This window comes from Furipterus horrens, unplaced genomic scaffold (assembly GCF_987537825.1).
Source record: "Furipterus horrens unplaced genomic scaffold, mFurHor1.1.pri manual_scaffold_3, whole genome shotgun sequence".
Taxonomy (NCBI): Eukaryota; Metazoa; Chordata; class Mammalia; order Chiroptera; family Furipteridae; genus Furipterus; species Furipterus horrens.
In genome coordinates this window covers 70391054-70512444 of record NW_028327173.1, presented here as the reverse complement: position 1 = coordinate 70512444, position 121391 = coordinate 70391054, and the positions used below count along the sequence as shown (strand labels likewise).

General features: G+C 36.6%; 1 protein-coding gene and 1 pseudogene across 1 annotated transcript; both read right to left on the bottom strand.

Annotated features, from left to right (window-relative positions):
- Positions 1-2769: 2769 nt before the first annotated feature.
- On the bottom strand, positions 2770-114000 carry BTBD8 (BTB domain containing 8). The gene is made up of 18 exons (XM_090269731.1): positions 113818-114000; positions 106903-107100; positions 89577-89809; positions 80724-80841; positions 52997-53086; positions 40102-40182; positions 38834-38930; positions 32046-32134; positions 31504-31606; positions 18700-18882; positions 17874-18011; positions 16867-16996; positions 14336-14397; positions 9580-10282; positions 9246-9333; positions 8707-8846; positions 5124-7424; positions 2770-3901 (listed from the first exon to the last, which is right to left on the bottom strand). Exons 1-18 carry the CDS (start codon positions 113958-113960, stop codon positions 3435-3437), a joined length of 5364 nt encoding a protein of 1787 aa, XP_090125857.1. The 5' UTR covers positions 113961-114000; the 3' UTR covers positions 2770-3434.
- Positions 114001-119595: 5595 nt separating this feature from the next.
- LOC150015264 (lysophosphatidylcholine acyltransferase 2B-like) lies at positions 119596-120282 on the bottom strand (annotated as a pseudogene).
- Positions 120283-121391: the final 1109 nt, after the last annotated feature.

The window sequence follows — 121391 nt, the reverse complement described above, 5'->3', positions numbered from 1 at the left end:
GGATTGAGTGCCGGTATGTGAACCAAATGGTCTCCGGTTTGATTCCCAGTTAGGGCACATACCTGCATTGAGGGCCAGGCCCCCAGTTAGGGGTGCATGAGAGGCAACCACACATTGATGTTTCTCTCCCTCTTTTTCCCTCACTTCCATCTCTCTAAAAATAAGTAAATAAATAAAATAAAATTTTTTTTTAAATTTCTATTTTTATTGACCTGTAACATATAATCTAAGTAAAGGCAAAGTACTTTCTATACAAGTGCATCTTCAAGACAAGTCCAAGTCTCCTGGCCTATGCTTCCAAATGGATTGCAGCCACCAAGCCCCTTCTTTATAGAAATTCTGAAGCAGTCACTAAATATTACTTGCTCTAAGAAGCTTTCTGTAATCTCTTCCTGACAAGCTATTCATAGCTCCTCTCTCTGGGCTCCCATAATTCTGACCATATATAGCTGTTATCTTACCAAACAGTAGTATAGTATGTTCTCTTTTAGTCTTTCACTAGGGTAGCTCATCCAGGGTAAGGACACTACATCAGTTTTCTCACGTGTAAAATAAAAATAATAAGAAGACATATTCTCATAGAACTGCTGTGAGCATTAAATGTTATGCATACTTAAAGCACTTAGCACAGTGTCTAACATATAAATGCTAAATAAATGTTAGCAATTATTTTTCAATATGTTTGCTGAATGATGAAGAACTAGCCCAAAGAGTCCCACAGCAAACAGACTGGTAGATGTGTCATCTACAAAAGAGCACTGTAGGAAAAAACCCATGTTCTGAAATTACCTAAGGGATCACTATTTAAGCAAAATGCCTTCCCTATTAACTATTTGCAGATGTGAGATGATACTGAATAGCTTTTTAATGTATAGTAGTTTTAAAAAGTTTTGAAGACCTTGACACTGGGAAAGAGATAAAGTTTCAATTATAAATTTCTGAACTTCTGAGGTTGTAACACTTAAAACAGTTTCACATTTGGAGAAAAAGAAAATACAATGTCTTGGAGATTTGTGCTGTTTCTGACTCTATTATACTCTACTTCTTTATACTATAAACTATCTATAAATGTGTTTGTTCTCAGCCTTTGTAATAAGAATCAAATGAAGTGTGTTGTGTGGTAAAACTACCATCAAACTGAAGTAAGAAATATTGGATTCTAGCCCACAACTTAGCTGTGGGACTATGGGCACTCTTAATTCCTCTGGGATTCAGAGTCCTCCTTTGGAATTTGAAAGGATTAGACTAATGCCTAATTTCCATCTAGCTCTAAAACATGAAGTTCTTATAACACTGTATTTTAACCTTTTTCTTAATTTTTAATCCTCACTCAATGACATGCTTATTGATTTTAGAGAGAAGGGAAGTGGGGGAGCATCAATGTGAGAAAAACATTGATAGGTTGCCTCTCCTATGCACCCTGACTGGGGACCAAACCCGCAACCTAGGCATGTGGCCAGGCAGGAAATTGAACCTACGACCTTTAGGCTTATGAGGAGGATGCTCCAACCAACTGAGCCACACTGGCCCAGGCTTAACCTTTTTCTTATATGGTTTTTCCCTTCAGAAGAAACTAAATTCTCTTTAGTTTCTTTAGAGGGGGAGGAGGCAGGAATGACACCTTATTCACCTTTGCAACTCAGTGCCCAGAACTAAGAACTGTTTCTTGACTCTGAATGAATAAGTGTGCCCTGTAGAACTTCTAGTTAAAAAGGGCATAGCAAATTTATGGTATAACAGGTCAGTAGCTAATGCTTTCATAATTTTATTATATAACAACTGGCATGCATTTTATGATTTTTGATATTCAATATACAGATTCTCCCTATTGCTGATCATTTGAAGCTTTGTTCATTTAGAAAAGGAATTCTAAATCAGAAAGTTGCCTTACTTCTGATATATCTTAGAGAAATTATCAGTTACAAAGTTTTTCAGAGCGGCTAATTCTACTAAACCTCATCATCAGAAAGGCAATGCCCACCAATACCAAAGAGGTATCCAAGTGTTCACTCCCCAGTAGCATTTGGAGGAAAAGATTTTTATCTTTGCCTTGCTACCAAAATTACAGACTAAAAGATAATTTTAGTCTGTAATTGATCAATGTCTTATGGAAGCAGGGTATATAGACACCTGGAGAAAGCTAACAGTCACACGCATACACAGTTTAATACAGTAACTTGACAGCCTCATGTACCATTTTCAAATTAATATTTAGTGCAGGCATTTATTGCAGGTGCAGTTCCAAAATATCTCTGCTATGGAATGAAAAATGGGAGTGATTAACTAACTATAAAGGGAGTCTATATTGGTAAAACAGATGGAGAGCTTTCCCACTTCTTTTGAACAAGGGCAGATGTCTCTCTCTGGCTATATCCCAAAAATTTAGAGTTAAAAGGAATTCCATTTCTCTCTTTTAGTAACAATGTGATTGAAATTTGAGATGCATTTACTTCATAATTTCCTAAACCTGAATTGTTGGGAAAGTGAAGGTTTTTTTTCTTTTTTAAATTATTTTTTAAATTGTATTTTTCAATTACAGTTGACATTCATTTAATATTAGTTTTAGGTATACAGCATAGTGGTTAGATGATCATATACTTTAAAAAGTGATGACCCTGATAAATCTAGTACCCATTTGACACTACACATAGTTATTACAATATTATTGACTACTATTTCCTGTGCTGTACTTTACATCCTTGTGACTATGCTGTGACTACCAATTTCTACTTCTTAATCCCTTCACATTTTCACCCAGCCCCCAAACCCTGACCCCTCTGGCAACCATTAGTCTGTTTTCTGTATCTGCGTCTGTTTTCTGTACCTATGAGTCTTTTTCTGTTTTGTTTGTTCATTTATTTTGTTCTTTAGATTCCACATGTAAGTGAAATCATATGGTATTTAACTTTCTTTGTCTGACTTATTTCACTTGGCATAATACCCTCAAGGTTTTTTCTATATTCAGCCATCAGCCTCAACCATACCAACTTACCAATCCAAGTCTGAATGTTACTCACAGGTTAACTCTATATAAGTCGACACAAGCACGGTACATTTTTTATTGTTAAATTATTATGTAACCATATGCAGAGCAAAAAGTAAAGGAACAGATCTACTTGTGCATTCACATTTAAAATTCTTGAATGATAAGTGAACAAATGATCAGTTAGGAAAGGAAAACTGAAGGAAGAGCTTCCTTACAGTCTTCTAACTTTTCCAATACTAAAACATGCTCAAAAATTTTAGAAAAACTTGTTTTCTACATATGATATCATATGAATAAACAAACTATGTTTACTTCAATAAATTGTAAAGACTCCCTCAATATTAAGGGCAGTGCATCTCTAGCTAATGTAATTATCATTTGGATATAATATAAACATCAACAAATAAAGGGGTGGCATAGTTCAAAATTTTCCAAAGTGTTAGTACTCTTAATGCTGAGTTTCCAGTTCCAGAATAGTCCATTCCCCTTGGGGTGAACAATCTTCAGAGGAAAAACTAGCCATGGTGATGCTTGCGGAGGAATCAAGTGGAGAGCTTAGTTCACTCCATCTGTTCAAAGTGTCAACATGTGCTTTACCCTGAGGTTTTGAGCTGTCTCGTGCTAAAAGTAGTGTCTGACTGATTAGATACTGTGCTAAATTTAAGTCTTCAGGAACAGAATTTGTAATATTTAAGTTCGAATTCTGTTCAGAGAGCAGTTGCTTTAAGAGTGTCCAATCTTGTTTTGCAAAGTGTTGATCATCTTCCAAATCCATGTCTGTAATGTGTGTTTCTGATCCCATTTTCTGCTCAAATGCTTCTATTACATCCATCTCATATATTGGAGAGAGGGTTTTTGAAGGCCGATGGTCATACATGTAGGTTTGTGCCAGTGTATCACAATCATCTATGTCTCCTGAAATAATTCATAATACTACACAATGTAAAAATTGCACATGTTGGTACCCTCAGAGTTTCATAACAATATAACAATTATAGTACAAAAAAAAAAAAAAATACCCAAATGGGAAAAATAACATTTATACAAAATTGACAAGATTTTTGAGGCATTTCTTTTCTATCTCTAAAAAAAAACAACTCAAGGATAATGTTTAGCAGCAAAATCAAAATTGGCAACTAACAATAATTGTCAATAATTTGAAAACTTGTGATACAGAAAACAATAGAAATTAAACATAAATATTGAATATGCACATATATCTAATTCACGGTTATTTGATGGTGACTTTTAGGGTCAGTTCCAAAAAGAGAATTAATACATTTTATCTAAAGCCTTATTTGTGTATTGCACATGCAAAGGAGGATGCAAGCAAGGACAAACAAAAAAAGTATAACTTTAAGGAGCTCCCTATTCTTGTGATTTTGCTGAACAGGGGCTATTGATCAATATTTCTCTTAGTTCTGAAAGAGAATAGTTACTCAGTCAATGACTATTGCATATTTTAAATTACTATTATAAGGAAGACAAACACAAAACAATTAGACAGAAAGTTACCTATCCATATGAAATAAGCCTGACCTTTTTCATATATTATAATTGCTTCTAAATATAATCTCTTTTAGGAAACTTATCTTTTTACTTGAAAATTTTAGAATAGAATTATAGTGATCCTTAAAGTCTTGATCTCTGTAAAATGTATATAAATTGTAATAATTAATCTAGTTAAAATAGTTCATTGTTTTTAGTTACATATTACTATAGTTATTGCACAGATCTCTTAGATATATACTAGCTAGTCCATAAATCATATCCATTGTATAATAAAATTTCTAATAGTTAAGAATTCCTATGTTAAATTAGACATGAATAACTAAATAATAAGCAAACTAAGTTTTTCTCTTTATTCTTTTATGTAAAATCTCTTAAGAGTAAGTTAGCTCTAATAAAGAACCAAAATTTTTACTAGATATTGATTCTGCACTAGGATTTTAAGTGGACAGTAAAGAGTAACTAGCTTATTTTAATATTATTATAAATTTAAGTTTTCATTTAAAATTTGAATCTGTTGCTTAAATAATTATTCTAACTAAAATATAACATCCAGGGCTAAATACAACTTTAAAATTCTGTAAACAAATTTTCTTATGGATTTAACATATCTATTTCTGTACATTACCTGCAGATAAAGCAATATTAGCTTTTTCAGTAGCTGTAGAATGGTTCTCTTTCACCTGACCTTCCTGAGGCAGAAGCTGACTCTGACAGGAGTCCAGAGATTTTGTAGAGCAGTTCTTTGGTATGTCAGAATTGGGTTCTCTTTGATGAAGCTCCAAATGACATGGTCTTTCTTTAGATTTTATATCACTATCTGAGCGTTTGCTGCATTGCTGAAAGTCATTATCTGCAATGCTTTCATCATTCACTTTTTTATTTTTGGGAAGAAATTGTCTGCCTTCTTTGGACAGGACATGAATTGTATACCTTTCTTCTGTTTCAGAAGCACTCTCTTTATCTTTTCTTGAAAGGTCAATGCTACTAAGACCCGAGAGAAAGCTTTCGTTTTTACATACATTATTGCCTTTATCTTGTTTACATTCTAAAACGCCACCTTCACTTCCTTGTGAGTTTCTGGAATAGCAGATCCTCCCAGGATGTTCATGAGAAATGGCATCAAAAACATCAGAAGGTGAAAGAGAATCCATAGAAGGCAGAAAGGGAGTATGGACTTCCCCTTCATCAGATCCCAACTCCTCACATTCGTCTACTGAAAGTAAAACTGACCTTTTAAAATTTTTAGTTGCAGAAAACTCATGACTTCCATTTTCGGTTGCATCTTCAAAAGCTAAATTAATTATCCCCTGAAAATGCTGAGGAGCTGAATTAGGTAGAGAGAAATTTTCTGCAACATTTTCAGCTTCAGATCTTTCATCTTCTGTTTCATCTGCTGAGGAAGAAACTTGATCTACTTCCTGAGCAAACTGGACACTGCCTCGCAGAATATTTTCTTTATCCCTAGGATGGGCTATTGTAGATCGAGACCAAATTTCTGGCCTTTTTCTAGGAATCTCATCTTCACTTGTCGAATTAACTTGGAAAAGATCATTACTACTTTGCTTTTTCATTTTCATTTCAATTTTTAAGTTACTATCATATATTTTTAATTCTTCAGGAGTACTGGTATCACTGCTACTTCTTCCAAGAAAATCATGGCACAGCATAGTGCCACATTTAGAAATACCTCTGTCATTTGATCCATCATCATCCTGAGACCCTCCAGCATCATAGTCTTCAGACCTGGGCTTTATGTCATCAGAGGATGTGGTAGCACTGCCAGTGTCAGACTCGGGACTCTCTCTCTGATGTAGAACACCAGTACTCAAATTCCAGGGACTTGTGAATGGAGGTTCTGTATTTTCATGGCTCTCTGGAGTTTCTGTGGTTTCCATATCTTTAGGAGAATTTTTTCCTGATATTTGTTCCAAAAAACACTTGGAGGAACTATCTGAGTCTGCTGTAGCATATTTGTCTTCATTCATAGCAGAGTCATCAGCTAACTGACTAGGAATTGTCTGCTTTACATGAAATTTAGATTTTCCATCACCCTGAATAGAATGTAAAGTATCATTTGTCCTTCCAGAAACATGAGGTACAACATCTTTCTTCACACATTCATTGCCTGATTTTTTGTTCCTGTCTTTCCTCTCTACGTGTTTCTCCTTATCTAATATTGAATGGATTTGCTCTGTGTTTGTTGTGTCTAAATCACAAAGTGGATTAGAATTCAAGAGGTTTTCATGTGGATTTGAAATAACAGATTTTATGGCAGTGGTGCTGTAAAATTTTGGATCTACATTTTCACTTCCATCAGAATGACAATGTAGTTTAGCTGGGTTGCAGTGGTCTATTTCTTTGTGACTGGAAAATCTGGTTTCACTTTTTTCTGAACAAATCTGTCTCAATTCCAATTCATGTTTTATTGACTCATCCAGATTTGAAATATGTTGGCATTCTAATACCAAGTTCTCTTTTTCTTGATTGTTTAATGGCTTTTGTGGGTCAGGTGTGCATGATGACTGGAACGCTTCTGTACCAGTGGCTTCAGACGTGAGGTTAATTAGAGGTTCACGAGGCTTCTGTTCAATAACACTGCCCTTGTTAGTACTTTTTTGGACAACAGATGTTTCACTTTTTAAAGGTTTTTGAGAAGATTGAGCCTTCAATATGACCTGGCCAGGAAACATTTTTTGTTTTGAATCTTTATTATTCAAAGTTTCACCTTTCTTAGATTGCTTTAGGTTTTTAGGTATTGCCACCATTTTTGCATTAACTTTAGGCAAAGTTGTGTGCCCTTGCTTGACAACTTTTCTCTTAGGTGTTTGTTTTTCTATTGTCCTGTGCTCCAACTTTGTCACATTACCATTAGACTGCCTTGAAGAGACTGAAGATTTTACTGAATTTGGTGACTCTCCTTGGTATCCTAAGAAAAGAACATTCAAAAATATAATATACCTTCCAATTTGTAAATGAAATTCAGTATTTTTTTTTAGATGATTTTACAAGAAATAAAAGAAATAAAACATGGAGTAGTAACATATCTACAATCAGATGGATAATTACAGAATAGGAGTTAGTGGCATAATAAAATACAAAAGGAAAATATTTTTCTATTATAAATAAAGATTGACTATTTCAAAGTCTTAATAAAATTGTTTAAGTAGAATCTCTCTTCCTCAAGAGCCTTGATCCTTATGTCAGAATTGGATTTGTATAAATATATGGGGGTGGAAAATTCTGACTCTCTTATACCAAAAGAGCAGCAAGGAACTTCCCTTTGAAGTTTTTCAGGGGAAAAAAGACTATATTCCATACAGCTGAAAAGGAGAATCAAGGTAAACATAAAATAGAAATGTTAAAACTGCTGCAATTTTTTCCCTGAAACATGAACAAAACTAATTTATTTCTCATAACCAGATCATTATTATTGTAGCTCATCAGGGTTAACAACTTAGATATGCAGTTGACACTAAAACCAGTAACTGAAAGAAAAGAGGATTAATTTTGGGAATCTATTTGTTGTTTATACTGATTAAAGTCCTAGAGATCACATTTTGAGTCCTATCAAATAGAATTACCAAGAATTTTAAAATATTTAGTTTTAACTATAACTAGAACATGAATAATTTTTCTCTGCCTTATTTTTTATTTACTTTCACTATTAATTCATTATGTAACAACATTGTTTTTAGGATTTTACAAACTGCTCCTAATGCATAAAGAAAATTAATTTGTCAAATCAGTTATTACATTAGCAAATTATGCAATTTGATCGGTACTCTGTTCTTTCTTAGAACAGGGAACAGATTCCAGAGGAAAAATTCATCCTTCCATGTTTTACAGCTCTCTAGACTGTACCATTACTTTTTGAAGAAGTCTTTAATGTTGGTTTTGCAGATGGAATTCCTAGTTATCATGGAAATTTTGAAGAAACCTGGACATAATATATAAAAGGACCAGCAATGCAAATAAAGTAGTGACTCCCTTAATTATTTCTCTCACAAAAGACAATAAAAACCAAACCAACACCTCAAAATACCAAAATATTGTACTTGTTTGAAATGTAGAAGTATAAAATTCCATTTCTACAGCATGAAACAAATGTAAAATGAGTGAAACCATGTTATATATTGCTTATTTGCTGCTCAAGTTCCAAATCAGAGTTCTGTTTATTCATTTTAAACAAGGAATTATGTCAGCTTTACCTTGAGTTTTAGCAAGATTGGATGGGGCATTCTTTGTCCTCTGCTGAGCTGTAGCACATCCATTGTCATTTCCTCTTTTCTTTAAAATTGCCTGTGGTACTGGATCACTATATCCTTTGCCAGTGACCTTCTTTAGCACACTAAGAAAAATGATTTGCATTCAGTATTACACTGAAATTCCAAAACATAAGCTTTAAAAAGACCCATACACAAAATAATTTTTTTCTCAAAGAAATAAAAAATATCTCTTTTCTGAAAATAAAACGACCATATGTTCATATGTCTCTAAGGTTATAAAAGTGTAGGTCAAGTATGATAAAGCAATATATAATCAAGTGTGACAAGTGTAAATTATTTGCATCAATCATTTTGCATATACTAACTTCTTTTAGTAAGAAAGAAAAGTTTTATAATATCATTGTGTAAATACTATATTTTCTAACAAAAAAGAAAAGATATTTTAAAATATTTAGCTAGAAGTTAGTATATAATTAACTTTCAGAGAAAGCTAATGTATAGGTAAAACAATGAAGACTTACCTATTGTTTATATTAGTTTCTTGTTCATGAATACTTTTTTTATTGGAAGTTCCATTAGTAACTTTTGAAACAGATTGAGATTTTATTGCTGTAAATTAAGAAAAAGTGAGTCATGAGACAGAACACTATATATGTAACAATTTATGTACAAAGTCATTGGTCAGACACTATAAACAAAATTAATTGTCAATGTGGAAAGAAATGTGTTTTCTCTGAATAAATACATGTAAATAAATAGTTTTTTCATTAAAACTAAATAGAAGTCCAAACAAGTCATTTTTCTTAGGAACTTTAACTGTCTGGAAGTATTAAAGATTAGAGTGCTAAAACCCACCTACAGTGGAAGTTCTGATACTTTCTACACTGTTTTTCACTGTCTGTCCTGGAGATTCACAAAAGGACAATTTATGACCAGATGGCTTCTCTTCTCCTACTGATCCATTCTCTTTTGGTTCATCCAGACTTTCAGTGGAAACCAGTAACTCCAAGCTTGAATTTGTAGATCTGCTGGAGCGTTCTGCAATGCCAAGGCATGGAGAATCTTTTCCTGTCTTCAAAGGTTTTGCTCTGGCTTGCAGAGTTAAGTTTCCAGTGAGTACCTTGGGTCTGGCACCTGTAATCTGTCCTTGATTTTTCACTCCCTTTCCATTTAATGTATTTTTGTGTCCATTTGCTGCTGATGTTGCTGATCTCTCCACAACTTGTCTAGGTGACATGTTTGCTAACTTTGCATTATCATGGTTTTCTGTTTTGGTTTTTATTACAGCTTTGGGCTTTCCAGAAACATTCCCCCCCCCAGATTTTAATTCTTTTGTAATCTTAGATGCTGTTTTTATACCGTCCTTTTCTTTTAAATCATCATGCTTCAAAGTGTTATTTATAGTATTTCTATTAGTACTTGATGAATGTCCAGATGCTCCTAATCCATCGGATTTCATCTTTTGATTAGTAGAGGGACAACTCCAACAGTCTTTCTTGTTATTTTCTCTCAAAGATTTGTTTTTTATAACACCAGAGTCAGAAACTTGTCTCCTTTGCTAAAAAGAAGAAAAAGCACGTTGTAACTTGATGGAAGTCTTTGACATATAAATACTTTACATTTTAATAAGCCAATTTTTCAAAGAAAAAGAACCCCAGCAAAGTTCATATTATAATTTAGGTCCACTCAAAACTTGAATTATCTTTGATCATCTTGAGAAAAACTTTCAATGCATCTTTGATCACATCACCTCAATCAAATCTAAAATACAGCAGAAAATATTTAAGACCTATACTATTTTAAAGGACATATTACTTAACTTTACAAAGTTATGATAGAGAATAAATACTACCAGTGTCTGAATGCCTTGAGTGAATGATAACAATATCCAATACTTTTGAGGGTCAAACCCCAGGTTCTGTGCTAAAATCCTTTCCATACATCATCTCATTCAATCCTCACAACAGTATGATCAGATAGCTCCTGATGCTATCTCTTATTTCTTAGGCAAGAAACTGAGGATTAAAGCAGCTATGTGATTTAGCCATGATCATATGCTGATAGGGACGGAACTAGGACTTGACCTCATGATTTACTGCTTTAAGTAGGTAGTCATCCATATGGTATAATTTGAGAGACATGATCAAGATTTTCACCAAAAATTCTCTCTTCAACTCAAATGCCAGAAATTTTATCCTCTGTGGTAAGAATTGTTTACCTCTTGGAGTACTCATTAAAAAAACAAAAACAACTTCTGTGAAACATACCATGTCTGAAAAGTTCAGTTTTTAAAAGAAACAAGATAGTAATACAGAAGAAAAAGATAGTAATACAGTATTGGTTGTCTGGATGAAGTGGAGGAAAAAGAAGTGGCTCCTAAAAATAGGTAAAATTGGTGAAGATGGGAAAATGGAAAGGCGCTGAAAACAAATGCACATATTTCATCATTTTGCTTAGAGCCAAAGGAAATAAAAATATTTTAAAAATTGGTAGGAATTTTAAAATAGAAATTTAAGATTATATTGACATTTTTTAATGTAACTACTCCCCCCAGCTGCTCTGAAAAGCTATTTGAAACTGTAGTGCTATGAGGCAGAGCCAGTGTTATCTTCGTCTTTGTGTCCTTCAGCACTGAGCCCATCACACACTGGGAATGCAAAAATATATGATGAATGTTGTTAAACCTGAGCAGATATTGATATACAGTTCAAGGTCTGATTATTTCTAAATATAGAAAGCTTCTGATTACATTATAATTTTGTCTAAGATAAAAATAACATATATATGTATGTGGGTGTGTGTACATTCATACATAATAAATAATAACCTGGCTAAGTTTAGGAAAAAGAAAGGTATAATAAAAGAACCATTAGACTCTTATCCTAGTTTTGCCTCTGATTTAGGATATTTAAGAAGTCATTATCATCTATGGGCCTCAGATTATGCATGTCCAGAGGGTAGAGACTGGTCCTATTCAGTGCAGTGTTCTAGGATTCTGTGTATTATTTATGAAGTGCAAATAGGCTTAGCTCTCATTTTTTGTTTTCTTAATAAATCTAGCCTAAAATATTTTTTATTTAAAAAAAAACTCCTGTATTTTATTCTTTATTTTTAGTACCTAAAACCAGCTAGACCTCTTTCCACCCTTAACACTGACCCTACTTAATTTATTTTACCATTGAATCTATCTATTTTAAACGATCATGCTATGGGTGAGATCTATATAGTACACTCTTAGAAATTTCACATTAACATAGTACGTCATGATGAGGATTCAATGTATATGCATTTCTAGCAGTCTCTGACTTAGGTCTGCAAAGTTTACCTATATAACCTATACACAAATGGCCAAATGGTAATGGTCGCCATATGCAATTGACAAAAATGAAGAAAAAGGGTAATCCTCTAAAGCAATCCTCTTAGATACCCTTTAGGTTCTAGTACTATTCCCTCTTGTTTTATTTTTAAGCTTTTTAATATAGAAAATTATAAACAATCAAAAGAAGACAGAACAGTATAATGAACCCCCATGTACCTATTACTCAGCTTTAAAACAACCATCGACTCTGGGCTAATTTTTAAAAATATATAACTATCCTTGTTTTATTTTGAAGCAAATCCCAGATATCATATTTTGGTACTAGCATTCTTTTTAAACTTTTCTCTCTGTCTTATCTTATTAACTTTCTCCTACCTCCAAAAGATCTCATCTCTTTGGAAAACACATTTATTAGTTTCACACTTATGGAGCACTTATTACATATCAGATAATTGTACATAAATTATTTCACTTAATTTCCACAATAATCCTGCTAAGTTTTATCATTCCATGTTATAGATTAGCATACTAGGACTCACAGATGACACATAATAAATGTGAACTCAAGGCTTGAACTCATCTGATTCTATGTCCCGCACCCATTTTGCAATACCACTGCCTTCTGAGGAAAACACATTACCCTGTTTTTTCTTGTGGTTAGGAGTATAAACCCTTGGACAACCTGAAAGTCAGGGAGATTAGGAAGAACAATGAGACATTGGTCAATTTTGCTGTAAGGCAAGGAAGGAGATAAAGCCTGATTGATAAAATTAGTAGACCAGGGTAAAGGAAGGCAGGTAGGCCGGCTAATTCTTGGGTCCTTAAAACAAACAAACAAACAAACAAAAAACCCTAGAGGAGATAACAGGGTGCATAGAAAAAAATATCCTAAGGTGCATTTTGTAGAGTATGTTCAGTGTAACCGTACAATATGCCTAAACGGGCTGAGGGGGAGTCCATTGGTGTTCTGTGATTATAACAGTTGGGGAAATTCTGGATAAAATAGAACTCAACATTGTGTTCTTTATTATAGTGTTTCTTAGAGCTTTAAAGGTGCTAATGTGTGTCATCAGTCTCTAAGAGGAGCTATGGTTATAGTGATTCTCAAACTTGTTGGTGCTACATATTCTTAGGTAGAACAGATGAGGGAGCTGGTATTCTGTGGAACACACTTTGGGGAATAGTCCTAGGAAGTTTACTGGCAAAAATACCCCTCCAGTGTCCCACAGTTTTTCACAGAAGACATTGGAAGTTTGACCTTTGCCTCAAGCCATGAGAGCTCTCAGTTGTGGCTTAGAGTTGTGTGAGTTCTACTGGCTGGTGAGGAAGAAAAGATTCCCTATCCCACTCTGCAAGGGCAGGCAGTATGTTCTTGCATTCAAAACTGGAACTCTCATTGTACGTCTCTGTATCATTGTACTGCACGTACTAGGTTAATATAATTTCGTACTTCAAATATATTAAGTGACAATTCTTAAGGTAGCTAGCTTAGAACTCTAACCATCATTAATAACATTTTTGGAGAAGAAAAAAGTATTTCACATTATAATAAATACACCAAGTAATTTATGTGATAAAAAACAAAGAACATAAAATTTATCATTTTAATCATTTTTAAGTGGGCAGTACAGTAATGTTGACTATGTACTCCTTGTCGTGCAACAGATCTCTAGAACTTTTTCATCTTGCAAAACTAAAACTCTATATCCATTGAAAAACAACTCTCCTTTTTCTTGTCCCACCAGCCCCTGGCAATCACCATTCTACCTCCTCTTTCCAAGGGTCTGACTACTTTAGATACTTCGTATACGTACACTGAGTAACTTGTAAAGCACAACTGTACTTTTGGTATTAATTGACTCTTTCACATGAAATATTTATTACATGAATTAAAATCTTAGTCTGGAGAAAACTGGGACAGCCAAAAATTTTATTTTGTAAGAAATAGGTTAATTAGAAAAATAGACACTGAATTAGGGCTAGAATTCTAGACAATTTCTGATATACTGGAATAGCTCCAGTATGTTCATTGCCAAAAAGGTTTTCAAGGAAATAAAAAAGGTAGACAATATTACACTTTCTATGCCAGCTGGATATCAAAAATTCACATCATTTAAAAATTTATGAAATATTCATTTGATTAAAAAAAGACTCAAAAAGTTATTTCCATTAAAAAATAGCTTTAATTAATGAAAGAAGAGATTTTAAAAATTATTTTGAAATACAAAATAAGGAAATTTAAATTGTTTGCTATCCTTTTTCATTTGAACCTATAAAATTTTAAAAGTTTACCTGAGAGCTACTGAATATAGGCTTTTTACCAAGTCTTCGATCATCACCTTTGTCAAATGCAGCTGTAAAAAAAAAACAGCAATTAATTTTTATAGGAGGCAGTACTATTAGCATAGAATTAGAGGGAAAATAGTATACTAGCAGAATAAGGTTATGCTCAATGGAAAGTAACTTTAAAATAGCTGAAACCAATCTAATACACACAGATAATTCCCTACGATAGTAAAACTAATTTTCTTTAAAGAACTACATTTTCATTCTTATTTCTGGTTCCTATGAATTTTGTTATTAAAATTAATAAATAAGAACATAAAATCTCACAGAGAAGATTCATACATTTATAAAAACCAAAATTTTCTGAAGCTGTAAAATTTTAAAAATAATTGGTTTCATTTAGCATTCCAAATTTTAAAAAATTACAGATTATGGCCAATGTAATATTTTATAAACTATTAAATATGAGAAAATGTTTATCCTAAGTTGTAAAAATACTGTTGAAATTAACTATAAATAATTTCTCTGGCTTTGCAGGTATATTATGAGGAAGGAAGAAAGAGGAAAACATAAGGTTCTGTTGAAAATTAAACAAGAAACAATCCTCAAACTCATATTCCTTTTAGAATTACATAAATATTCATTTTACAGATTAGGTTGATATGGGAATTATTGGGTAACTCATGTTTATGTTCTTTAAATAAAAATTTTAATGACACCAGAAAAATATATAGGAATAATGGTACAAGAGCTGTAAATACAGTTTAGCTAATGCATTTTTTGCCTTTTGGAAGTTATGGGGCTCTAAAATATGTTTTAAATAAATACATATAATGTCCAAAAACTATTTTTTTTATTAAAGCAACTGAAGAAAAATACATTAAATTATCTGTAACTCTACCATGCATTTCCTACTATTTCTATTCTATAGGATCTGTACCATAAGACAAAGCAGGATCCCAGAAATGGCATTGTCAGGACTGATTTATAGTTAGCAAATGACTTTGCATAATAGTACACAGGAAGAAATTAATATACAATTTCTCCCAAAGATCAGTAACTCAAACTAGAATAAAGAAATGTTATAACAAAGACAACCTAGAATCACCCCTTTCTCTGGGGTTTCTCAATATAATAATTATCCATAAGTCAGGAATCACTGTAATTCACCATATTTAAGATTTAAAAAAACAATATTTTTACACTGATGTAAATGTAATAGATTGAAAAGTCCTCTTTGACAATTAATTGGATTGCTAATAATACTTTGTTTTATATATATATATGTATTTACAGGTCATTTTAATTAGTACTTTGAAGAATTAAGATACAGAACCCTGAAGCTCAACTTAACTATGAAATTCTCTAAAATGAAGAAAAATGAAGTTTACTGCCAATCAGAAGAGAGTTGAATGACATCTACTCATAGAATACTGATCTTTTTTCTTCACACTGTACAGATTTTATTGTAAAGATTAAACTCATCTAAAAATCAGTATAGAAAAATTCACAAGGAAAAAATTTCCAGTTTCTAAAGACTTCATGAATTTTGTTGTTTCATGATTTTACTGTTTTATTTTTATATTTTTTGGAATTTCTTTGGAAAATATTCTCAAGAGCTCATCTAGGTACACACTATTATGTTATATTCATAACACAAGACAGAGAAAATCATATTCTTACTAAACCATTAAAAATTTAACATATCTATGAACTATCAAGAATATATTATATCACATATGGCTTCCATGTTTTATAATGCAAAAATGTTTGCTTCATAAAATACAGTCTCTAGTCTCTTAACTTAAAATGTTTAAAAGTATACTTGCTCACTCTGCTTATATTTTTTCTAAGGCACCTGCTTTAAGCCAAAAATAGTCATGAAGCCATTTTTAGTTCCATACCATCAAAATTTTATTTTAATACTTTTGAAACACATATACATTTTGAGCAATATGCATCTTTTGTTTAATGCTAATGTTTCAAATGGTACCTATTAAATGTCAGAGACTACTGTGTGGCTCCTGAGGGACATTCCGCAATAGCACACACCGTATCACTGAACCAATCAATTGTGAAATTAAACCATCTAATGTAGGCAAAAACCACAAGAAAGGGTATCATATGAAAGGATGGAAAAGCTTTATGAAAAAAAATATTTTAAAAGGGAGAGGAAGTATGTTTGGTGATCTGTTCTATATGGATTACATTTTCCTACACTTCTAATCTCTAAGTAAAACAAGAATGCTTTTAAGCAAATTTGGCTGGAACATTATTGCTAATATAAAGAAGATAAAAAATGTATATATACATATGTACATACATTTATATATGAAATGAGTTTCATTTTCTACGAATAGCAAAAAAACACTATTTATTAAAACTGCCTAAACATACTATCATTAGTTTGAATAAGGAACCTATTATTGAAACAGAAGCAAACAAACATTAATCCTACCACTTATTAGAATCCCCTCAAAATATTCCTTGTCACAAAGATTATAATATAAGAATAAAAAATCTCAAGGCTAACATACTTGCTTGGATTTTCTGTTGATGGTCTGTGCTCATCAGCTTCCAGCTTTCTGTGTGACGAACAGCATAGAAAGACTGAACCAGGAAGATCCACAGCTTATCACGCACAGCCTGGATCTTGCACGTAAAACCCTACGTTCAAGCAACAAATCAGCAGCTGGTGAGAGCCACATTGTCATAGCAACCAGTCATTATTCCTTTCCGAATCTACTTATTCCTAAGCTAGATCAATGATGTCATCACTTAGATTTTTAAAATCGTTGGGTACATGTTATTTATGAAGGCTTACTCTTCACAACATAATTTTACAGTGAACATGAAGCTAAACCTTATCCTTTCAACCAAACATTATTTTAAATCACCAATGGCCTTTACATGAATACCTTCCACAGCCTTTTCAATTCCTCTATGACATTACAAGGTCAAATACTCTACGCAATCATAATAAATATGATGAAAATTAAAAAATCATTCTTGTTGAATACAAAATGTCAATAAGTTACAATTAGCTTAATAATTACCATTATTAGCTGCATTTAAAAATAAGTAATATTTTAATTTTGCTTTCTCCCAGTCAATCCTGTTTTAGATATGACTATTTTAAGACAAAAAGGAATTAAGAATATATTATAAAGTAAAAGATACTGAAGATTAAAATTTCTAAAAAGTTATTTTAAATTCTCTATGTTTTATATTTAGGAATTTTAATGCAGTGACCAGGGAGAAGTACTAGATTTATACTTTACGAATTAAGTACCAAATTATGACCAGTAAAATTGCCAAATTCTAAACTTTTATAATATGTTTACTTGGAGGTAAATAAAAATTAAAAAATTTTTGTATTATAAAATCATTCCAAATATACACAGAAGTAGACTATAACCAACCCTCAGGTATCCATTATCTAGTTTCAATGAACCAAGGAACATTTAAAATGTGTATATATTTAAGAAATTTAAAAACAAGTAAAATGTTACATTATTTTAATGAACTATGTTATATTCAATACCATTTCTTTTGTACTGTCAGAGTTCAGTAACATGTCCAGAGCCATAAGAAGAGAGCAACTATTCTCAGTGGTAATGTTTTCTTCAATTGCTTTTAAAATTTTATCCAACAGATCAGCTGTGCTGCTCATTGCTTGTGACTATAAAACACAGAAATTGATATTTAATAGGAATACATGTAAAATGTGTAAGAAGTGTGAAAGTCTGGCATAACAGCAGACCATTCATCATAAGTGGCTGCATGAAATCAACCAGAAATCTTATTTCTTCTGTTAATAATAATATAATAATATTATAATAACTATAATAACAATAATAATCCCTTTCCTTTTAAAAAAATCTGCATACACACGCGCACACACACACACACACACACACACACACAGTTCTGAAGAGCCCAATCATCCAAAAAACAGAACCTAGAAGTAAGTAATATTAGTTCTTTGTTCAATGAGTATATTTAGAGAAAATGGGTCACCAGGAAAACAAAGAATTTTGCATGGACCACAATTGTATTAGTGACCAAAAGAATATCTTTATGAATTTGGGTTCTAACATATGGCTTAACTGATAGAGGGCTAGAGTTGGCCAGAGTTACACTGGGCTTTGCCAGGTACTCAAAACATCCCTTCCTGCCTTCACTATCTTGTGAGCCAAAAATCCTGTCCATCGCTGCTCTAAATCCTATGCAAACCTGCCATCTGCTACGGAATTTATTTAAGCCATACCAATTTAATCAAAGACAACCTGCATTTAAAAACTCTTGCATAATTATAATCAGAACACGAGGATGGAATTAAATATAGGATATAATCTTCAACACAGTACCTGCAAGAAAAGAGCAAAATTTTCACTTTGAACGATCTTGGAGAAGTTTTCTATAATAAATGCAATACATTCTTCTTGTAGCCGAGATGCCATAGTCAGCGCTGCTTCTGTCCACTTCACTCTGGGTAAACTGATGATTAGCCTGTCACTTTCCATCAGAAGAAAAGCAGCATTCTTATCATTCTTATAATTTAAAAAATATTGAAAAAAAGTTAATTACTCCTCATAAAATACTGTTCTAAGCAAATCAAATATTTTTGTTTTCTTGTGATGCTTCCTGCAAAACACCAAAATTTCAGGTAGCTAATATCTTTTTCATCAGTTTTACATGTAATATTTATTCATTCACTCAAAATTACCCAAAAGGGAAAACTTTTAGCTCAGAAGAGATAACCTTTAAAAGATAGCTAAAACAAACCTGAAAGCAAAGTTGTAACTACAAAGAAAATCTTGACTTTCCTGGATTTTTTCACTACTGAATTAATTTTTTGTCCCTATAGATTCATTCATAATTGCATGGGTACACCAGTATAGCCTTAATTTAAAAAAAAAAATTTTCTTATTGTTGTTCTATTATGGTTGTCCCCATTTTCCCGTTGCTTGAGTGGAGGGGGCAGAGCAGTGGAGGGCCTTAATTCTTTTATGATTATAAATTTCATTACAAATTTAGAAAGGCTAAAAATTACTTATAATCCTCCGTGATTTTTTTCCTCCTCTCTAATTAGGTAAGCCCCCTCATTTTATGTTTTATTCATTTAATGATGACTCACAAATACTAATATCTATGGAAAATGGAATGACAATACACAAATACCATGGGCTCAAAGGAAAAGAAAAATAACAACTAATAAATTACTGTATCTTATCCATGTTTGATTTCTAGTTTTTTTATCAATAATTACTTTGCTATTTATTATATATTTCCATTATAATTTATCCCCCACTCCCTCTTCCACCTCTACCTCCACCCCACCCCCCTCAATCACCACTCTTGTCTGTGTCCATGATTGATTTGTAGTTCTTAAAACAATGCTTGGTAATAATTATTATTGAATAATACCTGACAGATTATAGTAGACTGAAAAACATAGCCACAATTTTTTTGTAGCTCCATCCATCAAGAGGTGACATCTATTTCCTCACCCCTTGTATCTAGACTGGCCTTTCACATGCTCACACAAATAGGGTGTTGTGCAAGTTCCAGAGCCTAGGCCTCAAAAAGCCTTGCAGCTCTGCCTTTACCCCCTTGGACTTCTGGGACCCTGAGGCCTTAGAGAAGGCTGATAAGAGAGACCACATGGAGCAGGAGGCCCAGCCTCCATTTTAGCTATCAGTTGAAAGCACCGCACAGCACTGAGTTCAGGCAAGATCAGCAAAAGAATCACTCAGTCAACCGATAGATATGTGAGAAATAATGAACTGTAGTTTTAAGCCATTTAGTTTTTAGTTTGTTACACAGCAATAGATAACTGATAAATCTGGAAACGACAGCCCGAAATCCTTAACATCTGCCACCTGATATAAACTTTGCACACTGTCTGTACCTTTCAGATCACAACTCAAGCACTATTTCTTTCCTGATTCCTGTACTGACATCAGATTCCTTTTATACATGCCAGCAGAGAACCTGTCCCTTTTCTTTAGATCACTTAATTCATTTGCACTTATTCAATAATTAACGTAACTATTTGGTTAATATTCATCTCTCTCATTAGACTGTATGTTTACTTAGTGTTTTTGGCTCACCATGCTATCCCCAGGGCCTGGTATAGAAATGGGTCATAGTCAACATTCAAGTATTTGTTGATTTCTTAGCTTTATCAGATTTTTAGTCTATAAGTGAATTCCTAAGCTAAATGAAGTTTAATTCTTTTTTTTTTTTTTAAAGATTTTATTTATTTATTTGTAGAGAGAGGGGAAGGGAGGGAGAAAGAGGAGAGAAACATCTATGTGTGGTTGCCTCTCTCATGCCCCCAACTGGGGACCTGGCCTGCAACCCAGGCATGTGCTCTAACTGGGAATTGAACCAGCAACCCTTTAGTTCTCAGGGCGGCGCTCAATCCACTGAACCACACCAACCAGGGTGAAGTTTAATTCTTGAACATTAAGACTTAAAAATTTTTAACCATTTATCAAGAATCCTTTTAAAACATATTATATACTTCCCCTGCTTTATTTATTTATTCCCCAGAGTAAAAAAGAAACATACTTTGCTAATTCAAGTCTTTTAAAATTATTTTAAAATGTACCATTATCCTTTTCTCCTCTGGTGACTTCCTGAGTAACTGCAATTACTAAGAGTTTTAGGCAATACTCCCAGTTTGATCTACTATAGGTACTCCTCTGGTAGCACAGTAGTCCCTCTCTACATCGCGGTTCACTTATCGCAGCCTCATTGTATTGCGGGATTTTTAAAAATATTATATTTAATTATTTATCACGGATTTTTCACTATATCGCAGGATTTTGCGGTACTGTATACGTATGTTGTTAAAGTTACGTAGGTTTAAGGAATACTGCACGTAGAGACAAATGTAAGGTATTCAAATAAACTTGGCAGGTATCTACAAAATGTTTACTACATACACATGTGATGTGCTCTGACGGTAGTATCTTTCTCAAAATACAGATATATAGTTGTCATAATTTAGCTTGTAATCTATTGAAAAACTAAAATATGAACATAAGTGATAACATGGTGGTATGTGATCTTATTCCATACTGATCTGAATCTATCATAATATCAAATGTCAGAGTAGCCTGAGGTTCAAAGAAGAAAATGTAATACAGTTCTAGACCAAACACATAAAATTGTAATTTAATAGTTAACAGAACACATATTTAAGACTTCAAAAATATATAGAGAGCATTACCAAGAAAAGTCTCTTCTTCCTCTCCCAGGCTACCCATTCCCCCGTGGCCCAATCTATACTGTTTATTTTCTGTTTCTTTCCATACAAACCCAAATACATGTCATTTTTGCCTTATTTTACTCAAATGGAGGCACTGATATGCACAGCACTCTCTACCTTGCCTTTTACACTTAGCATACATCTGGAATATTTTTCTTATCAGAATATAAAGAACCTTATTATTGTTTTAACAACTATGTAACACTCCATAATATGGATATACTCTAAGCCATTCAACCAGTCCACTTATAGACATTTATGTTGTTTCCAGGTTTTTTTTTTGCTATTGTTGTAATGTAATAACATTGTAGATAATGTTATTTCACACATTGTAAATATATCTATAGGATAAACTCCTAGAAATAGAATTGCTGGGTCAATACTGCTTGTCTTAGACTGGGTCTGCCTAATAATTGAACCTGATAAACAGGCTTGTATACACAGTTTATTTTGAGAATTGATTCTAAGAGGCTCTGAAGCACTGGGAGAGAGAAATAGGAAAAGAGCGAAGCCAATGGAAGGGTATGTTTTCTGACTCCTTGCTATTCAAAGTATTACCCCCAGCATCAACACCACCTAAAGCTTGTTAGAAATGTTGACTCTTAGGCTCCACCCCTGACTTAGTGAATTAGAACCTACATTTAACCAAGATCCTGAAGTGTTCTCAATAGTGTTTAAAGTTTGAGAAAGACTAATATAGCATTGACTACGAAGGCAACTAGGGCTCAGTCTTTCTGGGGACCCTCTGAAGAGTCACAAAGACTGCACTTTGATTATTCTCCCGAAGGACAGAATAGGGAAACATTTAACCACTGGCTCCCATATTACATTGGTGAGGCCTTGTCAGTTGGAGTGGTTTTTTTGTTTTTTTTAATTTAACTTTTTAAATAAATTTTTCTTTCTTCTTTTTTTAAAATTAATTTATTGTGGTTCTATTACAGTTGTCCCATTTTTCCACAGTTGCTCGCCACTGCCCTGCCCTGTTGTCCACGTCCATGGGTCATTTATACTGGTTCCTTGACTAGATCCTTCCCCTTCTTTCCCCTCTTCTCCCCCTCCCCTCTCCCCTCTGGTCACTGTCCGTCTGTCCCTTGTTTCCATGCCTCTGGTTCTATTTTGCTTGTCTGTTTTGTTCATTAGGTTCCTGTATTAGGTGACATTACATGGTATTGGTCTTTTGCCGCCTGGCTTATTTCACTAAACATAATACTCTCTAGGACCATCCATGCTGTTGCAAAAGGTAGAAGTTTCTTCTTTCTTTCTCCTGTGTAGTATTCCATTGTGTAAATGTACCAGTTTTTTGATCTGCTCATTTACTGATGGGCACTTAGGCTGTTTCCAGCACTTGGTTATTGTAAATTGTGCTGCTATGAGCATAAGGATGCAGAGGTTCTTTTGAACTGGTGTTTCAGGATTCTTTGGGTATAATCCCAGCAGTGAAATTGCTGGATCAAAAGGCAGTTCCATTTTTAGATTTTTTAGGAAATTCCATTCTGCTATCCACAGTGGCTGCACCAGTCTGCATTCCCACCAACAGTGCACTAAGGTTCCCATTTCTCTGCATCCTCGCCAGCATTTGTTGGTTGATTTGTTGATGATGGCCATTCTGACCAGTGTTAAGTGATATCTCACTGTGGTTTTTATTTGCATCTCTCTGATGGCCAGTGATGTTGAGTATTCTTTCATGTGCCTATGGGCCCTCTGTATGTCCTCCTTGGGGAAGTGTCTGTTCAGGTCCTATGCCCAATTTTAAATTGGATTGTCTGTCTTCCTGGCATTGAGTATATAAGTTCTTTATAGATTTTGGAGATCAAACCCTTGTCCGAGGTATCACTGGCAAATATGTTTTCTGTTGGGGTGTTAAGTTTCTCTTAACTTCCAGGTTTACGAGGTGTCAGGACTTCAGAGTGTAGACATCCTGTGTGGAGTAGCAGCTAAGTCTGAGGTTAGAAAGTGAGAAATAAGTGTGATGTGGCTGAAAGAAAGTGATGTCAGATTATACCCATGTGATGCTGGATGCTGCAGCGATGGTTGGAATACACACATGGGACAAGAGGATATGAAGAGCACCAGAGTACCTGAAACATTAGCAACTTATCTTCAACGGCACATGTTTTCCAAACTGTAGATTCCTCTCCCATAGAGACATATTTTCAGTGATTCACAATCAGCATTACAAAGCAAAGTAAAAGTGAGAAAGAAAAAGACTGAAAGAAGAGAAAAATAGAAACTATCAGTACATCATATGTAATAATGGTAAGTATTCTTCTATGAAAATTATTTCCATTATATATGTGGGTGTAATGGGTTACAATGTTAAAGGACTACTTACTTTGGGACAGTCAAAAAAGTTTGAAAAACACAGCAAAAGGTGTGCTAATTTATACCCTTCCCCAAAATGAATAAAAGTATTTATTTCCTACACTCTTAACAAATTTCCTTATTTTTTCATTCTAAAAGGTAGAAAATGGTCTAAAACTGTAATTTTAGTGTCCATTTCTTTTAAATAAATAAAGTTGAAAATCTGTTCATCAAATTAAGAGGTGTTTGTATTTTCTTTGTGAACTATCTAATCTTATCCTATGTTTAGCTGTTTTTTAAATCAACTTGTGAGGATTCTCTATATTAGAAAAATTAGAAGCATGAGTATGATATGAACTGCCTTGTGACTTTGCTTATGGTTGTTTTTTACTATATAAAACTTTTGCACTTAATCAAATTTTTTATGGCTTCTGAATTTTGTATTCCTATTCCTTATCAAGGTTATAAAATAATGGTCCCAGGGCTACTGCAGCATTTTAATGGTTTTTCTAACATTCAAACCTTTGGTCCATTTGGAATACATCCTGGCATACCAGGATGTGAGGTATAGATTCAACTTACATTTTTTACAGCTATCTTCCTGGTTGTCTTAACATCATACATTGAATAAACCCAATGCCTCATATTATTTCTTAATACTTATTGTGTTAATCAGCCAAATAGGGCTTCAGCTATCCCTTGGTTTTAAGACTAACAATACATGAGGTCTGTCTGAATAAAGTCCAGCCATTGTTAATATAATGAGAATGGTTTGTGCAACATCAATGTAACGTGGCAGCCAAGGAGAGTGGATTGGAATGCTCACTGTACTAATCAGTGAGGGTGGCAGATGCTGTTGAGTGAGCATGTGTACTGTGTGGCCATCACTTTCAAAACGACTGAGCAAGTAGAGCAACGAATCTGCGTCAAATTTAGTGTTAAGCTTGAACATTCCTCCATGGAAACTATTTAAATGATTCAGAAGGCTTTCAAAGACAATGCAATTAGTACAGTGCAAATAAAAGTGTGACACCCATGTTTCAAAGATGGTCAAGAATCTGTTGAAAGTGATCCACGTTCTGGAAGGCCTGACACAAGCAGAACACCTGAGAATGTTGAACTGTAATCAATAGACTGGCAACTAACTTGTTCTAGTACGAGAACTAGAAGCTGACCTGGGGATGCCAAAAACTACTGTGCCCAAGATTCTGACACAGGATCTTGGCATGAGACATGTCATGGCAAAATTTGTTTTGCAGCTTCTGCTACCAGAACAGGAGCATCATGCTGCAGTTGCTAATGACTTGATTCAAACTGCTACCAATGAACCAGAATTTCCTCAAGAAGGTAATAACTGGAGATGAATTGTGTGTTAATGCCTATGATTCAGAAACGAAAGCACAGTCATCCCAATGGAAGTCCCCTGGTTCTCCAAGCCTGAAAAGGCGTGGCAAAGTCATAGCAAGATCAAGGCCATGTTAACTGTGTTTTTTGATTGGGAAAGTGTTGTCAATCATGAGTACTCCCCTCCTGGCCAAACAATTAATAAGGAGTAGTACCTCAGTGTTCTTCGTCAACTGAGAGATTGAAAGATGTAATATGATGAAAACAGCTGCAGCTATGAGCAACTGGTGACTGGCAGCTTCATCATGACAAGGTGCCCATTCATGCACCACGTCTCACTCAGGCATCATGTCTCATGCAGAGTTTTTTTGTGAAACATCAAATCACCCAGGTGACTCAGCCCCCTACAGTCCAGATTTGGTGCCCTGGGATTTCCGGCTTTTCCCAAACCTAAAATCACTTTTGAGAGGGCAGAGATTTCAGACCATCGATGAGATTCAGGAAAATATGATGGGGCAGCTGTTGGTAATTCCAACAAAGGATTTGAGAGTGTTTTGAACAATGGAAGAGACGCTGGGAGAATTCTGTGAGGTCCCAAGGTGCCTACTTTGAAGGGGACTGAGATGTCATTGTCCTATGTACAATGTTTCTTGTATCTTCTTCAATAAATGTCTTTATTTTTCATATTACATGGCTGGATACATGGCTGAATACTTTCTGGAGATATAGTTTTATTTTACCCTAGTGATCATCCCCACTCATATATTGTTTTAACTTTCCTAAATTTAAAAAATTCATAATTTGCCTTTTTAAGGACTTTAAAAAAGCATTTTGAAACAGAAAAATGTAGTCATGTTTTGAAATAATTCAAGTAACTATATTATAAAGTCCTAACTTTTCTCTGCCGTCTCTTCCTCCCAAAAGCAGTGCTTGTACTTGGTAGAAGGGAGCAGCCACATCTCACTGAACTGCTGTAATAGTGACCAAGAAAGAGAAAAACCTCAAAGTTGCTCACATTAAAATTTAAAAAATAAATCTTCAAATATAGTCTAGTGCAACCCTTCCTTATCTCCTGTAGTATGAGACAGTGTTAGGCATGTCCCTGATGGAGTAAAGTGACTGCCATGGCACATGCTGTTGAACTGAATTAGAACTAAAGAAGACTTAAGAAAACTTTTCTTTCACTGTTTTGGATATTTCAAATTTTAACTAGAAAAGTAAAAATATCCTATTTTTATCAAAAGGTATATATATATATATATTATTTAAATAATAAAATATACAGGTTAAATTTTTATTAGATCTTAAATATCCACAAAAAAAGACAAAATTTCAAATTTTCATTATAATCACCATGATGCCAAAAGGCTATATTGATCAAACTGGGTGTCTGGCTTTTCTGGTGTTCATCCTTTTATCTCCTCAAAGGAAAAAGATTAGCATTTACAAAGCTTATGAGGACCTGATTAGAGCCATAAAATAAAAATAAAATATTAGAGGAGACAGAAAGGCATAGTATGAAGGACTTATTCTTCAATTAAATTCACACACCACTTATTTAAAAAAAAAATCAAACTTCTCAATAAGCCAACTAATTAAGATTCTTCCCAATCTGGCCTTACCCTCTCCCCAGACTTATTTTTCCTCATTCCAGTTACAGCCTGAATATTGGAACTGTCCAGTCTCTAGGACCCTGGGCACATTTTAAAAGTAGTCAAAAATGCGCTAATGTATTTCTTTATTTTGAAATTGTCCTCTATCTTCAGTTTCATCTCAAATTATTTCTCTCATCCTTCTAGTCACAATCAATTGTTTTAACTGCTGTGATCCCATGCACATACCCGAAATGCAAATTATACTTATATGTTAATCTATTTACTTATTTGACAATATACTCTGTATGTCTAGTATGTGGTAGGCACTGCTCTGAGGCTGAGGCTATAAAGGTAAATAAGACTGACATGAAAATGTTAGAATTCATCATAGTCTAACTTTTATCTTACTTAGTTAAATGTCTATTCTTTCATCAATTTGTGAGTTACTTGATGTCAAGGCCCAAACTTTTTTTTTTTTTCTTTATAGGTGATATGTCACTGTGGCTTTTTAAAAGTAGGTTTCAAGTGTACAATTCTATAACACATCATCTGTCCACTATATTGTGTGTTCACCACCCCAAGTCAAGTCTCCTTCCAAAATCATTTATCCCCTCTTTATCCCCTTTTACCTTCCCCACCCCACTCTCTCTGTTAATTACCAAACTGTTGTCTGTCTCATATGTGTTTATATGTATACATACATACATATATTTTTTAATCCCTTCTTTCTCTAGCCCTCTACCCCATGACCCCTCTGACAGCTATCAGTCTGTACTCTGTATCTATGAGTCTGTTTTTATTTATTTTTTTTATTTTGTTCATTAGATTCTACATATAAGTGAAATTATATGGCATTTGTCTTTCTCTAACTGGCTTATTTCACTTTGCATAATACTCTCCAGGTCCATGCATGCTGTCACAAAGGGTAAGATATCCTTCTTTTTATGGCCAGGTAGTATTCCATTGTGTAAATGTACCATAGCTCTTTTTAACCACTCATCTACTGATTGACATTTGGGCTGCTTCCAAATCTTGGGGATTGTAAATAATTCTGCAATGAATATAGGGGTGCATATACTCTTTTGAATTAGTGTTTTGGGTTTCTACAGATATTAATATATTCCCGGAAGTGGAAATGCTGGGTCAAAAGGCAGTTTCATTTTTAATTTTTTGAGGAAACTCCATAGTGGTTTCCACAGAGGCTGCACCAATCTGCATTCCTACCAACAGTTCACATCCTCACCAATATTTGTTTTTTGTTGATTTATTGATGATAGCCATTCTGACTGGTGTGAGGTGATATCTCATTGTGTTTTTAATTTACATTTCTCTGATGATTAGTGATGCTGAGCATCTTTTCATATGTCTAATGGCCATCTGTATGTCCTCTTTGAAGGAGTTATTCAGGTCTTTTGCCCATTTTTTATAATTGGACTGTTTTTTGGTGTTGAGTTGTATAAGTTCTTTATATATTTTGGAAATTAAGCCCTTATCAGATGTCTCATTGGTGAATATGTTCTCCCATTCATTGGGTTGTCTTTTCATTTTGTTGATGGTTTCTTTTGCTGTGCAAAAACTTCAGTTTGATGAAGTCCCATTTGTTTTGTTTTTTTTCTTTTGTTTCCTTTGCCCGAGGAAATATATCGGAAAAAAATCATATATTTTTCTTATATATTTTATATATTTATATAAGAAAGATACTATTATCCCCATTTCAAATATGAGAAAGAATCAGAGAGGTAAGTGCTTTATTCAAGTTTACAGTGTCAGTAAATGACAAAGCTAGGTCTTAAAATCCATTGCTGCCATTCTAAAGGTAATATGATAGGTGCTCAATGTGGACAAAAAATTGGGGGTGGGGATATGGGCCTTCATAATAGATCACTGAAAGAGAATAGAGAGCCCAGAAATAAACCCCACCTTTATGGTTAATTAATATTTGACAAAGGAGGCAAGAACACACAATGGGGTAAAGAGAGTCTATTCAGTAAATGGCATTGGGAAAATTGGACAGATACATACAAAAAAAACAAAAACTTAGACCGCCTCAGACTGCAGCGGATGCGGACACTGCATAGACATCTTGCTTCTCTCCTTTCTGCCAGAGAGCAAGGCCCCAAAGGAAACCTACAGCACCCTGGAATCTGGGTGTTGCACTCACTCAGCTCCTATCAAGCTCTGCCATTTCCTGGCTCTGAGACATGGGCCAGTCTGTCCTTATCTCCTTTTCTCATAAGGCACTAATCATCTTGGATTGATTCTCTACTTGTGAAAACACCACAAAACTACAAATTCTTTCATTAACATAAACACAGATTTAGATTTATTTTTCACAATGGTGTCTCACCAGCTGATGGCCTACACTTAATTCTCCCAGTTAGATTTAGATGTATCTTCTACATGATCCAGTCTGATGTTTCATTTGGGGTTCAATCAGACAGGGCCACTAGGAGGTATTTACATAGATAAAGATATTTGTTATAAGGATTTGACCTTATGCAATTGTGGGAGATGGTTAAACAATCTTTGTAGATGATGCTGTAGTTTTAAGTCCACAGGGAAGGTAGTTGAAAAGGGAAGATGGACATAAAGTGAAGAGTAAGGACAAGCTGAAACCCAAGAGCACAAGCTGTAATCCACAAGGATGGACTCATTTCAGCTCTCACTGACTCCAGCCTAAATGAACTGGGTGTTATTCGGGAGATGTTGGCACCCTTCATCATGGAGGTAAACAGACCCCTGGCAAGGTGAAGCAGTAAATATGCAAAACGTATAAGCTAAAAGTGCCTGCTTCAATCTTCCTGCTGAAAAAAAAAAAAGGCTGCTGCTTCATCTCCACCCTACAAATCTCATGCCAAGTTGTCTCTTGCAGCCACTCTAACTGGAAATAAAACAAAGAAGGAAATTCAGGGAAGCACAGTTCATCCAAGCCAAGCCGATACATTACAAAGACACTATAGTCCACCTTTTGTCAACCTGGCACCCACACACATCTCTTTAAACCATATTTAACTCCCAAATGGAGATAATAACAAAGTCATGCTTCTGCCTAACATAACTATCTCCTATACAACAAACATGTTAACTCTTTCCTTAAAAGAAGATAAAAATTCTCTTGTCTTTGGGTAATGTTCACTGTTCTTCAAACTAACACTCTATCTTGTAACTTAAATATGGAGATATAAAGTTAACTAATATTACCATGTCATATCAGATAATAGGGAAATGAAACTGGAAAAAAATACTTGGTTTAATATATACACAAATATTCATATTAAAAGGGAAATGAATTAGTTTATATCATAACTATTACAGTGCTCATTTCTATGCCTGGTCACTTGCTCATAGGTGGTATTTAAACTTCCTTTTCCTACTACCACAGCATATTCCATTTTCCCTCAGCAAGTACTTTGCTATTTGTTGTTCTTTATCTGGGAGGGTGGCCCAAACTTTCATTCCTGAAGAATCTGGGCCATCGTAGTGCTGTATAAGTTGGGTTGTTAGTTTTCCATTGATTTTAATCATAGGACATGGGAGTACAGCATTCCAAGTGTACTCCTCATTACCCACGTTATATAGTACCAACACAATTTCCTCTTGATTGTTAGGATCAATTTACCAATAATTCCCCTCCTTTGCCTGTTGGTTTACAAAGTGGCCAGAAGGAGGAAGTCTCAATGGAATCATTCTTGTGTCCCCAGATGGAAGCATTTTTCTTTTTGAAACTAAGAACTCTAGGATCTGCAGAAACTAAAGTTGCAGAGGCAGGAAACAAAATTTTTGCTAGTGGGTCACTATGAATAATTGTATGCAGAGCCACTCTCATTCCTAGTTTCTTGACCAGTGAATCCTAGTTAGGAGAAATAGCACCATAAGTGAAAAGCTAATTTAGAGCATATACAGCCTCCTTTAGGGCACTGCACCAACCCCAGAAGGCACTGCTGCCTCACTGGTGCTGTGAGTCTTCAAAAGGCCATTCCTCCATATTATCAAGCCAGCTGCTTCAGAATGATAGAAGACATAAGGCCAGTGAAATTGTGAGCATGAGCCCATTGCTATACTTCATCTTCTGTGGAGTTCCTTAGTAAGATATGATGCTGTGTAAAATACTATGATGGTGGAAAAGTCATTCAATATGTCCATGCATAGTGGCTTCAGCAGAAACATTAGGAGCAATGAAGGCAAATTCATATCCAGAACAAACGTCTATTCCACTGAGAACACAGCACTGCATTTTCCATGATGAAGTAGTCCAATGTAATTAACCTGCCAACAGGAAGATAGCTGGTCCTCTTGGGGAATGTTGCCATAGAGAAGTTTCAGTGTTATACCCAAACCCACTTTAGGGAGTGAAAGTCCATGTTGCTGAGCCAATGCATAACCTCCAACCCTGGCACGTGTATCTTTTGTTCACGAACCATTATGTACCTCCCTGCTTCTCTGACTAAACCTTGACCACTGAATTTAGTACATAGAAACAGAATCTTAAGGATAGGTTCTCAGAATTGGTTCTGGGTTACCTGGAGTGGGTTCTGTCATTTGCTTTTAAAACATAGTTCTCCATTTATATTTAAAATATTGAAAGCACCTATATAAAACTGAATAAACTTTTTGAAGACAAACACAAACAAGGGTATTCAGGTTATACTTACTAAAGACTGAATCAACATGTTAAGACAACGTTTCTGAATCTCAGGAGGCACATTTGCAAAGCTTCTCTCAGACCAAAACCTTGCAAAATGCTTTACAATCCACCTGTTACAAGTCAAAGAATAACAAGTTAGATAAATAAAAATATTTTTATTATAATATTTCATTATAATATTCTGTAATATTTGCATTTTCAATTTGTATGCATATATGTTTTGACTAACCCTTACAGTTAATTTTGTTAGCTCTATAATAAACTTAAGTATGCTCTCTTTTCAGTAAACATATATTTTAAATTCACTTTGGGTTAATGTGCATGGATTTTAACATAAGTAACAATGGTTGAACTAAAATAAAGTTGATCCCATGCATCTGAGTAATATCTAAATCAATGCTTCTTTTCAATTGTTACAACAAGTTAAGCATTATGGCACATATTTTCTGCCTGAGAAAATCAGCCAAGTCTAAAATTTCCCAGAAAATGAGGAGAATTGAAGAATAAAATGCCTAAAATAATAGATCAGCACTACTTCAGATCACTTACTTCATGCAGTCAGCAAAAAGACTTTCCACTCCAACTGAATGAGCAATAATCAGGCATTCTAGAACAGATGTCAGTCTTTTCGGGACAAGCTGAAATTGATAGAAAACACTATATTTATTCTTATTCAATCTACAGAGCCTAAATATATTTGCTTCATATAGATGGTCTGATCTATATACCTACACTGCAGAATAAATATGTATAATTCAAAAATCTATTATTCTTTTTTTTTAATCTATTATTCTTTTAAAGAAAGTTACCACTAATAACTTCTAGTTTTATAGAATAGCATTTTCACTTTTAGCTACCAGAATGCACATAATTTCTATTCTAATTTCATTTAGCTTAAATTTTTATAAAAATGAAAAAGTGGTACAATAATTTCTAGCACATCACATTGCAAAACAATTATTTGATCTAATCTGCATTCTAAAGTATTGCTTGAGCCCTGGCTGGTATGGCTCAGTGGATTGGGTGCTGGCCTGAGAACCAGGAGCTCTCCAGTTCGATTCCTAGTCAGGACACATGCTTGGGTTGAGGGCTGAGTCCCCTGCTGGGGCTGCGTGAGAGGCAACCACACACTGATGTTTCTCCCTCCCTTCCCCTCTGTCTAAAAGTAAATAAGTAAAATTTAAAAAAAAAAGTATAACTTTAAGTACATGTGCAGTGGAAGGTCCTACACTGACCTAAGATAAAATGATAGAATTACATCATAATTATATAACATATATTTTAAAAGCACATATGCAGAAAGGATAAACTAGAATAACAAATAAATAAAATGTAGTTATAAGTAGTGAAAACAACCCACGGCTCTTCATGTTAAGCCTTTGTGCTACATGTTGCCTGTGTCACATATTTTCAGTTTTTGGACTAGGTTCCTAAGCATATCTATTGCTCATTATGGTGAACAGAGTTAAATTTCCCTTTGTACACATTAGTTAATTGTAAATTAGGGTTCATATACTTAGTAAATACCACCAATCAGTAAATTTGTGTATACAGTCACTAACAATGCACTTCTGAACATCCCCTACTCTGAGAGAAGAGCAAAAGTTTCTTCAGAGATGTCTCCAGTGGACTTCCAGCCAAGATGGAGGCTTAGGCAGGCATGCTTCACCTTCTTCCACAACCATAAAGATTACATCTACCTCAAAACAAAGAACAACCAGAACGACCAGAAAATTGAACTGCATGCAAGCCCAACAAAGATATAAAGAAGTAATACTAATCCAGACCAGTAGGAGGGGTGGAGGTGGGGTGATGAGGATATGGTGTGGTGGAGGTGGCAAGGCAGTGGCTGTGGTCGGCCAGCAGAAAGCGCAGTCACACATAAAAGCCAGGAGGGATACCTGGGGAGCAATCTCAGTCCAAGGCCAGACCATGCTGCTCAGGGTTCCAGTTCCAGGAAAAGAGAGCCTCATAGCTTCTGGCTGTGAAAACAAGTGGGGGCTGGGACAGCAGAAGAAACTGCCAGTCACTCAGAAGAGTCTGTTTAAAGGGCCCCATGGTCCTAGAACACTTGCAAACGCAACCACTGTGGGAACTACCACCAAGACAACAGCTAGAGGGGTGCCAGTTGCATACACAAAGCAGGGGAAGTGACTGGAAAAGGGGTGAATGCTGAGCAAGCGTCATTGTTCCCTCTCTGACTCCTCCCCACATACAGCGCCACAAGGCTGTGAAACTGGTCATCCAGCACTGATGAATACCTAAGGCTCGGCTGGCCCCTTACAACATAACAGGTGTGACAGCTCTACCTAATACACAGAGGCAAACATAGGAGGCTGTCAAGTTGAGGAAACAAAGAAGTGTGGCCCAAAAGAGGGAACAGATCAAAGCTCCAGAGGTAGAACTAAGTGAGGATGGGATATGTCTAACAGATGAGGAGAGAGCCAACCTAGGAGATGCAGACTTCAAAACACTGGTGATAATGATGCTCACAGAATGATTGAGTATGGCAAACACATAAGGAAGAAGTGAAGGTTATATTAAGTAAAAAAAGGAAAAATCCACATGAAACTAATGGTGAAGGGAAGGAAGCTGGGGTTCAAACCAATGATTTGGAACATAAGGAAGAAATAAACAGTCAACCAGTACAGAATGAGGAAACAAGAATTGAAAAAAAAATGAGGAGAGTCTTGGAACCTCTAGGCCAACTTTAAATGTGCCAACATCTGAATCATGGGAGTGCCAGAAGGAGAAGAGGAAGAGCAAGAAATTGAAAACTTATTTGAAAAAATAATGGAGGAAAACGCCCCTAATTTGGGAATGGAAACAGACACACAAGTCCAGGAAGAACAGAGAGTCCCAAACAAGTTGGACCCAAAGAGGACTACACCAAGATACATCATAATTAAAATTCCAAATGTTAAAAAGAGAATCTTAAAAGCAGCAAGAGCAAAGCGGAGAGTTACCTACAAAGGAGTCCCATAAGACTGTCAGCTAATTTCTCAAAAGAAACTTTGCAGGCAAGAAGGGACTGGCAAGAAGCATTCAAAGTGATGAAAAGCAAGGACCTACAACCAAAATAACTCTATCCAGCAAAGCTATCATTTAGAATGAAAGGGCAGATGAAGTGCTTCCCAGACAAGGTAAAGCTAAAGTAGCTCATCATCACCAAGCCATTATTATATGAAATGTCAAAGGGACTTACTTAAGAAAAAGATCAAAACTATGAACATTAAAATGACAACAAACTCACTACTATCAACAACTGAATCTAAAAAATAAAAACAAAATTCAACTAAGTAGACCAGAATAGGAACAGAATCATAGGTATGGGGTCATTTGGAGGGTTATCACCTGGGAAGGGGAAGGGGGAGAAATGGGGAAATGGTGCATGGATTAAGAAGCATAATTGGTTGGTAAAAAATAGACAGGGGGAAGTTAAGAATAATATAGGAAAGGGTAAACCCAAAGAAGTTATATGCACGACCCATGGATGTGAACTAAGTAAGGGGGGGGTGGCATAGCTGGAGGGAAGGTGGGTACTGGGCAGAGGGAAGCAAAGGGAAAAAAAATTGGGACTGCTATAACAACATAATCAATAATATATACTTAAAAAAAAAAAAAAGAAGATAAACTTACCCTTTGTGACAGTATGGATGGACCTGGAGAACATTATGTTAAGTGAAATAAGCCAGTCAAAGAAAGACAAATACCATATGATTTCATTCACATGTGGAATCTAACAAACAAACTGAACAAGAAAAATGGGGACAGACTCATAGATGGAGAGCAGGATCACAGCTTGGGGGTTGTGGGGAGGGGTGGGGGTGGAGGAATTGAGCAAAAAGGAAAAAGGACTCATGGACAAGGACAACAGTGTGGTGGTTGCTAGGGGGGGTGGGGGGGTATAAGGGACTAAATGGTAATGGAAAAAAAATACAATAAAGATTAAATCCAAAATAAAAAACTAATATGAGAGAACAGACTACTGGTACACACATACTTGACAACCTAAAAGCTCCCAGAACTCTGAAAAACTGTGAAGTAAACACAAGAGTTAAAAAGTCCACCAGTCTTATTTTATTTAGGAATGGTCAGCCCTCTACAACAAAGTCTATTAATTGATATAAAATTTGAGAATAATTTCCAAAAAATTATTAAATTACAAAATAATTTACTGCTTCAAGTGGAGACTGGCAAACTATAGTTTGTGGGCCAAATCTAGCCCGTCACTATTTTTGTGAATGAAGCTTTATTGGAACACTGCTATGCTGTTTCATTTACATATTATCTATAGCTGCTTCTTCTCTACAACAGCAGAGTTGAGTAGCTGTGATAGAGACCATATGGCCCACAAAGCCTAGAATGTTTACTATTTGGCCTTTTACAGAAAAAGTTTACTGACCCCTGACTTAAAGGGTTAACTTTAGCTTTCTGAGAATTTTACTTACATGAAAATGCTGATTTCCAAGTGTTTTTGTAATAGGATAACTGACATTTAGTTATTTTCAAAACCTGCTTGTACAATGTGGAAAGATATATCTACATCATTACCTAAAAAGAATTTAAATAAGTGGCCAAAAAATGTAAATCCCGTTATAAGCCTATAAATAAAGTCCAAAAATCATGTAAAAGTAAGATTATAAACTTAATAAAATGACTGAAGCTAGCTTGCCAGGAGTTCCAGGGCCAGTTACCCATCATATTATACCCAAATGTGTATTACTAAGGTGTGTTATTAAAAGTTTACTATATTTAAGTCGTTGTCAAGAAATTGCATAACTGAGTTCTGGAAGGTAAAATTATATATTTAAAAATATGTTCACACAAATATATATTACAAAAATATATAAAGCAAATAATTTAAAGAACAGGTCAATAGATACAAAAATTTTTCTCTCAAATATCTGCTACACAGTAATACAGGCTTCATTAAAATAAGTATAGTTAAAATTTTTCAACAAAATACCATATTAATAATTTCTTTAAAAAGTTCCTTTTTTAAAAATGACAACAGATATACCTTTTGTGTTTTAAAAATTAAGTGGATTATTTAAAGTAAATATAAGAAGTTGCATATAACCTATAAGACTATCCATAAGAGATTATTTTTTAAATGTAAGATGTAATTGATTTATTAAGGATTCTCAGTTCAGAGGAGATACTGACATAAAACTTTTTCCCAACTAGCACCATCAACCATGCTGTGTCAAATTCCCCACTTTTCCATCCCTTAATGCCATTATAGGCAAATTTCAGTACTTCATGGTTACTTTTGGTATTGAAATTCAATATAGTACTGTTAAACACATATCTCATATCTGACTTAAATCACTGACTACATTTATAGTGGGACATATGGATAGGGACTAACGCATTGTCTGGTCACCTGCTCCTCCATTCTGTAGGTCTAACTCCTGTGGAAGAGGGTTATGGATGGCTATGGTCACCTTACATAACTAACCAGAGATCAACATGATAGTATGGAGATGTCCTTGAATTCAGATGTTGGTGACCTTTGCTGATGTGGTGGCTCTTTTAAGGGCAGACTGAAGTTCACCCTAGTCTCTCAGAAGATAAAGATTCTTCTAGTGCAGAATGACTTCCCAGGTGGGACAGTGTCACTGGGTTCTGTGTCAATCTCCCCTAATCTTCATGAACTACTAAGGTCCTCCTTCTTCCCTGTGTACCATGTGTAACAGGTATAAAGTGAACTACCCATAATTTTTCTCTTTACAACAATAAGTAATTGTCCCTAATCACCAGGCGAGTATTGGCTTCTCCAGGAAGCCTCCTTTTCTCTTTAAAATCTCCACATTCGAGTATATTCTCATTGGCCCCTGGGGCATATTCCAGGCTCTCCCAAGATATCTCTTATCACTTTCTTTTTTTCTTTAATAGAAGCTCCAGAGTGGGCTGGTTGTATAGATATGGTAGATATCCCTCTGGTGGATGTCAGAAGACATTATCTCCTCATTGCAGATAGACTCCATCTTTAATCTTTATTTGGGATATGCTTGGATCTCCCTCCTAACTTTCACTTGGTTGCAAAGATGGAAGCAGATGAAAGAGAAAGAAAATCTTTCACCAGAATTCTTTACTGTCTAAAAAGCTGAGGACACCACTACAGACTGTCCTCCTTCTTCTAGTTCCCTTACTTATAGAGTATGGAATAAATAGCTGAGCAAACGTAGCTGAGGAGTTTAACTTTCTCAGGAAACCACAGAGTGTGGTGGTAGTGGTGGTGGTGGTGCAGGACCCAGCTGCTCATGGTTCTGTTTTAGTACATGGGGTGCTTCCTTCACTTCAACTTATAGACAGCTAGGAAAAGTCTACTCAACACAAAAATCTAAATTTAAGTATTATTGAAATTATTAAAATTACCTAATTACAATTCATACAATGTACATTTTGGCCTCGAGTACCCAATAAAAGGGGAATATTGATGTAAACGATTCTTCAAAGATTTGCCTTGTGTTGACTTTTTAAAAGATTTTATTTATTTATTTTTAGAGAAGGGACGGGAGAAAGAGAAGGAGAGAAACATCAATATGTGGTTGTCTCTTGCATGCCCCCAGGCATGTGCCCTGACTGGGAATCAATCAGCGATCCTTTGGTTTACAGGCCAGCGCTCAATCCACTGGGCCACACCAGCCAGGGCAAGTCTTTTGTTGATTATAATAAGTAATACATATCATTGTAGAAAATGTAGAAAAAACATAAATAATAAAATATAACCTACAGTCACAGGGTGAATTAAAACAATGAAGAATCTAAAAACAATGTACAAAATGGCATCTGCACAAATATATGGTATGGGATCTTACTTTAGACAATAAATTTATTCAAATATATTAAAATTTAGAAGTCAGTATTTATTCTCCACCTGGGTGGAGAGGAGGAAGAGAAACATATTCCACCCCAAGTACATGGTATAAAGAGAGGAGGCAGAAAGAGGAGTATAATTTCAGGGAAAAGAACCAATGAAGCACTGTAATAAGTGCACCTTGATAAATGGAGAGGGTAACCTTGGTTCCTGATTTCCTTTCTCTTAGTTCCAAACCCTGAGTCCTAGCTGGTACACTCCATCTTTGAAATTATAAAGGAAATTCCTACATCCTTTTAATAACCCCCGCCTCAATTTTATATAATTTAAAATGATCTTAATTTGTTTTTTTATAAGTACAGACCATGAGTATTTTCTCAACTGAAGTCCTCATTAGTTAAACTAACTTAATATTTTTAAGATTTAAAGAACTATTTACTATCAGAGTTAAAGTGAGTAATAATGGGTGACTTTAAGCACTGGGTAAAGATTTCTGAGACCCAATAATTACCTTCTGAAAGAAATTACAGTAATCTCTTCTTAAAATATAGATTGCTACTTCTTTTAATCCTTCTAGTCCATACATATCAGCCATATTGAGTATTTTACTAAAATAAAAATAAATATGGTATTAATTCTCCAAATTAAAAACCAAGGCATAATACACAGTAATTTCCTAATAATATATAATCTGTTTAGAAAAAAAGAACATCTGAATTATTTTAACTTTCTGCCCTACATAATAATCTTTATGGATTATAAAAAGGTCAAAAGTTGAAAGCACTGTTACATGATTTGAATAATGGAGAATAACAAGAAGTAAATTTGATACTTTCAATCAAATTCCCCTCAGATTCTTACCCCATCCACACCCCCACAAACCAAAGTCCAGGTAACTACTTTGAAAGCTGTTTAAAGTTACAAAACTCTTTGCAACTAATTTGTATAATAAAAGATTGGGGGCAGGACAATTAATTGATGCTTATCAGAAGGAAAATGTTTACAAATGGCTCTAAGATTAGAGACATGCATCCAATTCCTCAGAATGTTTCTGTTGCTTCTTTCACTTGGCATCATACATACTTCAGGTACTTAGGAAACTGACAAGACTTGAGAGAATGATAAAATTCACCTAGGTTTCCAGGGGGACTACTTCAGTACTTAATTCTTGTGATCCATATTTTCTCCCCAAAATCATATTTATTCAGTTTGTAATTAAAAGAACTAATTAGTATTTAAAATTAAAAGAGCAGCTCTTCACTTTGTCTGATGTTAGAATGGCAATAAAAGGAGAGGACATCCAGAAAATTAGAAGAGCAGGTAGGTTTCACTCTCTAGTAAGATTTTAGCAGCTTAAGTGACATTTCACTGTAGAGCACTTTAGAATCACATCATTGTTGATCTTTAGGATACTTACATTCTTAAGTTAATTTTAAAGTAGTAAAATAATTGTTCAAAATTTGATAAAGATTCATTCAGGTTTATTTTATACAATCTTCTCATTAATTTCTAAAACAAATACAAGGTTTTTCTAAGATACTTTAATTCTAATAATGAGTTTTCTTATTCTTATTACTGTGAGTTGCTAGAATATTTTTTCTTCCAAAAACAATGACATTGATTTTAGATATAGTACTCCCAAATACAGATAAGATATGGCAAAAGGGATAATAAAAGTGAAGCTTCTACTTCATCAACACTTTGAAACATAGCTCAACAAAGCAGAAGTCAAAAATAGTAATAACTTCATATTTTAAATCATTAAAAAGGAATACATACCCAACATTAGCTTTGTCTGGGAAGTCCAAAGTTCCTCCATATATAAAGTACATCATAACATTCATTTCTACATGGTTTATACTGAAAAAATAAAAGGAAACAAATCCAGAAATGGTTAAGGTTTAACTGATATTAATGATACACTTCTATTTTCCCATAAACTTTTAGGCAAGATAAAGTTTTAATCTCATTTGTATCTAAAGAATATATTTTTCAAATAACATGCATGCAGGCATGCCACTAATTTAATATGAAGTATGATTACAGCTATGGCTTTTTATATGCATCATAAAATGTTATAAGTATATTACCACATCATTGATTTCTTATTGAGCATCTTGTATAATAGACTAGGAGTTTGAATAGACCTTAGAAGTCACAGTTCAACCTCTGGCTCATTAAGAAATCCTCTCCTCAGCATCTCTGACAAATGGCCTCTGGTCTTGCTTAAAACCTCAGATGGAACTCTGTGCACTAGAAAGATCCTTGTTAGGCTTGTCCAGATTTCTTAATTAGTAATACTTATCCAGTGTCTCTAGCTTGACCAGCATCATTATATAGGTAAAAAGTAAAGCTATGACTTAAATAGTCTGGAGTGATAATCTCTATTACTGACTACTGAATCTCAAACTCTGAATTCATAACCTTCTTCCCTTTCCCTGTGTCTCCCAACACCCCAAATTGGTCTTATTTCTGTTATTCCTATTTGGTTCTTTATGGGACTTCTTACATCTTGTGCCACATGGAGTGAATTATCTGGTTTGTGGACAACCACCACTGGTTGTTGGTGGAACTTGAGAGGAGAGGTAATTTGATTTGTTTCATCCTTTCTTTTCTGCTGAAGCAGAAAGAGGTGATGGGGAAAAAGTGCTTCTGCTACCGAAATTCAGGCCTTCTTTTAAGTGGGCTGTCTTAGAGGGGACATAGTTAATCAAGTCAACTTCGGCCCTTGCATTAAAGCACATTTTACTGCTTTAAAAATTTTTATGAAAAATAAAGAAAATATTTTCTTACTTCATTTCCTGATTCTTTTGTTTAATTTTGAACAGGGAGAAAGTACTTTATTGGACCCCCTCAAAACTTTAATAATACATATCTAGATTATCATCTAGTTACCTAAATCAGAGTCTTAGATTCATATTTTTTTAAGTGTATTTTATTGATTATGTTGTTACAGTAGTCCCAATTTTTTTCCCCTTTGCTCCCCTCTGCCCAGTACCCTCCTTCCCTCCAGCATCCCACCTGCCTTAGTTCATGTCCATGGGTCATGCATATAAGTTCTTTGGCTTCACCCTTTCCTATATTATTCTTAACATCCCCTGTCTATTTTGTACTAACCGATTGTGCTTCTTAATCCCTGTATGATTTCCCAATTTCTCCCCCTTTCCCCTCCCAGCTGATAACCCTCCAAATGATCCCCATACCTATGATTCTGTTCCTATTCTGGTTTTCTTAGTTGAATTTTGTTTTTATTTTTTAGATTCAGTTGTTGATGGCTGTGAGTTTGTTGTCATTTTAATGTTCATAGTTTTGATCTTCTTTTTCTTAAGTAAGTCCCTTTGACATTTCATATAATAATGGCTTGGTGATGATGAGCTCCTTTAACTTTACCTTGTCTGGGAAGCATTTTATCTGCCATTCCATTCTAAATGATAGCTTTGCTGGGTAGAGTACAGTATTCCCTCACTTAGCGCGGGTATTAAGTTCTAGACCCCCCTGTCATAAATGAAAATCCGTGAAGTAGAAACCTTACATTTATTTTAGTATTTATATATATTTTAAGGCTTTATAAACTCTTCCCACACACGTATAAACCATTCCCAGTCCCTTTTTAACCTCTCTCACTCCCTTATTAACCTTTTCCACTTTTATAAACACTACTTATGTTCTTAAACATATTCTACACTCTTAAACCTACATAACTTTAACAACATATGCATACAGTACCGCAAAATCCCACGATATAGCGAAAAATCCACAATAAATAATATTTTTTAAAATCCTGAAATACAGTGAGGCCACGATAAGTGAATCATGATATAGAGAGGAACTACTGTAATCTTGGTTGTAAGACCTTGCTTTTCATCGCACTGAATACTTCTTGCCAGTCCCTTCTTGCCTACAAAGTTTCTTTTGAGAAATCAACTGATAGTCTTATGGGCACCCCTTTGTCGGGAAGTCTCTGCTTTGCTCTTCCCGCTTTTAAGATTCTCTCCTTATCTGTCGCCTTTGGCATATTAATTATGATGTGTCTTGGTGTAGTCCTTTTTGAGTCTAGCTTGTTTGGGACTCTCTGTGCTTCCTGAACTTATATGTCTATTTCCTTCACCAACTTTGGGGAGTTTTCCTTAATTATTTTTTCACATAAGCTTTCAATTTCTTGCTCTTCCTCTTCTCCTTCTTACACCCCTATGATTTGGATGTTGGTATGTTTAAAGTTGTCCCAGAGGTTCCTAAGCCTCTCCTCATTTTTTTTTTTCAATTCTTGTTTCCTCATTCTGTACTGACTGACTTTTTTTTCTTCCTTAGGTTCCAAATCATTAATTCAAACACTGGTTTCCTTCCCTTCACCATTGGTTTTGTGTGGATTTTCCTTCGTTTCATTTAGCATAGCCTTTACTTACTCCCTTATGCCATACTTAAAGTATATCTGTCAAGCCTGTGATCATCTTTATCACCAGTGTTTTGAATTCTATGTATGTTAGGATGGCTAGCCCCTCATTTGTTATGTTGGCTATCTCCTTGTCGCTTAGTTCTCCCACTGGAACCTTGATCCATTCTGTCTTTTGGGCCATACTTCTCTGTCTCCTCGTCTTGACAGCCTCCTGTGTTTGTCTGCCTCTGTGTCATAGGTAGAGCTGTTGCTCCTGTTACTTTGTAACGGGCAGAGCCTTAGGTATTCGTCATAGAGGGCGACCCGTTTCACCACGTTATGGCGCTGTATGTGGGGGAGGAGTCCAAGAGGGAACAATGCCACTTGCCCAGCACTAGCCCCTTTTCCAGGCACTTTTCCCACTTCCATATCGGACTGGCGCCTTTCTAGCTGTTGTCCTCGCCATCATTCCCAGAGTGAGTGGGTCTGTGGACGTTCTAGGACTGTGGAGGCCCTTTAAACAGGTGGACTCTACTGAGACCAGCAGTTTCTTCTTCCACCCCAACCCCCACTGTTTTGTATAGTCAGAAGCAATAAGGCTTTATTTCCCTGGCGCTGGAACGGTTAGCTGCGCGTTCTGGTCTGGTGCTGGGAGTGCTCCCCGGGTGTTCCTCCTGCCTCTTTAAAACGTGTGACTGTGCTTTCTACAAGTCTGCCACCGCTGCTGCCACCACTACCACCGCCACCACACCGTGTCCTCTCTGCCCCGACTCCGCCCCTCCTACCTGTCTGGATGAGTATTTCTTCTTTATATCTTTGTTGGACTTCATGCAGCTCGATTTTCTGGAACTTCTGGTTGTCTCTACTTTTGAGGTAGTTGTATTCCTTCTTACTTGTGGAGGGAGATGCAGCGTGTCTGTCTAGGTAGGCCTCCATCTTGGTTGGAAGTCTCTTAGGTTCATCTTAATCCTCTCCCTCATTATATTCCATAATTTATACCTTCAAAATTTTCTTAAATTCAGCCTCTGTTGTCTATTTCCCCTCTCAGTGCCTTGGTTTAGACTCTCATTTTCTCTCATTTGTACTATGACAGTATCCTTCCATATGGGTTTCCTGCCTAAAATAGTCTCCATTCCCCACATTGCTGTAAGAGTGACTTCACTAACATGTAAATCTGATACAGTCCCGCACTTTGAAAACCCTTCAACAATTCCCCATAGTCCACAGAAAAAAGTCCAAAATTCCTTAGCTTGGTGTTCAGTGTTCTTTGTCATCTGACCTCTTGTTCTCCCTCTCTAGTAGCTGTTCCAAGTGAACTACTCATATCCTATACCTGAACTACTTATTTCTTATACACCCATGCCTTAGCACATACTGTTCAGTTGGCTTAAAATGCTTTCCCTCTCTACTTAATTCACCTTTCAGACACAAGACATGTGATTCTTTACCTCTGATTGTTTCCTTAATGCCCATAAGCTCCCCACCAAAATCACTGACTGTTAAATTCAGTAATAACTAACATCTATATTGAGTACTTATTTTGAGCCAATTACTGAGCTAATAAGCATTTTGAATGCCATTAGTGAATTTAATCATCCTAACAACTCAACAGTAGATACCATTATTAGTTTCATTTTACAGATTAAAAAAACACACTAAAATTAATTAATTTGCCCCAGGTCAAATGGCTAGTGATACACTGGAATTTAAATCCAGGCAGACTGACTCCCAAGCTTGGGCTTGGAAGAAGTATGCTATATATACAGTAGTCCCTCTCTATATCGCGTTTCACTTATTGTGGCCTCACTCTATTGGGAGATTTTAAAAAATATTATATTTAATTATTTATCACAGATTTTTTGCTATATCGTGGAATTTTGCAGTACTGTATACATATGTTGTTAAAGTTACATAGGTTTAAGAGTGCAGAATATGTTTAAGAACATAAGTAGTGCTTATAAAAGTGTGGAAAAGGTTAATAAGGGAGTGGGAAAGGTTAATAAGGGACTGGGAATGGTTTATATGTGTGTACAGTTTATAAAGCCTTAAAATATATGTAAATACTAAAATAAATGTAAGGTTCCTACTTCACAGATTTTCACCTATCACAGGGGGGTCTAGAACATAATACTCGCAATAAGTAAGGAAATACTGTACTTCCATTATCACATTTATCAAACTGGCTTGTAATATCTTTGCTTATATATTTGTTTCTCCTTCTAGACTGAGTTCTTTGAGGGGAAGGTCTATATCATAGTTATCCTTGCATCTCTAGTAGAAGTAGAATGTCAGCATTAATTCAATATTCCCAGAATGAAAAGATTTTCCATTTCCCACATAATACTGGAGCTATGTAGTGGAATCAGAGTGAGGATGGTGTTGATAAGACCCCCATAGTTTGTTAAGCATAGTACCTAAATATCTACTAAAAGAACAAAAGGAAGAAGGCAAGAAGAAAAGAAATTGAGTCCCATAGGGCCCATGGGTGTTTGTTTTGAGTCTATGGCCTTAAATAATACATGCTTAATAAATGTTTGATTAATGTTTAAATGAATGGCTTATTAGGACACTTACAGCATCTTACCAAACTTCAGAGGAACACACTTAAAAATATATACATACTTTTCAATTAATTTTATAAATATAAACTAGCCCTTACTATGGCTAAGTACTGGTTTCTACTAATTCAAAACTCCAATCTTTCCTTAAATACTTAGGAAAAAAAGTCAATCTCTAAATATTCTCATTTATATATTATTGATATGACAAGAATAATTGACATATTATCTATAGTTTATTAACCTAAACACTAGCACAATTACTAGAATGTATACTACTAGTCCATACACTTTTCCTCAAATATCAAGAGCCATTCTTGTCAATGTTAATGAGAATTGGCCATTTATGTTGAAAAAATAGTTTAAGACTTGGCATATGTAAGCAAAAAAATAATCACTAAATAAAAATAAAAGTAGTTTTATTAACAAAAATAATAAAATCTAGATATTTGAGCCTATATATCAGTACATATAACTATAAAAACAGCATGAAACCTTTTTCCTGCTGTCCTAACAGATCTTTCACTAAACTGCATTCTCAGTACTGTGCTGTAAGTCATTTGTACTTTTACTAAAAGTGTTTATAAAGGCATGATCAACTGACCTAGAAAAACAAAGTTACTCCAATAGCCCATAGTTTTTTATTTCATTTTTTAAATTTATTTTTTATTGTTTTTCTATTACGGTTGTCTCATTTTCCCCTCTTTGTTCTCCCCTGCTCCACCCACCTTCCCCCTCTCCCACAGTCAATCCCCACCGTGTTGCCCATGTCCATGGGTCATTCATATTAGTTCCTTGACTAGACCCTTCCCCTTCTTTTCCCCCTTTCCCACTTCCCTCTCCCCTCTGCTCACTGTCAGTCTGTTCCCTGTTTACAAGTCTCTGGTTCTATTTTGCTCATTTGTTTGTTTTGTTCATTAGTTTCCTGTATTGGGTAAGATCATATGATATTTATTTTTCACCATCTGGTTTATTTCATTTCGCATAATCCTCTCAAATTCCAACCATGCTGTAGCAAAAGGTGGGAGTTCCTTCTTTCTTTCTGCTGTGTAGTATTCCACTGTGTAAATGTACCAGTTTTTTGATCCACCACAGTTTAAATGGAAAGTTAAAGCACTACTTCCATTTAAACATAATCAGAATAAAAGCTTGTAGAAGATGACTACATTACATATACTCAGAAAAAAGAAAAATGTATGAGAGGACAGAAATATAAGATCAAAAAGCAAACATACACCTAGTCTACTAAAGTTTCTATGCTTCCTAAAGTTCCAGGTTCCTGTGTGTGTGGGCTGCATTCATTCACCTGTTCACATTCAATATTTATTAAATAATAGGCTTTATTCTAGACCTTGAAGATACAAGAAGCTTGCATTTCAGAGGGAGGACATGAACAATAAATACGTAAACATATATGTGTGTGTGTGTGTGTGTGTGTGTATGATAATTTTAATAGTGAAAAGTGCCATGAAGACAATACAACAGGATAACATAAAAGAGACTAACTGGAGGGTTTGGCTGTAGCTGCCTTAGGTGGGATAGTCTGGAGAAAACCCAGGGCCAAATCATATAGGGTCTTGTAAATTATGGTAAAGTTTTGGATTTAATTCTAATTGTGATGAACAGGCATTGACGATTTTAGTCAAAAGAGAAATACAATCTGATTTATAGTTCAAAAGATCATACTGAAGGTTCAGAGCAATACTAGGAAATCTCCCAAGGGAGATGAGAAAATCCAGTTTCACACTTCAAAGCCCCAAGCCACCACTGGAAGATTTATATAAAATGGAAATATGTGGGGTTTCTTTACAAAAATATTGTCTGTGGCTCAATTTTCAGTATAGGAAGTGGATAATTTCTCCCTTCTTCCACCAGAACAGGAGAACTTCTCCCAACTATAACCTTCCACCTCCCAACTCTGGGGCATGGGTAGGACTAGGATTGTAGGACTCTACTATTCCTACCTCACTTTATTGAAGGCAGTCCCACTTGAAAAATATTACATGCATTATGTCTCTGAGTTACCAACTCAATAAAAATGCTCTGGTTGTTTTCTGTGAAGACAGACAGGCTCTCGTTCTAATTTACAGCAGAAAACATCCTGCTGACATGCCACAGTGGCAGTCCCAAAAGAGGCTGCTGATGAAGCAAAACAGGCACTGCTGTCCCAAGATTGGTAATGACCCTCACTTGAACCCATTTCTTTCTAGAAAATGAGAACAATCTAATTTAGGGAAAGAAAAAAATAAGACAAATATTACCGAGCAGTACATACTATGTACCAAACACTATGCCAGGTTCTTTTCCTGCTGTATCTCATTTAATCTTTTCAACAACCTCAGGAAGTTCAGGGAAGATAAAATAATGTTCCTAGAGTTATATAAAAAGCTAGGATGGGATGTAGGAGTGTCTATAAAAACACCAAACTTTCTACTATGTCACACTACCCATGGAAACATCTACCCAGGTTTACAGTATAAGTTAATAAGAAAACAGAATTTGTCTTGTAGATTACTTTGTTACAATATAAAAAGTCCTAAAAGATGTGATTCTTTTTTAAAGTAAAATTCCTAAATCCCTTTTAGTCTTCCTATGGCTTTACAAACTATAATACTAATAACATTTTAGGTAGTCAGTCAGACAGTATCTGTCAGGAGATACATTCTTCTTTCATTTTAGTGTTGGAAAACCTTGCTTTATCAAGCGAGATAAAAGAAATGTTTCTCATTTCCAATGTGCTAGCACTGGAAGTGAATAAGCTGCTTAGAAGTGAGCCTCCACTGCTGATACAGCAGCTCTGGTTAAGATGAACCAGCAAGGAGCAGAGCCTTGCTTGGTCACAACAGAAGTGAAGGTAAAATACTGTAAGAGGAGTGAACCTGCTCATTGGTGGCACTGCTGCAATGCACAGGCTGCTTATTTGGATGACACTCAAAACAAATTTGATTACTTCTTTTTGGCTTTCCCTTGAACAAGCTATTAAAGTCAAGTTAGTAGTAGTCAAGCCATATTATAAGAAGGGGTATTTATCCATCACCTCTATCATGATCAAAGATGGAAATTACAGGTGAGGGGATAGAGACCAATAGTTAATGTCACTGATTCTTTCTTGTCTACCAAACTCTTAATTAGTAGACTTGATTTTTAAAAGCCTGTGTACTCTGAATGTTTAATCTGAAGGCTCATGAGGGTTGATTAAGGATTGCCTTTATTCCTGTAACTAAACTCAGCAGTCATTTTGAATATAAAACATACAAATGTAGAGCAGGTCTGCTAGCTCTAAAAGGCCTCCCCTCAGATCCCAATTGCACCCCTGTGTTCCCTAACATGCCTACCAGGATCTTTAAAAGGTCCTGTGCAATAAAGTTGAAAGTCGCTGATTTAAACAGTGGAGGACTGTTTGGCTAGCTCAAGAATACATGCCAATGGGAAATTTCTAATTTCCTCAGTGACTGTGATGGAATGGACTCTGAATAAAAACATGTAATTTATATTTAGCATAAGCACTTATTTACCAAGTGACCCCAGGAAAACATGGAACTTAATCTTATCTTGTTTTTATTCATCTGTAATATGTAAATAGAACTGCTTTCTCAAAGACTGATGCTAAAAATTAAAGGTCATAATAAATGTGGAAGAAGTCTAGGAAATACATGATGTTATTGTAAGATATTATTGCTGCTGAGAACAAAATCTATTTGGAGAGAGAAGTAAAGGTATATAATTATAGGTATCGCTAAATATACAAGGAACTAAGATTTATTCCAGGAAAAAAATTAGACATGTGCTCTCTGTGAATTACTTGGCCCCTCTGTGGAATAAAGTCCCATAATCATATACCTTTCTTTGAGAATTTTCAAAAATGTTTATTCTAACAAATAAGATTTCAACTCTTTTTAACAATAATTAATACTAGACACTACATTTACACCTAGATTGCAGATAATGTCATCATTTTTTACTTCCAGCATAATTTTTCTTAAATTTTATTTTTCAATCACAATATTATTTTATATTACTTTCAGGTATGCAGTATAGTAGTTGGACAATCATCTACTCTACACAGTGTTTCCCCAATATTCCCAGTACCCACCTGGCACCATACACAGTTATTGGAATATTTTTGACTATATTCCCTATGCTGTACTTTACATCACCATGACTATTTTGTAACTCCTAATTTGTACTTAATCCCTGCACCTTTTTTACCCAGTCCCCCAAACTCACTCCCTTCTGGCAACTATCAGTCTGTTCTCTGTATTTATGAGTATGTTTTTGTTTTGTTTGTTCAGTTATATTGTTCTTTAGATGCCACATATAAGTGAAATCATATGGTATTTGTCTTTCTCTGACTTATTTCACTTAGTATAATACTCTCTAAGTCTTTCTATGCTGTCACAGATGGTGAGATTTCATTCTTTTTTATGGCTGAGTAATAGTCCATTGTGTGTGTGTGTGTGTGTGTGTGTGTATACACCACTGCTTTTTAAACTTTATTGTTATTGTCGACACTATTCTAGATGTCCCCAATAGCCCCACCTTTGCCCACCTCCACCTACCCCCTGACCGCCTTCCCTCTGGCCATCACCACACTGTGTATATGGTTGTATCATCACTTTTTTTGTATCCATTCATCTACTGATGGGTGCTTGGGTTGCTATTGTAAATAATACTGCAATTAACATAAAAGTGCGTATGTTCTTTTGAATTACTGTTTAGGATTCCTTCAAATATATACCCAGAGGTGGAATCACTGGGTCATATGGCAGTTCCATTTTTTAATTTTTTGAGGACCCTCCATACTATTTTCCACAGTAGCTGCACCAGTTTGCATTCCCACCAGCAGTGCACCAGGATTCCCTTTTTTCCACATCCTCACCAACACTTGTTCGTTGATTTATTGATGATAGCCACTTCGACAGGTATGAGGTGACATCTCACTGTGGTTTTAATTTGTATTTCTCTGATGCACAATCATATACTTCTTTTGACCTTTATCTCACTACATAGAAACACATTATTTTTAATAAATGAATACCAAAAAGTTGCATCCTGAGTCAAACTAGTGTTTTCTCTCCACTTACATTTTTATTGAGTTCATGTCTAATGAGAGTGGATTAGTTATTTTTTAAAAATGATGTCTAAAACATCTGAACATAGTTATCCCTGGACAAGTTTCCAAAATTACACCACAGTGATTATCCCTAGGACTGGCACACTTAGAGAGACTCTGACCTCTGCTAGTATTAACCTTCTTATATTCAGGGGATATTTTAAATTTGTCATGAAGGAAAAGATCTTATTAGTAGGTAGTAGGATACATGTATCTCTTAGGTTGTCACTACTTCATCCATTTTAGCTTGGTGTTTAAAATCTCCCATAATCAGAAACTGCCTGCTTGCCAGAGGAAGTGGGTAAAGGGTGAACAAAATACATAAAGGTGGTCAAAAAGTACAAACTTACAGTTATGAGAAAAATAAACACTGGGGTGTAATGTACAGCATGGTGACTATAGTTAATAATACTGCATTGTATATTTGAAAATTTAGGTAAATAGATCTTAAAAGTTCTCATCACAAGAAAAGGAATTTGTAACAATGGGTGGTGATGGATATTAACTATCATTTCACAATATATACATACATCAAATTATTAACTGTATGCTTAAGAATAATATGTTGTATAAAATACCTCAATAAATCTTTTAAAATGAATAAAAGCAAAGCTCAGATGAAAAGATAACAGGGTTACTTAGATGCAAACTTTTTAAAAAAATAATTTATTTATTTGTTTGTTTATTTATTTATTTATTTTTAGAGAGAAGGGAAAGCAGAAAGAGAGCGAGAGAAACATCACTCTGTGGTTGCCTCTCACTCGCACCCCCAACTGGGGACCTGACGTGCAATCTAGTCATGTGCCCTGACTGGGGATCGAACCAGCAACAATTGGCTTGCAGGCAAAAGCTCAATCCATTGAGCCACAGCAGCCAGGGTAGATGAAAACTTTTTTTAACATCACCAACCAATTCACGTTATATTTAGATGCTATATTAGCGGGAGGAAAACAGAAGAAAAACAAACTTTCTATGTATAAGTATTTTATGCTCATGGGGGACAAGTTAATTAGGGAGGAAGTTTATTTTAGTAGCAATTTCAAGTAAACACTTGGTGATTATGCATGTATATATATTTACATCCCACATTAATTTTCTTTATTACTATTTCATTAGTCTTGTAGTTTCTCTTAAAAAACAAACAAAACAAAACACTGTAATACAGGCATACACATGGTTCCATGGATGCATAATTAAAACCACTAACAGTGGCAGTTGCTGAACCTGTATCCAAAAGTTAGGCTGCAAAATATTTCACTGTGATATGTGTATTGAAACTGTGGTAGTTTAATTAAAATGCAACCCTTGTATAAAAGCAAATGGCTTGGGTTCTTTTTTATATGTGTTTCATTTTATTATGTGAATAAAATATGAAAAAATAAAGTAAAAACACATTACATATTTTTACAAATATTTCAAAATTCTATGTTTTATAGAGTGCAAAATTATAAAACGGGAAGCATTTGGGGGCATATAAAATCTCCCATATTCAGAAACTACCTAGTTGCCAAAAGCAGGAGGTAGAGGGTGAAGGTAGTCAAAAGATGCTTTTAGTTAGTAAAGGGAACCGATTGTTGTAACCTAGAAGGCTCAAGATTATAGGCCTGTGTGGCAAATAAATGGTCAGTAAGAATTTATTAATCCTTTTCATGTATCCACTGTTATGGAATTGCCAGTATTACCATTCCATACACATGCCTCTAGCAAAAACTGACCCCATCAAGGATCAAGAAAACATCTATGGTGAAAATGATGCAGAACTGAGAAGCTCTCTCACAACTCCCATCAATTTTCCTATTGAGAAAGCCCTCCCCCCATACTGTACACTATAGAATCTCACAGTTATCATCTATGACCAAAATGTTCCATTTCACCATTTAAGGAAGCAGTTCATCTCTTAATAACAGTCTTAACAGTTTAAATAAACTGCTACCCATTGTGTAGATTCACTGTTGTACTACCGTAGATCACTGAAATCCATACCTATCCAAATTATACTTTAAAAAAGAAAAATAAGAAGAAAAGTAACTATACCTGTTATAGACTGAATATTTGTGTTCTCCCACCCACCTAAATTCATATATTGAACCCTAACTCCCCAGTGTGGCTTTGGAGATGGAGCTTCTAAGGAAGTAATTAAGGTTAAATGAGGTAATAAGGGTGGGGCCCTGCCCTGATGTGATAAGATTAGTGCCTTTACAGGAAACAACAAAGCACTCTCTCTCTATCCCTTCACATTCCTTTCACCTCCCCCACCTCACCCCACACACTGAGGAAAGGTCATTGGAACACACAGTGATAAGGGGCTGTCTGCAACCCAAGGACCCAAGGTAAGACCTCTTACTAGATGCCAATCATTGGCACTTTGATCTTGCAGAACTGTGAGAAAATAAATTTGAGTTTCAGCCACCCATTTTGCGGTATTTCATTACAGCAATTGGAAGACTAATACACTATCTCTATTATTACTAAATATTCCCTACTTCCTCATGTTTTCAGAAAACATACTTTGTAGAATTCTACCACATAAGAAATATTTCACTGAACTTACAGGAAAATCAGATTCATAAAAGTTCTTTGGATTATTTGCAATCATTTGCAGTCAAACTGCCTTGAAAAGATCATGCTTACCCTTGAAGAGTAATGTACTCTTGAGAGCTTTCAGCCCAACAGCCACTCAGCATTGCAGCAAAATAACTAGATCTGGCACTTAAAATGGCTCTAAAGGGAAGAGGAGGTGAAAAAACACAGGTAAACATATATTATGCAAAACATAATGTTTAATGAAACTCTTTATCTTTACCTTTTAAAATATGATACTCTATTTGTCTTGTTTCTATTCACTGATAGAATCATTATAATAAAATTATATTTATACCTAAGTATTTTTGATTGCTCAATTATAACAATTCCAATGTCCTTATCTTTTACATTTTTTCTCTTGAAAACTCTTTAATTTTGATAAAAATTGAGATTATTTCTATTAAGAGAGTAATAAATCATCTATAAATGGAGAAATAAAGACGAAAAGATGTTAATTTCTTGAGAAAATATTGTATAAGAAAGAAAGACTAGAACTCTAAAGGAGCCAAGTTCGAGTTCAGAAGTCACCCTAATTGTGCTCAAGAATGGCTATATCTTAGATTTGAGAAAATGACAGTAAAGACATTTTCTTTTGAATTTCAGTTCTATCTTCTCAAGTAAAATATTAAATCTTTCATTCTTTAATTCAGCAAGTACCTACTGACTTCTATCCTATGCTAGGCACTATTTTGGATGCTGGAAATACAGATGTAAATGAGACACTACAAAGAATATGCTTTATAGTAGTGGAAGGTGGGCTGAAAGAGTGGAGGGGGAGGGGGAGAAGAGAAAGACACTTTGGCAATGGCCTACTAGGTTGTCTCAGACCAATCCTCCTGCTGGAAACAGCCAGGAAAATGGACAAAATATATAGCTTAAAAAAAAAAAAAAAAGAAAGAAAGCATGACTTGAAGGCACCAATAGTTACTGTGGTGGTAGCTTTTGAGACAAGTTATGAGAAAGACAAAAGAGGTGATCCAAGTAACTTTTTCCATTGAGGCAACTGCCAAATCTGAAAGCAAAAGTAATGGTTGAGAGGCTAAAAGATCAGCATATCTTCTAACAACCTTCACAGGTTTACAGACACACAAATTGGAATTGGGTATCTGTCAAAGGGAGGTTCTGGTGGATACCCAGGATTACAGATGGACTCTGAAGGGCTACACACTAGAAAGAAGAATAAATGGGAAATAGACCAAGCCCTTATTAGAACGGAAGTCTAGCTCTGAATCAGCTGAATCCCTGACTGGATTAAAGTGATCTGCATTAGCCTAACTGCTGGCCAGAATAGAACGGAAATCTAGTCTTCATGAAAATAACTTTACTCCAAGCATCAAATTATTTTTATAAATTTTCAATAAAATGCTCAGCAATCATCCAAAGATAATCAGAAATAATAATCAAGAACTAGAAAATAAAGAAATTTCATTTACACTAGTATATAAAAGGTCAAATACCTAGAACAAATAAAAAAGTATAATAATCTCTACATTACAATCTATAAAACACTGTTGAAATAAAATTTAAAAGACCTAAGAGTAAGCTAAACTGCACTCAAGGATTTGAAAACCTAAAACTGTTAACATGTCCATTCTGCCTAAATTAATTTCAAGATTCCACACAATCTTGATCAAGTTTTTTTAGTGGCAATTTATAACTTCATTTAAAAATGTATATGGACACACAAAGGACCCACCACCATCAGAAGAAATTGGAAGTCATGATTTTAAAACTTACTACAAAGCGACAGTAATCAAGATAAGGTAGTATTGATGTAGGGATAGACATTAGATTCCTGAAACAGAGCTGAGACTCCAGAAATAGAACCACACATACAGGGCAAATTGCTCTTCAACAAAGATGTTAAGACCATCCAATAGTGAAAAGTCAATCTTATCAACAAAAGGTACTGAGCTGGAGGTTTGAAGGGAAAGAAACAAACCTCAATGGTTAACCTCACACCACATGCAACAGTCAACTCAAAATGGACCAAAACCTAAATATAAAAGCTAATAGTATAATATCTCTAGGGAAAAAAAAAAAGGTGAAAATCTTTTCAACTTTAGGGTAAGCAATGGTCTCTCGGGACACAAAAAGCATAAACCAGTTTTTAAAAAACTTCTAAACTTTGGTCCCTTTAAAGTCAATTTTACGAAATAGAAAGACAAGCAAATTATTGGGAGGAAATATTTGCAAATTATTTAATGGTCAAATAACTCACATCCAGAATATATATAGAACCACTATAACTCAATATAAGAACATAAACCACCCAACTCAACAATGAGCCAAATTGATAAAGTTATACTTCAAAACTAAAGTTTATGGCTAATTATAAAGAAGAACATCACATCAAGTTCTGAGCATTAGATAAGGACTGGAAAAAGCTATGGTCAGAACAGAACATACATGATTCATCTTAAAGGAGAAAAATGGTACATGTCTGTTTCTCAATAGTTTAAAGTTTGTTCCAAATCTAAGAGTGTTTTTAAAAAGATTTGAACAGAAACATCACAATATATGCAAACAGCCAATAAGCACATGAGATGAAGCTTAACATTATGAGTGATCAGGGGAATGCAAATTAAAACCACAATGTTATATCACTACACACCTGTAGTGTGGCAAAAATTTTAAAGACTGACAATGTCAAGTAGTGGTGAGAATGTGGAACAACTGGAACTCTTCATAGCATGCAGGTGGGAGTATAAAATGACACAATCTTTTTGGAGAAATGTTTGTTGATTTCATAAACAGTTAACATCCACTTACTGTATGACCCAGCAATTCCACTCCTTGGTATTTATCCAAGAGAACTGAAAATATATATTCACACAAAGACTTGCACACAAATGTTCATGTCACCTTTATTAATAATACCTAAATACTGAAAATAACCATTATGTCAACAAGAGAATGGATAAATTATGGTATATCCATATGATGCAATTCCACTTAGCAATAAAAATGGACTAAAATACTGATAAACATAATATGAAAGGATAAAGCTCAAAAATATTATGCTAAGCAAAAGAAGCCAAATATTACATAATAATATGTCAGCATCAACATATATGAAATTCTAGGACAGGTAAAATAACCTATAATTGAGAAAATATAACAATAAGAAAACAAACTAATTAAAAATATACAAAAGATATGAACAGAAAATTCACCAAATATATACAGATGTCAAAGAAGCATATTAAATTCAGTTTTGCCTAGGGCAAAACTGATGGCCATGGGCACAGGAGAACTTTTTAGGTAATGAAAATTTTCTATATCTTGATTTTGGTGGGATTACACAGGTTTATACATTAGTCAAAATCCATCAAATTGGACATTTAATTGTGTGCATTTGATTATATATGAATTCCAGCTCAATAAATTAAACTGTAGAAAAAAAGAAGAAAATAAGAAACCTACTTAATAAAGAACAGGCCAAGATGACTTCCCCTGTGAATTTGAATATACATTTTAAGAAAGATGTAAAATCAACCTCACTCACTCAAATAAATAAATAAGTAATAACTTCCCACTGGCTGCTATGGCTCAGTGGATTGAGCATCGGCCTGTGAACCAAGTGTCGCTGGTTCGATTCCCAGTCAAGACACATGATTAGGTTGCACGCCAGGTCCCCAGCTGGGGTTGTGTGAGAGGCAACCACACATTGATTTGGGTCTGCTGCATGGGCAACAGCAGACCCTCCATATCACCCTGCCCAGGCTCTGTAGCTTCAGCTTCACTGGAGAGGACACTCCAGCGCCATCGCAAGATGTCGATTCAACACGGGAGGAGACAGATACCGTGTCACTCCCGAGTCGGACTGCACAGCCATTCTCGGCGGTGCAGATAGACTCTTAAGAAGCTACACCATCGTCTCTCGAGACGGACGGCTGCCGGCGAATAACTTCCCAACTAATTTTATGAAGTCAATAAAGAGTGGAAAAAGTAGGTTTATAGTTGTGAGTATACAAAACACAGAGTTTTTCCTTGTGCTATTATGTATTTATTAACTATTGTATTTTCCATATGAACAACTATAAAACTACTTTTGCCACACCATATATATAACCTTGAAAGCCAAATCTGACCTATTACAAGGATGTCATAAAAAAAAAAAAAAGAAAAAGAAAAAAGAAAACCATAGGCCAGTTTCTCTTGTGAATATAGATGCAAAAATCTTAAGTAAAATGTATTAGAAAACTGAATCCACCAATAAGTAAAGTAAATAAAGATCACAACCAAGTTGAAATTATTCTAGGAATGCAAGATTGCTTTTACATTTTAAAATCAAGTGATTTATACATTAACAAAATAAAGGAGCAAAATCATGCGATCATCAAAATACAGTAAAGCACTTGACAAAATTCAACAGTCATTTATGATTTTTAAAATTTAGTTAATTCCAATAGAAAATCCCAGAAAGCTATTTTGTAGATATTGACAAAGTGATTCTAAAATTTATATGGGAAAGCAAAGAACCTAAAAGGCTAACAGACTTCTGAAAAAGAAGAACAAAGTTGGAGGATTCTTACTAACTGATTCCAAGAGTTACTATATAGTTACAGTACTTAAGACATCATGTATTGTTGAAAGAAGAGGCACAGAGATCAATGGAATAGGATAGAGACCAGAAATAGGCCTATATACACATAGTCAACTGAGTTTTGACAAAAGCACAGTAGCAGCAATTCCATGGAGAAAGTATAGTCTTTTCAACAAATGGTGCTAGAGCAACCAGATAGACTGCACACAAAAAATTAACTCAAAATGGGTCATAGATCTAAATGTAAAATACAAAATCATAACATTCTGGAAGAAAACAAAGGATCTTGGGTTTGGTGATGATTGGATTGATCAAAAGTGCATTCCATAGAAGAAAAAAATTAGTAAGATGGACTCTACTAAAATTAAAAGCGTTGCTCTGTAAAAGACATTGTTAAGTGAATGAACAGACAAGGTAGCAACTGGGATAAAGTATTTGCAAACCATATACTGGAAAAAGGACCTCTATCCTAAATATACAAAATATTCTTAAAACTCAACAATAAGATAACAAATGCCTAATTTTTAAATAAATGAAAGATTTTAACAAAAACTCCCAATGGAAAACTGGGCAGATACATGCAAAAAAAATGAAACTAGACCACCAACTTATACCACACACAAAAATAAACTCAAAATAGATAAAAGACTTAAATTTAAGTCATGAAATCATAAAAATCCTAGAAGAACATAGGCAGTAAAACCTCAGACATCTCTTGTAGCAATATTTTTGCCAATATATCTCCTAGACCAAGGGAAACAAAGGAAAAAAAATAAACAAACGGACTACATCAAACTAAAAAGTTTCTGCACAGCAAAAGAAACCATCAATAAAATTAAAAGGGAATCCACTGAATGGGAGAACATATTCACCAATGAACATCTCATAAGGAGTTAATTTCCAAAATATATAAAGAATTTACACAACTCAACATCAGGAAGACAAATAATCCAGTTAAATGGGCAAAGGACCTGAAGAGACACTTCTCCAAAGAGGACATGCAGATGGCCAACAGACCTATGAAAAAATTCTCAATGTCACTAATCATCAAAGAAATGCAAATTAAAACCACAATGAAATATCACCTCGCACCTGCCAGAATGGCTACCATCAATAAATCAACAAACAACAAGTGCTGGCGAGGATGTGGAGAAAAGGAACCCTTGTGCACTGTTGGTGGGAATGCAGACTGGTGCAGCCACTGAGAAAAACAGTATGGAGTTTCTTCAAAAAATGAAAACAGAACTGCCTTTTGATCCCGGAACACAAATTCACAAGAATACATGCACCCCTACATTCACAGCAGTGTAATTTACAATAGCCAAGATCTGGAAACAGCTCAAGTACCCATTAGTAGACGAGTGAATAAAAAACTGTGGCACATTTTCACAATGGAATACTATGCAGCTGTAAAAAAAAGAAGGAAATCTTACCTTCTGCAGTAAACAGCATAGATGGACCTGGAGATTATTATGCTAAGTGAAATAAGCCAATGAGAGACAGACAAATACTATATGATCTCACTTATACACAGAATCTACAATACAAAATAAACTGATGAACAAAATAGAAATAGAAGCATGGATGCATGGAACAGATTTACAGCTGTCAGAGGCGAGGGTGAAGCGGGGGTCTGGATGAAAGAAGGGATTAGCCATAGAACACATATGCATAACTCAGAGACACAGACAACAGTAGTGATGGCCAGAGGGAAGGGGGGGCAGAGGCTGGTGGAGGTGGGCAAAGGGGGGAGGAAATGGGGAAATGTGTAATAGCGTCAACAATAAAGGGGGAAAAAAACCTCCCAATAATGTAGAAATGGCAACTAAGCATATGAAAAGAACCTCAACATCATTTGTCATTAGGGAAATAAAATGTAAAACAACAATTAAATACCAGACATACCTATTAGAATGACCAAAATCCACAAACTGACAATATCAATTGCTGATAGAAATACAAAAGGAACTTCCATTCACTGCTAAAAGAAATACAAATGATACAGCCACTTTGGAAGATAGTTTGGCAGTTTCTTACAAAACTAAATGTAGTCTTACCATATAATCCAACAATCACATTCCTAAATATTTAGCCAACAGATATGAAAACTTATGTCCACACAAAAACTTGCACGCAAATGTTTGTAATTACTAAAACTAAGACAATCATAATGTTCTTCAATAGATGAACAGATAAACAATGATACATTCATTACAATGAAATACTACTCAGTTATAAAGCAGAGATTAGCTGTCAAGCCACACAAAAATGGATGAATCATAAATGCAAACTGCTAACTGAAAGAATCCAGTCTGAAAGGCTACATACTTTATGATTCTATTCATATGACATTCTGGAAAAGGCAAAACTACGGAGACAGTAAAAAAAATTGCCAGAGGTCTGGGAGGCGGAAAAGTTGAATAGCTCAAATACAAGAAATTTTTAGTTGAAACTATTCTGTATATTGTAATGGTAGATGTAGGACAATATGCATTTACAAAAAGCCCATAAAACTTTATAGGACAAGTGAACCTTAGTGTATACAAATTAAAACAAAAATACTCGGAAGAGGTCAGGTCAGGGGAATCTCCTGCTGAAATGGAGACTGTGACAAAAGAATCTAACGGTATTGCAAATATATGAAGTAACCTCCCTGAAGGGAATGGGAAAGAAAAGTGCTGGCCTAAATAACTTTGGAAATAAGTAGAGACTGTAAGAACAAAAGCAAAGGAACTATATACAAGCCATTATACTCTAGTTGTTAAAGTTATTTCCCATGGAAGTGTGGATTAATAATTCTGAAACTGCCATACATAAATACTGGAATTGAACAATTATGTACTACATATTGGATAATGAAAGCCAGGTTTCTCACTGCTATAGTGGAAGATTATAGACAATCAAGGGGCTAAGACTAGGATGATCCATGTGGTAACAGATTAGTGTTGGAGACATCAGTCTGAATTCATGTTTAGCTTAATACAAAGACAGATTCATACAGAAGTATTTTTAGAGATGTACATATATGCAGACTAATACATACACATATATTTCCTTGCTCTGTCAGCTGAGAGGGCCTAAAAGAAACAGCAACAAGTACACCAAGTGCCCACATATTAGTTTCCAATACCATTAGAATAAAAGGAACCAGGGTTCAGCAGAGAAGTGGTTGATTCTGGGACAGATGAGTCTAAACTATCTTTTAGAGTTAGAAAGTAAGAAAATGCTACACATACACAATGATGAGGGGGTTGTATGTCAAAAACCGATTAAAATGAGAAAAACATAAGATAAATTAAAATTGGAGGACACTATACAAAATTCTTGCTCAGTACTCCTGAAACCATCCAGGTCATCAAAAACAAAAAATGTCTAAGAAACTTCCACAGCCAAGTTAAGCTTAAGCAGACATAACCACTACATGTATTATGGTATCCTGAATGAGATCTTATAATAGATAAGGACATTAGGCAAAAAAACAAGGAATTCTGAGTAAACTATAGACTTTTGTAAATAACAATGTCTCAATATGGGTTCATTAACTGTAACAAATGCAATATACTAAGATATATCTCTATGTTAATAGGGGAACTGAGTGTAGGGTTATATGGGAATTTTCTGTGTTCTCTTCTAAGTGTTTCTGTAAATTTATAACTGTTCTAAAAATTATGTATATTAAGAAAAAATTAGGGATCTGCTTCCACCATGAGAGACAAGTGTGGGACTTGCTTAACTTCCATTAATAAGTAGAAAAATAAATAAAATATGATGCTGAAAAAAGGCAGTATAGGACACTATCCCTAAGAGAAGGAAAACCAATTAAATAAATCCTACAATCACAATGCTTTTCTTCCTGAAAACAATTTTTACATCATGGCACAGGGAAGACAAACAAGCAGAACCAGGCTGTCTTTCTGGATTGAAAAGACAAATAAAGGAGCCCTGGAAGGATGAGTTAGTCAGAATTTATAGGGCACATTACTATATAAGAGGGAGTTTTGAAGAAAAAGAGCTATATAATTTAGTGGAGGGTCTGATTGAGCCTTTGTCTGGACATAATCCGAGCACTGACTGAAATTCCATGAAGCCAGGCAAGAGTAAAGGCCAGAGAGCTATAAGCCTGGTCATATGGGGCTGGCAGACATTCAGGTTCCTATCAGCCAGAGTCCAATACTTGGGGTACTCAGAAAAGGTCCCAGAAGGATCACTTCTCAGGAGAACAGCTATACTACATTTAGAGCAAAGGCTACTGTTGATCCGTGCTAACAATGTTTAAAAAAAAACAATTTTCATAAAGATAAAGCTGATCCACAATAACTTGTCTGCTAATACAAAGTTCAACACTCTTTTTAAAGAAAAGAAAATTCATACACTTAACATAATATTCATAACATTTTTCATGTAATAAAACATTATTAGGTATGTGTAGAAGTAGCAAAATATGAACTATAACTAGGAGGAAAATTGGTCAATAGAAACAGACCCAGAAATGAAAAATAGGATGAAATTAGCAGATAGGCAATTTTTAAAAGATATTATAGGTATCCTTAAGGATTTTTAACTAAGAAACATAAGAAAGAGAGAAATAGAAGTTTTTTTTAAAAAAAAAAACAAACAACTTTTAAGAGATGAAATGCATATCTGAAATTTAAAATTTCACACATGGACCTTAAAGAAGATTAGATACTAAAGAAGAAAAGATCATGTACCTATGCACATAGCAATACAAATGACCCAAATAAAACATAGGAGAAAAAACTGGAAAAGAAAAAAAAAAAAAAAGGGCTTAAGTGAGGTGTGGGACTCACACACATACAAGGTGTTGCAAAAAAATGTATCCACACTTTTATAGCTGGTAATATGCTGAATTTTTTTTTTTTAGATTTAACCAGATTAAGTTTTGAACTAAGAAAGTTTATTTTGAAGTGCTACTGGAAGTACGGAAACACGGTAGGAGTGCAGAGACAGGACAGACGGCGTGGTGCGGCTTATCCGAGTGTGGCTTAATTGGCCCTTTCTTTCTTGCAGATACTGTAACTGGTGCCACTTACTTGAATTTACTGCAGGAATCAGCCATGCTACATACTCACGAAGATTTTCATGATGAGGACTTTTATTTCCAACAAGATGGAGCACCTCCACATTACCACTCTGATGTAAGGGCCTATCTTAACAAGAACCTGCCAAAAAGATGGATCAGGTGAAGAGGTCCTGTAGATTACCCTGTGCGTAGATTACCCAGACCTCACACCTCTAGACTTTTTTCTCTGGGGATTTCTCAAGAATAATGTTTATGCTAAAAAACCCGAAACCACTGATGAATTACAAGTTGCCACTGAAAGAGAACGTGTCCACATACCAAATGAAATGACTCATGATGTTTATGATTCTGTTGCTTTGTATTGCCAGCAATGTCTAGACCAGAATGGTCATCAGTTTGAAAACAGGTGCTAAGTATAAAAAAGTACACTTATGTAGTTTACTGTGAACGTTTAAAGGGAACTGTATACTAATAAATACAGACTTTATAATCATTAAAATCATGGATACATATTTTAGTGACACCCTGTATATAACTGCAGTCCCACGTGGAAAGAAAAGAAAAAAAAGAAGATTGCAAGAAAATTTGAAAAAAATGATGGTTGTAAAATTTTCAAATTTCATAAAAACTACAAAGCCCACATCCAAAAGCTCAATAATTCAAAAGCAGGATAAGCATAAAGAAAAGTACAAATGATCAAATTGCTGAAAACTTATTATAGAGAAATAAAGTTAAAAAGAAGCCAGAGAAAAAAAGCACATCACACACTGATAAGCAAAACCAGGCATGATCACAGACTTCTCGCTGGAGACAATGCAAGCAGGATAACAATAAAATTACATCTCTGAGGCACTAAAGAAATAAAAAATTGCCAACTTTAAAAAGTAAAAGCTAAATGAAAACTTTTCTAGATAAAGAAAAGCTGAGAAAAGTCATTGCTAACTGACCTGTATTACAGAAAATTTTTTTATAAGTTCTCAGGCTGAAAGAAAATTATAACAGAAACCTGGAACTACACAAAAGACAGAAAATGCTAGAAATTAGGGGGAATATGAAATACTTTTCTCCTCATTTAAAAAAGAACTTAAAGATAATTATTTAAAAGAATAATTACAATTTATAGTGGGGTTTAGAATATAGAGAGAAATGAGGTGACTTCTAGTGAAGATGGAGGCGTAGGTAAACATGTCTCACCTTGCATAACTACAGCAAAAATTACAACTAGACTACAAAACAAATATCACCCAGAATTGTCAGAAAATTGAACTGTATGTAAGTCTAACAACCAAGGATTTAAAAAAGCCACAATCATCCAGACAGGTAGCAGGGGCGTGGAGAGGTGGGGAGAGGCTCAGAGACACAGAGTCGTGCGCAGAGGCACGGAGACGGGAAACAAGTGGTCCTGGATCCATGTGTGGTAGATAAAAATTGGGAGCAGTACCTTGGGAGTGAGGCATCCCAGCCCCAGACCAGGCCACCCAGGCCAGAGTTCCAGCACCAGGGAGATAAGTTTTCATAACATCTGCCTGTAACCAGTGGGGACTGGGGTAGTGGAAGAAACATTGGGATTCTCAAGAAACTCCTATTAAAGGGCCCACAACAGACTTCGGACTCATGGAGACTCACCCCCTCTGGCACTCAGCACCAGGGCAATGCTTGGAAGGGCACCAGTGCCATACAGGAAGAAACTGAAGTGACTGGCAACAGGGAGAGTGCCAGAAGGCAACTTCCTCCCAGGGAAACTCCAGAGGCCAGGCAGCAGCACTGTCTCCTCTCTGAGCTCTCCCCGACACAGAGCTGTAGAGCAATGACATGGGTTGCCCTGCCCTGGCAATTATCTAAGGCTCTGCGCCATACAACAGGTACGTTTTTCTACAACAGGCCATGCTACTAAGACAGGAAGTCAAAGCAGCTCTACCTAGTCCACAGAAACAAACACAGGGAGGCTGCCAAAATGAAGAGACAAAAAATATGGCCCAAATGAGCTCTGGCTGGTATGACTCAGTGGATTGAGCACTGGCCTGTGAACCAAAGGGTCACCAGTCTGATCCCCAGTTAGGGTACATGCCTGGGTTGCGGGCCAGGTCCCCAGTTTGGGGTGCACGAGAGTCAACTACACATTGATGTTTCTCTCCCTCTTTCTCTTTCTTTTCCCTTATCTCTAAAAATAAATTAAATATTTAAAAAAAATTTTTTTAATGAGAACTGTGGCCCAAAGGAAAGAACAGAACAGAACTCCAGAAAAAGAATTAAATAAAATGGAGATAAGCAACCGATCAGATGTAGAGTTCAAAACATTGGTTATCAGGATTCTCAAGGAATTCATTGGGTACTTCAACAGCATAAAAAAGACCCAGGCAGAAATGAAGGTTACATTAAGTGAAGTAAAGAAAAACCTACAGGAAACCAACAGTGGAGGGGAGGAAGATGAGAATCAAATCGATGATTTGGAAGACAAGGAAGAAAAAAGCATTCAATCAGAATAGCAAGAAGTAAAAAGCATTCAAAAAAACAAGGATAGGCTAAGGACCCTCTGGGACATCTTTAAATGTACCAACATCCAAATCATAGGGTTGTCAGAAGGGGAAGAGAAAGAGCAAGAAATTGAAAACTTATTTTAAAAAATAATGAAAGAAAACGTCCCTAATTTGGTGAAGGAAATAGACATACAAGTCCAGGAAGCACAGAGAGTCCCAAACAAGCTAGACCTATAGAGGACCACACCAAAACACATCATAATTAAAATGCCAAAGGTTAAAGATAAAGAGAAAATCTTAAAAGTAGTAAGAGAAAATCAGATAGTAACATACAAAGGCATTCCCATAAGACTGTCAGTTGATTTCTCAAAAGAAACTTTGCAGGCTAGAAGAGACTGGCAAGAAGTATTCAAAGTCGTGAATGCAAGAACCTACAACCTAGATTACTCTATCCAGCAAAGCTATCATTTCAAATGGAAGGGCAGATGAAGTGCTTCCCAGACAAGGTAAAGCTAAAGGAGTTCATCATCACCAAGCCCTTATTATATGAAATGATGAAGGGAATTACGTAAGAAAAAGAAGATCAAAACTATGAACATTAAAATGGCAGTAAATTCACAACTAACAACAACTGAATCTAAAAAACTAAGCAAACAAGCAGAACGGGAACAGAATTATAGATATGGAGATAATTTTGAGGGTTATCAGTTGGGCGGAGGGGGAGAATAGGGGAAAAGGTGCAGGGAATAAGAAGTACAAACTGGTAGGTACAGAATAGACAGGGAATGTTAAAAACAGTATAGGAAATGGAGAAGTCAAAGAACTTATATGCATGACCCATGGACATGACCTAAGAAGGAGACTGCTGGAGGGAATGTGCATACTAGGTAGAGGGAGGCAAAGGGATAAAAATTGGGACAACTGTAATAGCATGATTAGTAAAATACATATTTTTTAAAAAGAAATGAAATGTATGACAGCAATAATACAAAAGACAGGAATGGAAAACGTCCTAACATTATACATTAAGAGGTATAATAGTAATTGAATGTAAATGGTGATAAGTTAATGATGCACACTGTAAATCCTAGAGCAACCACTAAAAAAAAAAAAAAAAAAAAAATCTTGCACGTGTGCGCACGCACACACATACACACACAATATAGCTCTCAATAGTATGACAAAAGTGAAAATAGCCCTGGCTAGTGTGGGCAGCTGGAGTGTTTCTATTACTACACTGGGGAACACAATTTACGTTGAGTTAGATCTGACACTTGTTTTTGACTAACTTTTGGCATCTGAGTCCAAAAATGATCCAATTTTTCTCTATCACGTCAACTTTTTAAGGTACAGGATACTTTCCCTTTGCCCCAAAAATCATACAAAATGCACATACAAAGGAAAATAAAGAAAAACTTACCTGAACATACTATTTAGTTATTTTATTCATATAAGGGCTATATATTGATACTGTAAGTCAAATTGTGTACAAGTAGTAAAGTTCTGCTACCGAACATACATATTAAGGTATTTTATCTTTTCAAATGACAGGCAAGGAAATGCCAAAATGAGATACTTGAAACAGTCTCCTTCAGTTGGCAAAGCTTTAACAAATTGCTTCATAAGACTTATGTGCAGAGGTTTTATGTGCAGAGGTGGGAATATAATGTTCTTCCTGTCAACAAGTGGCTCATGTAGAATGTTTGGATCACCAGGTTTGAGGTCAGATCTTGGAGGCCAATTCGACTCCACCCAATGCTTCTCACAAGCTCTGCTGTCCCACGTGCACAGAAAACAGGGATACTTGATGTACCCACGTTGCTGACCAAGAAGGAAACAGACCATTTTAAGGTCAACACAGATGATTCAATTGTGCTTGTGATATTGCAACAGACCAATGACTCTCTTTATGTCTTTGTATTCTTCACAAAAACAAACTGAATGGCCAATTGGGACTGCGCCAGATAAGTCGCTATTGTGCAGGAGGACACACTTCAACCTCCGTGTTGAGCAATCAGTGAACAGTCACCATTCAGTTGCATTCTAGATTGGAATTTCCAATTCCTCCATTAAACCATGTATGTTATGGCAATATACAAAGCCACCATCACTTTGAAAGTACTGAGCAAATGCACTTTCTCTTGATCGAAAGTAGGATACCTTTGCTCCCTTTTCAATCAAGTTTTTCTCATGCAATCTTGATGCTAGGAGTTCTGAAGCCTTTTTGGATAGTCCCAAATCTCATGCCAAATCATTAAACTCATGCTGATCAAATCCCTTACAAACTGAGTCATCTACAATTTCAAAATCTTCATTGTTGCTGTCACTTAGTTCTTCACTATGCTCCTGTTTTTCAAAAGAAAACTGGCACTGGGATTTCAGCTGAATGAGGCACTGGGCGTATAGCTGAAGGTAGACTAGGATACTCTATTTTACATTTATTTTTCTTGTTATATCCTGACATTTTCACTATACAAAAGTAACAGTCACTTGAATATCTCTGGGCTCTCGCCAAACCATAGATATACCAAATGGCAATTTATAACATGTTCCCTTCGTCCACATCTGTAAACTCTCAACACACTGCTTGCAAGCCTTGTGAGGGGCCCAAGACTTATCTTGATCACCAAGTTTTACTTTAAAATATGCAAAATAGGCTTGCCTGACAAATGTGCTGATGTTTGTCCTTTGGGAATGATGAAACTGCCACAGATATAACAAAATGAATCAGGGTTGTTTAGGCACTTACGATGAGAAATAGCAGAGGTAGACATGATCTGAAGGAAAGGAAATAAGTACGTATGTAAATAAAAAAAAGAAACAATTCCGCTAACTCCTTGTATACAGACAAGAACTCGGACTACACTTCGGAATACGATTCACTATACAGAGAGGCACACAACCTCTCACCACACTGTCTCATGTGTAACTGAATAGCCTAGACAAGTATGAACCTGTCGCTGGTCTCCAAGGTCATCCCTCGCCCCTCTCCACTCAAGGGAGGTTTGCTCTCAGCCAATAGGAGAGCACTAGTGCTTCCCTCGATCCAGGCTCAATCCAGCCTAGAGTGGTCGCATTAAGATAAGCTGTATGGAAAAAAAATTGATGTGATAAAAGAAAATAAACTGCAGTTTTAAAATCAGCATGCCTATTTAAGTCTAAAACAGCTGAAAAATCGAACTCAACAGGAATCATGTTAAAAATTATTCCCCTGTGCTATCAAACAAAACAATTCACAACAAAGAATATTATCTGTAGTAAAGAGTTATATGCATGATGAAAACAGAGTCAATTCAACAAGAGAAAAGAACAATCCTAAATGTGTGTGTACCAAGTAACAAACCTTCAAAATATATGAAGCAAAAACTGATAGGGTTGAAGGGTGAAACAGACAAATTCACAATCATATCTGGAAACTTGAACATTCTCAGTAATTAACAGAACAAGTAGACAAAAAGAAAATCAGTTAAAGGTATGGAAGACTTGAGCAACACTCTCAACCAACTTGACATTTACAGTACACTACCCTCGTCTAGCAGAGCACACATTCTTTTCAAATACATGTGGAACATCCACTAAAACAGATATTCTAGGTCATAAAACATGTTTCAAATTTAAGTGAACTAATATAGAATATGTTCTATAACCACATTGGAATTAAATTAGAAATTAATTATGGAGAAATATCTGGAAAATTCTCAAATATTTGGAAGTAAAGCACACATCTAAATAATCCATGGATCAACGAGACAAATTAGGAAATATGTTAACTAAAATGAAAATAAAAATACAATATACCAAAATTTGTGGAATGCAGTTAAAATGGTACCTAGAGATAATTTTTTAGCTTTTAAATGCTTATCTTAGAAAAGGAAAAGGTTTCAAATCAATGACCCAAGATTCCACCTGAAGAGACTATAGAAAGAAGCATATATCATACATATAGTAAGCTGAAGGAAGAAAAAAATAGAATCTGATAATCAAGTGAAACATTTAATTCACTAAGCTTGCTATGAAATTTTTATTTTTCTATAAGAGGACAAAGATGTTATTAACCTAAGAGTATTATTGAACCTATACAAACATATCAAAAATATGAAGCAGTATACAATTCTTTCCTGAAGCATGGAAAGTTAAAATTTTCATTTTTAAATTATAAAATAATTTTTGCTTATGATAAACTCTAATACAGAATCTTAAAAAGTGAACATTTTAAGTCTATAGAAACAATCACTGTTAACAATTTAGTGGATATACTGCCAACATTTTTCTATGGCAATCTTTCCTAATACACTGATTATGGTAATTTTAATTATCTATTTGATCCTCTGTACTTCTTTACTTCTGTATGAATCTCAGTCTCAGCACAAAACATAGTACCTGGCATATCACAAATGCTCATTAAATAATTTTTTAAATTGAATTTATTGGTGTAACATTGGTATGCAAAACCATGCAGGTTTGAAGTGTACAACTCAATAACACATCATCTGCACACTGCTTCATGTGCCCATCACCCCAAGCAAATTCTTTTTCTAGTCCCATCCCCACTTGCCCACCTCCACCTACCCTAAATAACTGTTAATGAAGAATACTATTAGAATTCTAACTTCTGGCCAAGATGGAGGCTTAGACTGACATGCTCTGTCTCCCTCCACAACTAAGAAGGACTACAACTACTGCAAAACCAGAAATAATCAGAAGTTCCAGAAAATAAAGCTACATGGAAGTCCAATGTATGAAGTTATAAAGAAGTGGTGCCTGTCTGGATGGGTAGGAAGGGCGAAGCTGGGGCAGAGAGATCAAGTTGTGCTGGTGGCTGCAGCGATGGACCATGGTAAGCACAGACATCCTTATTTAAGGGGAGGAGAAAAGCGCTCGGGGACCACCCCTGGTGCAGACTGAACCCATTAGCTCGCTATTCCAATGCCAGGGAAGGCAGACCCCCATTGCCTCGGACTGTGAGGCCCAGAGGGCGGGGGGATGGAGAAGGAGGCTCCCGGTCTCTCAGCGGAGAGTAACAGCAGGAACCCATCTTGGACCCCCACGCCCACACGAAGCACCACAGTATGGTGAAAAGGGTCGCCCATAGTGAGGAGTGCACAGGGCTCCGCCCCCTATAGCGTGGGAGGTATGACAGCCCCGCCCAGGAAGGAAAGATAAACGAAAATGGTCAGGATGGCAGGAATCATGACTGAAATACCAATCACATAGCTGACCAAAAAGCAAATACGTGAATTAACCGATGAACAAATAGATAATCTTTCTGAGGCTCAGTTCAGAGCTCTAGTCAGAAGGCAGCTTACAGAATTAACAAAAGATATTGAACAAGACAGGGAAGGAATGAAGGCTAGTCATGCTGAAATGAATGGAAACACATACGAAACTAGTGGTGATCAAATCAACAAATTGGAACATAGGGAAGGAACAAACAGTCAACCAGTGCAGAAAGAGGAAACAAAAAGTGAGGAATATGAGGAAAGGCTCAGAAACCTCTAGGACAGCTATAACCGGGTCAACATCCAAATCATAGGGTTGCCAGAAGGTAAAGAAGAAGAACTAGAAATTGAAAAATTATGTGAAAAAATAATGAAGCAGAACTTCCCTAACTTGGGGAAGGAAATAGACTTACAGGTCCAGGAAGCACAGAGAGTTCCAGAAAAACTGGACTCAGGGAGAACCACACCAAGACACATTATAATCAAAATGTGAAAAATTATAAAGATAAAGAGAGAATCTTAAAAGCAGCAAGAGAGAAGAAAAGAATTATGTAAAAGGGGTCTCAAATAGACTATCAGCTGATTTCTCAAAAGAGACCCTGCAGGCAAGAAGGGACTGGCAAGAAACATTCAAAGTAATGAAAATCAAAAACCTACAGCCACGATTACTCTATCCAGCAAAGCTGTCATTCAGAATAGAAGGGCAGAGAAAGTGCTTCCAGGACAAAGTAAAACTGAAGGAGTTCATTAGATCCAAACCACTGTTATATGAGATGTTAAAGGACTTGTTTAGAAGAAGGAGGCTCAAAACTATGAACATTAAAATGAAAACTGTATCACAACAACCAACAACAGAAGCTAGGGAACCGAAACAAAGGCAAACTAAGTAAGCAACGAGAGTGGGAAAAGAATTATAGGTATGGGGAACATTATGGGGGGAGGTTGGTAGGGAGGGGGAAGAGGGGAAGGGAGGGAGATGATGCAGGAATTAGGAAGCATAATAAGAGGGAATGGAGTAGACAGGAAGATGTTGAGAAGAACTATATGCACAACCAATGGGCATGGACTAAGGGGGGTGAGCAACTGGAGGGAGGAGGGTTACTGGGTGGAGGGGAGCAGAGGGAAAAGAAGTTGGGACAACTGTAACAGCATAATCAATAAAACATTTTAAAAAAACAATTCTATTCCTCCATCTATTTACTTTATCTGACTATGCCTAATGGTAAAAGCATATAAATACATAATATGTCTTGATTGACACGTATGGCTAATCACACATATGCATCTTTTTGATCTTTGACTATATAACTGACGTATATGGCCCAGCTACAGCACTCTGAAATCTATACCACATTGGTTCCAAGGCCACCTTCTCACTGGCTGTTCCCTGTCAGTGATTGAGCACATCCGGGATACTAAAGTAGACATATTCCTGGGAGATGGGGTTGCTCTGATAGGTGACTTTGGCTTGGAAACTTCCCACCGGCCTGTGGAACTTTCCTCAGAACTGCACTGCAGTCTAAGATGCTTCTACCCAAGCTTCCTTCCTTTCCTCTCTCCTTCACTCAAGGTCAGATTAAGATTTCAGTTTAACAGCTTTCCTAGTCATCTCTAAATTCCTTCCCATGTTCTCTCACATGCATTTACCCTAATAAATTTCTTGCAAGTCTAATTCCATCTTTGTGTCTGCTTCTCAAAAGACTCAAACTAACACAGCATGTTAGCTATTTCCATCTACGTAAGAATAAAAGTTCTGAGGCTTAAACAGTCACCCTCACCCTAAGACAGAAACTTAGAAAAGATTCCCATTTAATCAGAATATAAACCTCAGTCTTAAAAATAATGTTGTAGATGGCATGGTACATTAAAAATTTTTCCCAGATTTTTCATTTTCCAACATGCCAAAAACTATGTTCTCTGAGTAAATTTAATTTCAACTGACAAGGATGCTTCTTGCTCTGTTGAGATGCCCTAATTTCCCCCTTGCTCTTGCTTTAGTACATTGTTATTCAATACTTCCTGATGTTAGGTGAACTAGATTCACCACTCCAGGCAGAATAATGGCCTGGATTACTCAGAGAAGCTCTAAAGAAGAATTTATTTTTTTACCAGGACTATTTTCTAAAGTACTCTTGCTTCCAAGAATATATTTTTCCTTTTTATTTCCACATAATAAGGGTTAAATCCAGAGCAGTGAATCCCAACTTTGTGGAGCTATCACTGTTACTCACTCCACTACTTGGCAAGTATTTTAGAGAACATAAACTTCAAAAAAGGAAAAGTAAGCTTTCTCTTGAGACATCCACTTTGACACCCATTGACTATAGCTTTTGCAGGATTAGCCTTTCCTAAGTTAAAAATCTTTTATCAAGTGTAGTGGATGCCCTATTATCCAGCACAGTTAGGACTGACAGTTGCTTGGGTAATCAAAAAATCATGAGGATTAAAAAAAAATTTTATATATCATAATCATTTTATTGTAATTTAAAATATAAATATACATTCATTCACAAATCTTTCACCATAATGTCAATCTTTTCTTAATGTGGGTTCATTAATTGGAGCCTCATATTTCTTGCAAAAACTATATCTATATATGCTCTCTAATATTTCTGATTAAACTGTTCTAAAGAAGTAAATTTTAAATTTTATGAAGCAATCTGAAGTGTAGAATCATTTTAGGTTTTTTTAACTTCTCCTCAAACTTTTATATTGTTTCATCTATACTGAATTCAACAGCATTTTAAAAGTACCTCTCCTTTATTAAATCATTCCAAAGCATTCAGTTTTGTTTTCACTGGAACAGTAACTCTTTTCATATTTCATATATTATAGGTTTACATGATATTTCATTAAGTTATGCCATCAAAATAATAAACTCAAATGGCATTAAACAGGTTTGGTAACCCAAGTGACTCCTGGAAGGCACAAACTCAGTAACAGCAACAGAAATGTATAGGTGTACTAGAAATGGCCTCCTCAGCCTTGAGCATTCTGCCAAGCATATTGTTAGCAGGTTCTACAGAAAACATCTAAAGAGCAGGTCTAGTCAAGTTTAGTTAAGGAGCTTCTACAATATAGAGGTGGTTTGTTTCCTTTCAGGCTCCCAGTGCCTTTTGCTTTGATTGCCCATTGCAACTGCCCTCAAACGCCTATGACCAAAGAATTTCACCTCTTTGCTCCCTATTGTTCCCACATATAAGTTATCATTATTTTAAGCCTCTCAAGTGGATATAACCATTTGTCACTAATAATTAGTATTGAGACATCAGTAACTCACTTTATTGAGTGGTAATTTGGAATTTTATTATGATTTTTTCATTAAAGCTTCCTGAGAAACCTAGTAATACAGGGAACAGCAAACTTTTTCTTTGAAGGGCCAGATAGTAAATATCTGACATAAATACAGATTCTGTTGCATTTTCTTTCTGGTTTTGATATTTTATATTTAAAAAAAGATCACTATGGGAACCAGGCCATGGTTTGCCAACCCCTGCTATAGGTTAAGGTACAATAGGCAATAAATGTGCCTCTCTTTCATAGCAACTAACATTTACTGAAAATTTAGAGTGTGCCAAGTATTACGCTAAGTATTTTGTGTGCACTACCTGATTCAATCCTCACAGTCATCCTATGCTATTAATTACTATTGTCATTCCCTTTATAGACAAAGAAATTAAGACCTGGAGAGATTAAGTAACTTCTCAACCATTGAATAAATGGTAGAATCAGAATCTAAACCCAGAAACTGACTTCTGAATTATTACATTCTAGGCTTCTGAAAAAGCTTTCAGCTGATGTACCCAAGAAAATATAGCTAATTAGTGGTATAGTCTAGACTAGAACATTGACCTCCTGACTCAGCAACAATGTACTAAATAGTCAAAGAAATCTGCATTTTAAAGGGAGATTTAACAAGGTTTTAACCCAATGAATGAGTATCTAATGGTAATAATATCAGGCACTGAAAAGAAAGGTATTTTAGAAGGTATATCAGATTTGGAGTGTCACAAAGCTACAATTAGGAATAACTGCCCTGCTTTTTCAATAAAGCAGCACAAGTGAATCTTAACTACAGAACACAGAAATGCAAGAAATAAATTATCTTAAAAATGTAACATTCAATTCCTCTCAGAAAACACTAAAATAATAAGTAAATATAAAATGGGAGATCAGCAGTAGAGTAGGTCTGATAGGTGCTAGGGATAGGCTGAAGATGAGCGGAGGAAATGCAGGCAAAGAGAAATGCACAGTATCCAGATGGTATTCATTTGGTGGTTGAGAGCAATTCAGGCAGGAAAGTAATGTTACAGAGATGCCACAACAAGGAGTAATGTGTGGTAGTGTCCCAGGAAGTAGTTCAGAAAAGTAGTCACACGACTAACAAATGGAATCAGTGAACTTTAATAGGTCCTCCTTCTATTATAACCTTCCTCCCCTTAGATGAAGAGCTCTCTTCATTTCTTCCTTGAGCAGAAGTATTGGAATTAAACAGGACAACAAAGATGTGGGGAGCAGCAGATATGTGTGCGTCAGAGAGGGAAAGGTCTGTATAGATGGAGGGGGGATGTAATCAACGTGACTTTCCAGGGAGGCACAATGCTATCCCATTCTTTCTTGGATTAGGGGAGAATGTAAACTATTCAAACCACATTTCTCTGCTTGCCCCACAGAAGTAAAGGGCATACAGGCTGTTCTATACAAAAGCTTATAACAAAGGCTTATCATCTGGAGATGATAGCGAACACTTACATGGTAGTGACTACGTGCCAGGCACTGTTTAAAACACTTTAAATGAAATAAGTATTTTAGTCTTCACAGTCACCCTGAGAGATGGGTACTTTTATAATGCCCATAAGAACCCTAAAGCACAGAATGGTTAAGCAACTTGCTTAATTTCACACAGTTCAAAGATAGTGGAGCTAGAATTCACACCCAGTTAGGCTCCACACAGTCCACATACTCTTAACCACTCTGTTATAAATAACTTCTTCGGCTTAATTGTGCCATCAAAAGCAAGCAATTGGCATCAAACTGTCTTGCAGCATATAAAGGGCTCCAGGCACTGGGCTGGAGATCAAGATGATGACTGGACAGAGCCAACGAGCAACTGGAGAGAGACTCTTGGAAAAACTGGGATATCGTGAATATTTTTGAGGAAGCAACTTGAGCATGAGAGAAATACAGTAACTCAAAGAAAAAACTGGACTTCCGGCCAAGATGGAGGCTTAGACGGACACGCTTGGTCTCCCTCTACAACTAGAGAGGAATACAACTACTTCAAAACAAAAGATAACTAGAAATTCCAGAAAATAAAACTACACGGAAGCCCAACATACAAAGTTATAAACCAACGGCGCCCTTTGGGCAGGTAAGAGCGAAAGGGGGCGGAGCTGTTTGCGGTAGCACCAGGGACAGCGGCAGGGAGAGCAGTCTCAGCTACAGTATAACCCCAGCAGCTTGCGACCCCAACGCTCAGAAAAGCAACCACCACATCGCCCCGAACAGTGAGGCTCAGAGGGTGGGAGGACGGATCCCAGTCTCCTAGCAGAATAACTGCGGGAATCCATCTTGGACCCCCGCCCCAATACAAAGTGCCACAGCGCTGCGAAATAGGTTGCGGGTAGCCACTGGTTGCTGGGCAGTGACGACAAAGTGCCACAGCGCAGCGAGAAAGGTTGCTGGACCACCGCAGGTCACTGGGTTGTGACGACAAAGGGCCACAGTGTGGTGAAAAAGGTTGCGGATCGCCGCCGGTCGCTGGGTTGTGACGAGTACACAGGCACTGCCCCCTATAGCCGGCCCAAGAAAGCAAAACGCATCTGTCAAAATGAGGCAGACAACTATAGAAATCCCGGTGGCGCAGCTCACCAGGCAACAGATGAAGAACCTGACATATGAACAAATAAGAAACCTGTCAGAGGCTCAGTTCAGGGCCATTGTTATCAGGTGGCTTACAGAATTAACAAAAGACTTGGAAAAAGATGAGAAAGAATTGAAAAACACTCATACCAAAAAGAACAAAACCACGTACGAGACAGATGGTGAGGAAATAAAATCCAGAGTTCAAATCAACAAACCAGAACATAGAGAAGGAACAAACAGTCAACCAGTGCAGAGAGAGGAAATGGGAAACAAGGATGAGAAGATCAGAAACCTCTGGGACAGCTATAAGAGATCGAATATACGGATTATAGGATTGCCAGAGGGCGAAGAAGAAGAACTAGAAATTGAAAAATTAAGTGAAAATATAATAAAGCAGAACTTCCCAAACTTGGGGAAGGAAATAGACTTACAGGTCCAGGAAGCACAGAGAGTTCCAAAACAACTGGACCCAGGGAGAACCACTCCAAGACACATTATAATCAAAATGTCAAAAGTTAAAGATAAAGAGAGAATCTTAAAAGCAGCAAGAGAGAAGACTATCAGCTGACTTCTCAAGGGAGACCCTGCAGGCAAGAAGGGACTGGCAAGAAATATTCAAAGCAATGAAAATCCAAAACCTACAACCACGAATACTTTATCCAGCAAAGCTGTCATTCAGAATAGAAGGGCAGAGAAAGTGTTTCCAGGACAAAATAAAACTGAAAGAGTTCATTAGATCCAAACCACTGTTATATGAGATGTTAAAAGGACTGGTTTAGAAAAAGGAGGATCAAAACTATGAACACTAAAATGAAAACTGCATCACAAGAAACAACAACAGAAGCTAGGGAATTGAAGCAAAGGCAAACTAAATAGGCAATGAGAGTGGAAGGAGAACTATAGATATGAGGAGCATATTGGGGGGGAGATCAGCAGGGAAGGGGAAGGGGAAGAGGGAGGGAGATGGTATAGGAATTAAGAAACATCGTAGGAGGGAATGGAATAGACAGAGAGAGGTTGAGAAGAACTATATGTACAACCAATGGACATGGACTAAAAGGGGGGAACAAGGGAAGGGAGGGGGGCCACCGGGTGGAGGGGAGCAGAGGGATGGGAAATTGGAACAAATGTAACACAGTAATCAATAAAACACATAAAAACAAACAAACAAAAAAAAACTACCGCATTACCATACCAATTTGAACATATTAAACTAGCAACCTAAACTATTCTAAAATTTGAGACCTAAATTGAATATAATTTTGATCATAAATCCTGGCCTTTTAAGTATTTGCACTGATCTTTCATTATATAAGTACATATAATTTAAAAATTAGAGCAGCCACATTACAAATGAATTTTTACTCATATTACCGTAGTAGGATAAATGCTGACATTGCCCTAGCAGAAAGTTCTATGTTGGGCTTTAGACTACATTACATGAGTATGTGTTCTTGAAACTACTGACATAATAGTCCTTGAGCTGAATAATAAAACTAATATCTACTAAACAGAAAGATGTTTGAGTGTGGACTACAAAAGTAATCTTGGGATTTAGAATTGGCCAATTTGCCATTGTAATTCAGGTATAGGGGTGCTGGAAGGAGAAGCGAGAGAAGCTTATTTGAAAGAATAATGACAGAAAACTTCCCTAACATGGTGAAGGAAATAGACATACAAGTCCAGGAAGCACAGAGAGTCCCAAAAAAGATGGACCCAAAGAGGTCCACTCTGAGACACATTATAATTAAAATACCAAAGGTTAAATACAAAGACAGAATCCTAAAAGCAGCAAGAGAAAAGCAGATGGTTACCTACAAGGGAGTCCCCCCACCCCCTGTAAGAGTGGCAGCTGATTTCTCAGAGAAACTTTGCAGGCCAGAAGAGTGTAGCACAAAATATTTAAAGTGATAAAAAGCTAAGACCTTCAACCAAGATTACTCTACCCAGCAAAGTTATCATTTAGAACTAAATGACAGATAAAGAGCTTCCCAGACAAGAAAAAGCTAAAGTAGTTCATCACCAAACCAGTATTATATGGAACATTAAAGGGTCTTCTTTTAGAAGAAGAAGATCAAAATATGAACAGTAAAATGGCAATAAATATGTATCAATCAACAATTGAATCTAAAAAACAAAATATATAAACAACCAGAACAGAAACAGTATCATAGATTCAGAGAATGTTTTGATGGTTGCCAGATAGGAGGGGATTGGGGGGATGGATGAAAAATTTGAAGGGATTAAGAAGTACAAATAGGTAGTTACAAAATAGTCACAGGGATGTAAAGTACAGTATAGGAAAAAGAGTAGCAAAAGAATGCATATCCATGACCCATGACAGGGACAACAGTTTGGGTGAGGATTGCCCGAGGTAGTTGGTGCAGGGCTGGGTAGAGGGGGACAAAGGAGGAAAAATTGGGACAACTGCAATAGCATAAACAATAAAATATAATTTAAAAAAAGGGCATTAACAATAAAGTAGGAAAACTTAAGCCAGGTCCTCTTGAAACATATCCTCAGGAAATTGCCTTTCTAATTAATATGTTTATTTTTTATTGGTAGATGAATAAAATAAACCATAAATGTGAGCAAGAGCTGTCCTAGAACACAAATCTAATATTCTAGATCCAGCTCCGAAAGCAGAGTCCATTGTCAAGCTGCACATAAAGCAAGGCCAAACACAGACACTGTCTGAGGACATTCTGCAAATGGTCATAAGGTCCTGCTTTCCCTATGATAACAGTAGCCTTAGAACTCTGTAAGTATTACTTTGGTAGGATGCCCACATTGTGTCAAGAAAATCCTGGACCCAAAATTAAATTATTTTTAAAATAAAATTGTGTGGGCTCCTCCCCACCAAAAAGAAACACACACACACACACACACACACACACACACATACCCATTAACTAGGAAATATATGAGTATATCCATGATATGGAAAATATACTGATAACTCTGTATTATACTATATTTTATTATACATAATTCGGATTTTATAAAAATAAGGAAAGTGTAAATATGTGTATACATATAATTAAAAACATATATTCTCAGAGAGAAAAGTTCAAATTCTGAATAATAAATAGTATGGATGAAACTGGCAATCCTAGAGTTTAGCAACATACTGCTGTCAATGAACGGACAAAACCAGTATGAGTTTTGAAACCACAAACAGCTACTGTTTGGCTTGGTGGATTACTAAAATCTAAACCCACTGCTAGTATTATTAAGGCTGTGCACCCTGACCCTTGACGACTGCTTCTTGCCACTGCAAACAGTCTGGTTTTTCCTCTTTAGGAGTGCCAGAATAACTTAGTAGCATTTTGCCTGAAACAGAGAGGGAAAGAGAACTGTCTGGGCTCCTCAGTTTTCTGGCTCTGATTCTAGTCCATTGTGAAGCCCAGCTATACGTCTTTCCCTTGAGTTCCAACAGAAAATCTGTATTTCTCATTAAATTTTTTCTTCTTTAAAGCAGATTTTAGTTACTTGCAAAAAAGAACCCAACCAAAACAGGCAGCAGGCTTTAATTTGAAATCTAAAAGCCTGGCATGTCTAAGCAACCCAATTTTAAAGCAGAATAATGCTTTTTTTTTTCAGTACATTGAAATATTAAGCCTCCTAATTAATGCTATTCATGAAAATCATCCATTTTGAATGAAAGACTCAGTCAAAATGCATTCAGAGAAAATACATGTCATTTATGTGGAAATAATCATTCTCATGCCCTGGCTGGTTTAGCTCAGTGGATTGAGCGTCGGCCTGCGAGCTAAGTGTCGCTGGTTCGATCTTCCAGTCAGGGTACATCAGAGAAGGAAAACTCTGACTCCAAAAAACCTCCGCTGCCTTGCGGCATACCTCTTCAGGGGAAAGGCTAAGGGAGTAAACCCCGACAGAAAATCCGGAGCCGGAGTCCCTAAGGCGGTTTGATGTTGTAGTCAACACCGGCAACTCCTGCGGCGCACCTGAACCCAAGCTGTATCGATTCCGTCTTTCCCTTGGACCCTTCAGCTGCGAAGAGAGGGGGGGTCTGCTGCATGGGCAATAGCAGACCCTCCATATTACCCTGCCCAGGCTCTGTAGCTTCAGTGTCATCGCAAGATGTCGATTCAACATGGGAGGAGACAGATACCATGTCACTCCCGAGTCGGACTGCACAGCCATTCTCGGCGGTGCAGATAGACTCTTAAGAAGCTACACCATCGTCTCTCGAGACGGACGGCTGCTGACGAATCATTCTCAACACTACAATGCCTGTGAAATTAAAAACTGCATTTAATTACATTTTCTATGACCATGGCTTTCAAACCTATTTTAGGCAACAGAATATTTTCTTCTAATGAAAACTTAGGTTCATGCTCAATACAAAACATAGATCTGCTCTGGCTAAAGCATGTGCACATCTGGGTAGGAGCATGTGAGCATGTGGGCACCTGCAGACAGGAAATCCTGCCTGATGGCCAAGCTCTTCCCTGTCAGAGACCCCTGAGGCATCACCATGGAACCCCTGTGGCCTCTGTGAATCACAGCTTGAAAGTCACTGGGCTAGAAAAAGATAGTCACCCTTTTACAGTTTATACTGTCAAAACCAAGACACCAAATCAATCACATGCCTATTTACCTGTGAGTTTTAAAACTTTTTCCATCAACATAAATATCAATATCTGGGCAACAATGTTTCACGTAAAGTTTCAATAAATCTTCTCCTAATTCAGATGCAGGTTCCAAGTCATAAATATCTTTAAAAGAGAAAAAACAAGACTAAAAATTAGTTTTCTTAATATTACAAATATCTAAAAACTTGTATCTTAATATCAACAAGAGGTTTTTCCACATGATTATAATGATTAGCTACTGAAAAAGAACACACTGAATGAAATATTTAAGTGGTAAATTAAAAATAAAATAACATTTGCCCTGATGGATATGGCTCAGTTGTCAATTCAAAGCTAAAGGTCGCTGGATTGATTCCCAGTCAGGGCACGTGCCTGGGTTGAGGGTTTGGTCTCCAGTTGGGGTGGGTATGAGAGGCAACTGATCAATGTTCCTCTATCACATCGATGCTTCTCTTTGCCTCCTTCTCCCTCTGTTCCCCTCTCTCTAAAAATAAATAAAATTTTAAAAAAATAAAACATTTAAAAATCATGTATACTTTCTGCTTTGAAATAACTATTTCTACTTACATTTAAATATAGATATACCTTCAAATATAGATATTTTTAAATATAGGTAATGTTATCATAAAATGATACACCAAAATTGAAGCCACTGCATTAACATCTGACTTAGAAAGTTAGAAAATTTTTCAATTTTGGTATTTTTCACTACTTTATTTCCTTCCTATTCCTGGATTTATGGCTAGAATGATGTGTGAACCAATAGAAATTCAACTGAAATCAATGGGATTTATAGAATTCTATGAGTTTAGTACTATACACAGTATGGAGGGGTATACAAAATAAATATTTTATAAACTACCTCTACTTCAAAAGATTCACAATTTAGGAAGAGGGAAGTAAAATACAAAGCATGTATATATTTACATGTATCTCTATATATGTATGTATGTGTGTGTGTGTGTGTGTGTGTGTGTGTAAGGAACCATGAGACAAGGTAAGCAGCTGAGCAGATTTAGGATTAGATAGTTTGAATAACTGTGTGTGTGTGGGGGGGGGGGGCTATGGGCTACCAAGGTAGTCTCTAGTTGTCTGGTACCTGGTCCTGGAATGATTAAAGCAGAGGAATATACGGCCTGTCCAGAAAGTACCCAGCCATGTACTATGGAACACAGACATCTATTGAAGAAAATACAAGAAACAAGAAACATTGTATATGGGACAATGAAGCCTCGGTCTCCTTCAAAGTAGGCACCTTGGGACCTCACACAGTTCTCCCAATCGTCAGCAGTGCCCCATCATATTTTCTTGAATCTCATTGATGGTCTGAAATCTCTTCCCTTTCAAAGGTGATTTTAGTTTTGGGAAAAGCTAGAAGTAGCAGGGCGCCAAATCCAGGCTGTAGAGGGCTGAGTAACCTGGTGATCTGATGTTTTGCCAAAAATCTATGCATAAGACATGATTCATGAGTGGGGCATTGTCATAATGAAGCTGTCAATCATCAGCTACCCACAGCTGCAGCCTTCTGAATCATCCAAATAGTTTCTGCGTAGGAATGTTCAAGTTTAATACAAAATTTTATGCAGATTTGTTGTTCCACTCGCTCAGTCATTTTGAATGTGCACACAGCATACATGCTCATTCAATGGCATCTACTAGTACAGTGAAGTCACCACTGTTCACACATGCGCATTCCAGTCCACTCTCCTTGGCTGTCAGGTTACATCAGTGTCATGCAAACCATTCTTGTTATATTAACAATGGCTGGACTTTTCCAAACATACCATATATACATGAAAAACACTACCCTATGTATTATGGTTTTGTCAGTCCAAAAGTTTCATCAGTACATCTGGTAAGTAAGAGTCATGGGGGACAGATTCCATCTAACCAAATTTACAAATTAAATCTTTATAAACCAGAATGCCAATATTGGTTCTACTATGAAGAGATCCATAATCTGACTACTGCTCAATACCTCCACTGCTACCACCCTACTCCAAGCCACCATCACCTTGCACTTGAATTTCTGCAGTAACTTCCTAATTGGTTTCTTATTCTTGACCCCCACAGTCTATATTTTAATCTTTCAATGTTGATTTTAGAGAGAGAAGGAGAGGAGAGACAGAGAGACAGAGAGAGAGAAAGAGAGAACATCAATTTGTTGTTCCATTTATTTACGCATTTATTGGTTGATTCTTGTATGTTCCCTGACAAGGGATCAAACTCACAACCTTGGTGTAACAGGACAATGCTCTAAACATCTGAGCTTTCCAGTCAGGGCCTCCCACAGTCTATTTTTAACAAAGCATTCAGAGGCATGTCTTAAAATGTAATTTAGATCATGGCCCATCCCAGTTCAAAACCATTTGGCTCCCTCCATTCTTTTAAAGTAAGGCCAAAGTCTTACAATGGCTTACCAGGCCCTGCAACATCCGACTCCTTACTACCTCTCTGACCTCACTGCCTACTCTTTTGTTTATATCCACACTGAATTCTTTCTCATTCCTCCAAATGGCAGGTTATGTTCCCATGTTAGGATATTTTCACTGCCATTTCTTCTGCCTTAAACTCTCTTCTCCCAGATAACCACTTTGCTAACTTTCTTACTGTCTTTAAATACTGGTCTAAATGTCACCTTTTCAATGAGGCTGACTCTGACCACCCATCTACAATTACCACTCCCATCACTAGTGCTCTGTTGGGGAGAAAAAAATTTCCTCTGCTCTTCTAGGTTATTTCAGCTGGTGTAATAATTACATCAAGATGAGATATTTAACAAGAGAAAATAACCAAATTTAATTACATACATACATGCAGGAATACCACATACATGACAGGTTCAGAGATAGAAAGATAAAATGAGTTTAAAATGACATCCTGAGCTAAGAAATGAGATAAAGTGCTTGGAGCTTCAGACGGGAGAATGATAAAAGGATGATAGAAGAGCAGATGTTTAGGAATTAGATGTTTGCCCTGCCACATAGATAAGTCATAAAAAGTTATTTCTGATAATAACTTATTATGGGCAAGGCCCACAATTTAAACTGTTCCAGGGAGAGGTAAAAGTCTCATTTGCCTTCAGCTCAAAATAATCCACATGCCAAAGTGGCACATTTTGGGGATGCCTCTGAACCCCTTCAACTCCCAATCCCCCCTTTCTTTGCCTATTTTTATTACAGCATGTCATATTCTAACTTCCTTACTCTGTTTATTGTCTATCTCCACTCCACCTTACCTTCTTTAGTTAGAATGTAAGTTCCAAAAAGGCTGGAAGTCCATTTTAGTCATAAAAGTATCCCTCAGACCTAGAACAGTACCTGACACATAGTAGGTCCTCGACAAATATTTGTTAAGTAAATTATGTAGCAAATTCTACATAACAAAGATTTTTGAAAGAAAAACATAACACTACAACAAGAAGTAGGCAGGGGAATAGGGAAGATCCTACTATTTCTAGATATTCCTATAGAAAAATTAAAGCACATAAATTAATGGGGGATACTCAGGAAAGAGTCTTCTATTTGATGATTCAAATATCAGAGTCTGAATTTTGACACAAAGGAAAAATCTAGAAACTTTTCAGAAAAACAAAAACCAAGTGTCTCAGCTGATTGGAGCATTGTCCCAATGCACCAGGACTGCAGATTCCATCCCTGCTCAGGGCACATGGGAGTCACCAATGAGGGCTTAGATGGGTGGGACAACAAATCAGTGTGTGCCTCTACCTCCCCCTCTCTCTCTCTCTCTTTCCCATCTTGTCTCTGAAATCAATCAATAAAAAAAAGAAAACCAAGTTAATCTGATAGACTGTTATCTATTCCGAGTCCTATTATGTACTCAAATGACCTACAGAACTTGAATATAATAAAAATATGTATTTGGTCTTTGTTCTCTGGTTCCTGACAAGGAGCTCCTAAAACTTTTGGCATTTCCTAAGTTACAGAAATGCTTTTTCGTATTCATAATAAGCCTCTTTCAACCATACCTGAATTTATGCTAATGAAGTGAGCTCTAGATGACCTCTAGATGACCCCTACATGAACCCCTGATGGGGCTGGTCAGCAGAAAGACCAAACATGTTACTAGAAAGTGGGAACTTTGAGCCCTGGCTGGTGTGGCTCAGTGGGTTTGGCATCATTCTGCAAATCAAAAGGTCGTTGGTTCAATTCCTGGTCAGGGCACATAACTGGGGTTGTGGGCCAGGTCCCCAGTTGGGGGATGTTTTTCTACTACTCTTTCTCCCTCCCTTCCCCTCTCTCTAAAAATAAATAAATAAAATCTTTTTTTTTAAGTGGGAAGTTTCAGCCCAGTGCCCTTCCATGCCCCACACCCCTGGGGAGTGAGAAAGGACTGGAGGTTAAGTTATAAAAATGCTTGCTCAATGAGAGTCAAAGAACTATCGGGTTGGTCAACACAATGACATGCTGGAAGGGTGGCACACCCTGAGATGGCATGGACATTTGTTCTGTATACTGTCCCTTCCCACCTATACCTCGCTCTACGTATCTTTTCCATTGGGTTATTCCTGAGTTGTATATTTTATAATAAATAAAATGTTTTTTATGAGTTCTGTAAGTTAGTCTAGCAAATTATTAAGCTTTGAAGGGAGGTGGTTTGGGAAATCCTGTCTTTGTAGTTGCTGGGTACAACTGTGGGTAGTGAATATATTACTTCAAAATATGTCACTTTGGCATAAGGAGTATTTTGAGCTAACGGCAACTGAGAACCAGCAAATGCAGGAAAAGCTCTTTACCCCCACATTCCCCAACTGTCTAAATATAAAGTATAAATTTTCAGTTTGGGAAAGAAAATTTACATTTATAAAGAAAAATTCCATTTGTAAAGGTATCTCCTTACTAGGAAGAAACAATTCTCATCACTTGACTCATCTACATAACAAGACAACTCTTATTTACCATACACTTTCTTCCCTCATCTTTCCATAATTTGTTTCCACCACCCAGTAGCTCAAAACATTTTTTTTTTAGCCTAAAAGGATATATAAACCTCAATCATATGGCCACTTCCTTGCATCTCATTTCTTGTGAAACTCCTGAAGCAAAAGTAAGTACATAATGGAAAGCTTTTCCCCCTCCAGTTCATCTGTCTTACCTCAGTTTAATTCCTAGCCCAGCCACAGAACCCATGAGGGTAGAAGGAAAGTTTTCTTTTCCTACAGTAGCCTAGACACCCCATTTGTGCCTAGCATCTGAAGTGGGGGCACTCTTCTGTAACTAAGCTCTCACTCTGTGAGGTCTGTGCTAACTCTGGCTAGTTAGTGTCAGAACTGAGTTGTTGGGTACCTAGCTAGTGTCAGAGAATTGGTTGGTAACCATATATATTTGGTGTCAGGAGTGGTACCAGGGGGAAAAACACAGAAACCCAAAACTAAATGGTCCTCAATTTGAAGTCACCATCCCACTCTACCCTAAACTTACTCTGCTTATAAGTACTCCTTAAGCCTGCAAAATAGTACCACCCAACTCCTTAAAGTGACTTATGAGTAAGGTGACCACATGTCATGGTTAGCCTGCCTGCTGCTCCAGGATAATTATCAACAGCAATAATTTTTCACATTTTACTCTTTCAAAAGGGTCCCAGACTGAACAACAGTAATATAAGGTCATCCTTTACATAAGGCTCTTCATGATCTGGCTTCTCCTTATATCTCCAGGTTCACTTCTTTTTGTGACTATTTCTATCCTTTGCTCAACTCCACTCTCACAATAAACCATTTCTGATTTTGCAAATATGCTATGTATCTGGCTCTCTCCACCTCCAGGCATGCTGTGTCTTTTGCCTGGGCTATTTGCCGAAAATGCGTTTTCTTTTAGGACGCAATTCAGACATCACTCCTCCCACACAGTTTTCCCTGGAAGCCTGAGTCCAGGTAACATGTGCCCTATTGGTGTCTTCATAGCACTCTGTACATAACCCACTTATCCCCTTCTAAATTGCAGGGCAGGAATGCTACCTGTTTTGTTCACTTGTACATCTTCAAAACCTAGCACAAAGTCAATACGCAATTAAATAATGTGATGAATAATTAGAATGGTATTTCAGGAACAAATAGCAAGTGCAAGAGCACATGTTGACTAAATATAGTTCTTTGGAGGGAAATGCCAAGTAATTTCAGTAAGACAAGAGCTTATAGGGTACGAGAGGGTTTTGAAAACAGGATGGCATGGAGTTCTAGGCAGGAGCCCGTTCACAAAATCCCTTTATACCACGGGAAAGAACTTGAGGTTTATATTAAGGCTATGGGAGACCACTAAAGAATTTTAATAAGAGGAGCACCGTGATTAGACTTGCAACCAACAGACATTGTTCAATGGTATTAATGGAGGGTGGCAGAGTGGGAGGCCTGGCAGCTAGCTGGTGTGCAAATTCTCAAGGAAAATAGCAAAGTCCTGAAATAAAGTAATGGAAAGGGGATATAAAAGTGAAATACATAAGAATATTTAGAAGATAAATCAATACAAATGGTCATGAATAAGGAGAGTAAATGAGTGGAAAGACAATGATATAATTCACACTAACAGAGTATTTTAATAAAGAGCAGATTGGGAGAGGTGGGTGATTAGATCAGTTTGGCACAAATTAAGTTTTGAGATATTTAATTTACAGAGGGTGGGGCAAAAGTAGGTTTACAGTTGTGAGTATATGAAACACAGAGTGTATTCTTGTATTATTACTTGCTAATTACTGTATTATTTTCCATATGAACAACTGTAACCCTAATTGTTCCCCACTCTGTATATAGACAGATATGTCTTTTTCAGCAGTTAGATATGAAGCTCAAAAAAAACTGGGAATACTAATTATTTAAAGGGCAGAAAGGTGATATCCTAGTAAAGGAGAATGAGGAGTGGCCAAGAAGGAAAGTGAAGAAAGCACAATGTCATTGAACACAGAGGAAGTTTCAAGGAGGGCAGCACTGACAGTATGAAAGACTGCAAAGAAGTTAATAAAATATGAACAACTGTCTGTTAAACTGGTAAACACGGAGATTTTCCATGGAGTGATGGAGAAAGTAGTGAAAAGGCAGGGGGCTGAGGGGTAAAAGAACTCTTTTCAGCTATACTTACAACTTGTTTGGCTGCTTTAATTGTTGCGGTGGGGCCGTGGCAGAGCTCTAGACTAGATGCAGGAAAAATGGGTATCAAATACTAGCTCTGCCAACTGGTCTATACGTATGGCCTTGGGAATGTCCCTTACACTCCAAGTCTTAAATGAAATCAGTCTGCAACCATTTACTTCTTAGGGTTATCTGAGACTAAAGGAGATAAAATATATGAATGGATTTATCTCAAGCCTGGAATGGACATTCTTCATTCATTCACCATAACATAATTATGGTCAGAACCTGAGTTTAAATCACTTTGTTATTATTGTTGCACTAAACTTCAGTAACAAAATCCCTTAGTTAACTGACACTTTCGTATAAATACATTCAATTCTGCTATAACACTTATTTTGAAAACATAACTTTGATCCAACATAATTGATATATTAGGGAACAATCTGAGCATAACATGAAATTTGCATTTGCTTAGGTGCAAGCTCATCCACAAGAAATACTAGGTCAATGCAGAAAACTGTATCAGCTGAACTGGGCCATGTAAGAATACACAAAACACACATAAACACCTAAAACATCTACTAGATACCCCAGTTCACTACATGTTATGAGCCATACCCATCCATATCTGGTTTTACAAATTTCCATCTTCTTTTAGGTGTATTTCAACTAATATTTGGTAGACCATTTTCTATTAATATATTTATGCTTCTGTATGGTCTGGTCTTTCAGAGAAGAGCACTGGCAAATTTGGATAAGAATGATTTAACAGTAACCATGCCTTGGAAGCTAGAGATAATGTGGTGCCCCCAAAAAACTTATTGACTTTCCTCATCTCCAAATCATTTATTTCCTTACACTCCAGGGTAGTAAAAGCTACCTTCCTCTCCCCTCACTAGAGATGATTTATTTACCTTTCAAAGTGAAGTTCTGTCTATCTGTTTGCCTTTCTGTCTCTCTCTCTCTAGGAGGATGGGTAAATCTGCCGGCAGCCTATAAAACTCTCCTAATTTTGGTGTTCCTCTCTGTGGTGCAATCCCACTGCATGTGAAAGGTAACATCTGGCCCTCATCACATAGCCTTATGGGGGCTGCAGGATGGAAACTGGCACTGAGATGCTCTGTGAATAATAAACAGTTTGTTCTCTGATACAGAGATCTCAAGTTTCCTGTTAGAATATTTAATATGTATCTATATACCAATATGTCTATATCTATATCTTTAACAGACTCCTTCAACTAATTCACAATAACTCACAAGCTGCAACCCCTCTGACATCCACTTCCACAAACTAAAGGTCATTTTCAAGGTCAAATGCTATATTTATTGTAGTATTTCTATATTTCTTCACCTTTTAACATGTTTAAAACTAAGCTATCATTATCATTACATTCCTATCTTTTTAAAATGTCACAACAAAAAATAATGATTTCTGTGTTGCATGGTGTTTTTAAAGAAATGCATATACTGTATTATAACAGAAGTGACTCTATCTTTGGTAAAGCTTTTATTGGCATAGATTAGAATTAGGATTAGAACATGTGGAAACAAAAGAATTGTGAATTATGGGTGTATTTATTTATAATAACTCCATCTTCAATTACTTGGGAATACTGAGAGTTGACTATACTATTATTTTCATTTACCCATGAAATTTACTTTCATTACATTTACTTTCATTTACTTATTATAAAAAAAAGCAGTAGAGCTGATTTTTGAAGTATACTTCCATGTCTACAAAATTTTTAAAAAGTCAACAAATAATATGCCTCACCACTGGATATAAAATTGTCCTCTCCATCGTTGCTATCTGGAGTTCCATACTTCAGAAGAGAACCACCAGGTGATTTTTTATCTAAGAATTCTATAGATGATCTTCCATCATTGTCAGTATACTTTTGAAAATTGAAGTCATGTTTTGTTTGTGTTACTCCACTCTCCACTATCTTTTTCCTAAGAATTTCATTTTCATAGTTTTTTATGTTTCTGTTTGATGAGTATACAATCCTAAAAAGCAAAATATAAAATATTAATAAAAATAATGGTGATTCTTAAAAGCTAGTTTCCCATGTGCAGCTTTCATATATAACAACTACAGAATTTTAAAACCATTTCAAATCTGAACCAGCTGTAAAAAAGTCAACCTAAAATAGCAAAGTTTAAAAAGTAGTCTATAACAAATTTTCATGTTAAAAAGGAATATATAATGTCACACATAAGCTAGATGAAGTGGAAAATTCCCAGAAAGGCACACAGTATCAAATCTGACTTAAGAAGAAACAGAATATTAAATTAGTAATTGAAAATATTCCACAAAGAAAAACCCAGGACAAGGTGCCATCACTGGTGAATTCTGCCAAATGTTTAAAGAATTAATACCAATCCTTCACAAACTTTTCCAAAGAGAAGAAAGCACTTCCCAGCTTATTCTGTGAAGTCAGTATTATCCTGATACAAAAGCAGATGCAGATGTCGCAAGAAAACCATAAACCAATATTCTTTACTAATATAGATGAAAATATCTTCAACAAAATAATAGCAAACTGAACCCAGCAACATATAAAAAGAAATATACATCATGACTAACTGGGGTTTATCTTAGGAAATCAAGGGTAGTTAAACATATGAAAATCAATGTTATACATCATATTCTATGTTGTGAATATCTGTGTTTCACCTCCAAAATTCAAATGTTAAAACTTAATGCTCGGTGTGATGGTATTGGGAGGTGAGACCTTTGGAAAGTGATTAGGACATGAGGGCAGAGCTCCAAAGAGATCTGTTGCCTCTCTCCACCATGTGAGGGCTCAGTGAGAAGTCAGCAGTCTGCAACCCAGAACAGGGTCTTCAGCAGAACCCTACCATGCTGGCAATCTGATCTTAGATTACCAGCCTCTAGAACTGTGAGAGAGAAATTTATGTTGTTGATAAGCCATCTAGTCTGTTGTATTTTCTTATAGCAGCCTGAATGGACTGAGACACCACATCAATAGGATAGAACCTTCATACTCATATTAATAAACACAATTAAAAAATGCATTTGACAAAATCTAACACCTTATCATGATAAAATACTAAACAAACTAGAAATAGAAGGGAATATGCTCAATCTGATAAAGGACATATTTTTAAAAAATCATAGCTAACATCATACTTAATGGTGAAAAACTAAAAGCTTTCCTTCTAAGATCAGCAAGGATGTCTGCTCTTACCACTTCTATTCAATATTTAACTGGAGGTTCTAGCTAAGGCAATTAGGCAAGAAAAAGAAATAAAAGGTATCTTGATAGGAAAGAAATACATAAAGCAATTTCTATTTGCAGATAACAAACCTGTACACAGAGGTTGAATTAATCATCAACAGTCAATTCATGCCTATGTAGTGATGCCTCTATAAAAACCCTAAAGGATGGGGGATTAAAGAGTCTTTAGGCCAGTGAACACATGAAGTTACTGGGAGAGTGGTGTGCCCAGAGACAGCATGGGAGCTCTGTGCCCTTTCCCATATACCTGGCTCTATTCATCTCTTCCATCTGGCTGTTCCTGAGTTATATCCTTTTATAATAAAATGGTAATCTAAGTAAGTAAAAGGTTTTCCTGAGTTGTGTGAGCGCTGTAACAAATTAATTAAACATAAGGTAAAAAATGTAGGACCCTCCATAGGTAACAACCTAGACATGAGATTGGCATCTGAAGTGGGGAAAGGGGAGCAGTCTTGTGGTAATGAGCCTTTAACCTGTGGGATCCAATGCTTTTTCCAGGTATATATTGTCAGAATTTAGTTAAATCCATAGGATACCCAACTGGTGTCTGGAGAATCTCGGAATTCCTTGGTATAGGGAAAAATCCCCACACGTTTGGTGGCCAGAAGTGTCAGAACTAAAGTATTCTGAGAGTAGGGTATTAAGAGAGGAAGAGACACACAAGAGTGTTTTTGCTTTACATACTGGTATCCAATGGTGCTGGGACAACTGGATATCCAAATGTAAAGGAATAAAGCTGGACCCCAGGTTCACACCATATACAAAAATTAGACCTCACTGGCATGGTTCAGAGGATTGAGTGCTGGCCTGTGAGCTAAAGGGTTGCTGGTTCTATTCCTGGTCAGAGCACATGCCTAGGTTGCGGGCCAGGTCCCCAGTTGGGAACACACAAGAGGCGACCACACATTTATGTTTCTCTCCCTCTCTTTTTCTCTCTGAAAATAAATAAATAAAATCTTTTAAAAAAATTAACTTAGTCAAAGATCCAAATGTAAGAACTAAAAGTATAAAACTTTTTTGTTGTTCAAGGGGATGACAAAGCCTTTAATGAAGACACTGCAAAAACTTTTTGAAGATTCTGCGTCAAGCAGGACCTCATTATTTTCAAGACAGAGGTTTTAATCAGAGTTCACATTTTGATCAGAGTTTTCCCATTTTTGTAACCACTTAAAAGACCCAAGGGACATCTTATATCAGGACATTATTCAATAAATCACCTCTCTCTCTTTGAAATTCTTTCCATACTTTTTCTTCCCCTCACAATGAGGTTTACCTTTGATATTTCAAAGTAAGAACATAAGACTGTGTTGCTATATTGCTCTCCTTTAAAAAAAACTGACATTGAAAACCACACTCAACATTCCTAGTTATGATACTCACTTTTGGGAATATTCACCCCTCATCTTTATTTTTTTTGAGTATATTTTATTAATTGTTTTTACAGTAGTTTCCATTTTTTTCCCTTTGCTCCCCTCTGCCTAGTACCCCCCTTCCCTCCAGCAATCCCAACTCCTTAGTTCATGTCCATGGGTTGTGCATATACGTTCTTTGGCTTTTCTATATTATTCTTAAATTCCCCTGTCTATTTTGTATTTACCAATTATGCTTCTTAATCCCTGCACCATTTCCCCTTTTCTCCCCCTTCCCCCTCCCAGCTGATAACCCTCCGAATGATCCCCATACCTATGATTCTGTTCCTATTCTGGTTTGCTTCATTGGATTTTCATTTTTTAGATTCAGTTGTTGATAGTTGTGAGTTTGTTGTCATTATAACGTTCATAATTTTGATCTTCTTTTTCTTAAGTAAGTCCCTTTGACATTTCATATAATAATAGCTTGGTGATGATGAACTCCTTTAGCTTTACCTTGTCTGGGAAGCACTTTATCTGCCCTTCCATTCTAAATTATAGCTTTGCTGGATAGAGTAATCTTGGTTGTAAGTCCTTGTTTTTCATCACCATGAATACTTCTTGCCAGTCCCTTCTTGCCTGCAAAGCTTCTTTTGATAAATCAGCTGACAGTCCTATAGACACCCCTTTGTAGGTAACTCTCTGCATTTCTCTTGCTACTTTTAAGATTCTCTCTTTATCTTGAACCTTTGGCATTTTAATTATGATGTTTCTTGATGTGGTCCTTTTGGGTCTAGCTTGTTTGGGACTCTCTGTGCTTCCTGGACTTGTATGTTTATTTCCTTCACCAAATATGGGGAGTTTTCCTTCATTATTTTCTCACATAAGTTTTCAATTTCTTGCTCTTCCTCTTCTCCTTCTGGCACCCCTATTGTTTGGATGTTGGCATGTTTAAAGTTGACCCAGAGGTTCCTAAGCCTCTCCTCATTTTTTAAAATTCTTGTTTCCTCATTTTGTACTGGTTGACTGCTTTTTTCTTCCTTATATTCCAAATCATTGATTTGAACTCGTTTCCTTCACTTCACCATTGGTTTTGTGTGGATTTTTCTTCCTTTCATTCAGCATAGCCTTCACTTCTTCCCTTATGCGTTTGTCATACTTAAGCATATCAGTCAAGCCTGTGAGCATCTTTATCACCAGTGTTTTGAACGTTGTGGCACTGTATGTGGGAGAGGGGTCTGAGAGGGAACAATGTTGCTTGCTTAGCACTCACCCCTTTTCCAGGCACTTCTCCCACTTTGTATGGGACTGATGCCTCTCTAATTGTTGCCCTGGTTGTTGTTCCCAGAGTGGGTGGGTGTCTGCGGACATTCTAGGACTGCGGGGGCTCTTTAAACAATCAGACTCTGCTGAGAGACTGGCTGTTTCTTCCTCTACCCCTACCCCCACTGGTTTGCACAGTCAGAAGCAATGTGGCTTCATTTTCCTTGGCGCTGGGACCGTGAGCTGCGTGGTCTGGTCTGCTGCTGGGGACACTCCCCAGGTGTCCCTCCTGACTTTTTAAAATGTGTGACTGCACTTTCTGGCAGCATGCCGCTGCCACCGCTGCTGCCACCACCACACCACATCCTCTCCACCCCAGCTCTGTCCCTCCTACCTGTCTGGATGAGTATTTCTTCTTTATATCTTTGTTTGTTGGACTTCCATGCAGCTCGATTTTCTGGAACTTCTGGTTGTCTCTAGTTTTGAGGTAGTTGTATTCCTTCTTAGTTGTGGAGGGAGATGCAGCATATCTGTCTAGGCCTCCATCTTGGCCGGAAGTCAAGTATAAAACTTTTTAAAGTATACACAGGTATAAATCTTTATGACCTTGGATTAGGCCATGGTTTGTTAGATATGACATCAAAAGCACAAGTAACAGAAGAAAAGGTAGATAAGATAAAAATCATAGAAATTTAAATTTTTTATGCTTTCAAGGATTCCATCAAAAAAGTTAAAGGACAAGTCATAGAATGGGAAACTTTTGCAAATAATTGATCTGATAAGAGACTTGTATATAGAATATATAAGAAATTTCTACAACTTAATAAATATAAAGACAAATAACCCAATTTAAAAATGGGCAAAAAATAGACAATTTTCCAAACAAAATATACAATCAGCCATACACACACTAAAAGATGCTGAAAAGCCACCAGAGGACTGCAAATCAAAACCATGAGATACCTCTTCATACCCACTAGGGAAACTATAATAAAAAAGATAGATAATTTTTCTTGAGAATGTGGAACAACTGGAACCCTCAGACGTGGTTATGAATGTGAAATGGTGTAGCATCTTTGGAAAAAAGTCTGGTAGTTCCTCAAAAGTTTACCATATGACCCAGCAATTCTACTCCTTGGGTGTATAAAATATGTTGACACAAAAACTTGCACATACTGTTGACAGAATTATTCATTACATTAGAAGGTCAAAACAACCCAAATGTCTATCAACTGATGAATGGATAAAGAAAATATGGTATATCCACATGTAGAGAAGACTTAACATAGCACTTCTGACTATTATGCTCTGTAAGACTTACAAGGTTAGCCCTTGGCTGGTATCTGAAAACATGATTTCAGGAGTATTGCTAGCATTTTCTAAATGACAAGCATGGCTCATTATGCCTATAAATAATTGGTTTAAGCTAAACATCTCCTTTCCTTCTAGGAGTCTGGAATATGGGTATAGGTTAGGTAAAGGATGCATATGTAACCAACCTCCAATAAAAACCCTGGGTGTTGAGCTTTTAATGAGCTTCCCTGGTTGGCAACATTTCTGAAATGTCATAACTCATTGCTAGGGTAATTAAGCATGTCCTGTATGACTCTACTGGGAATGGACCCTTGGAAGCTTGTAGCTGGTTTTCTGTGGACTTCACCCCATTTGCCTTTTTTACTTTGTAATAAATCATAACCTAGAGTCCTGTAAGTCATCCTCATGAAATCATCAAATGTGAAATAGTCTTGGTGACCTCCTTAGCCATAAGGAGAAATGAAGTATTGTGGTGACCTTCTCAGCCATAAAGAGGAATGAAGTACTGATGAAAAACCACGACATGGATGAACCTTGAAAATATTATACCAAGTTTAGAAAGCCAGACATAAAAGGCCATATACTATATGATGCCATTTATAGGAAATGCCCAGAATAGGCAAAACCATAAGACATAAAGTAGATTATTAGTTGTCATGAATTAGTGGGAAGTGACTGCTCATGGGTATGAGGTTTCTTTTTAGGATGACAAAAGTATTCTGAAATTAGACAGTGGTGATTGTTGCACAACACTGTGAATACGGTAGACCCTTGAATAAGCCCAGTTTAAATTAGTGTTTAAGTGGACCTGTGCCATTCAAACCTCCATTGTTCAAGGGTCAACTGTATCCTAGAGCCACTGAATTATACACTTTCTTAAAGGATTTTATAATATGTGAATATCTCTATTTTTAAAAAGGAGAATGAAATTGAGTGTGATAGATAACTCTTGAGATCTTATGTGAAAGGGATCACAACATTAGGATATTAGCTGATAGAGTATTAACTGGAGGGGAAGGGGCATAAAGAGAGGGTTTTGTTGTTTTTTTAGGTGAGGGTGTGAAAACCATGTTTATATGCTAATGATAAGATCCAAGAGAAGAGAAACTTGTTTTTTGAAAAGTAAAAATTGCTGAAGCAATGTCTGAGTACATGAAAAGGAATAGGATGAGATCTAGCGGACAAGTGGAGGAATTGATTTTAAAAGCTCTGACAGTTAACCAATGAGGAAAGACAAAGCACCTGGTGCAGATGCAAGTGAGATGTGGGAGAAATTTGTGCAAGTTCTCTTCCAATTGCCTTGATTTTCTCAATGAAATAGAAAGCAAGATCATGAAGTGAGAATGAAGATAAGGGAAGAGCAGTTGAAAGTTCAAGAGGAGGTGTGAAATGTCCTCAAGGAGTGGGAGAGCAAATGAAACTACGGAAATATATGACTCCATGTAATACGACTGAAAGCACTAACTGCCTACTTGTGGCTCATGGTCATGATTTAAAGTGAGACTGGGGCTTTGGCCAAGATGGAGGTGTAAATAGACACGCTGCATCTCCACACAGCTAAGAAGGAATTTACAACTTCAAAACTAAAAAAAAAAAAACAGAAAATCAAAACTACAGGGAAATTCAGCAAAGAAATAAAGAAGAAATATTCAGCCAGAAAGGTAGGAGGGGCGAAGCAGGGACAGAGAGAAAGAGGTGTGGAGCAGTGGCTGTGGGGGCGGTGCTTGGGGGCGGTGCTTGGCGGCCATAGCTGGCCTACGGTTAGAGGCATTGGCCGCTGGCAGCACAGCTGGAGGCAGTGGTGGCTGGTGGCACAGCTAGCAATACAGCAACTGTAGCCATGGCAAAAAGCACAGTCATACATATTAAACCCGGCAAGTGTTCCCAGCCCAAAATCAGACTGATCCCAGCCCCAGAAAAGACTGCGTAGTTTGAGGTCCCAGTGCAGGGGAAAATACAGCTGCATTGCTTCTGACTACGAAAGCCAGTGGGGGCTGGGGCGGAAGAAGAAACTACCGGTCTCTCAAAAGAGGCAGCTTGCTTAGTATGGGAAGGGGGAGAAGTGCCTGGAAAAGCGGCGAGTGTGGGGCAACCAGCACTGTTCCCTCTCAGACCCTTCCCTCATGTATAGTGCCACAACGTGGTGCAACGGGTCACCAGAACTGACAAATACCTAAGGCTCCAACCCTTATAACATAACAGGTAAAACAGCTCTACCAAGACACAGAGGCAAACAGAGAAAGCTGTGAATATGAAGAGACAGAGAAGTATGGCCCAAAAGGGTGGCAGATCAAGGTTCCAGTGGGAAACCTAACTGACAAGGAAATAGCACACCTAACAGATGAGGAGATAGCCAATTTAAAAGACACACAGTTCAAAGTACTGGTGATAAAGATGCTAACAGACTTGACAGCAAAGATTAAACATGAAAGGGAAGAAATGAAAGCTTTACTAAGTGAAATGAAGGAATATCCACATGAAACTAGTGGTGAAGGAAAGGATATCAGGGCTCAAATCAAAGAATTGGAACATAAGGAAGAAATAAACAGTCAACCAGTACAGGAGGAAACAAGAATTTTAAAAAATGAAGAGAGGCTTAGAAACCTCTGGGATAACCTTAAAATTGCCAGCATCCAAATCATAGGAGTGGCAGAAAGAGAAGAGGAAGAGGAAGAAATTGAAAAACTATGTGAAAAAATAATGAAGGAAAACTTCCCTAATTTGGGAAAGGAAATGGACATACATGTCCAGGAAGCAGAGAGAGTCCCAAACAAACTAGACCCAGGGAGGACCACACCAAGACACATCATAATCAAAATGCCAAAGGTTAGGGATAAAGAGAGAATTTTTAAAGCAGCAAGAGAAAAGAGGAGAATTACCTACAAAGGGGTGCCTATAAGACTGTCAGCCAATTTCTCAAAAGAAACTTTGCAGGCAAGAAGGGACTGGCAGCAAATATTCAAAGTGATGAGAGGCAAAAACCTACAACCAAGATTACTCTATCCAGCAAAGCTAACATTTAGAATAGAAGGGCAGATAAAGTGCTTCCCAGACAAGATAAAGCTGAAGGACTTCATCATCACCAAGCCATTATTATATGAAATGTTAAAGGGACTTAAGAAAAAGAAGATCAAAACCATGAACATTAAAATGACATTAGAATCATAACTATCAACAACAGAAGCTAGGGAATGGAAACAAAGGCAAAATAAGCAGATAACCAGAGTGGGAACAGAATTATAGGTATAGGGAACATGTGGAGTGGTGTCAACTCAGAGGGTGAAAGAGGAGAAGGAGGGAAATGATGCAGGAATTAAAAAGCATAGTAGGAGGGTGCAGAACAGACAGGGAGATGTAGAGAAGAGCTTTATGCACGACCCATGGTCATGGACTGAGGGGAGTGGAGGGGTAGGGGGAGCAAAGGGAAAAGAAATTGAGACAACTGTAACAGCATAATCAATTAAACATACAAAAAATAAATAAAGTGAGACCGGTTCGTGTGTTTTTCTCCTGTCTTAGTCAACTATATTGATGCAGGAATGGAGAGGTCAAAGGGTTGCATTTAAGGTTTGGAGTTTTAACATGCAAGTAACACAAATTCAGAAAGGACAAGAGAACAGACGTTGTATATAAAGGAAGTGATACAATAATAGGAATTTAAGCACAGTAAGAATGGAAATGAGAACACAGGATAAAAAACAATAAAAATGTGGTAAGATTAATTTCAGGTCCTGGTGGAGTTGGTGAATATTCGAATTGGAGCTTTAAGGGAGTTAGCTGGAAAGATAGGAGGTAGAAGTCAAGAGAGTGAGATATGTGGAGTCTGACTGTGGAGGGCTACAGTTATTGGCAATGACATAATTTAGGATTTTACTTGGTATTCAGTGATTGAGGTATAGCGGAAAACAAGATTACGAGAAGACCAGAAGACAGGAATTAAAGGAACTAGAGGCTATGGTAGTAAAAACACCATCTTTGTGGCAACTGCAATTGGCAAAATTTATGTTACTAGAGAAACTGACAATAGTTTCATTAAGTAATGAGGCTGATTGACCAAAGGGTCTGTACATGACTACCTAGTGGTATAGACCTGTAAGACGAACTCAAAGACAGGGGTTTAGGAAGAAGGGAGTGAGAAAGATCTGGAGACAGTAATCAAGTTCACAAGCATTTTAGATTGTACCTGGGAATTTGGTTTTATTGAGGCATGATGAGGCCAACAGTTCAGGAGATGAATGCCATTGAGAAAAGTTCGTTACTTACAGCTCCCAAGAGGAGTGGGGCACACCACACCAGGTAGGGCCAAATGAGGAAGCAACAGGGTGGGTCTAGAGGCAGAAGGAGCAAGGGCAAAGTGTAGGCAAAAGCCTTTACTGTGGTTTGGTTGGAAGGAACAGTAAGGCAAGGTAAGCAGCTGAGCAGATTTAGGATTGGACAGTTTGAATAACTGCGTGGGAGGTTGGGCAGCTATGGACTACAAGGGTGGTCTCTAGTTGTGTCATACATGGCCCTGGAATGATTAGAGCAGAGGAATATGAGGTCTGTCCAGAAAGTATCCAGCCATGCACTATGAAAAATAGACATTTATTGAAGAAGATAAAGAAACATTGCACATAGGACAATGACATCTTAGTCCCCATCAAAGGAGGTACAGTTCTATAATCGCCGTCAGCTGGCCCATCGTATTTTCCTGAATCTTATCAATGGTCTGAAATCTCTTCCCTTTCAAAGGTGATTTTAGTTTTGGAAAAGTCAGAAGTTGCAGGGCACCAAATCTGGGCTGTAGGGGGGCTGAGTCATCTGGGAAATTTGATGTTTCACCAAAAAACTATGCACGAGATGTGATATGTGAGCGGGGCACTGTGATGAAACAGCAAATCACCAGTTGCCCATAGCTGTGGCCTTCTGCATCATCCAAATACAGTAGTTTCCATGCAGGAATGTTCAAGATTAATGCAAAATTTTATGCAGATTTGTTGCTCTACTTAGTAATTCTGAATATGACGGCGACACAGCACACATGCTCACTCAATGGTGTCTACTGCCCTGACTAGTACAGTGAAGTCGTCATTGCTCACGTATGCACATTCCAGTCCACTCTCCTTGGATTCCAGGTTACACCATATCTGGTAAACTGTTTTAATTATATTAACAATGGCTGAACTTTTTCTGGACAGACCTCATATTGCTTTCTGGAGTGTAAAAACCAGATAAAGGAGATGGGTGCCCAAGTGAACTCTGGATTGGTTGTTTTGCTTATCTAAGGCATACTTACAGGAATTAGCTAACCCTAGCAGGAGCAGTCTCTCCTCCATCAGGATCAGTAGGACCCCAAATACCAAAGCATCAAGAACACAGAAAATAAAAAAATATAGTTAAATATAATTAGTACGATAGTACATCTATCCCATCCACTTCCAACCCTACTAGTAAAAAGGACATAGGAGAGAAAATAGCTACCACTTGCGAAAGCTGCAGGGGAAATGGAATTCTTTGTTTTGTGTTGCTATGTTTACCTAATTGATACTTTATCCTAGCATCTCCCAGTTACTGATGCTAAACTGAAAATTCAAAGGTCTCCCTTTCCTTCACACACACATGCACACATACAAACATACATACAATCTCTCAAACAACTACGACAGGGGAAGTCTTATTGGGAAATCAATGACTTTTATAATCCTTAGTTGAATTTTAATCATGAGGTCATAAAGCAAACACTACTTTCCACTGTGAATCATTTGAGCCATATCTGAAGTCGATGTATAAAAAACAACTTTTCAAAGACTGTATTTTCAACTCTAACTGAAGTATACATCAGAGGACTCTAAAATAAGTAGCAACATAACAGAGTATTTCAAAATCTTTATTGGTTATTTTAAAAGAATGTATATTGAAGACACATACGGAATGAATTTCACATGTTAAAAACTCAAATATCTATTTTATCAGTTTTTACTAAATTTCAATCTCGTATTTTATATTATAACCCCCTACTTATGCTTTATATTAATATAGACAAGGTGGGGGTTACATCATGAACACTTTCTAAGTGATAGAGAGTACGTGAGATACCACTGGGGTTGTTCACATCAATGAGATGATCAAACCTCAAGCAGCTTATATAACCACAGACATACATGATTACATGAATACAAAACACAATGTGATTAAGTGCTTTAAAGAGAGGACTGTGAAGCACTATTAAGCACAAACCCATTTACTCCAAACTCCTGTTCTAAACACATATGAAAAAAACAGCTAAAAGAAATCCTAAAACAAGAAAATGCAGCCAGAAGGCAGATCTCTGCCTTGTTGTCAAGTCCAATGGTTCCTCTACTCTATCATACTGTCTCTCATTCAGTCTTCTTTTCTACCAATTTTATTTATTTAACTGTATTATTTTTTTTTTTTTTATTAAGGAATCCACTTATATGACAGTCCTGAAGCCGAGGCTAGGTTAACTGATGAGTTCTGGAAGTAACTACTACAATCCACTTTGGACTTTTTGGTTATAACCACTATCTTCTCTATCTCAACTGAAAGCCAGACTCAGGAAGCCTCAATCCCTGCCCTCCCATTCCTGTAGCATGCCAAAGCCAACTAAGTAGAAGGCTTTTTCAGAGGAAAAGATGACTTCATCTTCTCAGAAGACAAATCCTGTATTTTGCTTTATAAGGTAGATAGCAACCCAAAACACAAACAGGTTGGGACATAAAGAGGCCTCAATTCCATCACCTTTTTTTAAAAGATATTATTTTTAGAGAAGGGAGGGGAGGGAGAAAGAGAGAGAGAGAAACATCCATGTTTGAGAGATATACCAATCGACTGCCTCTCACACTCCCCCAACTGGGGACGTGGCCTGCAACCCAGGATTGTGCCCTGACTGGAAACCGAACCAGTTACCTTTCAGTTCGCAGGCCGGTGCTCAATTTATTGAACCACATCAGCCAGGGCTCAATTCCATCACTTTTAATGATAATAAATAAAAGATAACATTGATGCAATTTCTCCTTTTCTCTAATACATAAAAATCTGACCTATCCCAAGCATCTTCTTATAAACATACACTCAACAGCTAAAGAAATGTGTAATTTCACAGGGCCAACTACTATTAATGTGTTATTAAAATGTATTCAGCACTTACCATATGCCAGGTCACTGTGCTAAGTGCTTTATAAGCATCTCATTTAACCTCACAACAGTTTAAGGTAGGTATTGTTATTATGTCTATTTTTTCAGTTGAGGAAACTAATGATAAGTGATTAGTTCAAGTTCATACAATTAGAAGTGGTGGACGTGGCTTGACCTGCTCTTATAACAATGCCACTAAACTACCTACCAGGGTAAAAAATATATACCTTTAAAATTGATTAGCCTATGATCTATACTAAAAAATAACAATGATTTTCTAAATTGCTCTTAAAGTATCTGTTTAAATTATATATGTCACTCTGTTCTTACACATGGGGGGGAAGCCAGGTTAAGCAATTTTCCATTTATGCTTAGAGGAGCTTCATATAACAACTTCTAAAATAAAGAAAAACATATCATTCAAGAAACAGACAGGTTAAAATGAAGGAAAATAAGCCAAATCACACAAATATACTTTAAAAATCTTTTTAAAGATTTTATTTATTTATTTATTAGAGAAATGGGAGAGAAGGAGCGAGACATTAACACACAAGATCGATTGTTTCTTATACATTCCCAACAGGGACCTAGCCTGCAACCCAGGCATATGCACTGACCAGGAATCGAACCAGCAACCTTTCAGTTTGTAGGATGATGCCCAACCCACTGAGTCACACCAGTCAGGGCAAATATACTTAAAACTGAATCACCCAAAATGAATTTTTGACAATAAAGTCAACATAATTTTGATTACAGGCAAGAAGTATGTCAGCAAATAGTTAAAAGACTAGCATCTGAAAAACACCTAGGATCCAGGACATAAACACAAAAACCCAACTTATTTCTCATAAAAGTTAAACTGATAACTGGCATTGGCATTACAGACAGGCAGTCAGACCAGTGGAATAGAATTGAGAGACCAGAAATAAACCCTAACATTCATGTGTCAGCTTGGGCTGCCATAACAAAATATCATAGACTAGTGGCTTATACAACAGAAATTCATTACTCACAATTCTGGAGGCTGGAAGTCCAAGACCAGGGTGCCACAACGGTCATGTTCCGGTGAGAATGCTCTTCGTGGCTTGTAGTTGGTCTCGTCACTGTGTCCTCACATGGCAGAGAGACAGTGCAAGCTCTCTAATATCTCTTCTTATAAGGGCACTATTCCCATCATGAGAGTCCCACCCTCATAACCTCATCTAAACCTAATTACCTCCCAAAGGCACAGTACAGTCTCTGAATATCATCACATTGGAGGGTGACTTTAGCACATAAAGTCTGGAGTGAAACAATTCAGTCTATAGCAATGGGTAACTGATTTTCAACAAGGGTATAAAGGCAATCCAATGGGGAAAGAACAGTCTCCTCAAAAATCGTGCTGGAACAGCTAGGTATCACACACAAAAGAATGAAATTGGACCCCCTCCTTACACTATACAAAAAAATGAGCTCAAAATGGATTATAATCCTAAATGCAAGAGCTAAAAGAATAAAACCGCAGACATGTTGCCTTCTCCTCCTAAAGCTGTTGCTTGCTGGTGATTTAGACTTCATACCCCTGAACCTGGTACTTTTCTGGCTAGCATATGGCTCTATAAACTGGAAGGAAGGAAGGAAGGAAAGAAGGAAGGGTGGGTGGGAGGGAGGGAGGGAAGAAAAGAAAAGGAAAGAAAAAAAAAAGGAAAAGGAAAGGAAAGGAAACAGCATAAATTTTTAGAAGAAAATATAAGAATAAGTCTTTATGATCCTGGATTAGGCAATGGTTTCTTATCTATATACCAAAAGCACAAGTGACAAAAAAAATAATTAAGCTACATTAAAATCTAAAACTTTTATGGAAATAATACCATCAAGAAACTGAAAAGACAGAAATATCTGCAAATTATAGGTCTGATAAGAGTCTCTCTCTCTCTCTCTCTCTATATATATATATAGAGAGAGAGAGAGAGAGCGCTCCTAATTCAATAATAAAAAGACAATCCAACTGAAAAGTAAACAAAGGATGTGAATAGACAGTTCTCCAAAGAATATACACAAACAGCAAATAGGCATATGAAAATCAGCTATCAGAGAAATACAAATGAATACCACAATGAGATACCACTTCATATTCACTAGAACAACTTTTTTTTTTTTAAAGGCAGAAGATAACTAGTGTTACGAGGACGTAGAGAAATTAAAACCCTCATACACTGCTGGTATATGGAATAGCCTCTTTAGAAAAAAAGTATGGCAGTTCTTCAAAAAGTTAACTATAGAGTTACTACATTTCCCAGTAATTCCACTCTTAGGTATATGCCCAAGAAATATAAAACCACAGGTTCACAGAAAAATTTGCATATGAATGTTCATAGCATCATGAGTCATACTGCCCAAAAGTGGAAACACAGATGCCCATTTAATTGATGAGTTAATAAACAAAATGTAGTATAGCCATATAATGAAATATTATTTGGCAATAAAAAAATGAAGCACTGACACATGCAACAACATGGACAAACACTGAAAACAAAATGCTTAGTAAAATGTCAGTCAAAAAGACCACAAATTGTATGATTCCATTTATGTGAGAAGTCCTGAATAGGCAAATTCATAGACACAGACAGCAGATTAATGTTGTCTAGGGCAGGAGGTTGAGGGAATTGAGAGCGACAGATAATGGGTAGAGGGCTTCTTTCTGGGGTATTGAACATGCTCTAAAATTAAATTATGATCATGGATGCACAACTGCAGAAATACTAAAACCACTGAATTGTACACTCTAAAAGTGAATTATATTTACGATATGTGAATTTTTTCTCAATAAAGATGTTTTTGAAGTGCCCTTCTAGTTGCTAGATAGGATGCTGCCCAATTCATGAATTACTTAAAAAAGCCAATTAGATATTTAAAAAATAATCATATTTATTAAAAATTGCTAATTGACAAATCTGTAGTACTATACAATGGCATAATTGCCAGTATTGGTTCTAAAACTTAGTTCCACATTTACTTATGTAAGGGTTCAGAACAAGCGACCCCACAATTTGCCTCAGTTATATATGGATTATTTTGAACTAAGGGCAATTTTAACTTCAGGCTCCTCCATTAAACTACCTAGAAGAACTTGAATTAGAGAACTTGCCCATAATAAAAGATTACCAGCAATAACCTTTTTGACCCATTTACATGGCAGAGCAAACTTCAATTTAATAAACATCTGCTCTTATCATCCTGTAATGGCCCTTTAAGGCCCTCAAGATGCATTATCTCATTCCTAACTCAGAATGTCTTATATACCATAATCCCCCTTTCTATTTCTATGTCTGAACCTCTCATGTATGTGGGGTCTCTGACTTTCTCACAGATGTTGGGTTCCCATGTGCGTCAGATTAAATTCATCTTCTCTTGCCAATCTGCCTTCTGTTGGTTTATTTGGCCAGCCAAAAGAACTAGAGGAGGGAAAGGGAAAATATTCCCCTTCCACACATTTATTATCATTATAATCACCCCTAAATCAAAAATCATTAACCAGTTCATACCTAGCCCTTCACACAGGGCCTTGCCCAAAATAGGGCACAATAAATATTTACTGAGCAAGTGTATGTGAGGAATGGTAGAGCAGAAAACCACTAAAATATTAGAATGATACTAATTTCCATATATTAGAGAAAGGAAAGAAATTATGGGATGGCAGTATTTAAATTACTGAAATGAAATACAAATGAACACTTCAAGATTTACAAACATAAAAAAAAACTTAGTTAACAGCTTTTATGGTGCTTATTGTATGCCAGGTATTTTAAAACTGAGAAAAGTCCAGGCACACAGAGGTTAAGTTTGAGACACAAAGCTACCAGTTGGCAGAGCAGGGAATTTAAACCCAGATATTCTAGCTCTAGAGTTCTTAAACGCTTAAGTTATTTAAGACCACTCTAAAGTAATTTAAATAGGTTTTTTAAAAAAGATAATTTTGAGGAAGTACATTAAAAAGTACTTCCCTCATGGACACATTTAGCAAAAACTAGTGTCAAATAATTAGTGCAGTTAACAGCAAAGCATTAAAATAGAATTCTATTAAATTAGACATGAAAATTGATATACTAAATTAGTTTATCCCATTATTTAGACAATGACAGTTCTCTAAGATCATTGAACACAAATTCAATGGAAGTTGTATTTTTAAAAATTTGAACGTTATGATCTCTTATTTTTATAAACATACATAATTTACTTAAATTTTTGCACATTAATAATATAGAAGTCAGTATAGCAATGGTTCTCATAAGGGGCCAGTTTTACAAAATACCTCCCCCAGAGGTCTTTTGGAATGGTCTAGATTCATTTTGGTTGTCACAACTTGGGGGCAAAAGGAAGGAGAGGGAGGGGAAGTGCTACTGATATCTAGTGGCTAGAGGCCAGGGATGCTGCTAAACATCCTAAAATGCACAGCACAGCCTTCACAACAAAGAATTATCTAACCCACAACATCAACAGTGCCACTGTTGAGAAACCCTGCCATAGAGTAATTCACTCAAATTTACAGAAAGCACACTATTCATTTCTTCTCTCTTAGGATCAATCTCAAGTTAGTACTTAGCTTCTCCAAATACTAACTCTCTAATGCTTAGCCTCTACTAACATGAATTTAAGATAATTCAGAATTTAAATGAGTGAATTTTTCTTAGAAGTTTATAAAACAGATAAAAAAAATACATGAAATAAAGACATATGCATGTGTTTTTAAAATAATTACAGATTAGACTTAAATATAAAAGAAAAAGAAAGCACTTACTGTAAAAATGTTCTAAATTCTGAAGCTTCAAAGTTCTCCACAGCAATAGGCTCATAATTTGTTAAATTATTTGATATCTGTCCAATATTATGAAAATAGAAGTTAGGAACCCTTGCTAAAAGGACAGCTCTGTGTGCTTTGAACAAAGTACAACCTATAGAAAAAGTAACATCTGTATGGATTTCTTCCCTTAGAAGCCTGTCAGGAATAAAAAGAAAGCATAATTTAATTAGTGATACTCATATAATATATCAATTTTTATAAAATAAGTTTTAAAAATAAAACAAACTAAAAAAAAAATACAGCGGTAACATAATATCAATATGTTAATATAAAAATGAATTTATTCTCAGTTCATTCCAAAGCATATTATTTAATATTGGCTAAGAATCTAAATTTCTAAAAGTTATACATGAAAACAAAAGTAATTTCCCTTGAAGAGTAAGGCTACTTTTTCAAAAAATATCTTTTTTATTCCATCTAATAATAAAATATATCTTCTGTTATTCATGTTGATTTTCTATTTTAGATTTATTTTGAAAAAAGAATACAGAGTAGTAATATAGCTGACTACTGTGCAGAATCAATTTTTTAAAATCTCACTAAAACTGAAGCAAAAAAAAGTAAACAATCAACACCACCAGCAAACCAGATGTAACAATAGACAATACAGATTAGAAACTGGCACACTTTGTTCTAACTATTAAATACCATGTCTGAAATGCAGGCTTAGCATCAAGAATGTGACATTTAAGCACTTTTTCATTCCCCCCACTCCAAACACAACTAACCAGGTTCTAATCTATTATTAAAATGACTTGAAACCCATTGAAATCCCTTTACTAATGTGCAGACATACTACATATGCCCACTGATTACATATATAATGAAGTGATGGAAGAACATAAATAAGCATCATAATAGAAATTGTCATAATATAATCTGTCTCTGTGGTAACGATATATTTTTACTCTTTATATATTAAACACTTCATGTTACTATAACATTATCACCAGCAAAGCATGTATTCTCAGAGGACTTGATATTGCAGGATAATAATTAGCAATCACACCAGTTCACTCTAGGAGGTATAAGTAATGGAGAAAGGTATCCATTATAATGGAAGCTTAAAATGTTGCCATTGACACACTCCCCTAATACCAAGTTAAAGGCTCCTTCCTCTGATCCCATCCCACTCATTACATACCTCTATTACAGTACTTCTATTAGTGCATCATTTTTATGTGTCTTTCTACTTATTAGACAATTAATTCCCCAAAGGCAAAAACTGTGTATCTTCAGCATATAGCAAGTGCTCAATATCTGCTTGTTAAATTTTGTTGTATTTTTACCCTAAACAAAACAAAACTTTTGGAATCTTGGAAACAATGAGCAAACAGATGCATTTTAGTCAATATTTGCATCAATAAATTATTTTCATAAGTGATTTTTAAAGTTATGTAAAAATGTTCTGGTCTCTCAAACATTAATAAAAACTCCAATTGTACAAATAATTTGTTCCTCCCTCGCACCCACCTTTTTCCCATCTCCCACTTCTTCCCAAGTGAATAAGGAAACATTGCAGCTAGTAAGACAACCTTCACCAGGGACTCTATCAGGTTGGTGCAAAAGTAATGTCCGACCTTTATAAAAGAAAGTTTTAGATAGTATTTATTAAATTTGTGCCTAATTCTTTGATGTCACAGTGATTAATATATACCTTATTTTTTCATATTGAAGCATTGTTCATAATCGTCCGCAATATTTGCCCCATGTTCGTCCCATCTAAAGACCACTTTAGAAATGTTTTACTCTATGAGTTTCATAAAGGTGCCAATGCAAGTACAGCAGAAAAGTCTTTTCAAAGCACTTATGGGGATGATGCAGTGACTGAAAGAAATTGCAGGAGGTGGTTTTCCCATTTCTGAAGTGCGGATTTCAGTTTGAAAAACAGGCGAAAAGAGGGTCGTCCAAAAAAACTTGATTCCGAAGTGTTGGAAGCTGTTGTCACAGAAAACCCCACCATTACCTCTAGGGAACTTGCAGAACAATTTAACGTAGCCCATACAACTGTACTACGCCAACTGAAAAGGATCGGAAAGGTTTAAGTAGTTGGAAAATGGGTCGCACGCGAACTGTCTCCAGAGAATCTGCAACAGCGTGTTGCTTGTTGGGAATCATTGCTTTCGCGACACCGTCAGGCACCATTTTTAGGAAGGCTTGTACAGGTGCTGAGAAGTGGATCCTCTACCATAAAGTTAAACGCCGCTGATCGTGGATCAGTTGAGGGGCAAGAAGAGTTCAACAACGAAGGGGAGGACTTCATGCAAAGAAGATCATGTTGAGTGTATGGTGGGATATGGAAGGAATTGTTCATTACGAACTGTTAGACAACAATCAAACAATTACTGCTAATCCTTACTGTGAACAACTTCGTTGTCTGAAAGCAGCTTTAACCGAAAGCGACCCTCCTTAGTCAACAGAAACGGTGTCATCTTCCATCACGATAATGCTCATCCTCATGCAGCTCGACTCACCAAGAATTTCTTGAAAGAGCTTGGTTGGGAAATACTGCTTCATCCTCCATATTCTCCTGACCTTGCTCCTTCTGATTATCACTTGTTTCGCGGACCATAGAACCATTTTGATGGTCTTAGGTTGACATTAAGAAAGAAGGCTGAAAATGAGTTGGATTCATATTTTGCTTCAAAACTTAAAGAATTTTACAAGTGTGGCATTTATAAGCTAGTTGACAGATGGAATGAGGTTCTAGAAAGCAAAAAAGGTTATGTTAACGAATAAATATTTTCATACTCATGGGCTTTTTCACTTTTAAAATAGACCTCAAAATCGGACATTATTTTTGCACCAACCTTATATCTTGCTCATAATAGATGGTCACAAGTATTTGTTTAAAAAGTTAATGTATTTAAAAAATTGTTAATGTGAAAATATAGTGCTTTCTATTTTGCAAAGCCATTTTTATCAGTTACAAGTAACGATATCTGATTCAAACCTCTTAAACACAAAAGGAGGTTTATTGGCTCATTGAATAGTAAGGTCTAGAGGAAGGATGGGTTGTAGCAAAGGCTCAACCACGTCAAGGCCCATGTTCTTTCCATATCATTTTTCTGCCAACAACTATTGTATGAACCTATCTAAAGCATTTTAGACTGCTGACTAAATCTAGTTATAACTAACAATTTATTAGCCAAGTACTATGTGCTAAGTACTGGGGACATAAAGATGACTAAGACATAATATCTGCCCTCATGGAGTATATAGAATAAAAGTAAGGAAGCCAGAGCATGATATATTCAATAGCACAAATAAGTAAAAATTTTTCAGAGACAGATATAAGAGAAGATCTTATAGAGGATGTGAAAAACAAACGGGATTTTAAAGATTGAATAAGAGTTGGTCAGGGAAGCAAAGCAGGGAAGAAAGGAGTTCCTGCCTCATATTTGTTACAAAGGTGTATGTGGGTGTGAAGCTACAAATCGGTCAGCATAGAGTACTGAGGAGATGAGAAGTGGAAGATGAAGCTGTAGGGATAAAGAGCTAAACTCTACCTTGCAGTTGAAGAGGAATCACTAAATGGTTTGAAACACAAACAAATTTATTTTTCCAAGTATCACTTTTTAGTTGCATAGAAGAGGAATTAGAGGAAAATAAGAATGAAAATGAGAAAACTACTATATAGCACAGATGAATGATGTAAAGGACTTGAACCAGGAGAAGGTGAATGGTGACACAGACTAGGGATGGAATTAAAGTATATTTAGGCAATAAAACTAGCAGTAATTGGTGATTAGATGTAGAAAGTGAAGAGAAAGGAATAACCTAGAATCTCTCCAATATTTGGTTTGGACAACTGGGTGCTGGTGATGCCACCAACCTTTAATTTATATCTGCTCTTTCAATTTCCCTCCTCAACTCCAGGCATAGTTCCAACTATCTCTTTGATGTGGTCTGAACATCACCATGCTTCTCCCTTTCAGATGTCCTAAGATTTTGGCACCACTTTCTATGTATCTCTTTCCCTGTTCCTCCACATGTAACTGGTCACCAAGCTCATCAACTGCAAATATGAATCCCTTTCACCTTTTCCATTTCTGTTGCCATTATGTATCTCTTCACTACTACAAAATCTCCTGGCTGGCCTCCTTGTTACAATTTCTCTTTCCTCAATTCAAGACCTAAAAATGTTGATCCTCTATTAAAAAAAAAAAAAAAAATCCAATGGGTACACTTGAAATTAATATAAAATAATACCACGTGTCAAAAAACAAAAAACAACAAAAAACCACCAATGACTTTTCACTGCCTCCAGAATACATTCCAAATTCTTCACTGAAAAAAGGCCTCCATGATTTACTGTTAGTTTACCCATTTACCCTCACGTACTGTCACTTTGATTGCCTGCCATACCACAATCCCCTCCCAAATAAAGCTACCAAAATCATTATTTATATATGGCTCTCCTTTGTACCACATGATCCTGATGCTCTTAACCACATATGAATGGGCAATAGATGGAGCCAAGGTTAGCCATCAACCAATGTGGTAGTTAAACAAGTCAACTCTGGCAGAAATGTTCTATAGAGTAAATAGCGAGCAACTGATCGCACTCTAAGAGAGCTGCAAAGCTAACCCAAGGTAGAGTGAGAAAAAAAAATGTGTAAGGAGAGAAGCAAAGATGAAGGAACAAAGTTACTAGATCAGTTTATATAACTACTGTAGAGAAGGCAGACTGGGATCAAATTCTGGTCATGTGACTGTGGGCAAGTCACTTTAATGTTTCTGGAGCCAGACTGCTAACCTTGTCTGGACTCCACCACTTCTTCTTTAATGTTGTTTTCTTACATGTTAAATGGGAATAACAACACTTACCTCACAGGGGAGTAAATTAACCATTATACGTCAGCCCAGGGTCTAGCTAATAGTAGGATGGCGATAAGTATGAGGTATTTTTACTATAATTGTCCTGAATAATGGGTCCATTTCTCAATGAGGTCTTACTGTACAGTTGCTGTAATATCCCCAGCAACTTTCCAATTCTACATCAGATCTGGCTTTTTCATTTTGAAACTGTTTCCTGTTTTTCCTTACTTCTCCATAGATCCTGTTCCTTGCTGTTTGGAAGAATTCAACTTGCTTCCCTAAACTATATTAAGATATTTCAAATTTCTGTGCCTTTGTGAAAGCTATTCCCCTTGTTTAGATATCCTCTGACTTCTCCCTTCCTAATCTTTACCTAATCAATTTTAATGAACCCCCAAGAGATCATTCAAATGTCACCCTATAAAGCTTTCCACAACTCACTTGGGTCCCAATAATATTTTTGTTTGGCTACTACCTCTCTCACTAGAAAGTAAGCACAAACACCAAAGCTGTGTCCTGTTAACCTTTGACTCTGCAGGACCTCACTCAGAGCTAGGTATAGGTAGGTACTATTTCATTAATATTTATAAAATAAAATGATGATATTGCTGTGCTTAAAGAATATTAGCATTTAAAGTGGCTGGGTGAGCATATCACTTTTTTTTTGTTTTTTAGTTAAAAAATGCTACACCTATTTTTCTTTACTTGTAATAAGAACTTGGGAGTTCAGGGTCCTATCCTTAATTGCTGCTAGGATGAGGATAAATTGTCTACCTGCTATACTTTTAACCTCATTTTGTTTATATAAATTAGATGTGTTATCTTCCTTAAATTCATGACACTTTATGCTCACAATACAGCCAGAATAAAGCCACTGAAGAGGAGCACCTAATCCCCAGAGATTCACCCTAGAAAAAGAACAACTTGTCTTTTTTTTTCCATCTTTTACATCAATCCACCACTGGTGGAGACAAAGGAGCATTTCTAGTAGACAAGCCCAAATTAAATGGAAGTATTTTTACCATATAAAGTTCAGTTTATAGCTGCTGGAACCTTTTAAGTGTGAGTGACAGAAAGCACTTTAAAAAAAAAAAATGTAGAAAGCTGCACAACTGTTAGTTATTAGTAGTAACTATGTTTACCCTAGTTCATTAGTTCTCCAAGTGTGACCCAGACCAGCAATATCAGCATCACTTGGGACCTTGTTAGAAGTGCAAAAACTTCCGGCCCCATCTCCTACCAACTGAATCAGATCTATGGTCTGGGACCCAGTAAATCTAAATTTTAACAAGCCCTCCAGGTAATTTTGATGCACACTGAAGTTAAAGAATCCATGTTTTGGTGTAAATGGAAATCAGCTAGCTAGGGAATACTTCTAAGCTTCATTTTCTTTATAAACTGAGATGACCCAAGCTGGATTCAGCATAGCCTGGATTATCCTTCCCAACCCTCCATCTGCTTGGATCTTCCGAGGAGCTGGGAGTTGCCTGGAGCTATGGTGTTCTAGGTGGAGGGGGGAAGCCGGGTCGCCATCGGGAGGTATTTCTATGTAAGCATTCTGGTAAATTGTTTAAAGAGCGCAGAAGAGACCTCCAGAACTCCAGTAATTTGTTCTATTTTTCCTCATTCTAAATATTCATGTTTCTGCCTAATTTTATCATTTCTCTTAAAATTGCTTCGCGTCCGTTTCAGGACCACCAAACCTAGAGGCACCCCGACCTTAGCAATAAGTCTTTCAAGACCCAAGCTGTGTTCGAGTAGCCTGGCGTAACTGGTGCTGCACAGAAAAAACTATGATACTGATTTTGGTTTTCTCTTTGAACCTGGTACGTGGTCTCCGAGGTAGTCGCGGTTGGCTGTTCAGGAAGACCGAACGCACTTCGCAGGGGAGAGACTGGTGAGCCTCCCACGGCGGCCTGAGGCGGGGAGAACACGGTGCGGAGGAACAGAGACCGACCGGCAGCCACAGCCTCCGCGGCGAAGGCGGCCGCCTTGCGAACTGAAGCAGCCAGGGTTTCCGCCGCTTCCTACCTGAGCAGATCCTGGCTGAGCTGCTCCGACACCAACGCCTTCAGCCGGCGCCACTCATACGGCCCCTTCCTTTGCACCCCCTTACTGCAATGGGACCCCAAAAGCACCGTCGTGGCCGCGCTACCCTCCCCACACCGGGCCATGTCCCACAAAAGCGCGACGGCGCCTGCAGGTTCAGTACAGTCTCACGCCCCGCCTTAAAGAGCAAGGGGCGTCTCCGACCGAACGCTCTGCCCCTACCGGAACCTCCCCCTAAGAGAAAAGGGTGACGCCTCTCGTCAGTTTGTAGACGCTCCCTTACAGCGCCGGGACCGCAGTCCCGGAAAACCCCGGAGGCCTGGGCCGCGCTGGCACGTGACCCGGGATGGCTGTGCGCAGGCGTAGTAGCTCTGTTTACCACTGCCGGCTGGTGTCCAGCACCTCAATGAGCAGGGGGCGAGCGGCCTCCTGTCCACCCCGCGGGCCTAGCGACCTCTTGCGTTCCTGGTCCCGGTTCCTGGTCCTTGCTTTCGGGTTGGTGCTAAGCATCCATCTTAATAGGTGTGCTATTGAGTGAGAGCCGCTTTTCTACACTATGTGGGATGTTAATGTTTTTCATCCTCGGAAGAGACAGGCATTCTAGCGGCGAGTGGCACTCCCTCACTTAATGACTTTAGGCAAGAAAATTGGAGGGAGAACGTAAAATCAGCACGAGTCAGAACACTGCTGTGTCCCCTGCATAGGGTGGCTGCAGCATCTGAAGTGGTGCGTACAACTGCTCTTCACTTTTGTGTAGAGAAGTGGGAGGATTGATGAGTTATAGAATTGTGAATATTTTGGCCTGAAGAAAATAGCTGGAGTGGAATCATTTAAAAGGTCTTTTGGTATTTTCTCCCTTTTTAAAAATTTTAGTACTTTTTCCAAACGAAGCAAGCTCATTCATTATGCTTCTTCATTCAGAAGCTCTGTACAAGGTAACGAAGGAAAGACTAATTGGAAAATATATGGACCTTGTACCATAAAATTGACCAAAAAGTAGCCATTTCTCCAAATAATGTCCTCAATTACTGGGACACTAATTAAAACGTAACTGGAAAATTGATCCTTAATTATTTCTGTAGAAAAAAGGCGTGTCAGAGATAATATAATAGTTAATATTTATTGAGTGCTTATTAGGTGAGAGAACTGCTCTACCTGTTTTATATGTATTAATTCAATTAATCCTCACAACCACCATTTAGGGAAGCGCTGCTGTGAGCCCAGTTTACACATAAATATGCGCATTTAGATGATGAAAATGTAAAGAAACACAGGAAATGAAAATATCAAAGTCGGGGTAGGTAGAAGAGGGTATAAGGGGACAAATAGTGATAGGAAGAGACTTGGGGTGGTGCACACACAATATACAGGTGATGTATTATAGAATTGTACACCTTAAACCTATATAATTTTATTAACTCATGTCACCCCAATAAATTCAGTAAAAAAATAAAGAATATGTAAAAAAAACATTAAAAAGTCAGAAAAGTAACAATTTGGGGAGGAAGGAGAAGGGTGTAATTATGATTGGGGGCCTAGAGAGGCTGTAGAAGTTTTACATCTTGACCAGAGTGTTAGTTGCAAGAGTGTTCATCTTAATAAAGATTATATTTATATATATTTTATACTTATATAATAATTATTAGCTACAGATTTGTTTGATCTGGTTCTGTGTTTTACAATAAAAAGGGTTTTGAGTGTTGTGTATTAAAGGATTTTAAAAAGTTGTGTTAAACATTTTGAGGTTAAAATGTAGAATATAATAACTGACTCAGAATTCAGCTTTCAGTCAGATGAAGGCAGCTTTTCTGAGGGTCACACTGATCTGCAAGTGGCTTCAGAGGCATCTTTAGGAGTCAGCAACATGGCAGAAGACATCAAGACCCAAATCAGGAATTATCAGACTTCCTTTTGATAGCCTCTTCCCCAGCCAGAACCAGAGCTGGAGCTGTTGACAGAACTACCTGGACTTCCACCACTGTGAGAAGGCAATGACCCTAAAGGGGGTGATGTCTCCATATGTAAGTCCCTCTGCCCCACCCATATCCTGGGTGTTGACCTGGGACCACTGCCAGGCAGAAGGCATTTTCCTGGGACGATCTCAACTGACTGCGCCCCACCTCTCCTCTGGGGGACCTGGGTACATCCTACCCAGAAATCCTGAATCATGGCCTAATTAGTAGTAAATACTTGTGGGGAAAGTGTATAACTCATTCTAATTAGAAATAATTTTAAAGTAAAGCAGATGTTTGAGTAATAGTACCATTATTTGAATAAAGATATACCTTGGCAACTAATTTTAAGTAAAACTCTTATTTACATGACTACTTTCTAGTACTTCTTAAAAACGATTGTATTTGAATTACATGTGTATGCATTATTATCTTGGGAATAAAGCTGGGTGAGTGCTATAGAGTAAATATTTGTGTTCTCCCAAAATTCATATATGGAAACCAAATCCCCTATGTGATGGTATTTGGAGATGGGGCCTTTAAGAGGTAATTAGGTCATGAGGGTGGAACCCTCATGAATGAGATTAGTGCCCTTATGAAAGACACTTCAGAGAGATCTCTCCCTGCTGTTATTATTAGGTGAGGACACAGTGAGAAGACAGCCATCTATGCACCATGAAGCAGGCTCTCACCAGACACTAAATCTGCCAGTACACTTGAACTTCTCAGACTCCAGAACCATGAAAAATAAATGTTTCAACTACCCATTCTATGGTATTTTTGCTATGGAAGTCCAAACGGATTGAGACAGTAAGAATTACGAAATATCACTTATTCATATCCTCTCCTCAGGTGAGAACTACATGGAAATGATCTGAAAACAATTTATTTTTTTCTATCTCTTTCCATAGGCTTTCCCTATCTGCTCACCTTTCTCCCATTCATCTCTTCTTTCTACTCAAAACACCAGGAAGCTAAGAAAGTTTAAGCTCTAGGGGCCCCACTTGCAGAAGCCCATTCCACGTCTCTAGTAGGATCCCTAGAAATGTGTCTACTTGGGTATTTTTTTTGTAAAGTTTGTAAAAGTATGAGATTTTGATCACAAATGATGAAGACTTTCTTTCCCCTTAAGTCAAATATTCTCTCATATCTGGTGACACTGAGTGGCTACAGGCATTTTTGAGATTTAGCCACAGTAGTTTGAATTAGCAAGGCATTTTTATTGTTTCACGATAACTTCCACATCTAGGTAATTTCCTCCCTGTCCTGGTTTAGCAGTGGCTTCTAGGAATACTTTGCTGATTCATTCCACATGATGACATGAAGTGATAGAGCCCAAGGTCACATCATTATGTGAAAATGTCTTACAACAAAGGATGCTGGAAATATATGGGTAGTGAAGGAGGTATACAACTATAAGTAGAAACTTCAGTTTTCATTGCTGCCTAATCAGAACAAAAGGAATGTTCTCAGTAATGCAGAACGTGGAATTTTCCCCTTTCTTTGAGAATCATACAAAATAGAATTGGTCAGAATTCCTGTGTTTATAACCTGTGTTTGTGATATGAGCTTTCCAGAAATTGTAGTCTGTTGTGATTTCTTTTCTCATTCTAAATAATCACTTTCATACCTAAGAAAATAATAACAAAGGACAGCCACACCATGTATAATTGTTTCAGTGGTATCCCCAATACTATGTCTTCCTCTTGTTTATTTTTATTTGGTCTTGTAAAATAACATTTGGGCTACTTTGAAAAACAGCAATTATTTTTTAGAGAATAAAAAATATAATTTAATAATTTATTTATTGCCAGTGGAGTTTTTTAATATTTTCTCTTCAAAAATGGAGAGCTGATGGGCTCTAATGTTCCTCTGGCCATACTTGAGCAAAAGAAAGGCACTTAATTTTACTTACTTTAAGCAAAATAAAGGCACTAACTAGAACCATGCTAAGAGAACAAGGTTTTTGACTACATCTCTTATTCTTTTATCATTAAGTGACATTGAAATAAGATATTGACCCAGGAAGGGCGGCATCTGCGGTGCGGGAGAGTGACTCAGCACAGGGGGCCCAGAGACTGTTGCTTTGGCTCTCTTACTAGAGCCACATACCCCACAGTCTTTTCAGGGACTCTGGCAGACCTCCCTTCGCCAGAGCCCAGGATGTCCAGGAGTTGTGTTCCAGACCAGCAAAGTAGCTTCCATTGAACTAACCCTCATACTGATAATAATTTAAAAGCTGAAGAAACATGTAAAAAAATTTAAAAATTGAATGCCCTAGGGAGGAGGCAAATTAAACAGAAACTGGTGGCTATGATCCAAGAAAGGAAGCACACAGATGTTACAAATCAGAGTCCACATGCCCAGAGGAGATGCCAACCCCATGGATGAAGAAGCAGAGAAAAGCTAGCAATTCATTCCATGTATGTGTGTCATGATAAACTTACAGACTGACCAGTTTGGACCCACACAGACTTTACATAATGGAAAGGAGATTGATGAACTGGTGATACCATTGTAAGGTACTTTTTATATGGAAAAAAGTACAAAATGGATTACAGAACTGAACAACTAACCTCACGTGACACAATTTTAAACAGACGTATATTTCAAATGTCCATATACAGCTCATTTGCTCAGAGTAAACACAAAGGTTAGCAGTTCACATATGTAATGTTCTGTTGGTCATTCTCTCATTATTACTAAGAACATGTTTTCACTGTGAACATTTATTAGACTGTCAGTTACTGTCAACAATCCATGATGGTGGAGAATCAAAATAACTTTCATGAGAAAAAAAACCTAGTATCTAGAATCGAAGAGCATTAGCCATTCTGGACATATGAGGTGGGCAGAGTGCTGAAGGTTGGGTGGGCAGTGAAGATGGCAGTGGTTGTTGAGGGTGTTGGATGACTCCTGACCTCTTTCCTGTGTATGAGCATGGCACTGTTCTGCCTCACTCCTCAGACACACATTTACTGCTTCTCGTCGCCACACATGACATTTCCCTGTATTTCTTAGATTCTAAACTGCACATTTTCTCACAGTTTACATATATAATATAATTATAACATATCTTTTAAAACAGGTATCAATAGTCATTTTATAATAGGTGTACACATTTAAGGATCTCTTTCCTTTTTCCCTAACTTATACTTCTTAGTATCTTAAATTTTAAAAAATTAGATATTTACTAATACTGCTGCTAAAGGGGCAGTTATATCTAACCTAAGTTTTATTGCTCAAAAAGGCAAAAAGAAGAACGTAGGTACTATAAAATCTAATTGAAATATATATTACTCAAGCACAATGCAAATATCATAATTAAGTGCGCAAGCCACTTAGAGTAAAAACTATTTTGTTTCTCCTCAAAAAAATATTTTTATTTTATAGTTTCTACCTGGAATGTACTTGTACCACTTTCAGGGCTGACTTACATTTAAATACAGCGATTAAACTTGTACTTGTGGTAATACCTATATATATAGGCTGCCTAGAGGTCTAAGTGTGACTTAAGTAATTTGGCATATTCTGAATGCTTCAAGGCAACTTACTTAAAGTCCTTGTGTGAAATGTTCTCTGCGTTCTGTCTAGCTATTCCCTTAAAGAGTCTGGAAACATTATGATCTAGCACTCCAAAAGCTACCTGAAGTATAGCAGCTAATTCCTGTTCTGTTATGAAACCATCTCATTAAGATCAAAAAGCGTAGAAGATATTTGCAGAATCTTTTCAGTGTTGGCAGGATTGTATAGGACAGTCAGACCTATCACTTACTCTCTGAAGTCTATGCTGCCATCATTATTCCAGTCAAAAAAAGCAAACAGTTGTCTCAAGTGTTCTGAAATTGGGAGAAAATGCCCCCAGTTTCAAAGTGACGAGACACTTGTGATTGGTACACACTCCTGGGAAAATCAGGATTTGTGGCCACTTCGTTTTAGATGTCACTCACTTCAGGATTTCATCCCAGGTAGTCTTCCTGGAAATGGGGTGCCCTCTGGTCACGAGTACCAGCTGTGTTGATAGCCAGTGGGATCTGTGCATTTTGCCTTGCAGAGCTCACTGAGGGTAACCCTGCCAGGATACACCTGAGGGCGTCAAAGAAAGTGGAGTGCCATACCCTAGGAAGATGGGGGGCTAGTCTCGGATTGCCTTTTCTGCCTCCAGTTTAACCGGGAACTCTGCTACAAAGAAAGTCACCTGAAACAAGAATCTGAGGGCTGGTTTTCTTCTCCAGCTCTTGGTGGGCTTGGCTGGGTGAGCAAAACGGCCTATGGAAGACAGCACGACCGTGGGCCAGAGGATGGCGTTGCAGGCAGGACGCCCTTAAGGCACCAGCATGGGCTGTGAGGATAGTGCAGGCCCAGCCCCAGGCGCTGATGTGTCTCTGCTGCACAAGGGGATTGGCCACCGAAGGTGGGAACAAGGAGTTGCTCCTCCCCAGGTGAAGGTGGACTCCCACACCTCCAGCTCACGGCCCAAGGACCTCCGGGCCATGAGGCTGACTCTTCAGCAATCTCAGGATGCCAGTAGCTGGGACCTGGGGTCCGCCCTCAGAGCCCACTCCTTCCCCATGGCGCTCTTTCAATTCGCACATAATTAGAACTTAGAGGCAATTGTGTGCTAATAAGGAATGATATCGTCGGCAGCCGTCCATCTCAAGAGATGATGGTGTAGCTTCTTCAGAGTCTATCTGCACCGCCAAGAATGGCTGTGCAGTCCGACTCGGGAGTGACACGGTATCTGTCTCCTCCCGTGCTGAATCGACATCTTGCGATGACGCTGAAGCTACAGAGCCTGGGCAGGGTAATATGGAGGGTCTGCTGTTGCCCATGCAGCAGACCCCCCCTCTCTTCGCAGCTGAAGGGTCCAAGGGAAAGACGGAGTCGATACAGCTTGGGTTCAGGTGCGCCGCAGGAGTTGCCGGTGTTGACTACAACGTCAAACCGCCTTAGGGACTCCGGCTCCGGATTTTCTGTCAGGGTTTACTCCCTTAGCCTTTCCCCTGAAGAGGTATGCCGCAAGGCAGCGGAGGTTTTTTGGAGTCAGAGTTTTCCTTCTCTGATGTACCCTGACTGGAAGATCGAACCAGCGACACTTAGCTCGCAGGCCGACGCTCAATCCACTGAGCTAAACCAGCCAGGGCTAAAGGAATGATATATTACCTTTAAAATATGAAAAATTAAAAATGGTAAATGATGCAGCAGAATTAGAATCATATCAACAGTACAGCCCTTTTTGCATTTTGTAAATGTCTTCCTTTTGATATATATGCTTAATAAATTACTTTCATATAACAATTTCTGACATTTATATTAAGCATATAGTACATAGCTACTAGAGATATATTAATTTAAATATATGAATATTAATAAATTTTTAAATGTAAATGCCATTATTATTACAGTGTACCTCCTGTGAGATGCTTTGGCAGCTGGTAAATCAAATTCATTTTCTCTCTTTATGAATTGATTTCTGCAGAGACAGTAATATCTCTTTATGCTAAGAGGTTTAACTGATGTCACTCTTGAGCCTTTGTATGTTGCAAACACTCTTCCACATCCATTAAGAATTAGAATATATCCGTTATCATAAGCCAGAATCAG

What these genes read in the sequence shown, in the direction of transcription:
- BTBD8 (XM_090269731.1), bottom strand. Translation starts at nt 113,960, where the DNA reads ATGGCCCGGTGTGGGGAGGGTAGCGCGGCCACGACGGTGCTTTTGGGG. An exon ending in GAGTACATTACTCTTCAAGG is followed by an intron (nt 40,183 to 52,996) that starts GTAAGCATGATC and finishes TTATTTTTTCAG; the next exon opens with TATAAACCATGTAGAAATGA. An exon ending in ATTTTGCTCTTTTCTTGCAG is followed by an intron (nt 18,012 to 18,699) that starts GTACTGTGTTGA and finishes TGTGTTTTATAG; the next exon opens with TCACAAGCAATGAGCAGCAC.